This window comes from Pseudophryne corroboree, chromosome 6, assembly GCF_028390025.1.
Source record: "Pseudophryne corroboree isolate aPseCor3 chromosome 6, aPseCor3.hap2, whole genome shotgun sequence".
NCBI classification, from domain to species: Eukaryota; Metazoa; Chordata; class Amphibia; order Anura; family Myobatrachidae; genus Pseudophryne; species Pseudophryne corroboree.
The window spans coordinates 108938161-109082339 of record NC_086449.1 but is presented as its reverse complement, the minus strand read 5'-3'; the positions used below and the strand labels follow the sequence as shown (position 1 = coordinate 109082339).

The following is a 144179-nucleotide window of genomic DNA, read 5'->3' as shown; positions in this document are numbered from 1 at the left end:
GGGATAACTCCGGAATGCCCTTTTCCTTCAGGATCCGGCGTTCAACCGCCATGCCGTCAAACGCAGCCGCGGTAAGTCTTGGAACAGACAGGGCCCCTGCTGCAGCAGGTCCTGTCTGAGCGGCAGAGGCCATGGGTCCTCTGAGATCATTTCTTGGAGTTCTGGGTACCAAGCTCTTCTTGGCCACCCGAAACAATGAGTATAGTTCTTACTCCTCTCCTTCTTATTATTCTCATTACCCTGGGTATGAGAGGCAGAGAAGGGAACATATACACCGACTGGTACACCCACGGTGTTACCAGAGCGTCCACAGCTATCGCCTGAGGGTCCTTTGACCTGGCGCAATATCTTTGTAGCTTTTTGTTGAGGCGGGACGCCATCCTGTCCACCTGTGGCCTTTCCCCACGGTGTACAATCATTTGGAAGACTTCTGGATGAAGTCCCCACTCTCCCGGGTGGAGGTCGTGTCTGCTGAGAAAGTCTGCTTCTCAGTTGTCCACTCCGGGAATGAACACTGCTGACAGTGCTAACACATGATTTTCCGCCCATCGGAGAATCCTTGTGGCTTCTGCCATCGCCATCCTGCTTCTTGTGCTGCCCTGTCGGTTTACATGAGCGACCGCCGTGATGTTGTCTGACTGGATCAGCACCGGCCGGTGTTGAAGCAGGGGTCTAGCCTGACTTAGGGCATTGTAAATGGCCCATAGTTCCAGAACATTTATGTGTAGGGAAGTCTCCTGACTTTTCCATAGGCCTTGGAAGTTTCTTCCCTGTGTGACTGCCCCCCAGCCTTGAAGGCTGGCATCCGTGGTCACCAGGACCCGGTCCTGTATGCCGAATCTGCGGCCCCCTAGAAGATGAGCACTCTGCAGTCACCACCACAGCGACACCCTGGCCCTTGGAGACAGGGTTATCCGCCGATGCATCTGAGGATGCGACCCGGACCACTTGTCCAACAGATCCCACTGGAAGATCCTTGCATGGGACTTGGCGAATGGAAATTCTTCGTAAGAAGCTACCATCTTTCCCAAGGCTCGCGTGCATTGATGCACCGATACCTGTATTTGTATTAGGAGGTCTCCGTCTAGAGACGCCAACTCCTTGGACTTCTCCTCCGGGAGAAACCCTTTTTATCCTGTTCTGTGTCCAGAACCATAGCCAGGAACAGTAGACGCGTCGTAGGAACCAGCTGCGACTTTGGAATATTCAGAATCCAGCCGTGCTGTTGTAGCACTTCCCGAGATAGTGCTACTCCGACGAACAACTGCTCCCTGGACCTCGCCTTTATAAGGAGATCGTCCAAGTACGGGATAAGTACTTCGGCCATTACCTTGGTAAATACCCTCGGTGCCGGGGACAGACCAACGGCAACGTCTGGAATTGGTAATGACAATCCTGTACCACAATTTTGAGGTACACCTGGTGAAGAGGGTAAATAGGGACATGCAGGTAAGTATCCTTGATGTCCAGTGATACCCTGAAATTTTCCAGGCTTGCAATAATCGCCCTGAGCGATTCCATTTTGAACTTGAACCTTCGTATATAAGTGTTCAAGGATTTCAATTTTAGAATGGGTCTCCCCGAACCGTCTGGTTTCGGTACCACAATCATTTTGGAATAGTAACCCCGGCCTTGTTGAAGGAGGGGTACCTTGATTTCACCTGCTGGAAGTACAGCTTGTGAATTGCCGCCAGTACTACCTTTCTCCGAGGGCAGCAGGCAAGGCTGATGTGAGGCAACGGCGAGGGGGAGTCGTCTCGAACTCCAGCCTGTATCCCTGTGATACTACTTGCAGAACCTAGGGATCCACCTGTGGGCAAGCCCACTGGTCCCTGCAGTTCCCGAGACGCGCCCCCACCGCACCTGTCTCCACCTGTGGAGCGCCTGCGTCATGCGGTGGACTCAGAGGAAGCGAGGGAAGATATTTGATCCTGGGAACTGGCTGACTGGTGCAGCTTTTTCCTTCTTCCCTTGTCTCTGTGCAGAAAGGAAGCGCCTTTGACCCGCTTGCTTTTCTGAAGCCGAAAGGACTGTACCTGAAAATATGGTGCTTTCTTAGGCTTTTGTGAGGAAACCTGAGGTAAAAAATTTTCTTCCCAGCTGTTGCTGTGGATACGAGGTCCCAGAGACCATCCCCAAACAATTCCTCACCCTTATAAGGCAGAATCTCCATGTGCCTTTTAAAGGCAGCATCACCTGTCCACTGCCGGGTTTCTAATACCCTCCTGGCAGAATGGACATTGCATTAATTCTGGATGCCAGCCGGCAAATATCCCTCTGTGCATCCTTTATATATAAGACAACGTCTTAAATATGCTCAATGTTAGCAAAATATTATCCCTGTCTTAGTATTAATATTATCTGACAGGGTATCAGACCACGCTGCAGCAGCACTATTTATGCTGAGGCAATTGCAGTTTTCAGTATATAACCTGAGTGTGTAAATACAGACTTCAGGATCGCCTCCTGCTTTTTATCAGCAGGTTCCTTCAAGGTGGCCGTATCCTAAGACGGCAGTGCCACCTTTTGACAAACGTGTGAGCGCCTTATCCACCCTAGGGGATATCTCCCAACGTGACCTATCCTCTGTTGGGAAAGGGTACGCCATCAGTAACTTTTTAGAAATTACCAGTTTCTTATCGGGGGAAACCACGCTTCTTTACACACTTCATTCATTCATCTGATGGGGGAACAAAACACTGGCTGCTTTTTCTCCCCAAAAATAAAACCCCTTTTATGTGGTACTTGGGTTCATGTCAGAAAATGCGTAACACATTTTTCATTGCCGAGATCATGTAACGGATGTTCCTAGTGGATTGTGTATATGTCTCAACCTCGTCGACACTGGAGTCAGACTCCGTGTCGACATCTGTGTCTGCCATCTGAGGTAACAGGCGTTGTTTGAGCCCCTGATGGCCTTTGAGACGCCTGGGCAGGCGCGGGCTGAGAAGCCGGCTGTCCCACAGCTGTTACGTCATCCAGCCTTTTATGTAAGGAGTTGACACTGTCGGTTAATACCTTCCACCTATCCATCCACTCTGGTGTCGGCCCCACAGGGGGCGACATCCCATTTATCGGCCTCTGCTCCGCCTCCACGTAACCTTCCTCATCCAACATGTCGACACAGCCGTACCGACACACCGCACACACACAGGGAATGCTCTGACTGAGGACAGGACCCCACAAAGTCCTTTGGGGAGACCGAGAGAGAGTATGCCAGCACACACCAGAGCGCTATATAATGCAGGGATTAACACTATAACTGAGTGATTTTTCCCCAAATAGCTGCTTGTATACATATATTGCGCCTAAATTTAGTCCCCCCCCCTCTCTTTTTAACCCTTTGAGCCTGAAAACTACAGGGGAGAGCCTGGGGAGCTGTCTTCCAGCTGCACTGTGAAGAGAAAATGGCGCCAGTGTGCTGAGGGAGAAGCCCCACCCCTTTTTCAACTGACTTTCTCCCGCTTTTTCTGGAATACTGGCAGGGGTAATTTTACATCTATATAGCCTCTAGGACTATATATGATGTAGATTTGCCAGCCAAGGTGTCATATATTGCCCTCAGGGCGCCCCCCCCAGCGCCCTGCACCCATCAGTGACCGGAGTGTGAGGTGTACATGAGGAGCAATGGCGCACAGCTGCAGTGCTGTGCGCTACCTTGGTGAAGACCGAAGTCTTCTGCCGCCGATTTTCCGGACTCTTCATGCTTCTGGCTCTGTAAGGGGGACGGCGGCGCGGCTCCGGGAACGAACACCAAGGTTGGGTCCTGCGGTCGATCCCTCTGGAGCTAATGGTGTCCAGTAGCCTAAGAAGCCCAAACTACCACCTGTTAGGTAGGTTCGCTTCTTCTCCCCTTAGTCCCTCGCTGCAGTGAGTATGTTGCCAGCAGATCTCACTGTAAAATAAAAAACCTAAATATACTTTCTTTCTAGGAGCTCAGGAGAGCCCCTAGTGTGCATCCAGCTCAGCCGGGCACAAGAATCTAACTGAGGTCTGAAGGAGGGTCTTAGTGGGAGGAGCCAGTGCACACCAGGTAGTCCTAAAGCTTTCTTTAGTTGTGCCCAGTCTCCTGCCGAGCCGCTAATCCCCATGGTCCTTACAGAGTCCCCAGCATCCACTTAGGACGTTAGAGAAATATATATATATATATATATATATGTGTGTGTGTTGTTGATTCAGTGTATTTAGCCGTGTTTGAGTTGATATTTACGTGAGATTTTGGCATCAGTAAACCTCCGATTTGCAAATTTGCCCCAAATCGCAAAAACACACCAAATCACCCAAACACTATGTTTAGTAAATTCTCCCCTAAGTATCAATAGTCCCAGCAGCCAGCAATGTGCAACTCCCCAAATACAACTGTGAGGAGATCAGGGTATGGGTGCTCTATCCTGGGGTAGATAAAAGGGCCCTACACACTGGCCGATTTTTTAAAAGATATGAACGATCTCGTTCATAAATGAACGAGAACGCGTTCATATCTTTCAGTGTGGAGACTCCTGCGATGAACGATGCGCGGCCCCGCGCTCGTTCATCGCTGGTCTCCCGTCGGCTGTGCATGCAGGCCAATATGGACGATCTCGTCCATATTTGCCTGCACTTCAATGCAGCCGCGTGACGGGGGGAGTGAAGAAACTACACTCCCCCCGTCACTGCCCCCCCGCCGCCGGGTCGCTCGTCGGCCGTATCCGCCGTCGGGTAGCTCGGCGGCGGGTCGGCCAGTGAGTAGGGCCCTAAACACACAGGGACCAGGAAAACAGCACACCAGTCCAGGGTTTTCGTTCAATCTAGCCGTGGCAAGTTTTATTGTGCAGTACAAAAACACAAAACATATAAATCCTAGTCCATTTCGGCGCTAACTAAAAAAAAAAAAAAAATCCTCTCTGAGTGGTAAGACCTAATGCCCCTACCACAAACATAGGTGTATGCACAGTATTTAAAGTCGGCAAATCACAGTGTCTCATAACAGGCCTGCTCTCTGTTTCTCCAGGTAGTGAGACCTTGAGCAAAGCTCTGACGTAGATTATATCAGCCTCTCACAGGTGCAGGTACTAATTAGCCTGCTCTCAGGCTGTAGGCCTAAAAGACCTAAAATGGGCCTATTGGATGGAGCCTGGCATCTCTCTCCATCCATATCCCCATAACCCTTTAACCGGCTTTTATTAAAAGCCCAAACTCTAATCAAGTCTGTTTCCTGGGGGTTTAATTCATATAGGTAAAAAACCTGGGACAAATACAGTATATCTCCCATTTATTACTTTACCAGTGCTATTATCACACAACGTATATGAGAAAGTTGGCTTGTTGCAATTATATACTTATATGTTAAAACATATTAATAATAAATGGTATATGACAGGGCTGGCCAAACCGGTCCTCGAGATCTACCAACAGTTCATGTTTTCCAGGCCTCCTGGAGATCTGTAGAATTGTCAGTTAGGAATGAATGCAGCACATCTTAATTAGTAATTACTGCACCTGTGCACCAGCTAGGAGGTCTGGAAAATGTGAACTGTTGGTAGATCTCGAGGACTGGTTTGGCCAGCTCTGGTATATGATATTAAAGAATAGAGAAACAAACAGTATATTTACAACATACCCTCCAACATGACCCGCCCCACTAGGTACAAAATGCTCTGTTTCTGGACTTCCCTCTTAATTTATTATTGCCATCACCTGTGAAGAAACAGCTTTCTTATCATTTAACTAGTTCAACACAGGTGATGGAAATCATACATTAAGAGGGTAATCCAGAAACAGAGCATTTTGTACCTAGTGGGGCGGGTCATGTTGGAGGGGCTGTTACAGGTTAAAAATATTTAGTATGATATTAATAACAACATACATATACAATGCTGGGAGTGGTAAAACTAACACATAAAAAGTACTGCAATAAATTGCAAATAAAAATGACCAATCTGATTGATAATACAATGCTAAAACAAATACACAAATTATTACCAATGCATATTATTGGTAATCGTCAGCCCAGATTGTGTGTATACACTGGAGGGATATTAATGAAGGATGGAACGATCATGCTCCGTCCTTCATTAGCATACTACAGGATACCAGCGATAGTGGCCCTCATTCCGAGTTGATCGCTCACTAGCTACTTTTAGCAGCCGTGCAAACGCATAGTCGCCGCCCACGGGGGAGTGTTTTTTCGCTTTGCAAGTGTGCGAACGCCTGTGCAGCCGAGCTGTGCAAAAACATTTTGTGCAGTTTCTGAGTAGCTCTGGACTTAGTCAGCCTTTGCGATCACTTCAGTCTTTTTGGTGCCAGAATTGACTTCAGACACCCGCCCTCCAAACGCCCGGACACGTCTGCGTTTTTCCAACCACTTCCAGAAAACGGTCAGTTGCCACCCACAAACGCCCTCTTCATACCCTCCAACATGACCCGCCCCACTAGGTACAAAATGCTCTGTTTCTGGACTTCCTTCTTAATTTATTATTGCCATCACCTGTGAAGAAACAGCTTTCTTATCATTTAACTAGTTCAACACAGGTGATGGAAATCATAAATTAAGAGGGAAGTCCAGGAACAGAGCATTTTGTACCTAGTGGGGCGGGTCATGTTGGAGGGTCTGCCTCTTCATGTCAATCTCCTTGCTATCGCCCGTGCAAATGGATTCTTCGTTAAATCCATAGCTCAGCAATGATCCGCTGTGTATCCGTATGATGCGCATGCGCATTGCAGTGCATACGCATGCGCAGTAGAGAAAGATCGCTGCGCTGTGAAAAACGTCAGCGAGCGATCAACTCGGAATGACCCCCAGTGTCAGGTTTGATGTGCAGCACATCAAACCTGAAAACATTGCAAAAAACCGCGGGAGGGCGCATATGGGGGGTAATTCCAAGTTGATCGCAGTAGGAATTTTGTTAGCAGTTGGGCAAAACCATGTGCACTGCAGGGGAGGCAGATATAACATGTGCAGAGAGAGATAGATTTGGGTGTGGTGTGTTCAATCTGCAATCTAATTTGCAGTGTAAAAATAAAGCAGCCAGTATTTACCCTGCACAGAAACAAAATAACCCACCCAAATCTAACTCTTCCTGCACATGTTAAATCTGCCTCCCCTGCAGTGCACATGGTTTTGCCCAACTGCTAACAAAATTCCTGCTGCGATCAACTTGGAATTACCCCCATTGAGTGTACACACTGAATGATACAGGAGATTTGTTGTTACAAAACGTCAAATCGTCCAGACATTGCTCCAGTGTGTACCCAGCTTTATGTTGAAATGCAGTTCAAATAATATGGCAATAAAAACCCTTTGGGATAGACTGTAAAGGTTGTCATAACAACTCAATGTGAAGTTCACCGGAACGACAGCATGATGGGAAAGTCCTGGTGCATTGTTCCCAATCCCTTGATAAGTCATCAATATGAGCTGACTAATGTGATCCCGGCTGTGAACTGAGAGAAGGTGGGTAGCTGCACAGCATGCAGGGTGTCTGGAGATGGAGCGAGATGGAGGTGGAGATGAAGTGTTGGGCAACTACAATAGCTGTTCTTTGAAGGTGACAGCAGAATGGGTCCTGCATCCAGGGGCGTAGCAAGAACTTTGTGGGCCCCATAGCAACATTTTGAAGGGGCCCCCATCCCAATGCTTCTAGAGAGACCCTTCTCTGTAGCAGTTGTTAGTTTTATGCCCTATGATAGTGCCCTAGTTCATTTTCTGAACCATGGGGGTAATTCCAAGTTGATCGCAGCAGGAACTTTTTTAGCAGTTGGGCAAAACCATGGCCCTCATTCCGAGTTGTTCGCTCGGTGTTTTTCATCGCATCGCAGTGAGAATCCGCTTAGTGCGCATGCGCAATGTTCGCACTGCGACTGCGCCAAGTAACTTTACTATGAAGAAAGTAAGTTTACTCACGGCTTTTTCATCGCTCCGGCGATCGCATTGTGATTGACAGGAAATGGGTGTTACTGGGCGGAAACACGGCGTTTTAGGGGCGTGTGGCTGAAAACGCTACCGTTTCCGGAAAAAACGCAGGAGTGGCCGGAGAAACGGTGGGAGTGCCTGGGCGAACGCTGGGTGTGTTTGTGACGTCAGCCAGGAACGAAAAGCACTGAACTGATCGCACAGGCAGAGTAAGTCTGAAGCTACTCTAAAACTGCTAAGTCGTTTGTGATCGCAATATTGCGAATACATCGGTCGCACATTTAAGAAGCTAAGATTCACTCCCAGTAGGTGGCGGCTTAGCGTGTGTAACTCTGCTACATTCGCCTTGCGAGCGAACAACTCGGAATGAGGGCCCATGTACACTGCAGGGGGGGCAGATATAACATTTGCAGAGAGAGTTAGATTTGGGTGGGTTATTTTATTTCTGTGCAGGGTAAATACTGGCTGCTTTATTTTTACACTGCAAATTAGATTGCAGATTGAACTCACCACACCCAAATCTAAGGGGCCCTACTCACTGGCCGACCCGCCGCCGAGCTGCCCGACGGCGGATACGGCCGACGAGCGACCCGGCGGCGGGGGGGGCAGTGACGGGGGGAGTGAAGTTTCTTCACTCCCCCCGTCCCGCGGCTGCATTGAAGTGCAGGCAAATATGGACGAGATCGTCCATGTTGGCCTGCATGCACAGCCGACGGGAGACCAGCGATGAACGAGCGCGGAGACGCGCATCGTTCATCGCTGGAGTCTCCACACTGAAAGATATGAACGAGTTCTCGTTCATTTATGAACGAGATCGTTCATATCTTTCAGAAAATCGGCCAGTGTGTAGGGCCTATAACTCTCTCTGCACATGTTAAATCTGCCTCCCCTGCAGTGCACATGGTTTTGCCCAACTGCTACCAAAATTCCTGCTGCGATCAACTTGGAATTACCCCGCATAGTAGACCCTTATTTAATGTTATGACCCATAGTAGTGCCCTAGTTTCTTTTATGAATCGTAGTAGTGCTTAAGTTCACCGTATGTCACATTTCAGAGCTGCCAGTACACATTATGCCGCACAGTACCCCCAATTCACATTATGATATATAGTGCTCCCCATTCATATTGTGCCTCATTACAGTGCCCCGGTTCACATTATATAACATTAAAATGCCCTCCAGTTCATCTTATACTACATTACAATGAGCAGGTCCAGGGGCATGCCTAGATATATTGCAGGCCCCAATGAAAAAGTTTGAAAGGACCCCTACATACCACCCAAAGGCGAAAAATTTAACTTTGACAGGGAAGGTGGGCCCCTCTCAGCTCTGGGCCCCATAGCAGCTGCACTGCCTGCACCTATGGTAGCTACGCCCTTGCCTGCCCTGCATCACTGTTCACAGTGCCTCCTGAGCTGCAGCCTGATTGACGCTGTTATGATTCCAGCACTCTGGTCAGAGGAGATCTTATGGCAAGGACCGGAGCACTGGAACGGAATACTGGGGAAGGGAGCAGGACAGGAAAATAGCCCCTGGCGCCCTAACTCTGTTGTCTCACCCGTGTTGTCAGAAATCCCCTGCGAGACTATGGTTTCTTGAGCCCTTGGCAGCCGCGTTTGAAGGGCGGATTATGTCTGCCCAACTTCGATGCCCCCCGGTCTTAATGAGAGACAAAGGGAAACCCGAGACAGTGTGATAACAAGAGGCCCTCTAACTAAACAACCAGGCCAGGGGCTAAGCAAACTCAAAACTATAATATGTGCGGAGAAACCGCCAAGGAAAAGGACAACCAAAATATCCACTTGTCCAATTCTCCTACCCGGCACCGCCGAGTACCAGAGAGGACTTGTGGAAGCGGAACCCTCCGCAAATGCTCCAAACACAAAATATAAAAGGTAAAGCGGCTGAGCCGCAACACACGGCAGAGCCGCAACTCACGAACACCACTGGATATAAAACGGTGATCAGTCAGGACTCCAGGGACGAGATGGTAACTCCCGAGTACAGGACTTCTGAGGACTGGAATGACCGGATACAGCAGGACTGGAAACAGACTCTCAGCAAACAAAGGCAGCATGCAGGAAGCTATTACCGGCGTCTGTGAGAAGCCCTGGGAGTGTACTTAACAGGGAGTCCTCCAATCAGCTGTTTAGAGGCTGATTGGACTAAATGCCGTGCAGCTGCCTTGCTGCACGGCCAGAGAACAGGTGAACGCATTGAATCCTAAAACCCAGCAACGGGGAACGCGGTCCGCCAGTGGCGTCCCCGTTGCTAGGGTCCGTGCGGCTTCAGCGCGCCCGGCGTCTAGCGTTGCTAGGGAGCCGGCGGCTGTACGTGCACGGCGTCCCTAGTTGCTAGGCGCCGGGTCGCGTGGACAAGCGGACTCCGGCGCCTAACAGTACCCCCCCTTGAGGAGGGGTCAAGGAACCCCTAAAGCCAGGTTTCCGAGGAAATTCCCGAAAAAATGCCCTCTTGAGCCTCGGGGCATGAAGATCCTTATCCAGGACCCAAGACCTTTCCTCCGGACCATAGCCTCTCCAGTGAACCAGAAAATAAAGCCGGCCCCGGGACAATTTGGAATCGAGAACCTTCTCCACCAAGAACTCCTGTTGTCCCTGTACATCCACCGGAGATCTACCCTGAGAGATCCTCCGAGGAAATCTACTGGAAGAAACGTATTGTTTCAACAGGGAACAATGAAACGTATTTCCAATCCTGAGAGATCTTGGTAAACGTAACCGAAAGGCAACTGGGTTAACTCTTTTAATAATAAGAAATGGCCCAATAAATTTGGGTCCCAATCTAGCCGAGGATTGTCGAAGCCTGATGTCACGAGTCGACAACCATACCCTATCTCCCACCTTAAAAGTGCAAGGACGTCGGAGCCTGTCAGAAAATTTCTTCTCTCGAAAGGCCGCTTTTCTGAGAGCAAGGTGCACTTTTTTCCAAATGGCTCTGAGATGGGAGGTTAAGGTTAGCGAGGAGACTGAGGAATGATGAAAAAAAGAATTAGTTCTGGGGTGAAAACCAAAAACTGAAAAGAATGGAGACTCTTTAGTGGAGGAATGACAAGAATTATTGTAAGAAAACTCCGCCAACGGAAGAAACTCGGACCAATCATTCTGGAGTTTGGCAGAATACAAGCGCAAATACTGTTTCAATGATTGGTTAACTCGCTCGGTTTGCCCGTTGGATTGTGGGTGGTAACCGGATGTTAACGACAATTTCATCTTTAATGAGGCACAAAAACATTTCCAGAATTGTGCGATGAATTGTGGACCCCGATCAGAAACAATATCAGTAGGCAACCCATGAAGTCTGAAAACATGGCGGAGAAACAAAACTGCCAACCCTTGGGCAGAAGGCAATCGGGGGAGAGCAATAAAATGAGCCATCTTGCTAAAACGGTCCACTACCACCCATATGACTCGGAACCCGGCTGAAAGGGGAAGGTCAACCACAAAATCCATGGAAATATGGGACCATGGCCTGAGAGGAACATTTAAGGGCATAAGTTGCCCGATAGGCAAGGAACGGGGAACCTTATGCTGTGCACAAACCTGACATGAATAAACAAACTCCTTAACGTCTTTAGAAAGACCAGGCCACCATACTGAGCGAGAGACTAACTCCAAAGTCTTAGAGATTCCCGGATGCCCGGAAACTTTGTTATCATGGAATTCCGTTAAAACAGTAGCTCTCAAAAACTCAGGGACGTAAAGACGACCAGCAGGAGTATTGCCAGGAGCTTGGTGTTGAAGCTGTTTTAACTGGGTAAATAAATCTTGTGTGAGGCCTGCCCAGATGACCGAAGATGGAAGTATGGGAGTAACAGGACTGTTATTGTGAACCGGAAGAAAGCTGCGTGACAGGGCATCAGCCTTAGTATTCTTGGAACCAGGCCTGAAAGTGATTATAAATTTGAAACGAGTAAAAAAATAAGATTTTACTTACCGATAAATCTATTTCTCGTAGTCCGTAGTGGATGCTGGGAATCCGTAAGGACCATGGGGAATAGCGGCTCCGCAGGAGACAGGGCACAAAATAAAAGCTTAAGGATCAGGTGGTGTGCACTGGCTCCTCCCCCTATGACCCTCCTCCAAGCCTCAGTTAGGATACTGTGCCCGGACGAGCGTACATAATAAGGAAGGATATTGAATCCCGGGTAAGACTCATACCAGCCACACCAATCACACCGTACAACTTGTGATCTGAACCCAGTTAACAGTATGATAAACGCAAAGGAGCCTCTGAAAAGATGGCTCACAACAATAATAACCCGAATTTTTGTAACAATAACTATATACAAGTATTGCAGACAATCCGCACTAGGGATGGGCGCCCAGCATCCACTACGGACTACGAGAAATAGATTTATCGGTAAGTAAAATCTTATTTTCTCTGACGTCCTAGTGGATGCTGGGACTCCGTAAGGACCATGGGGATTATACCAAAGCTCCCAAACGGGCGGGAGAGTGCGGATGACTCTGCAGCACCGAATGAGAGAACTCCAGGTCCTCCTCAGCCAGGGTATCAAATTTGTAGAATTTAGCAAACGTGTTTGCCCCTGACCAAGTAGCTGCTCGGCAAAGTTGTAAAGCCGAGACCCCTCGGGCAGCCGCCCAAGATGAGCCCACTTTCCTTGTGGAATGGGCTTTTACTGATTTTGGCTGTGGCAATCCTGCCACAGAATGTGCAAGCTGAATTGTACTACAAATCCAACGAGCAATCGTCTGCTTAGAAGCAGGAGCACCCAGCTTGTTGGGTGCATACAGGATAAACAGCGAGTCAGATTTTCTGACTCCAGCCGTCCTGGAAACATATATTTTCAAGGCCCTGACAACGTCAAGCAACTTAGAGTCCTCTAAGTCCCTGGTAGCCGCAGGTACCACAATAGGTTGGTTCATGTGAAATGCAGAAACCACCTTAGGTAGAAATTGAGGACGAGTCCTCAATTCCGCCCTGTCAGAATGAAAAATTAAGTAAGGGCTTTTATATGATAAAGCCGCCAATTCTGACACACGCCTGGCTGAAGCCAAGGCTAACAGCATCGACACCTTCCATGTGAGATATTTTAAGTCCACAGTGGAAAGTGGTTCAAACCAATGTGACTTTAGAAAACTCAACACCACATTGAGATCCCAAGGTGCCACTGGAGGCACAAAAGGAGGCTGTATGTGCAGCACCCCTTTTTCAAATGTCTGAACTTCAGGTACTGAAGCCAGTTCTTTCTGGAAGAAAATCGACAGGGCCGAAATTTGAACCTTAATGGACCCTAATTTTAGGCCCATAGACAGTCCTGTTTGCAGGAAATGAAGGAAACGACCCAGTTGAAATTCCTCTGTAGGGGCCTTCTTGGCCTCACACCACGCAACATATTTACGCCAAATGCGGTGATAATGTTTTGCGGTTACGTCCTTCCTGGCTTTGACCAGAGTAGGGATGACTTCTTCTGGAATGCCTTTTTCCCTCAGGATCCGGCGTTCAACCGCCATGCCGTCAAACGCAGCCGCGGTAAGTCTTGGAACAGACAAGGCCCCTGCAGTAGCAGGTCCTTTCTTAGAGGTAGAGGCCACGGTTCGTCCGTGAGCATCTCTTGAAGTTCCGGGTACCAAGTCCTTCTTGGCCAATCCGGAACCACGAGTATAGTTCTTACTCCTCTCCTTCTTATGATTCTCAGTACTTTTGGTATGAGAGGCAGAGGAGGGAACACATACACTGACTGGTACACCCACGACGTTACCAGAGCGTCCACTGCTATTGCCTGAGGGTCCCTTGACCTGGCGCAATATCTGTCCAGTTTTTTGTTTAGACGTGACGCCATCATGTCCACCTTTGGTTTTTCCCAACGGTTTACAATCAGGTGGAAGACTTCTGGGTGAAGTCCCCACTCTCCCGGGTGAAGGTCGTGTCTGCTGAGGAAGTCTGCTTCCCAGTTGTCCACTCCCGGAATGAACACTGCTGACAGTGCTATCACATGATTTTCCGCCCAGCGAAGAATCCTTGCAGCTTCTGCCATTGCCCTCCTGCTTCTCGTGCCGCCCTGTCTGTTTACGTGGGCGACTGACGTGATGTTGTCCGATTGGATCAACACCGCCTGACCCTGAAGCCGAGGTTTTGCTTGACTTAGGGCATTGTAAATGGCCCTTAGTTCCAGAATGTTTATATGAAGAGATGTTTCCATGCTTGACCACAAGCCCTGGAAATTCCTTCCCTGTGTGACTGCTCCCCAGCCTCTCAGGCTGGCATCCGTGGTTACCAGGATCCAATCCTGAATGCCAAATCTGCGGCCCTCTAGTAGATGAGCACTCTGCAGCCACCACAGGAGAGACACCCTTGTCCTTGGCGACAGGGTTATCCGCTGATGCATCTGCAGATGCGATCCGGACCATTTGTCCAGTAGATCCCACTGAAACGTTCTTGCATGGAATCTTCCGAATGGAATCGCTTCGTAAGAAGCCACCATTTTTCCCAGGACCCTCGTGCACTGATGCACTGAGACCTGGCCTGGTTTTAGGAGGTTCCTGACTAGCTCGGATAACTCCCTGGCCTTCTCCTCCGGGAGAAACACCTTCTTCTGGACTGTGTCCAGAATCATTCCTAGGAACAGTAGACGTGTCGTTGGAATCAGCTGCGATTTTGGAATATTTAGAATCCACCCGTGCTGACGTAACACTACCTGAGATAGTGCTACTCCGACTTCTAACTGTTCCCTGGATCTTGCCCTTATCAGGAGATCGTCCAAGTAAGGGATAATTAAAATGCCTTTTCTTCGTAGAAGAATCATCATTTCGGCCATTACCTTGGTAAAGACCCGAGTGTTATGATTCCCGTACTCCAGACCAGATGAGATCTTATGGCAGAGGTCTGAGTACTGGAAAGATATGCTGGTTACGGGAACAGGGAAGCCTAGTAACCCCTGGCGCCCTAACTCCGTTGTCTCGCCCGTGTTATCAGAAATCCCCTGCGAGACTATGGTTGCTTGAGCCCATGGCAGCCGCGTTCGAAGGGCGGATTATGTCTGCCCAACCCCGATGCCCCCTCAGGTCTTAATGGGAGACAAAGGGAAATCCGAGACAGGGTGATAACAAGGGGCCCTCTGACTAAGCAACCAGGCCAGGGGTTACAAGCTATCTAACTTAACCAAAAGTATGTGCGGACAAAACCGCCAGGGAAAAGGACAACCAAAGATCCACTGATCCGTTACTCCTATCCAGCACCGCTGGATACCAGAGTGGACTTGTGGGAGCGGAATCCTCCGCAAAAGCTCCGGAACACAATAAAACTAAATAATAAATAGTAAGCGGTCAAGCCGCAACACACGGCTACGCCGCGACTCACGAACACCACAGGATGTTAAAGGTGCTCGGTAGGACTCCAGGAATAGATGACAAATTCCGAGTACTGGATCACTGAGGACAGGAACAACCGAATTGAGCAGGACTGGAAACTCTCTGTAACTGACACAGCCAACAGGAAGCTAACACCGGCGTCTGTGAGAAGTCCTGAGAGTGCTTTTATTAGGAAACCCTCCAATCCGGATCCAGACAGGGTAATCATAATTATGCCGTGCAGCTGCATGCTGCACGGCCAGGATACAATTTGACCTGATTAATTAGACCTAGCAACGGGGAACGCGGTCCGACAGTGGCGTCCCCGTTGCTATGGTCTAAGCGGCTCCGTGCGCCCGGCGTCTAGCGTTGCTAGGGAGCCGGCGGCTGTCTGCCTGCGGTGTCCCTAGTTGCTAGGCGCCGGGCCGCACTGACGGGTGGACCCTCGGCGCCTAACAGTACCCCCCCCTTGAGGAGGGGTCAAGGAACCCCTAAGGCCAGGTTTTTGAGGAAATTCTCGAAAAAATGCCCTTTTGAGCCTCGGGGCATGGAGATCCTCGTCCAAGACCCAAGACCTTTCTTCTGGACCATAACCTCTCCAATGTACCAAAAAATAAAGCCGACCCCGGGACAACTTGGAATCGAGAACCTTCTCCACTAAGAACTCCTGCTGACCCTGTACGTCTATTGGTGATTTCCCCTGAGAGATCTTGCGAGGAAATTTACTGGACGAAACATATGGTTTTAACAAGGAGCAATGGAAGGTATTTCCGATCCGTAAAGTTTTTGGTAACCGTAACCGGAAAGCCACTGGATTGACTTTTTTGATAATATGAAATGGTCCAATAAATTTAGGACCCAATCTGGCTGAGGTTTGTCGAAGTTTAATGTTGCGAGTCGACAACCATACCCTATCTCCAACTTTAAAAGTGCACGGCCGCCGGAGCCTGTCAGAAAATTTTTTCTCCCGAAATGCCGCTTTTCTGAGAGCCAGGTGCACTTTTCTCCAAATGAGTTTGAGATGAGAGGTCAAGGTCAGTGAGGAGACAGAGGAATGTTGAAAAAAGGAATTAGCTCTGGGGTGAAAACCAAAAACTGTAAAAAATGGAGATACATTGGTGGAGGAATGACAGGCATTGTTGTAAGCAAACTCTGCTAACGGAAGAAACTCAGACCAGTCATTTTGGAGTTTGGCCGAGTACAAACGCAAATATTGTTTTAATGATTGATTGACTCGCTCAGTCTGCCCGTTGGATTGGGGATGGTAGCCAGACGTTAAAGATAATTTCATCTTCAATGAGGCACAAAAATACTTCCAAAATTGTGCAATGAATTGTGGACCCCGATCAGAAACAATATCAGTGGGTAACCCATGGAGTCTGAAAACATGGCGGAGGAACAAGACTGCCAATCCCTGGGCAGATGGCAATCGGGGAAGAGCAATAAAATGGGCCATTTTGCTAAAACGTTCCACTACCACCCATATGACTCGGCATCCGGCTGACAGAGGAAGGTCCACCACAAAATCCATGGAAATATGAGACCATGGCCTAAGAGGAACATTCAAGGGCAAAAGTTGACCGATAGGCAAGGAACGGGGAACCTTATGCTGTGCACAGACCTGACAAGAAAAAACAAATTCCTTAATGTCTTTGGAAAGACCAGGCCACCATACCGAGCGGGAAACTAATTCAAAAGTTTTAGCGATCCCCGGATGCCCGGCAACTTTGCTATCGTGAAACTCCGTCAAAACCGTTGCTCTCAAAAACTCGGGGACAAAAAGACGACCAGCAGGAGTGTTACCAGGAGCTTGATGTTGAAGCTGCTTCAACTGGGTAAATAAATCCTGTGTGAGGCCTGCCCGAATGACTGAAGACGGAAGTATGGGAGTAACAGGACTGTTGTCTTGAACTGGAAGAAAACTGCGTGACAGGGCATCTGCCTTGGTATTCTTGGAACCTGGCCTGAAGGTGATAATGAACTTGAAACGAGTAAAAAATAAAGCCCAACGAGCTTGCCGGGCATTCAGCCGTTTAGCTGATTCAATGTATTGAAGATTTTTGTGATCAGTCAAAACCGAAATGGTATGAGTGGCTCCTTCAAGCCAATGTCTCCACTCCTCGAAAGCCCATTTAATAGCCAGTAATTCCCGGTTACCAACATCGTAGTTGGATTCAGCAGATGAGAATTTCCTGGACATAAAGGCACAAGGATGTAATTCCAGGGAATCCGGATCCTTCTGAGACAGGATAGCCCCTACTCCAACCTCCGAGGCATCGACCTCAACAATGAAAGGCAATTCTGGGTTGGGATGTCTGAGGACAGGGGCTGAGACAAAGGCTTGTTTCAAGGCCTGAAAAGACAACTCCGCTTCACGTGACCAGTTGGTAGGATCTGCTCCCTTTTTAGTCAGCGCCACAATGGGAGCAACTAGGTCAGAGAAAGAGTGAATAAATCTTCTATAGTAATTCGCAAACCCTAAAAAGCGCTGAATTGCTTTTAAATTGGTGGGTTGCGCCCAACTAAGGATGGCTTGGAGCTTCTTTGGTTCCATACAGAATCCCAGAGGGGAAATAATGTACCCTAAAAAGGATACCTCCGTGACATGAAATTCACACTTCTCCAGCTTGGCATATAGGTGATTTTCACGTAATTTTTTTAGAACCTGACGCACCTGGGTAACATGTTGTTCTATAGAGTCAGAATATATCAAAATATCGTCTAAGTAGACTACAACGAATCTTCCAAGAAATTCACGGAGCACATCGTTAATGAGATCCTGGAAAACTGCCGGAGCGTTGGACAGGCCGAATGGCATAACCAGATACTCATAGTGGCCTGACTGAGTACTGAATGCCGTTTTCCACTCATCCCCTGACTTGATTCTGATGAGGTTATATGCTCCTCTTAGGTCAATCTTAGAAAAAATCACAGCCGAACGTAGCTGATCAAAGAGGACAGAAATCAGCGGCAAAGGGTAAGTATTCTTTACTGAGATTTTATTCAAGGCTCTAAAGTCAATGCAAGGTCTGAGTGATCCATCCTTCTTCTCCACGAAGAAGAAGCCTGCACTTAAAGGGGATTTAGATGGCCTGATAAATCCTTTCCCTAGGCTTTCTTTAACATACTCATTCATGGCCACAGTTTCAGGTCCGGACAATGCATATAACCTTCCCTTAGGCAAAGTGGCACCAGGAATTAACTCAATAGCACAATCATAAGGCCTATGGGGAGGCAGAATATCCGCATTGCCCTTGGAAAATACATCAACAAAATCCTGGTATTCCACAGGAATGGGTGCGGGAATGACAGCAGCAATTCTGATGGGAAGCGTAATACATTCTTTATTACAGATGGTACCCCATTGTAAGATCTCCCCCAACTGCCAATCAATGATGGGATTATGAAAGGCCAGCCAAGGGTGACCCAGAACCACAGGAACTGCTGGGCAATGGGTAAGGAAAAACTCAATCTTTTCAGAATGCAGAGCTCCTACCGAAAGAAGAACAGAAGGTGTACAGAGAGAAATAACCCCATTGGACAAGGGACTCCCATCTAAACCATGCATGGTGATACACCTACCCAAGGCTAACTGAGGAATACCTAAGGCCTTGGCCCATGTTAAATCCATAAAGTTCCCTGCAGCTCCACTGTCCACAAAAGCCGAGACCGAGGAACAGAGGCTGCCAAAGGAAACTTTAGCTGGAACTAACAGTGAATTATTTGAGGAGATAAGCTGTAAACCAAAGTGAACCCCCTCACAACTCACTTGGTCGAGGCGTTTCCCGACTTGTTCGGACAACTACGGGCAAAATGTCCCTTACCCCCACAGTATAAACAAAGACCAGAATTTTGCCTTCTGGTTCTTTCTTCAGGAGACAGTTTGGAGAGGCCTATCTGCATGGGCTCCTCAATGTCCACAGGAATGGAAAAAACATAAGGAGTAGACCCGACAGATGCTCCTTTTTCAGCCCTCCGCTCCCTGAGACGACGATCAATCTTAATAGAGAGCTCCATGAGTTTATCGAGAGTCTCAGGAGCGGGATACTGAAGGAGACTGTCTTTTATAGACTCAGATAAGCCGAGGCGAAACTGACTGCGCAGGGCTGGGTCATTCCATCCACAGTCGTTCGACCAACGGCGAAACTCCGTACAATAAATCTCTGCGGGATTCCTACCCTGTCTGAGAGCACGCAACTGACTCTCGGCGGATGCCTCTCTATCAGGGTCGTCATACAAAAGCCCTAAGGACCCCAGAAAGGCGTCTACAGACAATAAAGCTGGATCGTCTGTCTTTAAACCAAAAGCCCAGGTCTGAGGATCCCCCTGTAGCAGAGAAATAATAATTCCTACCCTCTGAGATTCCGTACCTGAGGAGACTGGTCTTAAACGAAAATACAGTTTACAAGACTCTTTAAAATTAAAAAACTGCTTTCTATCCCCAGAAAAACGGTCAGGCAGATGCATTTTTGGTTCAGGAATGACCCTCGGGGAAGTCCGTAACAGATCTTCCTGTGACCTCACCCGAAGGGACAGATCCTGAACCATCTGAGTAAGCTCTTGAATCTGGCTAACTAAAAGCTGGCCCGGATTTGGCCCAACACCGGTGGGATTCATGAGGCTGACAAATCTCCCAACTGAATAAGGGAAAAAATTAACTCCTGTTAATTTTAAATTTTAGTATGGCCGGTGTTAATGTTATGACTCCCGTACTCCAGACCAGATGAGATCTTATGGCAGAGGTCTGAGTACTGGAAAGATATGCTGGTTACGGGAACAGGGAAGCCTAGTAACCCCTGGCGCCCTAACTCCGTTGTCTCGCCCGTGTTATCAGAAATCCCCTGCGAGACTATGGTTGCTTGAGCCCATGGCAGCCGCGTTCGAAGGGCGGATTATGTCTGCCCAACCCCGATGCCCCCTCAGGTCTTAATGGGAGACAAAGGGAAATCCGAGACAGGGTGATAACAAGGGGCCCTCTGACTAAGCAACCAGGCCAGGGGTTACAAGCTATCTAACTTAACCAAAAGTATGTGCGGACAAAACCGCCAGGGAAAAGGACAACCAAAGATCCACTGATCCGTTACTCCTATCCAGCACCGCTGGATACCAGAGTGGACTTGTGGGAGCGGAATCCTCCGCAAAAGCTCCGGAACACAATAAAACGAAATAATAAATAGTAAGCGGTCAAGCCGCAACACACGGCTACGCCGCGACTCACGAACACCACAGGATGTTAAAGGTGCTCGGTAGGACTCCAGGAATAGATGACAAATTCCGAGTACTGGATCACTGAGGACAGGAACAACCGAATTGAGCAGGACTGGAAACTCTCTGTAACTGACACAGCCAACAGGAAGCTAACACCGGCGTCTGTGAGAAGTCCTGAGAGTGCTTTTATTAGGAAACCCTCCAATCCGGATCCAGACAGGGTAATCATAATTATGCCGTGCAGCTGCATGCTGCACGGCCAGGATACAATTTGACCTGATTAATTAGACCTAGCAACGGGGAACGCGGTCCGACAGTGGCGTCCCCGTTGCTATGGTCTAAGCGGCTCCGTGCGCCCGGCGTCTAGCGTTGCTAGGGAGCCGGCGGCTGTCTGCCTGCGGCGTCCCTAGTTGCTAGGCGCCGGGCCGCACTGACGGGCGGACCCTCGGCGCCTAACACCGAGGTGCCGTGGACAATCCAAACGGCAGCGTCTGAAACTGATAATGACAGTTTTGTACTACAAACCTGAGGTACCCTTGGTGAGAAGGGTATATTGGGACGTGGAGATAAGCATCTTTGATGTCCAGAGACACCATATAGTCCCCTTCTTCCAGGTTCGCTATCACTGCTCTGAGTGACTCCATCTTGAATTTGAACCTTTTTATGTAAGTGTTCAAGGATTTCAGATTTAAAATTGGTCTCACCGAGCCGTCCGGCTTCGGTACCACAAACAGCGTGGAATAATACCCCTTTCCTTGTTGCAGAAGGGGTACCTTGATTATCACCTGCTGGGAATACAGCTTGTGAATGGCTTCCAAAACTGCCTCCCTGTCGGAGGGAGACTTTGGTAAAGCAGACTTCAGGAACCGACGAGGGGGAAACGCCTCGAATTCCAGTTTGTACCCCTGCGATACTACCTGTAGAATCCAGGGATCCACTTGCGAGTGAGCCCACTGCGCATTGAAATTCTTGAGACGGGCCCCCACCATATCTGAGTCTGCTTGTAAAGCCCCAGCGTCATGCTGAAGACTTGGCAGAAGCAGGGGAGGGCTTCTGCTCCTGGGAAGCGGCTGCATGGTGCAGTCTTTTTCCTCTTCCTCTGCCCCGGGGCAGAAAGGAGTGGCCTTTTGCTCGCTTGTACTTATGGGAACGAAAGGACTGAGTTTGAAAAGACGGTGTCTTTTTCTGCTGATGTGAAGTGACCTGGGGTAAAAAGGTGGATTTTCCAGCCGTTGCCGTGGCCACCAGGTCCGATAGACCAGCCCCAAATAACTCCTCCCCTTTATACGGCAATACGGATTCCATGTGCCGTTTGGAATCCGCATCCCCTGACCACTGTCGCGTCCATAACGCTCTTCTGGCAGAGATGGACATAGCACTTACTCTTGATGCCAGGGTGCAAATATCCCTCTGTGCATCACGCATATATAGTAATGCATCCTTTAAATGTTCTATAGTTAACAAAATATTGTCCCTATCCAGGGTATCAATATTCTCAGTCAGGGAATCCGACCATGCGACTCCAGCACTGCACATCCAGGCTGAGGCGATTGCTGGTCGCAGTATAACACCAGTATGTGTGTATATACTTTTTAGGATATTTTCCAGCCCTCTATCAGCTGGTTCTTTGAGGGTGGCCGTATCAGGAGACGGTAACGCTACTTGTTTAGATAAACGTGTGAGCGCCTTATCTACCCTAGGGGGTGTTTCCCAACGCGCCCTAACCTCTGGCGGGAAGGGATATAATGCTAATAATTTTTTAGAAATTAGCTGTTTTTTATCGGGGGAAACCCACGCTTTATCACACACCTCATTTATTTCCTCTGACTCAGGAAAAACTATTGGTAGTTTTTTCACACCCCACATAATACCCTTCTTTGTGGTACTTGTAGTGTCAGAAAGGTTCAATGCCTCTTTCATTGCCGTGATCATGTAACGTGTGGCCCTACTGGACATTACGTTTGTCTCGTCACCGTCGACACTAGACTCAGTATCTGTGTCAGGGTCTGTGTCGACCCACTGAGGTAACGGGCGTTTTAGCGCCCCTGACGGTGTCTGAGACGCCTGGACAGGCACTAATTGATTTGCCGGCTGTCTCATGTCGTCAACAGTTTTTTGCAAATTGCTGACATTATCACTTAATTGTTTAAATACAATCATCCAGTCAGGTGTCGACTCCCTAGGGGGTGACATCACCAACACAGGCAACTGCTCCGCCTCCACATCATTTTCCTCCTCATACATGTCGACACACGCGTACCGACACACAGCACACACACCGGGAATGCTCTGATAGAGGACAGGACCCCACTTAGCCCTTTGGAGAGACAGAGGGAGAGTCTGCCAGCACACACCCAGCGCTATATATATATACAGGGATAACCTTATATAAGTGTTATTCCCTTATAGCTGCTGTTATTATCGTTATTTGCTGCCAAAAATGCCCCCCCTTCTCTTTTTTACCCTGATTCTGAAGCAGGACTGCAGGGGAGAGTCAGGGAGCCGTCCTTCCAGCGGAGCTGTGAGGGAAAATGGCGCTTGTGTGCTGAGGAGATAGGCTCCGCCCCTTCACGACGTCCTTATCTCCCGCTTTTTTGTGTAAAAATGGCAGGGGTTAAAATACATCCATATAGCCCAGGAGCTATATGTGATGTATTCTTTTTGCCACCTAAGGTATATACTGTTATATTGCGTCTCAGGGCGCTCCCCCCCAGCGCCCTGCACCCTCAGTGACCGGAGTGTGAAGTGTGCTGAGAGCAATGGCGCACAGCTGCGGTGCTGTGCGCTACCTTAGTCTGAAGACAGGATGTCTTCTGCCGCCGATTTCACCGGACCTCTTCGTCTCTTCTGGCTCTGTAAGGGGGAACGGCGGCGCAGCTCCGGTGACCCATCCAGGCTGAACATGTGATCGTCCCTCTGGAGCTAATGTGCAGTAGCCTAAGAAACCCGATCCACTCTGCACTCAGGTGAGTCCGTTTCTTCTCCCCTTAGTCCCACGATGCAGTGAGCCTGTTGCCAGCAGGACTCACTGAAAATAAAAAAACCTAAACTAAACTTTTATTCTAAGCAGCTCAGGAGAGCCACCTAGATTGCACCCTTCTCGGCCGGGCACAAAAATCTAACTGAGGCTTGGAGGAGGGTCATAGGGGGAGGAGCCAGTGCACACCACCTGATCCTTAAGCTTTTATTTTGTGCCCTGTCTCCTGCGGAGCCGCTATTCCCCATGGTCCTTACGGAGTCCCAGCATCCACTAGGACGTCAGAGAAATAAAGCCCAACGTGCCTGCCGGGCATTAAGCCGTTTAGCCGATTCGATGTATTGCAGGTTTTTATGGTCAGTCAATACTGAAATAGTATGTTTTGCTCCCTCCAGCCAATGCCTCCACTCCTCGAAAGCCCACTTTACCGCCAGTAGCTCCCGATTACCAACGTCATAGTTGGATTCAGCGGAGGAGAATTTCCTGGACATAAAGGCACAAGGATGTAACTCCAGAGACTCCGGATCCTTTTGAGAAAGGATAGCCCCCACTCCAACCTCCGAGGCATCAACCTCCACAACAAAGGGCAATTCCGGATTGGGATGTCTGAGGACTGGAGCCGAGACAAAGGCTTGTTTCAAGGCCCGGAAGGACAACTCAGCTTCACGCGACCAGTTGGTAGGATCCGCTCCTTTCTTTGTCAGAGCTACAATGGGAGCAACCAGGTCAGAAAAAGAATGAATGAACCTCCTATAATAATTCGCAAACCCTAAAAAGCGCTGAATTGCTTTTAAATTGGTGGGATGCGCCCAACTAAGGATGGCCTGGAGCTTCTTTGGTTCCATGGAAAATCCCCGAGGGGAAATAATGTACCCTAAAAAAGATACTTCCGTGACATGAAACTCACACTTCTCCAGCTTGGCATATAAATGATTCTCACGTAACTTTTGAAGAACCAGACGCACCTGGGTAACATGTTGTTCCATTGATTCAGAATAAATCAGGATGTCGTCTAAGTAAACGACCACGAATTTCCCTAGGAAGTCACGGAGCACATCGTTAATGAGGTCTTGAAAAACTGCTGGAGCATTAGACAAGCCGAACGGCATCACCAGGTACTCGTAGTGACCCGACTGAGTACTGAAGGCCGTTTTCCACTCATCTCCAGATTTAATTCGGATGAGGTTGTACGCTCCTCTAAGGCCAATTTTAGAAAAAATAACAGCAGAACGTAACTGATCAAAGAGTACAGAAATCAACGGCAAAGGATAGGTGTTTTTAACTGAGATCTTATTCAGGGCTCTAAAATCAATGCAAGGTCTAAGCGAGCCATCCTTTTTCTCCACAAAGAAGAAGCCTGCACTTAAAGGAGATTTTGATGGTCTAATAAATCCTTTCTCAAGGCTCTCCTTTACATAATCATTCATAGCCGCAGTTTCTGGCCCGGATAATGCATATAATCTTCCCTTTGGCAATGCGGCACCAGGAATTAACTCAATAGCACAATCATAAGGCCGATGGGGAGGCAGAATGTCCGCATTGCCTTTGGAGAAAACATCAGCAAACTCCTGGTATTCCACCGGGATGGGTTCTGGAATGATAGCTGCTACTCTGACTGGAAACGTGATACATTCCTTATCACAAAAAGTACCCCATTGTGAAATCTCCCCCGACCGCCAATCAATGGTGGGATTATGAAAGGCCAGCCAAGGGTGACCCAGAACAACTGGAACTGCTGGGCAATGTGTAAGAAAGAACTCGATTTTCTCGGAATGTAGAGCTCCTACTGTAAGTAGTACAGGGGGTGTACGGAGAGAAATAATCCCATTAGACAGCGGACTCCCATCTAAGCCATGCATGGTGACACACCTACCCAAAGGTAACTGAGGAATGCCTAAGGCCTTAGCCCAAGTTAAATCCATAAAGTTTCCTGCAGCTCCACTGTCAACAAAAGCCGACACCGAAGAACTGAGGCTGCCAAAGGAAACTTTAACTGGGACTAAAAGGGAGTTATTTGAGGAGATAAGCTGCAGACCTAGGTGAACCCCCTCACAATTCACCTGGTAAAAGCGTTTCCCGACTTGTTCGGACAATTACGAGCAAAATGTCCCTTACCCCCACAGTACAGACAAAGACCAGAATTTTGCCTTCTGGCTCTTTCTTCAGGAGACAGCCGGGAGAGACCCATCTGCATGGGCTCCTCTACGTCTTCAGGAATGGAATATACACACGGAGTTGACCTTACAGGTGCTCCTTTTTCAGCCCTCCGCTCTCTGAGACGACGATCAATCTTAATAGAAAGCTCCATGAGTTTATCGAGAGTCTCAGGAGCAGGGTACTGAAGGAGACTGTCTTTTATAGACTCTGATAAGCCGAGGCGAAACTGACTGCGCAGGGCTGGGTCATTCCAGCCACAGTCGTTCGACCAACGGCGAAACTCCGTACAATAAACCTCCGCAGGATTTCTACCCTGTCTGAGAGCGCGCAACTGACTTTCAGCGGACGCCTCTCTATCAGGGTCATCATACAAGAGCCCTAAAGACTCAAACAAAACGTCAACTGACAACAATGCCGGATCCTCTGCTCTTAAACCAAATGCCCAGGTCTGAGGATCCCCCTGGAGCAAAGAAATAATAATCCCGACCCGCTGAGATTCAGTACCCGAGGAAGTCGGTCTTAAACGAAAATAAAGTTTACAGGATTCTTTAAAATTAAAAAACTCTTTTCTATCACCAGAAAAACGGTCAGGCAAATGCATCTTTGGTTCAGGGACTACCCTTGGGGAAGCTCGCAAAAGATCTTCCTGCGACTTCACCCGAAGAGAAAGATCCTGAACCATCTGAGTAAGTTCTTGAATCTGGCTGACTAAGAGCTGACCAGGATTTGGCCCTAAACCTGTTGGATTCATGAGGCCGATAAACTCTCACAAAACTGAATGAGAAAAAAATTAAACCCCGTTTAATTTTAAGTTTTGGTTTGGCAGGTAATAATGTTATGATTCCAGCACTCTGGTCAGAGGAGATCTTATGGCAAGGACCGGAGCACTGGAACGGAATACTGGGGAAGGGAGCAGGACAGGAAAATAGCCCCTGGCGCCCTAACTCTGTTGTCTCACCCGTGTTGTCAGAAATCCCCTGCGAGACTATGGTTTCTTGAGCCCTTGGCAGCCGCGTTTGAAGGGCGGATTATGTCTGCCCAACTTCGATGCCCCCCAGTCTTAATGAGAGACAAAGGGAAACCCGAGACAGGGTGATAACAAGAGGCCCTCTAACTAAACAACCAGGCCAGGGGCTAAGCAAACTCAAAACTATAATATGTGCGGAGAAACCGCCAAGGAAAAGGACAACCAAAATATCCACTTGTCCAATTCTCCTACCCGGCACCGCTGAGTAGCAGAGAGGACTTGTGGAAGCGGAACCCTCCGCAAATGCTCCAAACACAAAATATAAAAGGTAAAGCGGCTAAGCCGCAACACACGGCAGAGCCGCAACTCACGAACACCACTGGATATAAAACGGTGATCAGTCAGGACTCCAGGGACGAGATGGTAACTCCCGAGTACAGGACTTCTGAGGACTGGAATGACCGGATACAGCAGGACTGGAAACAGACTCTCAGCAAACAAAGGCAGCATGCAGGAAGCTATTACCGGCGTCTGTGAGAAGCCCTGGGAGTGTACTTAACAGGGAGTCCTCCAATCAGCTGTTTAGAGGCTGATTGGACTAAATGCCGTGCAGCTGCCTTGCTGCACGGCCAGAGAACAGGTGAACGCATTGAATCCTAAAACCCAGCAACGGGGAACGCGGTCCGCCAGTGGCGTCCCCGTTGCTAGGGTCCATGCGGCTTCAGCGCGCCCGGCGTCTAGCGTTGCTAGGGAGCCGGCGGCTGTACGTGCACGGCGTCCCTAGTTGCTAGGCGCCGGGTCGCGTGGACAAGCGGACCCCGGCGCCTAACAGACGCATGCTGGATAGTGAACCTGATCCAGCGGGAGATCGTCTGCTTAGAAGCAGGACACCCAAGTTTCTTGGGATCATACAGGACAAACAGAGTCCGATTTTCTGTGACGAGCAGTCCTCTTCACATAGATTTTCACAGCCCTTACAACATCCAAGGACTTTGATGAAACTGAGAAGTCAGTAGCAACTGGCACCACAATAGGCTGGTTGATACGAAATGCCAGAAGGAACTGCGGACGTGTCCGGAGCTCAGCTCTATCTTCATGGAAGATCAAGTAGGGGCTCTTACAAGACAAAGCCCCCAGCTCCGACACACGTCGAGCAGAAGCTAAGGCCAACAAAGTGACAGCCTTCCATGTGAGAAACTTGACCTCAACCTCCGGTAGAGGCTCAAACCAATCCGATTGGAGGAACTGTAACACCACGTTAAGATCCCAGGGCGCCGTAGGTGGCACAAAGGGAGGCTGGATGTGCAGAACCTCTTTCAAAAAAGTCTGAACCTCAGGGAGGGAAGCCAATTATTTCTGGAAGGAAATGGATAGGGCCGAAATCTGAACATTTACGGATCCCAACCTGAGGTCCATATCCACACCTGCTTGCAGAAACCATCCCAGTTGAAACTCCACCGTAGGAAATTTCTTGGACTCACACCAAGATACATTTTTTTCCAAATACGATAGTAATGTTTAGACGTTACTCCTTTCCTAGCCTGTATCAGGGTAGGAATAACCTTGTTCGGAATGCCCTTCCAAGCTAATATCTGGCGTTCAACCCTACATGCCGTCAAACGTAGCCGCGGTAAGTCTTGATAAGTGAATGGCCCCTGTTGCAGCAGGTCCTCCCAAAGCAGTAGATCCAGAAGATCCGCGTACCAAGCCCTTCTTGGCCAGTCCGGAGCAATGAGGATTGCCTGAACTTTTGTTCTCCTTATGAGTTTTAGAACTCTTGGAATGAGTGGAAGTGGAGGAAACAGATACACCGACTGTAACACCCACGGAGTCACTAAGGCATCCACCGCCACTGCTTGTGGGCCCCTCAACCTGGAACAATACTGCCGAAGCTTCTTGTTGAGACGAGAGGCCATCATGTCTAGTTGAGGTACACCCCAAAGATCTGTTACATCCGCGAACACCTCCGGATGGAGTCCCCACTCCCCTGGATGGAGATTGTGTCTGCTGAGGAAGTCCGCTTCCCAGTTGTCTACTCCCGGAATGAAGATTGCTGACAGCGCCAATGCGTGTTTTTCCACCCAGAGGATGCTTCTTGTTACCTCTGACATTGCAGCTCTGCTCTTCATTCCGCCCTGTCGGTTCATGTAAGCATATAATCAGGCCTTCTGAGCAGTAATCCTGCGCACTTGACAGACCCCACCCCCATTACGCTGCTTACATAACTTTCCTGGGCTGATTTTTGATCCCAATCCGACCCTGCATAGACCCGTATTTCCTTCTCAGTGCTGGAGATGTTTTCTCTTTTTTTCCCACATCCACAGAGAGTTAAGCTGGGTAAGCCGCATTCTTGCCTCAGGCTGCAGAGGTAGGGCGCCCTTTGGCGCCGCTCTTACATTTAATTTCCACCAACATTAAGCTTAAAAAAATCAGGACCGCGTGGTCAGTTCTCCCGTGGCTTGTGCACGCGCTCAGAGTGACCTCCTACTGCGCAGGCTCTTCACTGCGTGGCAAATGATGGGTGCTGTAGCTGCTGCTCCCCCTGCAATGGGGTGTCGTACGGTATGCTGGCGCTCGGGCTTCCGGCGACCAGCATACCGGCAGCGGGAGCCCGACCGCCGGCATACCGTCAGCGTGGCGAGTGCAAAGGAACCCTTGCGGGCTTGTTGCGCTCACCACGCTGTGGGCACGATGGCGCGCTAAGCGCGCCACACTATTTTATTCTCCCTCCAGGGGGGTTGTGGACCCCCACGAGGGAGAATAGTTGTCAGTATGCCGGGTGTCGGGATACTGTGCGCCGGGATCCCGACATTCGGCATACAGAAGACCACCCCTGCAATGGCGTAGTTCTGCCATTGCTCTTATCTGTTGGATAATACCCTGTGCTTATTCTCAATTGTAAAGTGCTGCAGAACATGCTGGCGCTGTATAAATAAACGTTATTAATCTAAAATAGTACCCTATGCAACTCAGACAAGCCATAGCTTTCCCATTACTCTAGCAGTTTATACATCATGCAATGGGTAAGCTTAGGCTGACCATATTATCCCTTTATCCTGGGACACTCATGAATTACACAGGTTCGGTAGCTGGCTGACTACAAGCCTGCATTTCACCTGGTTTTAAGCAGCCACAGAACCTGTGTAATTCATGAGTGTTCCAGGTTAAAGGGATAATATGGTCAGCCTAGTATGCTGGACATTTGCACAGAGCACTGTATATGACATTACACAAAGGATTCACCATCTCTACTCAAAACCCCCATCACTGCAGACAGGGAGACACAGCTTGTCGCCTTGGTAACAGAAGCCGACCACCGTGGTGCAGCAGCAGCAGCAGCAGCAGCAGCAGCAGCAGCAGCAGCAGCAGCAGCAGCACAGTGAGCTAGGAGTGGACAGAGTGAGACACTACATGCCTCGAGGAAATGCCTTCAGCTTTAACTTTGATAGGACTGCTCAGTTGTCAATCAATTTGTGCGGCAAATTGCAATCACTGTACTCAGTTCTAGCAGGGTTCGTTGTTCAGCCAATCAGTGAGAGGCGAGCCTCTCATCCCGCCCACTTTTAGAGCGAAATTTCTTGCTTAGCCAAACCACAAAGGTTTCACCTACCTCGCTGGGGGACAGAAGTTAGCCAATAGAATGTCTTGGACGTTTAATAGACAGCACGATTATCCAATGAGCTGTAAGTAAATCAGCGAGGGGCAGGGTTTGGAATTGTCCTCTGTACAGTCAGTGGGGCTGACGCCTGAAGGAGACGGTGATACAGGTGATCTTGTCGTGTTGTCCTTAGTGCTGACCCTGTGTATTATGTATAGGCTGGGGGTACAGTGTTGTCCTCACTGTAATATAGACTGTATGCATATCCATTGTGTCACGCTGCAAGGCACCTGTACTATGGCAGATTGTATGTATGATATCATATGGTCCCTGTGTGTATGTGGCATACACTGCACTTTATCAAAGTATGTCAAAGTACAACATGTCCTGTACGTATGTATTGCTATGCATTGCATGCAGTCTGTGGTGCTGTACACGTTATAGTATGTGTACATGTGGCAGAAACTATGCTTATTCCACATATGTTCTCATTTCTTTGCTATCTGCCTCAGGGACACCGAACCCTGTACCAGCGCTATCAGATCATTTATTAAAAATTAATCCCTGACATTGTTTTATCATAATGAGAAAGTGGACCTGCAGGATAACTATCACAGTGCGTGCACACACACTCACTCTCTCTCACACACACACACACACACACACACACTTTTACGTGTGTGTATGTGTGTGTGTATATATATATATATATATATATATATGTATCCTATATATATGCCTGCTCCGGGGCCTGGCACTCCATAGTGATGCAGAATGATTAGCGCCGTTGCCCTCGCTGAAAGTAGATAAACAAACGTGGAGGCGCGGCACTCAGCTTCTCAGCAAAGAAAAGGACGGACAACTGTTGCCTATGTCAACGTTTCAATGTATTTTCACATCCTGACGAAAATGTGAAACGTTGACATAGGCAACAGTTGTCCGTCCTTTTCTTTGCTTAGAAGCTGAGTGCCGCGCCTCCACGTTTGTTTGTTTATATATAGATATATAGATAGAGATATATATATATATATATATATATATATATATATATATATATAGATATATTTATATATAATGAGAGATGTGTATAGGGTCACGTCAGGGTACAAATATGCTTCTGCACAGAATGTAAATTTATCCGTGTAAAGAGCCATTTGCTATAGAGGTCAAAGCAATCAATATGTTCCAGCCTAGAATCCCCTAGAATCCCCAACGCTCCTCTATAGGCTTGTGATTGGGTAAGGTGGATATAGTAACAAAATCACATCTTGGTAATAACTGTATTCAGAGAGGGAAGATCTTAGAATTGAAATCTGTTCATCAGCAATATAATGGATAGTAATAGATTATCTAGCTAGCTATCTAAAACAAGGCTAAGTTATAGGCCCTACACACTGGGCGATATTACTCAAAGATATGAATGATCTCGTTCATTAATGAACAAGAAACCGTTCATATCTTTGAGTGTGGAGTCACCAGCGATGAACGATTGGCGGCCCCGCACTCGTTCATCGCTGGTGCCCAGTTGGCTGTACATGCAGGCCAATATGGATGATCTCGTCCATATTTGCCTGCACTTCTATGTAGCCATGTGACGGGGGGAGTGAAGAAACTTAACTCCCCTGTCACTGCCCCCCCCCCCCGCCGCCGGGTCACCGGTCGGCTGTATACGCCGTCGGGCAGCTCGGCGGCGGATCGTTAAATGTATAGGGCCCATAAGTCTAGCTCCAGGTTCACACTTTGCTACATTCATTTTTGCAATACTTTGAACTGTGCAATTACTAATACGGTATACCTCTATCTCACACAAACCCCGGTACTCACACAGGATATTGAACAAGTTTTATACCTGTGGTTTGCTCTAAAATTATACAGAGCAGCTGATTGGTTGCCATGGGCAACTTCTCCACTGGTTCACTTCTCCACTCTTTTCACTGCTTCATGAATAGACCTGTAAGGACCTTATTAAGACTTGGCCGCCAATGTGGCCCACATCGGCAAACTGCACACACACATCTGCTGCCTTGTGCCTGCGCAACCTTACACATTGCGGCATGCGTCCGCAATGTGATTGACGGTGGCGGGCATTCACGGGGCGGTGTTGCGGAGGCATGCGGGCAGAATGGGGCCGGGAGTGTTTTCAGCATGTGAGGAGATGGACGTAGATCGTGCCGCGTATGCAGCATTCTGCGTCCATCTGAATAAGGTCCTAAATCTGCATAACAGTGTTGTCACGTTGCTCTGTCATTGCAACATCATATAAGTCCTCTGATTGTCCGTTTAGGTTCTTTGGTCTTAATCCAGATGTAAAGTAACCTAGATCCCCCTTTAATATCACTGCCAATCGGGGAATTTATAAAGGGATGCACGGAGGACGTCATACCGAGCCAATAGGTTAGACCAGACTTCTCCTATACATCTAGTTTCCACTCCCACATATAGCGAGTATGTGCAAGGGAGGATCAATCAAGAGATTGGAGCCTCTCTGAGGGGGTTTGGTTAATAGTTCTTTTTGTGATTTGAGAAATGGTCTTAAGAATTGTAATGGGCCCATCTTGGTTAATAATGTTATGTGCTCAGAACAGATAGCGAGGACCACTCATAAGGGCCTCAGGATGCATATGTCTTTTTGTAACCCAGTTTGAGAAATGCTTGTTGGATATTAAAATTGGAAAGTCATGGCTGACAGGGATGACGATGGGTTCACAGACGAGGTTTTTACATTATTCTACCCAGGATCTACAACGCAAAGTTCTAGTCCCTCAATGCAATTTGTCACCAACTATTATCACCCATGTGTAATTCTTTTGTGTATCTTTTCTGGCTTGTTGGCATTGGTCTTAGATGGTGTTAGGAGGCTGTCAATGGCCTCACTCATTGGGGGTAATTCCGACCCATTCGCACGCTGCTGTTTTTTGCAGCGGTGCGAATGGGTCAGTTCTGCGCAATGCGCGGCGGCTGAAATGCACAGGCACGTCGTTGCCCAGCGCAAGAAGACCGAACAAAGCGATTGCTTGCGCGATTGCAAGGAGATTGACAGGAGGAAGGCATTCCGGGGCGTTAACTGACCGTTTTCTGGGAGTGGTGCGGCGAACACAGGAATGTCCAGGCGTTTGGCGGGCGGATGTCTGACGTCAATTCCGGGACCTGCAGCGCTGGAAACATCGCACAGGGTAAGTAACTCATACCCTGGTCTAGTTGAACACAAAACTTTTTTTGCATAGCAGGGCTCCACAAGAGTTCGCAGCCTTGCTATGCAAAAATACGCTCCCCCATAGGCGGCGTCTAGCTGATCGCACGGGCAGCAAAAAGTTGCTATGTGGGATCAACTCGGAATGACCCCCATTGTCTGTTACAGCATATACATGTTGTCGGCTATCCCGCTGCCATCTGGGGGTACAGCTGTAAGGGACCTGGCCTGACTATGGGGCTAGTGGCACACTTGATCACTATCCTATCACTGTGGTAGGCTGAACACTTTAAACCAATATGCACAATACTATGTATTAATGAATTGTTCTATACTAGATCAGGTTAGCATGTGCTCCCAGAGGTGAGATGTTCCTATTCATTTACCCATTTCATTTACATATGAAATGTATTTGTTTTATTTCTCCATAAAAAAAAAAAAGTTACCTTGGTCCAGACTTATTATTAGATTTGGCCAGGATTCAGGCTGTCATGATGCAAATGAAACATACAGTCGAGTCACATTATTTTGAACATATCCTACATTTCACATTGACCGCACGTAGTCCATGAAGTAAGTCACGTGTCGTGCGCTGGCTTGGTGGGTATATCAGGTGTGCGATAGGCCGTCTGCACACATATCACTCGTTGCTGTCATGGGTAATAGGGGAGATTTATCTGAGTTGTATAAAGGGATGATTATTGGCTTTCAGGCCAAGGGTGGCAGTATTTCTGACACAGCGCAGTTTGTGAACTGTTCGCCTGCTGCTGCGGTGAAGGTGTCTATCGTGACTGGACAAATGGCATTATTGAAAATAACCGACATGGAAACTGCGGAGCACCACATGCCAGTGATTTGAGAGGTGAACGTCTGCTACGAAGGTGTGTGAGGGCCGACCGACATACTACACTGCAGCTCACCATCAAAATGAACCTGGGGGCTGCCAGACGTGTGTCTAAAACGACAGTTCAGCAAACCCTGCTGTGTATGGGGCTCGGAAGCGGTTACTCTGTCTATTAGCTGGTGGTCATAATAATGTGACTCAACCGTGTATTAATAGCAATTGCATTTTGTACGAATGATATCCGGTCCTCTAGCGTGCCAGGACTGTCGTTTATACAAATACTTTGCCTTTTATTTCAAGATCTCATTGAAAAATATGTGTTCTCTGCTATTTGTATTGAGTATGGCAGAACCTGGCAGGAGGCTGCAGGATTAGCATGGTGTAACCTTGGGAAGAACTGCTAGACTCTTACATTCATTGGGCTCCGCCAATAGAAAGGAACAGTTGCACTATTATCCAGTGTTCATGTGCATTGCTTCTCCGAGTTTCCTCATGATTTACTGCGAGACATGTCATACCTCAGTGCTGTGAAGTGGCGTCATTCCATGCACTTATTCTGGGTACTAGTGTTCCATTCTATATTTAAGCATCCATTGAGCCATTGAGGGTTGATGAGAATATGGCGGGTGACCTGCATGCTTTATTTGTACTGGGCCCAACAATATATTATGGATGTTCGTTACTGACCCTGCTTGTTTTGATTATTCTGCCTCTTCTGTTCAACTTCTTCTGAGTTACTGGATATTCTTATCTTCTACCTGTCCTGACCGTGTGTCCGCTCTGCCCCCCGCTTTCCTGCAGCATAACATAGGGGGTCATTCCGACCCGATCGCTCGCTGCAGTTTGTCGCAGCGATCACGTCGGAAATGCGCATGCGCCGGCACCGCAGCGTGCCGGCGCATGGCAGTCATCGCTGCCTAGCGATCGCCTCTGAGACAGAGGTGGTCGCTGGGTGGGAGGGGGCTGAACGGCGGCGTTAAGCCGCCGTTAGGAGGCACGGTCCGGCAGGCGTGGCCGGACCGTTGGGGTGCGTGGCGCGGCGGCTGCGTGATGCGACAAACAACTCCCGGCCAGCCGCAGGAGCTCCGCTGGCCGGGAGTTACTCCTGAAATACAAAAGCATCGCCGCTGTGCAATGCTTTTGTATATGTGTGTGGGGATGGGGGCGGCACTGACATGCGGGGCGGACTAGCCCTGTGCTGGGTGTCCCCCTGCATGTCAGGGAAGATGATCGTAGCTGTGCTACATTTAGGGGGTAATTCCAAGTTGATCGCAGCAGGACATTTTTTAGCAGTTGGGCAAAACCATGTGCACTGCAGGGGAGGCAGATATAACATGTGCAGCAAGAGTTAGATTTGGGTGGGTTATTTTGTTTCTGTGCAGGGTAAATACTTGCTGCTTTATTTTTACACTGCAATTTAGATTGCAGATTGAACTCACCCCACCCAAATCTAACTCTTTCTGCACATGTTATATCTGCCTCCCCTGCAGTGCACATGGTTTTGCCCAACTGCTAAAAAAAATCCTGCTGCGATCAACTTGGAATTACCCCCTTAGCACAGCTACGATCAACTCGGAATGACCCCCATAGTTTAGTTCAAAATGGGGTCTTAATTGTCTAATTACACATTTCATCTGGTCAGTGATCTTACTGAATTTTAAGTTCCTGCAAAGTAGTTACCATATTTAAAGTGGCATAAAGTTTAAAGGCAAAACCAAAATGGTTCTGGTTTTATTGAGGTTTTCATACAAAGTAATGTGATAGGGGCAGTGGGGGATAACAGAAAAAAGAACAGGGCAAGGGGAGGTTGTAGGTTCTTGTACCAGTACATTATATCAGAAGAAACTGTTTATGAAGTTCCAAATTGTAACTGAAGTGCAGTGTGACAGATAGATACAGTGCATCTGGAAAGTATTCACAGCTCTTCACTTTTTCCACATTTTGCTATGTTACAGCCTTATTCCAAAATGGAATAACAATTTTTTTTCAATATTCTACACACAATACCCCATAATGACAATGTGGAAAAAGTTTTTTTTTAAAGATTTTTTTCAAATTTATTAAAAATAAAAAACAAAGAAATCACATTTACATAAGTATTCACAGCCTTTGCTCAATACTTTGTTGATACACCTTTGCCAGCAATTGCAGCCTCAAGTCTTTTTGACTTGGCACATCTATCTTTGGGCAGTTTTCTCCCATTCCTCTTTGCAGCACCTCTCAAGCTCCATCAGATTGAATGGGAAGCGTCGGTGCACAGCCATTTTCAGATCTCTCCAGAGATGTTCAATCGGATTCAAGTCTGGGTTCTGGCTGGGCCACTCAAGGACATTCACAGAGTTGTCCTGAAGCCACTCCTTTGATATTATTTCTCACAGGCAGGTCACAGAGAGTATCGTCTGGATTGTACTCATCACCACCAGTGCCATTGCCATGTGGTGTCCCACAAGGTTCTATACTATCCCCCATGCTTTTTGCAGTATACATGCTCCCATTGAGCGAAATAATCAGGCGCCATGGCCTGGTCTACCACTGCTATGCAGATGATACACAACTGTACTTGTCCTTTGCCCTGGGAACTGATAACCCAATAGCAACCCTGAATGGTTGTCTAGCTAAGCTACAGGAGTGGATGAGCGCCAGTTGGCTGCGACTGAACCCGGATAAAACAGAGGTCCTTATGATACGACCGCAGCATCAAAGGACAAGATTGCAGCATAGCCAACCAACTGGACTTACACTCCGGGATTCAGAATTACAGACCAGTGATCGTGTGCGGAATCTTGGCGTTGTCCTGGATGGTGGCTTGACACTTAAACATCAGATATCAGCCATAATCAAATCCTCATTCTTTCACCTGAGGAACATAGCCAGAATCAAGCACTTAATTCCCTCAGATGATCTACCAGAAGTCATACATGCATTTGTATCATCTCGATTAGACTACTGTAATGCCCTCTACCTTGGTCTCCCAGCAAAAGAATTACAACGCTTACAGCTGGTGCAAAACACAGCTGCCAGGCTGTTAACCAACCAGCCCCGTTCTAGCCACATAACACCCATCCTCTACTCCCTTCACTGGCTGCCTGTAAGATGGCGAATCATCTTCAAGATTGGCTTACTTAGTTTCAAATCATTACATGACCAGGGCCCAAGGTACCTGAAACAGCTTCTGACCCCATACTGCCCCACTCGATTACTGCGATATGTAGATGAAGGACTTTTAGCAGTACCTAGAATCTCCCGTAATTCATCTGGGGGTCAAGCTTTTAGTCATGCGGCTCCGACTCTATGGAACTCACTTCCTCACACAGTGCGAGAGGCCCCAACTATAGAATCCTTCAAAAGTAGACTCAAGACTTTCCTGTTTACTCAAGCATTTCCATAATGTTCCTTTTAGTATCTTCATGCTTCTGTGTTTTATGAAAATGTACTTCATTATTTTCTGTACTATATTATGCTATGTATCTATCTATCTGTTAAGTGCCTTGAGTCCTATTGGAGAAAGAGAGCGCTATATAAATAAAATTATTATTATAATATCTTTGCTGTGTGGTTAGGGTTGTTGTCCTGCTGAAAGATGAACTGTCGCCCCAGTCTGAGGTCAAGAGCGCTCTGGAGCAGGTTTTCATCCAAGATGTCTCTGTACATTGCTGCATTCATCTTTCCCTCTATCCTGACTAGTCTCCCAGTTCCTGCCGCTGAAAAACAGCCCCACACCATGATGCTGCCACCACCATGCTTCACATTAGGGATGGTATTGGCTTGGTGATGAGCGGTGCCTGGTTTCCTCCAAACATGACGCCTGGCATTCACACCAAAGAGTTCAATCTTTGTCTCATCAGACCAAAGAATTTTGTTTCTCATGGTCGAGAGTCCTTCAGGTGCATTATGGCAAACTCCAGGCGGGCTGCCGTGTGCTTTTTACTAATGAGTGGCTTCCGTCTAGCCACTCTACCATACAGGCCTGATTGGTGGATTGCTGCAGAGATGGTTGTCCTTCTTGAAGGTTCTCTTCTCTCCACAGAGGCATTCTTGTAGCTCTGACAGAGTGACCATCTGCTTCTTGGTCACCTCCATGACTAGGGCCTTTCTCCCCTGATCACTCAGTTTAGACAGACGGCCAGCTCTAGGAAGAGTCCTGGTGGTTCTGAACTACTTCCATTTACGTATGATGGAGGCCACTGTGCTCATTGGGACCTTCAAAGCAGCAGATATTTTTCTGTACCCTTCCCCAGATTTCTGCCTCGAGACCATCCTGTCTCGGAGGTCTACAGAAAATTCCTTTGACTTCATGCTTGACAGTGCATGTCTGAGCACAAACCAAGTATGGGACCTAATATATAAAGGTGTGTGCCTTTCCAAATCATGTCCAATCAACTGAATTTACTACAGGTGGACTCCAATTAAGCTGTAGGAACATCTCAAGGATGATCAGTGGAAACAGGATGCACCTGAGCTCAATTTTGAGCTTCATGGCAAAGGCTGTGAAGACTTATGTACATGTGATTTCTTCGTTTTTTATATTTAATAAATTAGCAAAAATCTCAAAAAACTTTTCACATTGTCATTATGGGGTATTGTGTGTAGAATTTTGAGGGAAAAAATGAATTTATTCCATTTTGGAATAAGGCTGTAGCATAACAAAATGTGGAAAAAGTGAAGCGATGTGAATACTTTCCGGATGCAATGTATATCGTACTTCCCAACATGACCCATTCCAAGAGGGACAAAATGCACTGTTCTTGGCCTTCCCTTGTAACTTATGATTGCCACCACCTGTGGTGAAACACCTTTCTTATCAATTAACTAGTTAAACACAGATGATGGTAATCATACATCAGGAGGGAAGTCCAGGAGCTGAGCATTTTTCCCTCCTGGAATGGGTCATGTTGGGATGTAGGCACCTACTAAGAAGGGACTTTTCAAAATTCCACCCACAAAGCAGTTAAAAGGGGTGAGATAATTTCCACCTCACAGAGAAGAGTTGAGACAGCCCACCCAGCCGGGGCTATAAAGAATGCATGGTGCCAGCGATACCAAGTCGCGGAGGGGGGAGGTCACAATGCTGTGTTCCTGGACTTCCTTGCTGTGGCAGTTGCAGAGCATTCCATATCAACTGCCACATCTAAACACTGTCAAACATCGTTGAGTGGAGTGTGGCTCCCCTATTTGAATAATGGACTGCACTAAAACTGCTACCGGCAAGGAAGTGCAGCCTTAAGGTTCAGGAGATTTTTTGATGAGTCAGTGGTGTTTACCTTTTATATATGGAGATTTCAGTTATAAGTACTTAACCCAGGGCTCGACAAATCCCAGGGGCCAGGTTGCCATGGCCCCTAGATTTTGCTGCCTGGCTACCTACCGGGTGGCTCATCAACTGAAAGAAATCCTCCCTGGTCCCTGCTCAGAGCATGGTGCACCTGGGAGCGCTATTGGACACACACAACCAGCGGTTGTTCTTGTCTCAGGAGAAAGTCCTGAAGCTTCAGGACAGGATTCGTTGCTTCCTCTCTCGTCCGCAAGTGTCGATACATTCGGCGATGCAGGTGCTGGGCCTCATGGTGTCAGCATTCGACATGGTGGAGTATGCTCAATTCCATTCTCGCCCCCTCCAGAGGCTGATTCTGGCCAAGTGGGACGGCCTGCCTCACCGGATCAGGTCTGACATGATCTCATTGACTCCGGAGGTCCGTCTGTCGCTGCACTGGTGGCTCCAGGACCAACGATTGTGCAGGGGCCGTCCCTTCTGGATATCCGACTGGGTCCTGTTGACGACAGATGCCAGTCTAAGGGGTTGGGGCGCGGTGTTGGAGCAACACTCCCTTCAGGGTCGATGGACCGAGGAGGAGTTTCTCCTACCGATCAACATTCTGGAATTGCGGGCGGTATTCAACTCCTTGAACCTGGCCCAGCATTTGATTCAGAACCGTCCTGTTCAAGTACAGTCGTACAACGCCACCACTGTGGCCTACATAAATCATCAAGGCGGCACTCGAAGCCGTTTGGCAATGAAGGAAGTTTAACGGATTCTTCAATGGGCGGAACGCCATCTACCGGCCATATCGGCAATATTCATTCCGGGAGTCCTGAATTGGGAAGCGGACTTTCTCAGTCGTCAGGACGTACACTCCGGAGAGTGGGGCCTCCATCCAGAAGTGTTTCAACTCCTAGTGGAAAGGTAGGGCCTTCCAGACGTGGATCTGATGGCGTCTCGACACAATCACAAGGTTCCGATCTTCGGAACAAGGACAAGGGATCCTCAAGCAGCATTCGTGGATGCGCTGGCAGTGCCGTGGAAGTTTCGGCTGCCGTACGTGTTCCCTCCGGTGTCACTCCTGCCCAGGGTAATTCGGAAGTTCAAGCAGGAAGGAGGAATCCTGCTTCTCATAGCTCCAGCGTGGCCCAGACGGCACTGGTTCTCAGACCTTCAGGGACTCTCGTCAGAGCGTCCAATTCTACTTCCACAATGCCCAGACCTCCTCGTTCAGGGCCCCTGTGTCTACCAGGACCTGGCCCGGCTGTCTTCTCTTGAAGCTTCCGTCTTGAGGGCTAAAGGATTTTCTGAGGCGGTCATTCAAACTATGTTGCGGCCCGGAAACCGGCTTCTGCTCGGATTTACCATAGGGTCTGGCATTCTTACTTTGTTTGGTGCGCATCTAACAATTATGTCGCTTCCAAGTTTAGTACTTCCAAGTTGTCGGCTTTTCTTCAGCAGGGCCTGGACTTAGGCCTGCGTCTGGCCTCCCTCAAGGTTCAAATTTCTGCCTTGGTGTGGTTTCAGAGAAAAATTGCGACCTTACCTGATGTGCATACCTTTACTCAGGGTGTGTTGCATATCCAACCTCCCTATGTCCCGCCTGTGGCTCCTTTGGATTTGTCGGTGGTTTTGGAGGCGTTACAAGAGTCTCTGTTTGAACCTCTTGGTTCAGCTGATCTTAAGTGTCCTTCCCTTAAGGTGGTGTTTCTGCTGGCTATTGCCTCAGCTAGAAGAGTGTCGGATTTGGGTGCCTTGTCTTGTAGTTCCCCATATCTGATATTTCACCGTGACCGGGCGGTTCTTCAGACTCATCCCGGATATTTACCTAAGGTGGTTTCTTCGTTCCACCTTAATCAGGAGATTGTGGTTCCGGCACTTGTTTCTACTGATCTGTCTCCCAAAGAGCGGTCTTTGGATGTGGTACGGGCTCTCCGTATCTATGTGAAGAGAACTGCTTCTATTAGGAAATCTGATTCTCTCTTTGTTCTGTTTGGATTAATACACGGGGCTGGCCTGCTCACAAGCAGACTTTGGCCAGATGGATTAGAATGATGATTGCACATGCTTATGTGAAGGCTGGTCTGTCAGCTCCTGCTCACATTACGGCCCATTCTACTCGGTCTGTTGGACCTTCTTGGGCGGCCCGCCGTGGTGCGACCCTTGAACAATTGTGCAAGGCGGCTACGTGGTCCTCAGTGAACACGTTCATTAGGTTCTATGCCTTCGATACTGCCGCTTTCCAGGATGCTTCCTTTGGACGCCGGGTTCTTGTGCCCGCTACAGTGCTTCCCCTCCCATAAGGAACTGCTTTAGGACATCCCCCAATGTCTATCCTTGTGGAGCCCAGTGTACTCCACAGCAGAAAACGAGATTTATGGTAAGAACTTACCTATGTTAAATCTCTTTCTGCGAGGTACACTGGGCTCCACAAGGCGCCCACCCTGACGCACTTAGCTTCTTTGGGTTGGTATGGCATTAGCCGCTGACACTTTTCTCGTCGTGAGAATGTGGTGTATGTGGCTACTAACTGTTGTCGTCTCTTTTCCTGCTACTGCATTGGGCTGGTTAACTAAACTGAGCTCCTGTGCACGGGGTTATAGAGGAGGCGGCGCTATGCATCTTGGGAACAGTCAAAGCTTTTCAGCCTGTTGGTGCCTCGATCAACATCCTACTCTACACCCCAATGTCTATCCTTGTGGAGCCCAGTGTACCTCGCAGAAAGAGATTTAACAAAGGTAAGTTCTTACCATAAATCTCGTTATCTCCGCCTGTGGATCTTTTGAAATGTGTCAGCTAGTAATGGATACACCTGTGCACCTACTAGCAGATCCGGGAGACATGCACGGTTAGGAGTCCCTGAGGACTGGCGTTGGAGAACCCTGGTTTAGGGATTTGTGGATAATACAGCAAGCATAGTTTGCTTTTTTTAAAGTTAATAATGGAGTTTAGAATGGAAAGTGTCTAGAACCTTCACACATTCCAAACTGCTCAAATATTTACATATGCTGCACCCGTATCACACTCCTACAGTGCACTTCAGTAATTAATGACAAAATAGTATTTTTCTCTAACGTCCTAAGTGGATGCTGGGGACTCCGTAAGGACCATGGGGAATAGCGGCTCCGCAGGAGACTGGGCACAAAAGTAAAGCTTTAGAACTACCTGGTGTGCACTGGCTCCTCCCCCTATGACCCTCCTCCAAGCCTCAGTTAGATTTTTGTGCCCGAACGAGAAGGGTGCACACTAGGTGGCTCTCCTGAGCTGCTTAGTGAAAAGTTTAGTTTTAGGTTTTTTATTTTCAGTGAGACCTGCTGGCAACAGGCTCACTGCATCGAGGGACTAAGGGGAGAAGAAGCGAACTCACCTGCGTGCAGAGTGGATTGGGCTTCTTAGGCTACTGGACATTAGCTCCAGAGGGACGATCACAGGCCCAGCCATGGATGGGTCCCAGAGCCGCGCCGCCGGCCCCCTTACAGAGCCAGAAGACAGAAGAGGTCCGGAAAATCGGCGGCAGAAGACGTCCTGTCTTCAACAAGGTAGCGCACAGCACTGCAGCTGTGCGCCATTGCTCTCAGCACACTTCACACTCCGGTCACTGAGGGTGCAGGGCGCTGGGGGGGGGGCGCCCTGAGACGCAATAAAAACACCTTGGATGGCAAAAAATGCATCACATATAGCTCCTGGGCTATATGGATGCATTTAACCCCTGCCAGAATACATAGAAAAACGGGAGATAAGGCCGCCGATAAGGGGGCGGAGCCTATCTCCTCAGCACACTGGCGCCATTTTCCCTCACAGCTCCGTTGGAGGGAAGCTCCCTGGCTCTCCCCTGCAGTCACTACACTACAGAAAGGGTTAAAAAAGAGAGGGGAGCACTAATTACGCGCAGTATTAAATAAAACAGCAGCTATAAGGGGAAAAACACTTATATAAGGTTATCCCTGTATATATATAGCGCTCTGGTGTGTGCTGGCAAACTCTCCCTCTGTCTCCCCAAAGGGCTAGTGGGGTCCTGTCCTCTATCAGAGCATTCCCTGTGTGTGTGCTGTATGTCGGTACGTTTGTGTCGACATGTATGAGGAGAAAAATGATGTGGAGACGGAGCAGATTGCCTGTAATAGTGATGTCACCCCCTAGGGGGTCGACACCTGAGTGGATGAACTGTTGGAAGGAATTACGTGACAGTGTCAGCTCTGTATAAAAGACAGTGGTTGACATGAGACAGCCGGCTACTCAGCTTGTGCCTGTCCAGACGTCTCATAGGCCGTCAGGGGCTCTAAAGCGCCCGTTACCTCAGATGGCAGAGATAGACGCCGACACGGATACTGACTCCAGTGTCGACGGTGAAGAGACAAATGTGACTTCCAGTAGGGCCACACGTTACATGATTGAGGCAATGAAAAATGTTTTACACATTTCTGATAATACGAGTACCACCAAAAAAGGGGTATTATGTTCGGTGAGGAAAAACTACCTGTAGTTTTCCTGAATCTGAGAAATTAAATGAGGTGTGTGATGATGCGTGGGTTTCCCCCGATAACAACTGATAATTTCTAAAATGTTATTGGCATTATATCCTTTCCCGCCAGAGGTTAGGGTGCGTTGGGAAACACCCCCTAGGGTGGATAAAGCGCTCACACGCTTGTAAGGGCTCTACCCTCTCCTGAGATGGCCGCCCTTAAGGATCCTGCTGATAGAAAGCAGGAGGGTATCCTAAAATGTATTTACACACATACTGGTGTTATACTGCGACCAGCAATCGCCTCAGCCTGGATGTGCAGTGCTGGGTTGGCGTTGTCGGATTCCCTGACTGAAAATATTGATACCCTAGATAGGGACAGTATATTTTTGCCTATAGAGCATTTAAAAGATGCATTTCTATATATGCGTGATGCACAGCGGAATATTTGCCGACTGGCATCAAGTCTAAGTGCGTTGTCCATTTCTACCAGTAGAGGGTTATGGACACGACAGTGGTCAGGTGATGCGGATTTCAAACGCCATTTGGAAGTATTGCCTTATTAAGGGGAGGAGTTATTTGGGGTCGGTCTTTCAAACCTGGTGGCCACGGCAACAGCTGGGAAATCCACGTTTGTACCCCAGGTCGCCTCTCAACATGAGAAGACGCCGTATTATCAGGCGCAGTCTTTTCGTGGACAAGCGGGCAAAAGGTTCCTCATTTCTGCCCGTGACAGAGGGAGAGGAAAAAGGCTGCAGAAATCAGCCAGTTCCCAGGAACAGAAACCCTCTCCCGCCTCTGCCAAGCCCTCAGTATGACGCTGGGGTTTTACAAGCAGAATTAGGCACGGTGGGGGGCCCGTCTCAATGAATTTCAGCGCGCAGTGGGCTCACTCGCAAGTAGACCCCTGGATCCTTCAGGTGATATCTCAGGGGTACAAATTGGAAATCGAGACGTCTCCCCCTCGCCGTTTCCTAAAGTCGGCTTTACCGATGTCTCCTTCTGACAGGGAGACAGTTTTGGAAGCCATTCACAAGCTGTATTCCCAGCAGGTGATAATCAAGGTACCCCTCCTGCAACAGGGAACGGGGTATTATTCCACACTGTTGTGGTACCGAAGCCGGACGGCTCGGTGAGACCGATTCTAAATCTAAAATCTTTGAACACTTACATACAGAGGTTCAAATTCAAGATTGAGTCACTCAGAGCAGTGATTGCGAACCTGGAAGAAGGGGACTACATGATGTCTCGGGACATCAAGGATGTTTACCTTAATGTCCAAATTTACCCTTCTCACCAAGGGTACCTCAGGTTTATGGTACAGAACTGTCACTATCAGTTCAGACACTGCCGTATGGATGGTCCACGGCACCCCGGGTCTTTACCAAGGTAATGGCCGAAATGATGATATTCCTTCGAAGAAAGGGAATTTTAGTTATCCCTTACTTGGAAAGGGTAAGATCCAGGGAACAGTTGGAGGTCGGTGTAGCACTATCTCAGGTAGTGTTGCGGCAGCACGATTGGATTCTCAATATTCCAAAATCGCAGCTGGTTCCGACGACTCGTCTTCTGTTCCTAGGGATGATCCTGGACGCAGTCCAGAAAAAGGTGTTTCTCCCGGAGGAGAAAGCCAGGGAGTTATCCGAGCTAGTCAGGAACCTCCTAAAACCGAGCCAAGTCTCAGTGCATCAATGCACAAGGGTTCTGGGTAAAATGGTGGCTTCCTACGAAGCAATCCCATTCGGCAGATTCCACGCAAGAACTTTCCAGTGGGACCTGCTGGACAAATGGTCCGGGTCGCATCTTCAGATGCATCAGCGGATAACCCTGTCACCAAGAACAAGGGTGTCCCTCCTGTGGTGGTTGCAGAGTGCTCATCTTCTAGAGGGCCGCAGATTCGGCATTCAGGACTGGGTCCTGGTGACCACGGATGCCAGCCTGCGAGGCTGGGGAGCAGTCACACAGGGAAGGAATTTCCAGGGCTTATGGTCAAGCCTGGAGACATCACTTCACATAAATATCCTGAAGCTAAGGGCCATTTACAAGGCTCTAAGCTTAGCAAGACCTCTGCTTCAAGGTCAGCCGGTGTTGATCCAGTCGGACAACATCACGGCAGTCACCCACGTAAACAGACAGGGTGGCACAAGAAGCAGGAGGGCAATGGCAGAAGCTGCAAGGATTCTTCGCTGGGCGGAAAATCATGTGATAGCACTGTCAGCAATTCCGGGAGTGGACAACTGGGAAGCAGACTTCCTCAGCAGACACGACCTCCACCCGGGAGAGTGGGGACTTCACCCAAAAGTCTTCCACATGATTATAAACCGTTGGGAAAATCTCGACACAGGTATTGCGCCAGGTCAAGGGACCCTCAGGCAATAGCTGTAGACGCTCTGGTAACACCGTGGGTGTACCAGTCAGTGTATGTGTTCCCTCATCTGCCTCTCATACCCAAGGTACTGAGATTGATAAGATGGAGAGGAGTAAGCACTATATTCGTGGCTCCGGATTGGCCAAGAAGGACTTGGTAACCGGAACTTCAAGAGATGCTCACAGAGGATCCGTGGCCTCTACCTCTAAGAAGGGACCTGCTCCAGCAAGGAGCCTGTCTGTTCCAAGACTTACCGCGGCTGCGTTTGACGGCATGGCGGTTGAACGCCGGATCCTGAAGGAAAAAAGGCATTCCGGATGAAGTCATCCCTATCCTGATCAAAGCTAGGAAGGATGTAACCGCAAAACATTATCACCGCATTTGGCGAAAATATGTTGCGTGGTGCGAGGCCAGTAAGGCCCGACGGAGGAAATTCAACTGGGTCGATTCCTACATTTCCTGCAAACAGGAGTGTCTATGGGCCTGAAATTGGGGTCCATTAAGGTTCAAATTTCGTCCCTGTCAATTTTCTTCCAAAAAGAACTAGCTTCAGTCCCTGAAGTTCAGACGTTGTAAAAGGGGTACTGCATATACAGCCTCCTTTTGTGCCTCCAGTGGCACCTTGGGATCTCAATGTAGTTTTTGGGTTCCAAAAAGTCACATTGGTTTGAACCACTTAAATCTGTGGAGTTAAAATATCTCACATGGAAAGTGGTCATGCTGTTGGCCCTGGCCTGGGCCAGGCGCGTGTCAGAATTGGCGGCTTTATCCTGTAAAAGCCTTATCTGATTTTCCATTCGGACAGGGCGGAATTGAGGACTCGTCCTCAGTTTCTCCCTAAGGTGGTTTCAGCGTTTCACCTGAACCAACCTATTGTGGTGCCTGCGGCTACTAGGGACTTGGAGGACTCCAAGTTGCTAGACGTTGTCAGGGCCCTGAAAATATATGTTTCCAGGACGGCTGGAGTCAGAAAATCTGACTCGCTGTTTATCCTGTATGCACCCAACAAGCTGGGTGCTCCTGCTTCTAAGCAGACTATTGCTCGTTGGATTTGTAGTACAATTCAGCTTGCACATTCTGTGGCAGGCCTGCCACAGCCAAAAATCTGTAAATGCCCACTCCACAAGGAAGATGGGCTCATCTTGGGCGGCTGCCCGAGGGGTCTCGGCTTTACAACTTTGCCGAGCAGCTACTTGGTCAGGAGCAAATACGTTTGTAAAATTCTACAAAATTGATACCCTGGCTGAGGAGGACCTGGAGTTCTCTCATTTGGTGCTGCAGAGTCATCCGCACTCTCCCGCCCTTTTGGGAGCTTTGGTATAATCCCCATGGTCCTTACGGAGTCCCCAGCATCCACTTAGGACGTTAGAGAAAATAAGAATTTACTTACCGATAATTCTATTTCTCGTAGTCCGTAGTGGATGCTGGGCGCCCATCCCAAGTGCGGATTGTCTGCAATACTGGTACATAGTTATTGTTACCAAAAAAATCGGGTTATTACTGTAGTGAGCCATCTTTTCTAGAGGCTCCTCTGTTATCATGCTGTTAACTGGGTTTAGATCACGAGTTGTACGGTGTGATTGGTGTGGCTGGTATGAGTCTTACCCGGGATTCAAAATCCTTCCTTATTGTGTACGCTCGTCCGGGCACAGTATCCTAACTGAGGCTTGGAGGAGGGTCATAGGGGGAGGAGCCAGTGCACACCAGGTAGTTCTAAAGCTTTACTTTTGTGCCCAGTCTCCTGCGGAGCCGCTATTCCCCATGGTCCTTACGGAGTCCCCAGCATCCACTACGGACTACGAGAAATAGAATTATCGGTAAGTAAATTCTTATTATTACCCCTCACTAGCATGTTGCTCATGAGGAGAAATAAATACTATTTTGTAATGCGCATGCAGCACAGAAAGCGACTGACTTTATCCGTCCACCATACGTTCCCTTAGCAGTTACACCAAACATCTCCACTATAACACAACCAGACTGGCCTTCCTGATCTCATACTATGTTGTCAGCTTAATCTATTTCCCTGAGTGATGTTTCCTTAGTAATACATATTTTATATTTGATTTCTTACAGGCTGCGGGAGAAACATGCAGTTTTATGTGTCCCGCCTCCTCTTGATGGTGACCCGGGCTGCACTGCGGGTGTCAGGGCTCCTTTTCTGGATTCTAGTTTACATTGCATCTCTTCTGGCAGCGGCTTCCTACCTGCCTGATGCTCTGAGGCTTATAGCCAAGGGCCCACTGAGGGCGTTTTATTGGGTACCGCGCAAGGCTGCCCCCTCCTGCTTAATGAGCAGCAAGCATGGCCAGCATGGATACATCAGGATCAAGGTGAGACCCATTCTGTGGGGTGACGCTGAGTGCTAGACATGACTTTCTGCATGGACAATGTGACATTCCATATTCTCCACTATAGGTGGGTGACAGAAAGCTTTACGGCGAAGATGGGAGACGTGAGGGGTGATGTTCTGCAGGTGAGCGTTAGTGCCACTCAGTGATAATCTACTCTTTGGTTGAACAGAATTCTGGGATACGATTCCATTACGTGGCTTCTGGAGAAAAGGGGAATCCATTAATGCTTCTCCTGCACGGCTTCCCTGAGAACTGGTAATGTGACCCCAGTAGTGTTGTGTTCAGTAACTACATCATGAGTATATAATACAGCTAACAGACATCAGATAAAGGCTTTATTGACAGCTGTCCGTCTTGTATTTCATTGCCCCCCAACCTCAGGAAATATAATTTTGACTGATTTCTATAAAAAAACAAAAAAAATCAGTTCTCCAAACAGTGTAATTTATCTTCTAAGCCCTAGGGACAATGGGCGTGATTCAGAGATGTACGCAGACCCGATGTATTCCCATCTGAGGGAATTTCGGCCGTCTGTTCTAGGGTCACTGTGCAAATGTGCTACCATGGTCTTGGGACACCGGCTGCAGAGAAGATTTATTTACAAAGTGACTGTAAAAGTGGCGGCAAAATTGCAGGGGTGTCGCAACCAGTTTCGGGGCATGTCTGCGACCCCGTACGCAGTAACAGTGGCTCCAGCATCTCACTTCCTGCGGCCATGCTGCGCAACCATTGGGCTACTCAGTAGACCCGTAATTGGCTGATCTGTGCACGACATTGCATCTTTGTAGTCCCACTGGGATTTGCAAAGCTGCTGGTGGGCGTACCAGTACATCTAGGCGGCTGCGGCATTTGCATATTTTGGCACAGTATCTGTGCACACACTGACCGCTGCGGCAGCATTAGTGCACATCTTTCTCTCAGACTCACAGCTACTGCCATCTCGCATATATACCAGTGTGTGAGCCTGGCGTGTGCAGAGGAAGTAGCAGTTGTGGCCCCAGACTCCTTTTAACCCGGAAGTTAGAAATAACGACGTATATGTGTACAACTGTCAGTAAAGCCTGAGGATTATGGAGAGTGGTGCAGTGAGACATATACACTTTAATCTTTGCAGTGCATGACGGTTTTATGTCTTCGCTTCTCCGTGTGACTAGCCCCAAACCCCTAACACTGATTTCTGCTCGCCCCTAAGGCTGGTGCAAGCATTAAATCGCCGTAAGTGCAGCCTTGGGGCTAGTAGCGGGAAGTAATTGAATAGCTCCTGGGTACTTTGCTCAGGAGCTAAATTCCCACAAAAGAATTCAATCATCCCTAGAGGCTGCTGTCTGCCCTTCTGATTACTTTAAAGCACAGTCGAATAGGCCTGGCAGGATCCACATCTTGGCAGTCTTTTTGCACCACTGAACACGTAAACATGCTTCACCAACTACTGTGATTGGTTTATAAGCTGCAATCTGACTAATACTTCTTGCCCTGTGCACTTCTCATTGGACCATTTTACATGAGAAATCTTACATGCGCCACAAATTCAAATTTCAGCTAATTAATCTGCAGTTACTTTCTTATTTTGCATTGCACTACAAATGGACAGATGACACGAACATTAGCAAGTTCAGCTGGCTTGGTCATGGATGCATAAAAAATTATGTAGATTTAAGGATAATTTAATCTAAATAATTTAATAATTTAATTTAAAGGATAGATTTAAGGATCACTTTAAGGATAATACTGACTTGCTGATGGTAACTTCACCTGCCAATGAACATATAAAAGGACCAGCTCCTGTACAACCGAAAAATATGCAGAATTCGTGGACAACACTGCTGTACAATGATGTCACACAGTATTCCAAGGATATGCAATGTCTCAAGGGATTGGAGTGGGGAAAGGCAAGGCAGCAATAGCAAGTTGTCACCAATTAATTAAAAAAGGGGCATAAATTGGAGACTTCGTGACATAGAGGGGCACACCCCCTGAGTAAATAACACCTAAATGTTTAAACGCGTTGGGCCAGACCCACATTTAGAATTTGTCTGCCTATGGCCCCAATACATCAATAATAAATTGCTGCAAAGATTCGATCCCCCAACAGCCAGGTCGGGTAATCGGGAATATTAAACATGTTTAAACATCCCAATTCCCTGTTTCCGACCATTTATGTCGCACAGTATTCCAAGGATATGCAATGTCTCAAGGGATTGGATGCTGATGTATGGGGGCCATAACATGAGATTCTACATTTTAGATGGAATTAACTTGCTCTCATTTATATATGGGAGGACTCTTCATTTATAGACCAAACACACTGTTGAAAAGAAACATATTTTCCGCAGCGGGGTACACTGGGTTTCACAGAGATAACATCGGGGTGTAGAGTAGGATCTTGATCCGAGGCACCAACAGGCTAAAGCTTTGGCTGTTCCCAAGATGCTCAGCGCCGCCTCCTCTATAACCTCGCCTCCGTGCACAGGAGCTCAGTTTATAAGTTGGTGACTGCAGTGCAGGTAGCTAACAGGAGCAGCCCTGAAAAGAGCTTTTAAAAGTGAAGATTGAAGACTTCAAGGGCTGCAGCAGAAGCACTGTCCGTGCTAGATGTCATTCTGATATCTCCTGCTGCAGCTCCATCACCTCCCCCAGCAGCGCTGTATACTCCCGTGTCCCTGGCTGCCGGGTACTTACAGCGGAGACTCCGGTTCTCTACTTCAGGCACACACACCAGCCGCCGCTCTCCGGGATCGCGTGGCTGCATTCATGGAGGAGGTAAGAGGGTTCCCCAGGCGGGACCCGCTGAAAATCGCGATCCGGTGCGGCCGTTGGGAGGCGGGCCGCGCGCTGGCGTGGGCACTGTCAGTACAGGGACCCCACTAGACCACCAGGGCAGAGGGGCACAGGTCGGTTTTACTAAAAACCGTTTTCATATGGCCCACAGTACCTGGTGGTGAAGTCCAGCTAGTGGGTAAGGCTCTGACCTGTAGCCCCTCCCCCAGCCCCAGGGCGCCATTTAAAGTAAATGTTCCCGCCCTGGAGCTTCATCTCTCTCTCCCTCACTCCCTGTCAGCGTTTGGGCGCCATCTTCACATGCTGAGCTGATCCTGGGACTGTTTGGGCAAAGCCGCCTGTATGTCAGCGCTGTGCATTTTGCAGGACATTTAAGTATTTTACATGTCTGTTGACAGTGTTAGTTAAGAAACGGTGCATTACTTCAGGGTTATGTAGTACAAGTACCCTGTGATATACATCCAGTCTTTACTGTGCATTGTTATATCTATTACTCTGTATACAGATGAGTCAACCGTTATCTTGACTAGTTTTCTGTGCCTAGTCACAACATGACTTATTATCATAAACCCTTCATCTAATCGCTCAAGATAAATGTGGACCCATCTGTAGCTTTACTTAGTATTGCTAGTCCAGTGCAGTTTTATTGCTTGTCATAATTTCTGCATGGTACATGTGAGTGTGTGTGTCTGTGTGTGTGTGTGTGTATAGCTGCTGCGTGGTTTCTGATCCAGATGCTTCTGATGGGGAATCTGTTTCACAGGTGGATGTTCCTGACCTATTGGAGGCTATCAGGCTGATTCTTCAAATTGATGATGACCCAGAACCTGTTGTTACCTCTAAGAAACCAGATAGATTTAAACGTCAGAAGGTTATTAAACAAGTTTTACCTCATTCTGACCACTTAGTTGACATACGTCAGGAATCCTGGGAAAATCCAGGAAAGAAATTCACACCTCACAAAAAGATGCTGGCTCGCTATCCCCTCGCTGCGGAGCGAAGTAAGAATTGGGAGACGCCACCGCCGGTGCATTCGCAAGTAGCGCGGCTGGTGGTGTCCTCAGCTCTGCCTGTAACTAACGTCACCTCTCTGAAAGAACTGACGGATAAGCGTGTGGAGGGTTGCTTAAAAGCTATTTACACCCTCGCAGGAGCTGTGCATCGACCCACTATTGCAGCTACTTGGGCTGCAGAAGCTATTGAAGCGTGGGCTCAGGAGGTGGAAGCGGAGCTGCCGTCCAATTTTTCTGATACTGCTAGACAATGTCTCTCGTATATTGTCACAGCATCTCATTACATGAAGGAGGCGGCTTCTGATGCCGGTATTCTGGCGGTCAAGGCTTCTTCTACGTCCATTTTGGCTCGTCGGATTCTCTGGTTACGGTCCTGGTCTGTGGATCTGGATTCTAAGAAAACCGTGGAGGTGCTTCCTTTTAAGAGAGACATTCTTTCTGGTGAGGATCTCAACAAGATTGTGGCTGGCTTAGCTTCTGCTAAGACGGCGTGCCTTCCTAGTACTGCTCCTTCGGTCCCGAAGGTTAAGAGTACTTCCTTTCGATCCTTTCTCATTCGTCCTAGAGGATGCTGGGGACTCCAAAAGGACCATGGGGGTATAGACGGGATCCGCAGGAGACATGGGCACTCTAAAGACTTAAAATGGGTGTGAACTGGCTTCTCCCTCTATGCCCCTCCTCCAGACCTTAGTTAGATTCTGTGCCCAGAGAGACTGGACACACACTAGGGCAGCTCTATAGAGTTTCTCTGGAAAAGACTTTTGTTAGGTTTATTATTTTCAGGGAGCACTGCTGGCAACAGGCTCCCTGCATCGTGGGACTGAGTGGAGAGAAGCAGACCTACTTCTGTGAGTTTAAAGGCTCTGCTTCTTAGGCTACTGGACACCATTAGCTCCAGAGGGTCCGATCACTTGGTGCGCCTAGCTGCTCTTTCCCGGAGCCGCGCCGCCGTCCCCCTCACAGAGCCTGAAGAGAGAAGCCGGGTGAGTAGCAGAACCAAGAAGACTTCAGAGGCGGCAGAAAACTTCTGATTTTCGTAGGTAACGCGCAGCGGTCGCGCTGCGCGCCATTGCTCCCACGCGCCAAAGACACTATATGGGTGCAGGGCGGGCGCCCTGGGCAGCAATTAAACCTCATTTTGGGCACTGGCATGACAGTATACAGTGCATAGGCACTGTATACAGACCCCCGCCAGCATAAATAAACTCGGGATAGAAGCGCGCCATGTAGGGGGCGGGGCTTCGTCCTCCAGCTCTAATCAGCGCCATTTTCTCTCCACAGCAAGCTGCAGAGACGCTGGTCCTGGCCCTTCACTTCTGTATTAAGTAACGGTGCAAAAGCAGGGTGGGTACAGCATATTTGGTGTTGTATTGATTTACATATAAAAGCGCTGCTAGGTCTGGGGTTTGTAAATTCTTTCAGACCGGGTGCGGCGCTGGGTGTGAGCTGGCAAACTCCCTTTCTGTCTCTCTGAAGGGCCTTACTGTGGGTCTGTCCCCTATAGCTCAGTGTGATTGTGAGTGTCGGTACACGTGTGTCGACATGTCTGAGGCTGGATGCTCTTCCCAGGAGGAGGCTGGTGCGGGGGCAGAACAGACTGTGGGAGTGACTCCGTCGGCACTGCCGACTGCTGATTGGGTGGATATGTGGAATGTTTTAAATCCAAGTGTGGCTTTGTTGCATAAGAGATTAGACAAATCTGTTTCTCAGAACCAAGCATGGAGGCAATCCATGGGAGCTGTTTTGTCACAAACTCAGACTTCAGGGTCACAGAAGCATACGTTTACCCAGATAGCAGATAAAGATACCGACACGGCTTCGGACTCCAGTGTCGACTATAATGATGCCAAGTTGAATCCCAAATTGGCTAAGAGCATTCAATACATGATTGTGGCTATAAAGGATGTGTTACATATCACTGAGGACCACGCTGTCCCTGAGACGTGGGTCTGTATGTTTAAAGGAAAGAAACCTGAGGTAACGTTTCCTTCCTCTCATGAACTTAACGCTCTTTTTGAAAAGGCTTGGGAAGCTCCTGAAAAAAAGTGGCTGATTCCCAGGAGAATTTCTATGGCATAGCCGTTTCCCTCTGAGGATAGGTTAGGGTGGGAGTCCTCTCCCACGGTGGACAAAGCTCTGGCGCGATTGTCCAAGAAGGTGGCACTACCGTCCCCTGATGCAGCAGCCCTTAAAGATCCTGCAGATCGTAAACAGGAAACTACTTTGAAATCTATTTATGTCACTACGCTGCTTAGGCCGGCCATAGCATCGGCATGGGTGAGTAGCGCGATTGAAAATTGGGCAGATAACTTGTCATCTGACTTAGATACCCTGGATAGGGATAGCGTGCTTTTGACGTTGGCTCATATCAAGGACGCTGCAGTCTATCTAAGGGAGGCTGCGAGAGATATTGGCCTCTTGGGATCAAGGGCCAATGCCATGGCAATCTCGGCTAGGAGGGCGTTGTGGACTCATCAATGGAATGGTGATGCTGATTCTAAAAAGGCTATGGAAACTCTGCCCTATAAAGGTGGAGTTTTGTTTGCAGAAGGTCTCGCGGACCTGGTTTCTACAGCTACCGCGGGTAAGTCTTCATTTCTGCCTTTTGTCCCTACACAGCAGAAGAAAACGCCTCACTATCAGATGCAGTCCTTTCGGTCTAATAAATTAAAAAAAGGACGAGGGTCCTCCTTCCTTGCTGCTAGAGGCAAGGGAATGGGAAAAGGGTCGCCGACTGTGGCTAGGTCCCAGGAGCAGAAGTCCTCCCCGGCTTCTGCTAAATCCACTGCATGACGCTGGGGCTCCCATGCGGGGATCCGCATCGGTGGGGGCGCGTCTTCAGCTCTTCAGTCAGGTCAGGGTTTCCTCAGGCCTAGATCCTTGGGTGCTGGAAATTGTGACCCAAGGATACAAACTGGAGTTTCAAGACGTGCCCCCACACCGATTTTTAAAATCGGCCTTGCCAGCTTCTCTTCCGGAAAGGTAGGTAGTGTGTGCTGCAATACACAAGCTGTGTCAGCAGCAAGTCATTGTCGCGGTACCCCCGTCACGACGGGGGGAAGGGTTTTATTCAAGCCTGTTCGTGGTCCCGAAGCCGGATGGTTCGGTCAGACCGATTCTGAACTTAAAATCCCTCAATCTGGTTTAAAAAAGGTTCAAATTCAAGATGGAATCTCTCCGAGCAGTGATCTCCAGTGTGAAAGGGGGGGATTTTATGTTGTCGACATAAAGGATGCTTACCTGCATGTCCCCATATATCCTCCTCATCAGGCGTATCTGAGGTTCGCTGTTCAGGATTGTCATTACCAGTTTCAGACGTTGCCGTTTGGTCTTTCCACGGCCCCGAAGAATTTCACCAAAGTTATGGCGGAAATGATGGTGCTCCTGCACAAGCAAGGGGTCACAATTATCCCGTACTTGGACGATCTCCTGATAAAGGTGAGATCAAAGGAGCAGTTGCTGAAAAACGTTGCACTCTCCCTGACGGTTCTGCAACAACATGGCTGGCTCCTACATTTGCCAAAGTCACAGCTGATTCCGACAACACGGCTGTCGTTCTTGGGCATGATTCTGGACACGGAAATGCCAGAGTTTTTTCAGTGGGACCTGTTGGACAAGTGGTCCGGGTCCCATCTACACATGCACGGGAAGATATGCCTATCTCCCAGGGCCAGGATTTCTCTCCTGTGGTGGCTCCAAAGTTCTCACCTCCTAGAGGATCGCAGGCTCGGGATCCAAGATTGGATCCGGGTGACCACGGATGCGAGTCTCTGAGGTTGGGGAGCGGTCACACAGGGGGGAAATTTCCAGGGAATATGGTCGAGCCAAGAAGTTTGTCTACACATGAACATTCTGGAATTACGGGCCATTTACAATGGCCTGGTTCAAGCGGAACATCTGCTTCGCGGCCTACCCGTCCTGATTCAGTCGGACAACAGAACAGCGGTGGCGCACATAAACCGTCAAGGTGGAACAAGGAGCAGAGCGGCGATGGCGGAGACCATAAAGATTCTTCGCTGGGCGGAAAAACATGCAAGCGCTCTGTCAGCGGTCTTCATTCCAGGCGTGGACAACTGGGAAGCAGACTTCCTCAGCAGACACGATCTCCATCCAGGAGAGTGGGGTCTCCATCAAGAGGTCTTTGCAGAAGTGACGAGTCGTTGGGGACTTCCTCAAATAGACATGATGGCGTCTCGCCTCAAGCAAGAAGCTTCAGACGTATTGTTCCAGGTCAAGGGACCCGCAAGCGATAGCAGTGGATGCATTGGTGACACCGTGGGTGTTTCAGTCGGTCTATGTGTTCCCTCCACTTCCACTCATCCCAAAGGTGATAAGGTTCATAAGAAGAACAGGGGTTCAGGCGATACTCGTTGTTCCAGATTGGCCACGGAGGGTCTGGTATCCGGATCTTCAGGAAATACTCATAGGAGATCCCTGGCCTCTTCCTCTAAGAGAGGATCTGTTACAGCAGGGGCCGTGCGTGTTCCAGGACTTAACGAGGTTGTGTTTCACGGCATGGCGGTTGAACGCCAAATCATAGCTCGGAAGGGTATTCCCGGAGAGGTCATTCCCACTCTACTGAAAGCTGGAAAGGGGGTAACGGCAAAGCATTACCACCATATTTGGAGAAAATATGTGTCTTGGTGCGAATCCAAGAAGGCCCCTACGAAAGTATTTCAGCTGGGTCGATTTCTCCATTTTCTCTGACGTCCTAGTGGATGCTGGGAACTCCGTAAGGACCATGGGGAATAGCGGGCTCCGAAGGAGACTGGGCACTCTAAGAAAGAATTAGGACTACCTGGTGTGCACTGGCTCCTCCCTCTATGCCCCTCCTCCAGACCTCAGTTAGAATCTGTGCCCGGCTCGAGCTGGATGCACACTAGGGGCTCTCCTGAGCTTCTAGAAAAGAAAGTATATTTAGGTTTTTTATTTTCAGTGAGATCTGCTGGCAACAGACTCACTGCTACGAGGGACTTAGGGGAGAGAAGCGAACCTACCTGCTTGCAGCTAGCTTGGGCTTCTAGGCTACTGGACACCATTAGCTCCAGAGGGATCGAACACAGGCCCAGCCTCGGTTGTCCGGTCCCGGAGCCGCGCCGCCGTCCCCCTTGAAGAGCCAGAAGCAAGAAGAACGTCCAGGAAATCGGCGGCTGAAGACTCCGGTCTTCATTAAGGTAGCGCACAGCACTGCAGCTGTGCGCCATTGCTCCCCATGCACACCTCACACTCCGGTCACTGATGGGTGCAGGGCGCAGGGGGGGGGGCGCCCTGGGCTGCAATAAGATTACCTTACATTGGCAAAAAAAATACACATAATATAGTCATTAAGACTATATATGTGTAAAATCCCCTGCCATATATCCATAAAAAAAGCGGGAGAAGTCCGCCGTGAAGGGGGCGGGGCTATCTCCCTCAGCACACTGGCGCCATTTCCTCTCACAGCTCCGCTGGAAGGACGCTCCCCAGGCTCTCCCCTGCAGTTTCCAGGCTCAATAGGGTAAAAAAGAGAGGGGGGGCACTAAATTTAGGCGCAAATACTATATATATATATATATATCTGCTATAGGGTAAAATCACTCATTATAGTGTACATCCCTGTGATTTATAGCGCTGTGGTGTGTGCTGGCATACTCTCTCTCTGTCTCCCCAAAGGACTTTGTGGGGTCCTGTCCTCAGTCAGAGCATTCCCTGTGTGTGTGCGGAGTGTCGGTACGGCTGTGTCGACATGTTTGATGAGGAGGCTTATGTGGAGGCGGAGCAGGTGCCGATAAATGTGATGTCACCCCCTGCGGGGTCGACACCTGAGTGGATGGATATGTGGAAGGAATTACGTGACAGTGTCAACTCCTTACATAAGAGGTTTGATGACATAGCAGATGTGGGACAGCCGGCTTCTCAGTCCGTGCCTGCCCAGGCGTCTCAAAAGCCATCAGGGGCTCAAAAACGCCCGCTACCTCAGATGGCAGACACAGATGTCGACACGGATACTGACTCCAGTGTCGACGACGATGAGACCAGTGTACATTCCAATAGGGCCATCCATTACATGATTACGGCAATGAAAAATGTGTTGCACATTTCTGACATTAACCCTGGTACCACAAAAAAGGGTATTATGTTTGGGGAGAAAAAGCAACCTGTGGTTTTTCCCCCTTCTGAAGAGTTAAATGAAGTGTGTGATGAAGCGTGGGTTTCCCCCGATAAGAAACTGGTAATTTCCAAAAAGTTACTAAGGGCGTACCCTTTCCCGCCAGAGGATAGGATACGTTGGGAGACTTCCCCTAGGGTGGATAAAGCGCTCACACGCTTGTCAAAGAAGGTGGCACTACCGTCTCCGGATACGGCCGCCCTAAAGGAGCCTGCGGATAGAAAGCAGGAGGCTATCCTGAAGTCTGTATATATACACTCAGGTATTATACTGAGACCGGCTTTTGCTTCAGCATGGATGTGCAGTGCTGCAGCTGCGTGGTCAGATTCCCTGTCTGATAACATTGATACCCTTGACAGGGACACTATATTGCTAACTGTAGAGCATATTAAAGACGCAGTCTTATACATGAGAGATGCACAGAGGGATATTTGCCAACTGGCATCTAGAATAAATGCAATGTCCATTTCTGCCAGGAGAGTATTATGGACTCGGCAGTGGACAGGTGATGCGGATTCTAAAAGGCACATGGAGGTTTTGCCTTACAAGGGTGAGGAATTGTTTGGGGATGGTCTCTCGGACCTCGTTTCCACAGCGACGGCTGGGAAGTCGACATATTTACCCCATGTTCCCTCACAGCCAAAGAAAGCACCGTATTATCAGGTACAGTCCTTTCGGCTCCAGAAAGGCAAGCGGGTTAAAGGCGCGTCCTTTCTGCCCAGAGGCAGAGGTAGGGGGAAAAAGCTGCACCAAACAGCAAGTTCCCAGGAACAAAAGTCCTCTCCCGCTTCCTCTAAGTCCACCGCATGACGCTGGGGCTCCACAGGTGGAGCCAGGTGCGGTGGGGGCCCGTCTCCGGAACTTCAGCGACCAGTGGGTTCGCTCACGGGTGGATCCCTGGATTCTACAAGTGGTATCTCAGGGGTACAAGCTGGAATTCGAGACGTCTCCCCCTCGCCGTTTCCTCAAATCAGCCTTGCCAACTATCAACAGGGACGGGGTTACTATTCCACAATGTTTGTGGTACCGAAACCGGACGGTTCGGTGAGACCCATTTTAAATTTGAAATCCTTGAACACTTATACTGTATAAGAAGGTTCAAGTTCAAAATGGAATCGCTCAGGGCGGTTATTGCAAGCCTGGACGAAGGGGATTACATGGTATCACTGGACATCAAGGATGCTTACCTGCATGTCCCCATTTACCCTCCTCACCAGGAGTACCTCAGATTTGTGGTACAGGACCGTCATTACCAATTCCAGACGTTGCCGTTTGGTCTGTCCACGGCACAGAGGGTATTTACCAAGGTAATGGCCGAAATGATGATACTCCTTCGAAAAAAGGGAGTTATAATTATCCCGTACTTGGACGATCTCCTTATAAAGGCGAGGTCCAGGGAACAGTTGTTGATCGGAGTAGCACTAGCTCGGGAAGTGCTACAACAGCACGGCTGGATCCTGAATATTCCAAAGTCGCAGCTGGTTCCTACAACGCGTCTACTGTTCCTGGGGATGGTTCTGGACACAGAACAGAAAAAGGTGTTTCTCCCGGAGGAGAAGGCCAAGGAGTTGTCATCTCTAGTCAGAGACCTCCTAAAACCAAAACAGGTGTCTGTGCACCACTGCACGCGAGTCCTGGGAAAGATGGTAGCTTCTTACGAAGCAATTCCATTCGGAAGGTTCCATGCAAGGATCTTTCAGTGGGATCTGTTGGACAAGTGGTCCGGATCGCATCTTCAGATGCATCGGCTGATAACCCTGTCTCCAAGGACCAGGGTGTCGCTGTTGTGGTGGCTGCAGAGTGCTCATCTTCTAGAGGGCCGCAGATTCGGCATACAGGACTGGGTCCTGGTGACCACGGATGCCAGCCTTCGAGGTTGGGGGGCAGTCACACAGGGAAGAAACTTCCAAGGACTATGGACGACAACATCACGGCGGTCGCCCATGTAAACCGTCAGGGGGGCACAAGAAGCAGGATGGCGATGGCAGAAACCACAAGGATTCTCCGATGGGCGGAAAATCATGTGTTAGCACTGTCAGCAGTGTTCATTCCGGGAGTGGACAACTGGGAAGCAGACTTCCTCAGCAGGCACGACCTCCACCCGGGAGAGTGGGGACTTCATCCAGAAGTCTTCCAAATGATTGTACACCGTAGGGGAAAGGCCACAGGTGGACATGATGGTGTCCCGCCTCAACAAAAAGCTAAAAAGATATTGCGCCAGGTCAAGGGACCCTCAGGCGATAGCTGTGGACGCTCTAGTGACACCGTGGGTGTACCAGTCGGTTTATGTGTTCCCTCCTCTGCCTCTCATACCCAAGGTACTGAGAATAATAAGAAGGAGAGGAGTAAGAACTATACTTGTGGTTCCGGATTGGCCAAGAAGAGCTTGGTACCCAAAACTTCAAGAAATGATCTCAGAGGACCCATGGCCTCTGCCGCTCAGACAGGACCTGCTGCAGCAGGGGCCCTGTCTGTTCCAAGACTTACCGCGGCTGCGTTTGACGGCATGGCGGTTGAACACCGGATCCTAAAAGAAAAGGGCATTCCGGAGGAAGTCATTCCTACACTGATTAAAGCTAGGAAAGATGTGACCGTAAGACATTATCACCGCATATGGCGAAAATATGTTGCTTGGTGTGAGGCCAGGAAGGCCCCAACGGAGGAATTTCAGCTCGGTCGATTTCTGCACTTCCTACAGTCAGGAGTGACTATGGGCCTAAAATTGGGTTCCATTAAGGTCCAGATCTCGGCTCTGTCGATTTTCTTCCAAAAAGAACTGGCTTCACTGCCTGAAGTTCAGACTTTTGTTAAAGGAGTGCTGCATATTCAGCCCCCTTTTGTGCCTCCAGTGGCACCGTGGGATCTCAACGTGGTGTTGGATTTCCTAAAGTCGCATTGGTTTGAGCCACTTAAAACCGTGGAGCTAAAATACCTCACGTGGAAAGTGGTCATGCTGTTGGCGTCGGCCAGGCGTGTATCAGAATTGACGGCTTTGTCATGTAAAAGCGCTTATCTGATTTTTCATATGGATAGGGCGGAATTGAGGACTCGTTCCCAATTCCTTCCTAAGATGGTTTCAGCTTTTCATGTGAACCAACCTATTGTGGTGCCTGCGGCTACTCGGGACTTGGAGGATTCCAAGTTACTGGACGTAGTCAGGGCCCTGAAAATATGTTTCCAGGACGGCTGGAGTCAGGAAAACTGACTCGCTATTTATCCTGTATGCACCCAACAAGCTGGGTGCTCCTGCTTCTAAGCAGACTATTGCTCGCTGGATCTGTAGCACGATTCAACTTGCACATTCTGCGGCTGGACTGCCGCATCCTAAATCTGTAAAAGCCCATTCCACGAGGAAAGTGGGCTCTTCTTGGGCGGCTGCCCGAGGGGTCTCGGCTTTACAACTTTGCCGAGCTGCTACTTGGTCGGGTTCAAACACATTTGCAAAATTCTACAAGTTTGATACCCTGGCTGAGGAGGACCTTGAGTTTGCTCATTCGGTGCTGCAGAGTCATCCGCACTCTCCCACCCGTTTGGGAGCTTTGGTATAATCCCCATGGTCCTTACGGAGTTCCCAGCATCCACTAGGACGTCAGAGAAAATAAGAATTTACTCACCGGTAAATCTATTTCTCGTAGTCCGTAGTGGATGCTGGGCGCCCATCCCAAGTGCAGATTGTCTGCAATACTTGTATAAAGTTATTGCCTAACTAAAGGGTTATTGTTATGAGCCATCTGTTCGTGAGGCTCAGTTGTTGTTCATACTGTTAACTGGATATAGTATCACGAGTTGTACGGTGTGATTGGTGTGGCTGGTATGAGTCTTACCCGGGATTCCAAATCCTTTCCTTATTGTGTCAGCTCTTCCGGGCACAGTTTCCCTAACTGAGGTCTGGAGGAGGGGCATAGAGGGAGGAGCCAGTGCACACCAGGTAGTCCTAATTCTTTCTTAGAGTGCCCAGTCTCCTTCGGAGCCCGCTATTCCCCATGGTCCTTACGGAGTTCCCAGCATCCACTACGGACTACGAGAAATAGAATTACCGGTGAGTAAATTCTTATTTTTTTGCAAGCTGGTGTGGAGGCGGGCCTAAAGTTAGGACCTATTAAAGTGCAGATTTCGGCCTTATCAATTTTCTTTCAAAGGGAATTGGCCTCACTTCCAGAAGTACAGACTTTCGTGAAGTGCGTGCTGCACAGCCAACCTCCATTTGTGCCCCCAGTGGCACCATGGGACCTTAACGTGGTGTTACAGTTCCTTACGTCACATTGGTTTGAACCTTTACAATAGGTTGAGCTGAAATTTCTCACTTGGAAAGTGGTCATGCTATTGGCCTTGGCATCCGCGAGGCGGGTGTCGGAATTGGCGGCTTTGTCTCACAAAAGCCCCTGTTTGGTTTTCCATGTGGATAGAGCGGAGTTGAGGACTCGTCAACAATTCCTCCCTAAGGTGTTTTCTTCATTTCACATGAACCAACCTATTGTAGTTCCTGTGGCTTCTGAAGCCTTGGGTGATTAATAGTCTCTCGATGTGGTCAGAGCTTTGAAAATTTATGTAGCCGGAACGGCTCGTATCAGGAAAACTGAGGCGCTGTTTGTCCTGTATGCTTCCAACAAGATTGGGGCTCCTGTTTCTAAGCAAACTATTGCACCCTGGATTTGTAATATGATTCAGCATGCTCATTCTACGACTGGTTTGCCGTTACCGAAAGCGGTAAAGGCCCATTCCACTAGGAAGGTGGGCTCGTCTTGGGCTGCTGCCAGGGGTGTCTCGGCATTACAACTTTGCCGAGCAGCTACTTGGTCGGGTTCAAACACTTTTGCAAAATTCTAAAAGTTTGATACCGTGGCTGATGAGGACCTCATGTTTGCTCAATCGGTGCTGCAGAGTCATCCGCACTCTCCCGCCCGGTCTGGAGCTTTGGTATAGACCCCATGGTCCTTTTGGAGTCCCCAGCATCCTCTAGGACGAATGAGAAAATAGGATTTTAATACCTAACGGTAAATCCTTTTCTCTAACGTCCTTGAGGATGCTGGGACTCCGTAAGGACCATGGGGAGTAGACGGGCTCCGCAGGAGATAGGGCACTTTAAGAAAGCTTTGGACTCTGGGTGTGCACTGGCTCCTCCCTCTATGCCCCTCCTCCAGACCTCAGTTTTACACTGTGCCCAGAGCGAGATGGGTGCACTGCAGGGAGCTCCCTGAGTTCTCTGCCTAGAAAGCATTTTTGTTTGGATTTTTTCTACATTTTTCACAGGGAGCACTGCTGGCAACAGGCTCCCTGCATCGAGGGACTGAGGAGAGAGGGGCAGACCTTCTTGTCTAAGATAGGCTCTGCTTCCTCGGCTACTGGACACCATTAGCTCCAGAGGGGGTGAACGCAGGTTCTTACTGGGCGACCACCCCCGGAGCCGCGCCGCAGTTCCCCTCACAGAGCCAGAAGAAACGAAGTCAGAAGACGTCTCAGGCGGCAGAAGCCTTCAGAGCTTCACTGAGGTAACGCACAGCACTGCAGCTGTGCGTCATTGCTCCCATACACCTCACACACTCCGGTCACTGTAAGGGTGCAGGGCGCAGGCGCCCTGGGCAGCAATATAACACCTCTCTTATGGCAAAAGACAATATACATGTACAGGTGGGCTCTGTACATGTATATAAAAGAGCCCCCACCATATTTTAGTAAGTTTGAGCGGGACAGAAGCCTGCCGCCGAGGGGGCGGGGCTTCTCCCTCAGCACTCACCAGCGCCATTTTCTCTCCACAGCACCGCTGAGAGGAAGCTCCCTGGACTCTCCCCTGCTTGACACACGGTGAAGAGGGTTTTAAAGTAGAGGGGGGGTACATATTTGGCGATTATACATTACAGCAGCGCTACTGGGTAAACATTCTGTGTTTTTTCCTGGGTCATATAGTGCTGGGGTGTGTGCTGGCATACTCTCTCTCTGTCTCTCCAAAGGGCCTAGGGGGGAACCTGTCTTCAGATAAGAGATTCCCTGTGTGTGTGAAGTGTGTCGGTACGTGTGTGTCGACATGTCTGCGGTAAAAGGCTCTCCTAAGGAAGAGATGGAGCAAATCTGTGTGTGTGTGTGTGGTGTCTCCGCCGACAACGCCGACACCTGATTGGATATGTGAAATTAAGTGCTAAGATGAACTTGATGAGATTAGAGAACAGACAGGGAATCTACCCATGTCTGCCCCTATGTCACAGAGACCTTCAGAGTCTCACAACGCTCACTATCCAAAATAATAGACACTGATATCGACACGGAGTCTGACTCCAGTGTCGACTACGATAATGAAAAGTACAGCCAAGACTGGCAGAAAAGTATTCAATATAGGATTATTGTAATAAAAAATGTTTTGCATATTACTGATTACTCATCTGTCCCTGACACAAGGGTACACATGTTTAAGGGGAAGAAAGCTGAGGTAAATTTCCCTCCTCTCATGATGAAAAAGAGCGGGAATCTCCAGACAAGAACCTGCAGCTTCCCAAAAAGAATTCTCAGGGAATATCCTTTCCCTAATGGGGCCAGGATAAGATGGGAATCTTCCCCTAGGGTGTACAAGGCATTGACACGTTTACCCAAAAAGGTAGCGCTGACTTAACAGCTATCCTCAGGGATCCTGCAGATAGCATGCAGTAAAAGTACTTTGAAGTCCATTTACACACATTCTGGTACACTACTCAGACCGGCGATTGTGTCGGCATGGGTTTATAGCGCTGTAGCAGCTTAGACAGATACCTTATCAGCGGAGATTGAAACCCTAGATAGGGATGCCATGTTATTGTCCCTAGTATATAGATATATATATATATATTTATTTATATGTAAAAGATGTTGTCTTTTATATTTATATTTATATATATATATATATATATATATATATATATATAAAAAGACATGCCCAAAGAGACGTTCGTCTACTGGGTTCTAGAGTCAACGCTATGTCGATTTCTGCTAGACTTGTCCTGTGGAACATGCAATGGACAGGTGATGCCGACTAAAAGGCATATGGAGGGTTTACCTCACAAGGCTGAGGAATTGTGTGGAGAAGGGCTCTCGGACCTGGTCTCCACAGCTATAGCTGGTAATTCTGATCTTTTGCCTTATATTCCCTCACAGACTAAGAAGGCACGACATTATCAAATGCAGTCCTTTCGGTCGCAGAATAACAAGAAAGTATGAGGAGCGTCCTTTCTTACCAGAGGTAAGGGCACGGGGCACAGCTAGTTCCCAGGAACAGAAGTCCTCCCCGGCCTCTACTACATCCACCGCAGGATGCGGGAGCTCCGCTAAGGGAGTCCGTCCCAGGGGGAGCACGTCTTCGACTCTTCAGCCACATCTGAGTTCACTCACAGGTGGATCCCGGGGCAATAAAAATTGTTCTCAGGGTTACAAAGGAATTCGAAAGGTGCCTCCTCGCCGGTTTTCCTTATCGGACCTACCAGCTTCTCCCCCAGCAGGGGAGTTATATTAAATACAATTCACACATTGTATCTCCAACAGGTGGTGCTCTAGGTTCTCCTCCTGCAACAAGGAAGGGGCTATTACTCAACCTTGGCTGTAGTCCCGAATACGTACGGTTCGGTCAGACCTATTTAAAATTAAAACCTCTGAACCTATACTTGAAAAGGTTCAAATTTAAGGTGGAATCGCTCAGAGCGATCATGGCCAGCCTGGAAAGGGGGGATTTTTTGGTGTATCTAGACATAAAGGCTGCATACCTTCATGTTTCCATTTTATCCACCCCATCAGGCGTACCTGAGAATTGCGGTACAGTATTGTCATTACCAATTTCAGGGTAATGGGCGGAAATGATGGTGCTCCTACGCAAGCTAGGAGTCACAGTTATTCCATACTTGGACGATCTCCTATAAGGCGAGATCAAAAGAGCAGTTGTTGAACAGCGTGTCACTTTCGCTGAAGGTGTTACAGCAACACGGCTAGTTTCTCAATATCCCAAAGTCACAGTTGGTTCCTATGACTAGTCTGCCCTTCTTGGGTATGATTATGGATACGGACCAGAATGGGGTTTACCTTCAGATAGAGAAGGCCCAGGAACTCATGACTCTGGTCAGGAACTTATTGAAACCAAGACAGGTGTCTGCATCGCTGCACCTGAGTCCGGGGAAAATCATTCCCTTCGGCAGGTTCCATGCGAGGTCTTTCAAATGGGACCTACTGGACAAGTGGTCCGGGTCACATCTACAGATTCATCAGTTGATTACCCTCTCCCCCAGGGCCAGGGTATCTCTCCTGTAGTGGCTGCAGGGTGCTCACCTTCTATAGGGCCGCAGGTTCGGCATTCAGGACTGGATCCTGGTGACCACGGACGCGAGCCTCCGAGGTTGGGGAGCAGTAACACAGGGAAAAATAAAATGTCCAAGGTCTTTGGTCGAGTCTATAGACTTGCCTTCACTTCTTGGAACTAAGGGCCATATACAACGCCCTACGTCAGGCGGAGACCCTACTTCGCGACCAACCGGTTGTGATCCAGTCAGACAACGTCACCGCAGTAGCTCATGTAAACCGCCAAGGCGGCACAAGGAGCAGAGTGGCGATGGCGGAAGCCACCAGAATTCTTCGCTGGGCGGAGAATCATGTAAGCGCACTGTCAGCAGTGTTCATTCCGGGAGTGGACGACTGGGAAGCAGACTTCCTCAGCAGACATGACCTACGTCCTGGAGAGTGGGGACTTCATCAGGAAGTCTTAGCACAGATTGCAATTCGGTGGAGACTGCCACTGATAGACATGATGGCGTCCCGCCTCAACACAAAGCCGCAGAGTTATTGCGCCTAAGCTGTGGACGCCCTAGTGACCCTGTGGGTGTTCCGGTCGGTCTCTGTGTTTACTCCTCTTCCTCTCATACCCATGGTGTTGAGGATAATAAGAAAAAGAGGAGTGAGACCAATTCTCATTGTTCCAGATTGGACACGGAGGACCTGATATCCAGATCTGCAGGAAATGCTCACAGAGAATCCGGGGCCTCTACCTCTAAGACAGGACCTGCTGCAGCAGGGGCCCTGTCTGTTCCAAGACTTACCGCGGCTGCGTTTGACGGCATGGCGGTTCAACGCAGGATCCTAGCGGTAATGGGTAATCCGGAGGAGGTCATTCCTACCCTAATTAAGGCTAGGAAGGAAGTGACGTTGAAACATTATCACTGAATATGGCGAAAATATGTTTCCTGATGTGAGGCCAGGAATGCTCCTATGGAGGAATTCCTTTTGGGCCGTCTGTTTCGCTTCCTTCAAACTGGAGCGAACTTGGGCCTGAAATTAGGATCGATAAAGGTTCAAATTTCGGCCTTATCCATTTTCTTCTAAAAAGAATTGGCTTCTCTTCCTGAAGTACAAACGTTTGTGTAGGGAGTACTGCATATTCAGCCTCCTTTTGTACTGCCGGTGGCCCCTTTAGGCCCTTACCGTGGTGTTACGGTTCCTTAAGTCACATTGGTTTGAACCACTTAAATCAGTGGTGTTGAAATATTTCACCTGAAAGGTGGTCATGTTGTTAGCCTTGGCTTCGGCTAGGCGAGTTCGGAATTGGAGGCTTTTCTCACTAAAAGCCCTATCTGATTGTCCATTTGGATAGAGCGAAATTGCGGACCCGTCCTCAATTCCTGCCAAAGGTGGTCTCATCCTTTCATATGAACCAACCTATTGTCGTGCCTGTGGCTACGCGTGACTTGGAGGATTCCGAGTCCCTTGATGTGGTCAGGGCTTTGAAAATTTACGTGGCCAAACGCCTAGGATCTGCAAAACAGAAGCACTCTTTGTCCTGTATACTACCAACAAGGTTGGCAGCCCTGCTTCAAAGCATACTATTGCTCGCTGGATCTGTAACACGATTCAGCTGGCGCATTCTACGGCAGGATTGCCGTTACCTAAATCGGTTTAGGCCCATTCCACTAGGAAGGTGGGCTCTTCTTGGGCGGCTGCCCGAGGGGTCTCGGCACTACAGCTGTGCCGAGCTGCTACTTGGTCGGGGTCAAATACCTTTGCAAAGTTCTGTTAGTTTGATACCCTGGCTGAGGAGGACCTCCTGTTTGCTCAATTCGGTGCTGCAGAGTCATCCGCACTCTCCCGCCCGTTTGGGAGTTTTTGTATAATCCCCATGGTCCTTACGGAGTCCCAGCATCCTCAAGGACGTTAGAGAAAATAAGATTTTACTTACCGGTAAATCTATTTCTCGTAGTCTGTAGAGGATGCTGGGCGCCCGTCCCAAGTGCGGACTTCTTCTGCAAGACTTGTATATAGTTATTGCTTACATAAGGGTTATGTTATAGTTTATCGGTTGAACCGAGGCTATGTTGTTCTTCATACTGTTAACTGGGTAGTTTATCACAAGTTATACGGTGTGATTGGTGTGGCTGGTATGGATCTCGCCCTTAGATTTACAAAAATCCTTCCTCGTACTGTCCATCTTCTCTGGGCACAGTTTCCCTAACTGAGGTCTGGAGGAGGGACATAGAGGGAGGAGCCAGTGCACACCCAGAATCCAAAGCTTTCTTAAAGTGCCCTATCTCCTGCGGAGCCCGTCTATTCCCCATGGTCCTTACGGAGTCCCAGCATCCTCTACGGACTACGAGAAATAGATTTACCGGTAAGTAAAATCTTATTTTCTCTTAGTCCGTAGAGGATGGTGGGCGCCCGTCCCAGTGCGGGCTCTTATCTGCAGTACTTGTTATTAGTTATTGCTTTGGTTACACAAAGGTTGTGTTTTGGTTCAGTCAGCCTGTGGCTGATTTTTTTGGTTCATGCTGTTAACTGGTTAGTTGAATGCCATGTTGTAAGGTGTGTTGTGGTGTGGACTGGTATGTGTCTCACCCTTGGTTAACAAAAATCCTTTCCTCGAAATGTCCGTCTCCCTGGGCACAGTTCCTATAACTGAGGTCTGGAGGAGGGGCATAGAGGGAGGAGCCAGTTCACACCCATTTAAAGTCTTAAAGTGCCCATGTCTCCTGCGGATCCCGTCTATACCCCATGGTCCTTTTGGAGTCCCCAGCATCCTCTACGGACTAAGAGAAAAGGATTTACCGGTAGGTATTAAAATCCTATTTTCGTCCTCCAGGTAAAGCAAAGGGTCAGACGTACCCGAAACAGGCTCGCTTTTCCAAAACCACTAAGCCCAAACCTAATCGTGCCTGGGCTGCCCGTGAGCCTGCTTCCAAATCAGACAAGCCTACTGCATGACGGGACGGGCCATCCTTCTGGGGGATCCCAGAGTGGGAGGCCGACTTCTGAGGTTTACCCAGGAATGGTTGAAGACCACTTCCGACACCTGGGTACGGGAAGTTGTCACTCACGGATACGCCATGTCCTTCAAGAATCATCCCCCTCATCGATTTTGCCTGACAGACATCCCTTCGGATCAAGTGAAGGCAAAAACTCTTCATTTGGTGGTACAATCCCTCCTGGACACAGGAGTGGTAGTACAGGTGCCTCTGGCTCAGAGAGGCAAGGGTACTATTCACCGCTGTTCCTAGTCCCGAAACCGAATGGGTCCTCCCGGCCCATTCTCAACCTCAAGTCCTTGAACAAGTTTGTGAGAGTCTCCAAGTTTCGTCTCTTCGCTCTATTGTTCTGGCTTTGGAGCCTGGGGACTATATGGTCTCCCTGGACATACAGGATGCTTACCTACATATCCCGAATGCCATGTCGCATCAGCAGTACCTGCGGTTTGCTGATGGCAATCTCCATTATCAATTTCGGGCTTTGCCTTTTTGTTTGACCACAGCTCCGCGAGTCTTTACAAAGGTTATGGCGGTAATGACAGCTTTACTCTGCCGTCAGGGTGTCAGGATCCTACCGTATCTGGACGACCTGCTGATCCTGGCGAGTTCCCCAGAAATTCTCCTCCGTCATCTGGATCTGACGGGCCAGTTTTTGAAAGCCCACGGGTGACTCATCAACTGGAAGAAATCTTCCCTGGTCCCTGCTAGAGCATGGTGCACCTAGGGGCATTGTTGGATACTCACAACCAGCGGTTGTTCTTGTCTCAGGAGAAGGTCCTGAACCTTCAGGACAGAATTCGATGCTTCCTCTCTCACCCACGAGTGTCGATTCACTCGGCGATGCAAGTACTAGGCCTCATGGTATCGGCTTTCGACATGGTGGAGTAAGCGCAATTTCATTCCCGCCCTCTGCAGAGATTGATTCTTGCCAAGTGGGACGGCCTGCCTCACCGGATCAGGTCTCACATGATCTCATTGTCTCCGGAGGTTCGGCGGTCACTGAGCTGGTGGCCCCAGGACCAACGATTGAGAAGGGGTCGTCCCTTCTGGATCTCCAACTGGGTCCTTCTGACGACGGATGCCAGTCTGAGGGGTTGGGGCGCGGTGTTGGAGCAACACTTCCTTCAGGGTCAGTGGACCAAGGAGGAGACCCTACTCCCTATAAAAATTCTGGAATTGCGGGCGGTGTTCAATGCTCTGAAACTGGCCCAGCATCTGATATAGAACAGGCCTGTTCAAGTACAGTTGGACAACGCCACCACGGTGGCGTACATAAATCATCAAGGTGACACTCGAAGCCGCATGGCAATGAGGGAAGTGTCAAAGATTCTTCAGTGGGCGGAACGCCATCTGCCAGCCATATCGGCAGTGTTCATTCTGGGGGTCCTAAACTGGGAAGCAGACTTCCTCAGTTGTCAGGACGTACACGCCGGAGAGTGGAGCCTCCATCCAGAAGTATTTCAACTCCTAGTGGACAAGTGGGGCCTACCAGACGTAGACCTGATGGCGTCTCGACACAATAACAAGGGGACGGTCTTCGGAGCAAAGACAAGGGATCCTCAAGCAGCGTTCGTGAACGCACTGGCAATTCCATGGAACTTTCGGCTACCGTACGTGTTCCCTCCGGTGTCATTTCTGCCCAGGGTGATACGGAAATTCAAACAAGAAGGAGGAATCCTGCTTCTGATCGCCCCTGCGTGGCCCAGACAGCATTGGTTCTTCAACCTCCAGGGTCTCTCGATAGAACGTCCCTTTTTACTTCCGCAACGCCCAGACCTCCTTGTTCAGGGCCCTTGTGTATACCAGGATTTGGCCCGGCTGGCTTTGACTGTGCGGCTCTTGAAGCTTCAGTTCTGAGGGCCAAAGGATTTTCTGAGGTGGTCATTCAAACCATGTTGAAGGCCCTGAAACCGGCTTCTGCTCGGATTTATCATAGGGTCTGGAATTTTCGCAGCTAACAATCAAGACTCTTACAAGTTTAGTACGGCCAAACTTTTGGCCTTCCTGCATCAGGGCCTGGACTTGGGCCTTCGTCTGGCCTCCCCTAAGGTTCATATTTCTGCCTTGTCGGTTTGGTTTCAGAGAAAAATTGCCACTCTGCCTGATGTTCATACATTCACTCAGGGTGTGATGCGGATTCAACCTCCCTGTGTCCTGCCTGTGGCTCCTTGGGATTTGTCGGTGGTTCTGGAGGCCTTGCAAGAGTCTCCGTTTGAACCTCTCGAGTCTGCGGACCTTAAATGGCTTACTCTTAAGGTTTTATTTCTGCTGGCTATTGCCTCTGCTAGATGGGTTTCAGATTTGGGTTCCTTATCCTGTCGGTCTCCCTTTCTGATTTTTCACCGTGACCGGGCGGTTCTTCGGACACGCCCTGGTTATCTACCTAAGGTGTTGTCTTCTTTCCACCTTAACCAAGAGATTGTGGTTCCGGCCTTTATCGCTGCTGAATTGTCATCCAAAGAGTGGTCTTCGGACGTGGTACGGGCTCTCCGTATCTATGTGAAGAGGACAGCTTCCATTCGAAAGTCTGATTCTCTCTTTGTCCTTTTTGGTTTTCACAAACGTAGCTGGCCTGCGAATAAGCAGACCCATGCCAGATGGATTAGAATGGTGATTGCCCATGCTTATGTACAGGCTGGCCTTCCATCCCCTGCTACCATCAAAGCCCATTCTGCTCAGTCTGTTGGACCTTCTTGGATGGCCCGCCGTGGTGCGACCCTTGAATAATTGTGCAAGGCGGCTACGTGGTCCTCAGTGAACACGTTCATAATGTTCTATGCCTTCGATACTTCCGCCTCCCAGGATGCTTCCTTTGGACGTCGGGTTCTTGTGCCCGCTACAGTGCGTCCCCTCCCATGAGGAACTGTTTTAGGACATCCCCGATGTTATCCCTGTGGAACCCAGTGGAACCCACTGCAGAAAAGGAGATTTATGGAAAGAACTTACCCTTGTTAAATCTCTTTCTGCAAGGTACACCCTGACACACTTAGCTTCTTTGGGTTTGTATGGCGTTAGCCGCTGATACTTTCTCCTGTTGTGAGAATGTGGTGTATGTGGCTACTAACGGTTGTCGTCTCTTTTGCTGCTACTGCACTGGACTGGTTAACGAAACTGAGCTCCTGTGCACGGAGGCGGGGTTATAGAGGAGGCTGCGCTGAGCATCTTGGGAACAGTCAAAGCTTTAGTCTGTTGGTGCCTCGGATCAAGATCCTACTCTACACCCCGATGTTATCCCTGTGGAACCCAGTGTACCTCGCAGAGAGATTTAACAACAGTAAGTTCTTACCATAAATCTCCTTTTTTGATGTTCATGTGCATGTCCAGTTTCATACATGCTGCAAACACCACTGAGCCGCACACAGCAACCACAGCGTATACAGGATAGAGGGAGCAGAGACCAGCAGTTGTAATATAACTTTGGTGAGCAAGAGTCATCTTGCTTACACTTTTACATACGGGCACTCGTTCTGAGTCAGACGCAAGTACAAATGCAGCTGCTTAGCCCGCTTTCTCTCCTTTCAACTCCTGCTTGACCTCTACACTCCATAACTGTCCTCAGTAAAGCAACCAATGCCCTACTAAATACCTCTTTCACACAGAAAATTTAATTACCAGGTGAAACAGTTCTACCCGGTATTTTGCAGAAAACCACGGGTCCTTTTTCTGTGTTAAAGCGTTAACCAGGGTTGAAATTCCCGGGACTTCGACCCAGGAATTTACCAAGGTTGGAAACCCTGGAAATTTCGACCCGGGTTGTATCTTGCAGACAGACAAAATACCGCGTTTTGATCCGCAAACTACTGGGTAGAAATTCTTGACCCGGTATTTTGCTTCTCTGTATGAAAAGGGGGGGGGGGGGGGGGGTCAGGCAGAGACCGGCAAAACAACCCGGCACTGAAATGCCAAGTAATTGTCAGTATTTCTGTCTGAAAAGGGTATTATTAGTTGTAGGGTCACTTCTCCATACGGTCAAATACCCATTTCACATACGTCCTAGAGGATGCTGGGGTCCACTTCATAACCATGGGGTATAGACGGTTCCGCAGGAGCCATGGGCACTCTTAAGACTTTTCAATGGGTGTGAACTGGCTCCTCCCTCTATGCCCCTCCTCCAGACCTCAGTTTTAGAAATGTGCCCAGGCAGACTGGATGCACTCTGAGGAGCTCTACTGAGTTTCTCTGAAAAGACTTATGTTAGGTTTTTTATTTTCAGGGAGAACTGCTGGCAACAGTCTCCCTGCTTCGTGGGACTGCGGGGGCAGAAGTAGGAACCAACTTCCTGAAGAGTTTAATGGCTCTGCTTCTGGCTAACAGGACACCATTAGCTCTTGAAGGGTACTGAACGCTAGCCGTGTCTAGATGCTCACTCCCACAGCACGCTGTCACCCCCCTCACAGAGCCAGAAGTCAGAAGACAAGTGAGTGTATGAAGACAGATCTTCAATCAAGCAAAGTGACGGCTGAGGTACAGCGCGGCTGGCGGGAGCGCAGCTCGCCATTGCTGCCCACACATACACAGGCACTGCAGGGTGCAGGGCGCTAGGGGGGCGCCCTGGGCAGCAAATAACCTCGTAAACTGGATAAAAGGGGGCATAAGATGCCAAGGCACAGCCCTACCCCCGCCAGTATAAATATTATGTGATAAATCTCTGAGGAGAAACGCGCCATTGCAGGGGCGGAGCTTCCTCCTCAGGCAGCCAGCACACTGTTCAGCGCCATTTTCTCTCATTCACAGACTGCAGAGAAGAAACTGGTCCTCCTCCACTTCTGAACAAGTATCAGGGTGAAAAAAGGGGGGGGCTGGGTGCTATTACATATTGTGCATAATATAATAGCGCTTAAAGGTTTCTGTGTACGGAGTACGCGACACTGGGATTTCGTCTCTGTGTACAAAGTATGCGGCACAGGGATTTTTTCTTTGGCGCTGGGATGTGAACTGGCTGCTCCTAAACTGTGTCCCTCTGACAGATTTTACTGTGGGTCTGTCCCCTATAAGTCCCAGTGTGTCTGTGAGTGTGTGTTGTACACGTGTGTAAGACATGTCCGAGGCAGGGAGTTCCTCCCCGGAGGAAGGTATTTTAGGGACACAGAGTTGTAATGTGGTGGCGCTGCCGGCACACCAAGAGCCTGCATGGGTGAAAAAAATACGTGATCGTAGTATGCATCATATCAATAGGAGATTAGATAAGTCTGAATCTCATGCTGAGTGCTGGAGAAAATCTGTGGAGGATGTGATTTTTCAGGGCTCTGTTCTTCCATCCGCAGGCGACCCCTCTGGGTCACATTAGAGACCCTTTGCGAATATTGTGAATACTAATACCGACACGGACACTGATTCTTGTGTCGACGATAGTGACTCCAGAGAAATAGATCATAAATTGGCAAAAAATATACAATATATGATTGTAGCTATAAGGGAAGTTATGGAAGTCACGGAAGCCACTCCTGTACCTCAAGAGAAGGCTTATTTCTATAAAGAAAATAAATCCAAGGTCACTTTCCCTCCTTCCCACCAGCTTAATACTCTCTTTGAAGGGATGTGGGTGAATCCCGAAAATAAATTTCGTATTCCCAAGAGAATTCAGATAGCTTATCCTTTCCCGATGGAGGACAGGAAAAAATGGGAGTCACCCCCTGTGTTAGACAGTGCACTGTCCAGGTTGACAAAGAAGGTAATTCTCCCTGCTCCTGGCACGGCTTCACTAAAGGAGCCAGCAGACCGCAAAATGGAGACTACATTAAAATCCATTTATGTTGCCAATGGTACGCTGCTCAATGGTACAATTGCTTGCGCGATGGTACAATTGCTTGCGCGTGGGTGAGTCGCGCTATTGAAAAATGGTCAGAAAGCGTGTCATCAGAAATTGACACGATTGATAAAGATTAGATACTCCTTAAGTTAGGGAATATCAAAGACGCTGCCGCATACATGCTAGAAGCGATGAAAGATATTGGACTCTTGAGCTCACAAGCCGCTACCATGGCAGTATCGGCTCGGCGGGCATTATGGATTCGCCAGTGGAACGCGGATGCAGATTCCAAAAGAAATATGGAGGCTCTCCCATATAAACGTGAGGCCTTATTTGGCGATGGACTGGATGCGTTAGTCTCGCCGGCTACCGCAGGTAAGTCGACATTTTTGCCCCCTGCGCCTGCACCGGCAAAAAAGGCATATCACCCGCAAATGCAGTCCTTTCGGCCCAATAAATACAAAAAAGCGAGAGGTTCCCCCTTCTTTGCAGGTAGGGGAAAGGGAAAGAAGTCCACAGCAGCTCCAGGTTCCCAGGAGCAGAAGTCTACCCCTACTTCTGCCAAATTTTCAGCATGACGCTGGGGCTCATTTGCGGGAGGCCGCTCGGGTGGGGGCACGTCTCAAACTGTTCTGCCAAGGTTGGATTCTGTCTGGCCTGGACCCCTGGATTTTGCAGATAGTATCCCAAGGGTACAAGCTGGAGTTTCAAGACGTACCCCCGTGCCGTTTTTTCAAATCGACCTTGCCAGCTTCTCTTCCGGAAAGGGAAGCAGTAATAGCGGCAATCCAAAAATTATGTCAGGATCAGGTCATAGTCCTGGTACCTTTGTCACAACAAGGGGAGGGATTTATTCAAGCCTTTCTCTGACGTCCTAGTGGATGCTGGGGACTCCGTAAGGACCATGGGGAATAGATGGCTCCGCAGGAGACTGGGCACATCTAAAGAAAGCTTTAGGACTATCTGGTGTGCACTGGCTCCTCCCCCTATGACCCTCCTCCAAGCCCCAGTTAGATTTCTGTGCCCGGCTGAGCTGGATGCACACTAGGGGCTCTCCTGAGCTCCTAGAAGAAAGTATAGTTTAGGTTTTTTATTTTCAGTGAGACCTGCTGGCAACAGGCTCACTGCAACGAGGGACTAAGGGGAGAAGAAGCGAACCTACCTAAGTGGTGGTAGCTTGGGCTTCTTAGGCTACTGGACACCATTAGCTCCAGAGGGATCGAACACAGGACCCGACCTCGTCGTCCGTTCCCGGAGCCGCGCCGCCGTCCCCCTTACAGAGCCAGAAACAAGAAGGTGGTCCGGAAAATCGGCGGCTGAAGACTTCTGTCTTCTCCAAGGTAGCGCACAACACTGCAGCTGTGCGCCATTGCTCCTCATGCACACCACACACTGCGGTCACTGATGGGTGCAGGGCGCTGGGGGGGGCGCCCTGAGCAGCAATATTAACACCTTGGCTGGCAAACTGACACCATATATAGCCCCAGGGGCTATATAGGTGTTTATTAACCCCTGCCAGAACTTTTACAATAGCGGGAGAAAGCCCGCCGAAAAAGGGGCGGAGCCATCTCCCTCAGCACACTGGCGCCATTTTCCCTCACAGCTCTGCTGGAGGGATCGCTCACTGACTCTCCCCTGCAGTCCTGCACTACAGAAAAGGGTTAAAAAGAGAGGGGGGGCACAAATTAGGCGCAGTATATATATATATATTATGCAGCTATAAGGGAAAACACTCTCTATAGGTGATATCCCTGTGATATATAGCGCTCTGGTGTGTGCTGGCATACTCTCCCTCTGTCTCCCCAAAGGGCTTTGTGGGGTCCTGTCCTCTGTCAGAGCATTCCCTGTGTGTGTGCTGTGTGTCGGTACTGCTGTGTCGACATGTATGATGAGGATAATGATGTGGAGGCGGAGCAAATGCCTGTGAATGGGATGTCACCCCCTGCGGGGTCGACACCGGTGTGGATGGACTTATGGAAGGAATTACGTGACAGTGTCAACTCCTTACATAAAAAGGTTTGACGACATAGGACAGCCGGCTGCTCAGCTTGTGCCTGTCCAAGCGTCTCACATGTCATCAGGGGCTCTAAAACGCCCGCTACCTCAGATGGCAGACACAGATGTTGACACGGATACCGACTCCAGTGTCAACGACGATGAGACTAGTGTACCTTCCAATAGGGCCACCCGTTACATGATTGAGGCAATGAAAAATGTATTACACATTTCTGATAATACCCTTTTTTGTGGTATCTGGGGTATTATGTTTGGTGACAGAAAACTACCAGTAGTTTTCCTGCACCTGAGGAATTGATATGAGGTGTGTGAGGAAGCGTGGACTTCCCCCGATAAGAAATTGATAATTTCTAAGCAGCGTACCCTTTTCCGCCAGAGGATAGGTCACGTTGGGAAATAACCCCTAGGGTAGATAAAGCGGTTACACGCTTATTAAAAAAGGTGGCACTACCGTCACGGATACGGCCGCCCTGAAGGACCTGCTGATAGAAAGCAAAAAACTACCCTTAAAGCTATATACACACACACGGGCATTATATTGAGACCTGCTATTGCCTCGGCATGGATGTGCAGTGCGGCAGCTGCGTGGTCAGATTCCCTGTCGGATAATATTTATACTATAGATAGGGACAATATTTTGCTGAAAATAGAGCATATAAAAGACGCTGTATTATACATGTGTGATGCACAGAGGGATATTTGCCGACTGACATCACTAATAAGCGCTATGTAAAACCATTGCCGCCAGACGGGGGTTATGGACTCGGCAATGGTCGGGCGATGCCGATTCAAAACGGCACATGGAAAGTTGCCCTAGAAGGGGGTGGAACTGTTTGGGGATGGTCTTTCAGACCTCGTTTCCACAGCTACGGCTGGGAAATCAAAACTTTTGCCACAAGCTACCCCACAGCAAAAGTAAGCACTGTATTATCAGGTACAGTCCCTTCGGCCCCAAAAAAGTAGAGGGCTAGAGGCTCATCTTTTCTGCCAAGAGGAAAAGGTAGAGGGAAAAAGCTGCAGCACACAGCTAGTTCCCGGGAGCAGAAGTCCTCCCCTGCGTCCGGTAAGTCCACAGCATGACGCTGGGGCTGCTCAGGCGGACCCGGGTACGGTGGGGGCCCGTCTCAGAAATTTTCAGCGCACAGTGGGCTCTCTCACAGGTGGATCCCTGGGTTCTTCAAACAGTATCTCAGAGGTACAGGCTGGAATTCGAGACGTCTCCCCCCCCGCCGTTTCCTAAAATCTGCCTTACCGGCAACTCCCTCTGCCAGGGAGGCAGTGTTGGTGGCTATCCAAAAAACTGTATTCACAGCAAGTGATTATCAAGGTACCCCTCCTTCAACAGGAAAAGGGTTACCTTTCCACAATGTTTGTGGTACCGAAACCGGACGGTTCGGTGAGACCCATCTTAAATTTAAAATCCTTGAACACATATAACAAAAGATTCAAGTTCAAGATGGAATCGCTCATGGCGATTATTGCGATCCTGGACGAGGGGGATTACAGGGTCTCTCTGGACATCAAGGATACTTACTTGCATGTCCCCATTTACCCTCCTCACCAGGAGTACCTCAAGATTGTGGTACCGGACTGTCACTATCAGTTCCAGACGCTGCCGGTTGGATTATCCACGGCACCGAGGGTCTTTACCATGGGTAATGACCGAAATGATGATACTCCTTCGCAAGAAGGGAGTTTTAATTATCCCGTACTTGGACGATCTCCGGATAAAGGCGAGGTCCAAGGAACAGTTGGTAAGGGGGTAGCACTTTCTCGGGAAGTGCTGCAACAGCAGGACTGGATTCTAAATTCCAAAGTCACAGCTGGTCCCGACGACACGTCTTCTGTTCCTGGGAATGATTCTGGAAACAGACCAGAAAAAAGTGTTCCTTCCAATGGAAATAGCCGAGGAGTTGTCATCTCTAGTCAGAAACCTCCTAAGACCGGGACAGGTGTCGGTACATCAATGCACACGAGTCCTGGGAAAAATGGTAGCTTCGTACGAAGAAATTCCATTCGGAAAGTTCCACGCAAGGATTTTCCAGTGGGACCTGTTGGACAAATGGTCCGGGTCCCATCTCCAGATACAGCAGCGGATAACCCGGTCGGCAAGAACCAGGGTGTCGCTGCGGTGGTGGCTGCAGAGGGCTCATCTACTAGAGGGCCGCAGATTCGGAATACAGGACTGGGTCCTGGTAAACACGGATGCCAGCCTTCGGGGCTGGGGTGCAGTCACACAGGGAGTAAAATTCCAAGGACTGTGGTCCAAACAGGAGATTTCACTTCACATAAATTTTCTGGAGCTAAGAGCCCTTTACAAGGCCGTAAGCCAAACAAGGCCCCTGCTTCAAAACCAGCCGTACTGATCCAATCAGACAACATCACGGCGCTCGCCCATGTAAACAGGCAGGGCGGCACAAGAAGCAGGAGGGCAATGGCAGAAGCCACAAGGATTCCCCGTTGGGCGGAAAATCATGTGGTAGCACTGGCAGCAGTGTTCATTCCGGGAGTGGACAACTGGGAAGCAGACTTCCACAGCAGACTCCACCCGGGAGAATAGGGACTTCATCCAGAAGTCTTCCAAATGCTGGTAAACCGTTGGGAAAAACCACAGGTGGACATGATGGCGTCCCGCCTCAATAAAAAAGATATTGCGCCAGGTCAAGGGATCCTCAGGCGATCGCTGTGGATGCTCTAGTGACACCGCGGGCGTACCAGTCGGTTTATGTGTTCCCTCCTCTCCCTCTCATACCCAAGGTACTGAGGATAATAAGGAAAAGAGGAGTAAGAACTATACTCATTGTTCCGGATTGGCCAAGAAGGGCTTGGTACCTGGAACTTCAGGAGTTGATCTCAGAGGACCCATGGCCTCTGCCACTCAGACAGGATCTGCTGCAGCAGGGGCCCTGTCTGTTCAAAGACTTACCGCGGCTGCATTGACGGCATGGCGGTTGAACACCGGATCCTGAGTGAAAAAGGCATTCCGGAGGAAGTCATTCTTATCCTGATCAAAGCCAGGGAGGATGTCAGCCTGAAGTGCAGACGTTGTAAAGGAGTGCTGCATATTCAGCCCCTTTTTTGTGCCCCAGTGGCACCTTGGGATCTCAATGTGGTTTTGAAGTTCCTGGAATCACATTGATTTGAACCACTTAAAACCGTGGATTTGAAATATCTCACATGAAAAGTGGTCATGTGTTGGCTCTGGCTTCGGCCAGGCATGTGTCAGAATTGGCGGCTTTGTCATAAAAAAGCCCTTACCTGACTTTCCATATGGATAGGGCAGAGTTGAGGACTCGTCCTCACTTTCTCCCGAAGGTGGTATCAGGTTTTCACTTGTACCAACCTAGTGTGGTGCCTGCGGCTACTAGGGACTTGGAGGATTCCAAGTTACTGGACGTAGTCAGGGCCCTGAAAAATTATATTTCCAGGACGGCTGGAGTCAGGAAAACTGACTCGCTGTTTATCCTAGATGCACCCAACATGCTGGGTGCTCCTGCTTCTAAGCAGACTATAGCGCGCTGGATTTGTAGCACTATTCAGCTTGCGCATTCTGCGGTGGGACTACCGCAGCCTAAATCTGTAAAAGCCCATTCCACATGGAAGGGGGCTCATCTTGGGCGGCTGCCCGAGGGGTCTCGGCTTTACAACTTGGCCGAGCTGCTACTTGGTCAGGGGCAAACACGTTGCAAAATTCTACAAATTTGATACCCTGGCTGAGAAGGACCTTGAGTTTTCTCATTCGGTGCTGCAGAGTCATCCGCACTCTCCCGCCCGTTTGGGAGCTTTGGTATAATACCCATGGTCCTTACGGAGTCCCCAGCATCCACTAGGACGTCAGAGAAAATAAGATTTTACTCACCGGTAAATCTATTTCTCGTAGTCCGTAGTGGATGCTGAGCGCCCATCCCTAGTGCGGATTGTCTGCAATACTTGTAAATAGTTATTGTTACACAAAATCGGGTTGTTATTGCGAACCATCTATTCAGAGGTTCCATTGTTATCATACTGTTAACCGGGGTTCCTATCACGAGTTATATGGTGTGATTGGTGTGGCTGGTATGAGTCTTACCCGGGATTCAAAATCCTTCCTTATTGTGTCAGCTCTTCCGGGCACAGTGTCCTAACTGAGGCTTGGAGGGGTGTCATAGGGGGAGGAGCCAGTGCACACCAGATAGTCCTAAAGCTTTCTTTAGATGTGCCCAGTCTCCTGCGGAGCCGTCTATTCCCCATGGTCCTTACGGAGTCCCCAGCATCCACTACGGACTACGAAAAATAGATTTACTGGTGAGTAAAATCTTATTTCTCTGACGTCCTAGTGGATGCTGGGAACTCCGTAAGGACCATGGGGAATAGCGGCTCCGCAGGAGACTGGGCACAAAAAGAAAAGCTTTAGGACTACCTGGTGTGCACTGGCTCCTCCCCCTATGACCCTCCTCCAAGCCTCAGTTAGATTTTTGTGCCCGACCGAGCTGGGTGCAATCTAGGAGGCTCTCCTGAGCTTCTTAGGAAAAGTTAGTTTTAGGTTTTTTATTTTCAGTGAGACCTGCTGGCAACAGGCTCACTGCATCGAGGGACTAAGGGGAGAAGAAGCGAACCTGCCTGCTTGCAGCCAGCTTGGGCTTCTTAGGCTACTGGACACCATTAGCTCCAGAGGGACCGAACACAGGCCCAGCCTCGGAGTCCGGTCCCGGAGCCGCGCCGCCGGCCCCCTTACAGAGCCAGAAGCAAGAAGAGGTCCGGAAAATCGGCGGCAGAAGACATCAGTCTTCACCAAGGTAGCGCACAGCACTGCAGCTGTGCGCCATTGCTCCTCATGCACCACACGCTCCGGTCACTGATGGGTGCAGGGCGCTGGGGGGGGCGCCCTGAGCAGCAATATAAACACCTTGGCTGGCTAAATTACATCACATATAACCCCCAGGGCTATATGGATGTATATTAACCCCTGCCAGATTCCTGAAAAAAGCGGGAGAAAAGTCAGCCGAGAAGGGGACGGAGCCTATCTCCTCAGCACACTGGCGCCATTTTCCCTCACAGCTCCGCTGGAAGAACGTCTCCCTGACTCTCCCCTGCAGTCCTGCACTACAGAAAAGGGTAAAACAAGAGGGGGGGGCACTAATTAGGCGCAGTATAATATACACAGCAGCTATAAAGGGAAAAACACTCTGTTTGGTGTTATCCCAACATATATATAGCGCTCTGGTGTGTGCTGGCATACTCTCCCTCTGTCTCCCCAAAGGGCTAGTGGGGTCCTGTCCTCTATCAGAGCATTCCCTGTGTGTGTGCTGTGTGTCGGTACGACTGTGTCGACATGTATGAAGAGGAAAATGATGTGGAGGCGGAGCAATTGCCTGTACTGGTGATGTCACCCCCTAGGGAGTCGACACCTGAGTGGATGAGCTTATGGAAGGATTTACGTGAAAGTGTCAGCTCTTTACAAAAGACGGTTGATGACATGAGACAGCCGGCTACTCAGCTGGTGCCTGTCCAGGCGTCTCAAAGACCATCAGGGGCTCTAAAACGCCCGCTACCTCAGATGGCAGATACAGACGCCGACACGGATACTGACTCCAGTGTCGACGATGAAGAGACGAATGTGACTTCCAGTAGGGCCACACGTTACATGATTGAGGCAATGAAAAATGTTTTACACATTTCTGATAGTACAAGTACCACTAAAAAGGGTATTATGTTTGGTGAGAAAAAACTACCTGTAGTTTTTCCTGCATCTGAGGAATTAAATGAAGTGTGTGATGAAGCGTGGGTTTCTCCCGATAAAAAACTGATAATTCCTAAAAAGTTATTGGCATCATACCCCTTCCCGCCAGAGGATAGGGCACGTTGGGAAACACCTCCTAGCGTGGATAAAGCGCTCACACGCTTGTCAAAACAGGTGGCACTACCGTCTCCGGATACGGCCGCCCTTAAGGAACCTGCTGACAGAAAGCAGGAGAATATCCTAAAATGTATATACACTCACACGGGTGTTATACTGCGACCAGCAATCGCCTCAGCCTGGATGTGCAGTGCTGGGGTGGCTTGGTCGGATTCCCTGACTGAAAATATTGATACCCTGGATAGGGACAGTATATTACTGACTATAGAGCATTTAAAAGATGCATTTTTATATATGCGTGATGCACAGAGGGATATTTGCCGACTGGCATCAAGAGTAAGTGCGCTGTCCATATCTGCCAGAAGAGGGTTATGGACGCGGCAGTGGTCAGGTGATGCTGATTCCAAAAGGCATATGGAAGTATTGCCTTATAAAGGGGAGGAGTTATTTGGGGTAGGTCTATCGGACCTGGTATCCACGGCAACTGCTGGGAAATCCACATTTTTACCCCAGGTAGCCTCTCAACATAAAAAGACGCCGTATTATCAGGCGCAGTCCTTTCGGCCCCATAAGGGCAAGCGGGCGAAAGGCTCCTCATTTCTGCCCCGTGGCAGAGGGAGAGGAAAAAGGCTGCAGCAAACAGCCAGTTCCCAGGAACAGAAGCCCTCTCCCGCTTCTGCCAAGTCCTCAGCATGACGCTGGGGCTCTACAAGCGGATTCAGGCACGGTGGGGGCCCGTCTCAAGAATTTCAGCGCGCAGTGGGCTCACTCACAAGTGGACCCCTGGATCGTTCAGGTGGTATCTCAGGGGTACAAATTGGAATTCGAGACGTCTCCCCCTCGCCGTTTCCTAAAGTCTGCCTTACCGACGTCTCCCTCCGACAGGGAGGCGGTATTGGAAGCCATTCACAAGCTGTATTCACAGCAGGTGATAATCAAGGTACCCCTCCTGCAACAGGGAAAGGGGTATTATTCCACGCTGTTTGTGGTACCGAAGCCGGATGGCTCGGTGAGACCTATTTTAAATCTAAAATCTTTGAACACTTACATACAGAGGTTCAAATTCAAGATGGAGTCACTCAGAGCGGTGATCGCGAACCTGGAAGAAGGGGATTATATGGTGTCTCTGGACATCAAGGATGCTTACCTCCATGTCCCAATTTACCCTTCTCACCAAGGGTACCTCAGGTTTGTGGTACAGAACTGCCACTATCAGTTTCAGACGCTGCCGTTTGGATTGTCCACGGCGCCCCGGGTCTTTACCAAAGTAATGGCCGAAATGATGATACTCCTTCGAAGGAAGGGAGTTTTAATTATCCCTTACTTGGACGATCTCCTGATAAGGGCAAGATCCAAGGAACAGTTGGTAGTCGGAGTAGCACTATCTCAAGTAGTGCTGCGGCAGCACGGTTGGATTCTCAATATCCCAAAATCGCAGCTGATCCCGACGACACGTCTTCTGTTCCTAGGGATGATCCTGGACACAGTCCAGAAAAAGGTGTTTCTCCCGGAAGAGAAAGCCAGAGAGTTATCCGAGCTAGTCAGAAACCTCCTAAAGCCAGGCCAAGTATCAGTGCACCAATGCACAAGGGTCCTGGGAAAAATGGTAGCTTCCTACGAAGCAATCCCATTCGGCAGATTCCACGCAAGAACATTCCAGTGGGACCTGCTGGACAAATGGTCCGGATCGCATCTTCAGATGCATCAGCGAATAACCCTGTCCCCAAGGACAAGGGTGTCTCTCCTGTGGTGGTTGCAGAGTGCTCATCTTCTAGAGGGCCGCAGATTCGGCATTCAGGACTGGGTTCTGGTGACCACGGATGCCAGCCTGCGAGGCTGGGGAGCAGTCACACAGGGAAGAAACTTCCAGGGCTTGTGGTCAAGCCTGGAGAGACATCACTTCACATAAATATCCTGGAGTTAAGAGCCATTTACAATGCTGTAAGCCAAGCAAGACCTCTGCTTCAAGGTCAGCCGGTGCTGATCCAGTCGGACAACATCACGGCAGTCGCCCACGTAAACAGACAGGGCGGCACAAGAAGCAGGAGGGCAATGGCAGAAGCTGCAAGGATTCTTCGCTGGGCGGAAAATCATGTGATAGCACTGTCGGCAGTGTTCATTCCGGGAGTGGACAACTGGGAAGCAGACTTCCTCAGCAGGCACGACCTCCACCCGGGAGAGTGGGGACTTCACCCAGAAGTCTTCCACATGATGATAAACCGTTGGGAAAAACCAAAGGTGGACATGATGGCGTCCCGCCTCAACAAAAAACTGGACAGGTATTGCGCCAGGTCAAGGGACCCTCAAGCAATAGCTGTGGACGCTCTGGTAACACCGTGGGTGTACCAGTCAGTGTATGTGTTCCCTCCTCTGCCTCTCATACCCAAGGTGCTGAGAATTATACGGCGGGGAGGAGTAAGATCTATTCTCGTGGCTCCGGATTGGCCAAGAAGGACTTGGTACCCGGAACTTCAAGAGATGCTCACAGAGGACCCGTGGCCTCTACCTCTGAGAAGGGACCTGCTCCAGCAGGGACCCTGTCTGTTCCAAGACTTACCGCTGCTGCGTTTGACGGCATGGCGGTTGAACGCCGGATCCTAAAGGAAAAAGGCATTCCAGACGAAGTCATCCCTACTTTGATAAAAGCCAGAAAGGATGTAACCGCAAAGCATTATCACCGCATCTGGCGGAAATATGTTGCGTGGTGCGAGGCCAAAAAGGCCCCGGCGGAGGAATTTCAATTGGGTCGATTCCTGCATTTCCTGCAAGCAGGAGTGTCTATGGGCCTAAAATTAGGATCCATTAAGGTCCAGATTTCGGCCCTGTCGATTTTCTTTCAGAGAGAACTGGCTTCAGTGCCTGAAGTCCAGACGTTTGTTAAGGGAGTGCTACATATACAGCCTCCTTTTGTGCCTCCAGTGGCACCCTGGGATCTGAATGTTGTTTTGGATTTCCTAAAATCACATTGGTTTGAACCACTCAACACTGTGGAATTAAAATATCTCACATGGAAAGTGGTCATGTTGTTGGCCCTAGCTTCAGCCAGGCGTGTGTCTGAATTGGCGGCTTTATCCTGTAAAAGCCCTTACCTGATTTTTCATACGGACAGGGCAGAATTGAGGACTCGTCCTCAATTTCTCCCAAAGGTGGTTTCAGCGTTTCATCTGAACCAGCCTATTGTGGTACCTGCGGCTACTAAGGACTTGGAGGACTCCAAGTTGCTGGACGTTGTCAGGGCCCTGAAAATATATGTTTCCAGGACGGCTGGAGTCAGAAAATCTGACTCGCTATTTATCCTATACGCACCCAACAAACTGGGTGCTCCTGCTTCTAAGCAGACTATTGCTCGCTGGATTTGTAGTACAATTCAGCTTGCGCATTCTGTGGCAGGCCTGCCACAGCCAAAATCTGTAAAAGCCCACTCCACAAGGAAGGTGGGCTCATCTTGGGCGGCTGCCCGAGGGGTCTCGGCTTTACAACTCTGCCGAGCTGCTACTTGGTCAGGGTCAAATACTTTTGTAAAATTTTACAAATTTGACACTCTGGCTGAGGAGGACCTGGAGTTTTCTCACTCGGTGCTGCAGAGTCATCCGCACTCTCCCGCCCGTTTGGGAGCTTTGGTATAATCCCCATGGTCCTTACGGAGTTCCCAGCATCCACTAGGACGTCAGAGAAAATAAGAATTTACTTACCGATAATTCTATTTCTCGTAGTCCGTAGTGGATGCTGGGCGCCCATCCCAAGTGCGGATTATCTGCAATACTTGTACATAGTTATTGTAAACAAATCGGGTTATTGTTGTTGTGAGCCATCTATCCAGAGGCTCCTCTGTTATCATGCTGTTAACTGGGTTCATATTACAAGTTGTACGGTGTGATTGGTGTGGCTGGTATGAGTCTTACCCGGGATTCAAAATCCTTCCTTATTGTGTACGCTCGTCCGGGCACAGTATCCTAACTGAGGCTTGGAGGAGGGTCATAGGGGGAGGAGCCAGTGCACACCAGGTAGTCCTAAAGCTTTTCTTTTTGTGCCCAGTCTCCTGCGGAGCCGCTATTCCCCATGGTCCTTACGGAGTTCCCAGGATCCACTACGGACTACGAGAAATAGAATTATCGGTAAGTAAATTCTTATTTTTTTGTAGTTCCGAAGCCGGACAGCTCGGTCAGACCTATCCTAAACCTAAAAAATATGAATCTCTACTTGAAACGATTGAAGTTCAAAATGGAATCACTGAGGGCAATGATTTCCAGTCTGGAGGAGGGGGACTACATGGTGGCTTTAGACATAAAGGATGCTTACCTGCATGTTCCCATTTATCCTCCTCACCAGGCTTATCTGAGATTCGCGGTTCAGGATTGCCATTACCAATTCCAGACGTTACCTTTCGGTCTCTCCACGGCGCCGAGGGTATTCACCAAGGTGATAGCGGAGATGATGGTTCTCCTGCGTCAAAAAGAGTCAATATAATTCCTTATCTAGACGATCTCCTGATAAAGGCGAGATCCAGGGAGCAGTTGTTACAAAACATCACACTCTCCCTGTCAATACGCCAACAACACGGTTGGATCATAAATTATCCAAAGTCACAGTTGGAACAGACGACAAGATTGTCTTTTCTCAGGATGATTCTGGACACAGAAGTTCAGAGAGTATTTCTTCCGGTGGAAAAGGCTCTGGAAATCCAGAAAATGGTAAAACAGATATTAAAACCATCAAGTGTGTCGATCCATCAGTGCATTCGATTGTTGGGGAAGATGGTGGCGGCCTACGAGGCCATACAGTTTGGCAGGTTCCATGCCAGAGTATTCCAGTGGGACCTGTTGGACAAGTGGTCGGGATCCCACCTACACAGGCACCGGAAGATAATCCTGTCGTCAAAAGCCAGGATTTTACTCCTGTGGTGGCTACACAGTTCTCACCTACTAGAGGGACACAGGTTCGGGATTCAGGACCGGGTCCTGGTAACCACGGATGCAAGTCTCTGAGGCTGGGGAGCTGTCACTCAGGGGGAAAGCTTCCAAGGAAAATGGTCAAGTCAGGAAGCCTGCCTTCACATAAACATGCAGGAATTGAGAGCCATTTACAACGGCCTTCAACAAACGGTACATCTTCTTCAAGATCATCCCGTGCAGATCCAGTCGAACAATGTAACAGCAGTCGCGTACATAAACAGGCAGGGCGGAACGAAAAGTAGAGCAGCAATGGCAGAGGTGACAAAGATCCTCCTCTGGGCAGAAAGACATGTAAAGGCTCTGTCGGCAATTTTCATTGCGGGAGTAGACAACTGGGAAGCAGACTTCCACAGCAGACACAATCTCCATCCAGGAGAGTGGGGCCTCCACAAAGAAGTCTTCGCAGAGGTGACAAGTCTTTGGGGAGTTCCTCAAGTAGACATGATGGCATCTCGTCTCAACAAGAAGCTTCAGAAATATTGTTCCAGGTCGAGAGACCCTCAAGTAATCGCAGTGGATGCGCTAGTGACCCAGTGGGTATTCCGGTCAGTGTATGTCTTCCCTCCACTTCCGCTGATCCCAAAAGTTCTCAGGATCATAAGAAGAACAAGGGTTTGAGCAATCTTCATTGCCCCAGACTGGCCAAGGAGGGCTTGGTACTGTACCCAGATCTTCAGGAGTTGCTCATGGAAGATCCTCGGCCTCTTCCTCTTCGGGAGGACCTGCTGCAACAGGGGCCGTGCGTGTATCCAGACTTACCGCGGCTACGTTTGACGGCATGGCTGTTGAGCGCTGGATCATAGCCCGAAAGGGTATTCCCAAGGAAGTCATCCCCACCCTTATTCAGGCCAGGAAAGGAGTAACGTCGAAACATTACCACTGTATTTGGAGAAAATATGTGTCTTGGTGTGAATCCAAGAAGGCTCCTACAGAAGAGTTTGAGTTGGGACGTTTTCTCCATTTTCTGTAGGCTGGTGTGGAGGCGAGCCTCCGATTGGGGTCAATCAAGGTCCAGATTTCGGCCTTGTCAGTGTTCTTCCAAAAACAGTTGGCCTCTCTTCCAGAGGTTCAGACCTTCGTGAAAGGGGTTCTGCACATCCAGCCTCCATTTGTGCCTCCAGTGGCACCATGGGACCTTAATGTGGTGTTGCAGTTCCTTCAATCGGATTGGTTTGAGCCTCTACAAGAGATAGAGTTGAAGTTTCTCACTTGGAAAGTGGTGATGGTTTTGGTGTTGGTATCCGCACGGCGGGTGTCTGAATTAGGGGCCTTGTCTCACAAGAGCCCTTACCTGATCTTCCATGAAGATAGGGCAGAGTTGAGAACTCGTCAACATTTTCTTCCAAAGGTGGTTTCATCTTTCCACATAAACCAACCTATTGTGGTGCCAGTGGCTACTGACACGTTCACTGAGTCAAAGTATCTAGATGTGGTTAGAGCTTTGAAGATTTATGTCGCTACAACAGCTCGGATACGGAAAACAGAGTCTTTGTCCTGTATGCTCCCAACAAGACTGGGTGTCCTGCTTCCAAGCAGACTATTGCGCGTTGGATCAGAGGTACGATTCAGCACGCTCATACTACGGCTGGATTGCCGTTACCGACGTCGATGAAGGCCTGGGGGGTCTCGGCATTACAACTTTGCCGAGCAGCTACTTGGTCGGGGTCAAACACATTTGCAAAATTCTACAAGTTTGACACCTTGGCCGATGAAGACCTCAAGTTCGGTCAATCGGTGCTGCATAGTCATCCGCACTCTCCCGCCCGTACTGGAGCTTTGGTATAAACCCCATGGTCATGAAGTGGACCTCAGCAACCTCTAGGACGTATGAGAAAATATGATTTTGATACCTACCGGTAAATCCTTTTCTCTATCGTCCTAGTGGATGCTGGGGTTCCTGAAAGGACCATGGGGAATAGCGGCTCCGCAGGAGACAGGGCACAAAAAGTAAAGCTTTAGGATCAGGTGGTGTGCACTGGCTCCTCCCCCTATGACCCTCCTCCAAGCCAGTTAGATTTTTGTGCCCGGCCGAGAAGGGTGCAATCTAGGTGGCTCTCCTAAAGAGCTGCTTAGGAAAGTTTAGCTTAGGTTTTTTATTTTACAGTGAGTCCTGCTGGCAACAGGATCACTGCAACGAGGGACTTAGGGGAGAAGAAGTGAACTCACCTGCGTGCAGGATGGATTGGCTTCTTGGCTACTGGACATCAGCTCCAGAGGGACGATCACAGGTACAGCCTGGATGGTCACCGGAGCCTTGCCGCCGGCCCCCTTGCAGATGCTGAAGTAAGAAGAGGTCCAGAATCGGCGGCAGAAGACTCCTCAGTCTTCTAAAGGTAGCGCACAGCACTGCAGCTGTGCGCCATTTTCCTCTCAGCACACTTCACACGGCAGTCACTGAGGGTGCAGGGCGCTGGGAGGGGGGCGCCCTGGGAGGCAAATGAATACCTATTTTGGCTAAAAATACCTCACATATAGCCTCCGGAGGCTATATGGAGATATTTAACCCCTGCCAGAATCCGTTAAGAGCGGGAGACGAGGCCGCCGAAAAAGGGGCGGGGCCTATCTCCTCAGCACACAGCGCCATTTTCCCTCACAGAAAGGCTGGAGGGAAGGCTCCCAGGCTCTCCCCTGCACTGCACTACAGAAACAGGGTTAAAACAGAGAGGGGGGGCACTAATTTGGCGATATGCTTATATATATATTAAGATGCTATAAGGGAAAACACTTATATAAGGTTGTCCCTATATAATTATAGCGTTTTTGGTGTGTGCTGGCAAACTCTCCCTCTGTCTCTCCAAAGGGCTAGTGGGTCCTGTCCTCTATCAGAGCATTCCCTGTGTGTGTGCTGTGTGTCGGTACGTGTGTGTCGACAGGTAGGAGGACGATGTTGGTGAGGAGGCGGAGCAATTGCCTGTAATGGTGATGTCACTCTCTAGGGAGTCGACACCGGAATGGATGGCTTATTTAGGAAATTACGTGATAATGTCAACACGCTGCAAGGTCGGTTGACGACATGAGACGGCCGACAAACAATTAGTACGGTCCAGACGTCTCAAAAACACCGTCAAGGGTTTTAAAACGCCCGTTTACTTTAGTCGGTCGACACAGACACAGACAGGGACACTGAATCCAGTGTCGACGGTGAATAAACAAACGTATTCCTTATTAGGGCCACACGTTAAAGGCAATGAAGGAGGTGTTACGTATTTCTGATACTACAAGTACCACAAAAGAGGGTATTATGTGGGATGTGAAAAAACTACCATAGTTTTTCCTGAATCAGATAAATTAAATAAAGTGTGTGATGATGCGTGGGTTCCCCCCGATAGAAAATTATGGGCGGTATACCCTTTCCCGCCAGAAGTTAGGGCGCGTTGGGAAACACCCTTTAAGGTGGATAAGGCGCTCACACGCTTATCAAAACAAGTGGCGGTACCGTCTATAGATAGGGCCGTCCTCAAGGACCAGCTGACAAGGCTGGAAAATATAATAAAAAGTATATACACACATACTGGTGTTATACTGCGGCCAGCGATCGCCTCAGCCTGGATGTGCAGAGCTAGGGTGGCTTGGTCGGATTCCCTGACTAAAAATATTGATACCCTTGACAGGGACAGTATTTTATTGACTATAGAGCATTTCTATATATGCGAGATGCACAGAGGGATATTTGCACTCTGGCATCATGAATAAACGCGATGTCCATAACTGCCAGAAGATGTTATGGACACGACAGTGGTCAGGTGATGCAGATTCCAAACGGCACAGTATGGCCGTATACAGGAAGAGGACTTGTTTGGGGTCGGTCCATCGGACCTGGTGGTCACGGCAACTGCTGGAAAATCCACCGTTTTTTACCCTAAGTCACATCTCTGCAGAAAAAGACACCGTCTTTTCAGCCTCAGTCCTCTCGTCCCTATAAGATCATATCTGCCCAGGGATAGAGGAAAGGGAAGAAGACTGCAGCAGGCAGCCCATTCCCAGGAACAGAAGCGTTCCACCGCGTCTGACAAGTTCTCAGCATGGCGCTGAGACCGTACAGGACCCCTGGATCCTACAAGTAGTATCCCGGGGGTACAGATGGGAATGTCGAGACGTTTCCCCTTCGCAGGCTCCTGAAGTCTGCTTTACCAAGTCTCCCTCCGACAAGGAGGTAGTATGGGAAAAAATTCACAAGCTGTATTCCCAGCAGGTGATAATTAAATTACCCCTCCTACTACAGAAAAGGGGTATTATTCCACACTATATTGTGGTACTGAAGCCAGAAGGCTAGGTGAGACTTATTCTAAAAATTTGTTTTTGAACACTTACAAAGGTTCAAATTAAGATGAAGTCACTCAGAGCAGTGATAACGAACCAGGAATAAGGGGACTATATAGTGTCCCGGGACATCAGGGATGCTTACCTCTATGTCCCAAATTTGCCCTTCTCACTAAGGGTACCTCAGGTTCGTGGTGCAGAACTGTCACTATCAGTTTCAGACGCTGCCGTTTGGATTGTCCACGGCACCCTGGGGTCTTTACCAAGGTAATGGCCGAATTGATGATTCTTCTTCGAAGAAAAGGCGTCTTAATTATCCCTTACTTGGACGATCTCCTGATAGGGGCATAGTCCAGGGAACAGTTGGAGGTCGGAGTAGCACTATCTCGGATACTGCTACAATCGGCACGGGTGGATTCTAAATATTCCAAAATCGCAGCTGATCCCGACGACACGTCTGCTGTGCCTAGGGATGATTCTGGACACAGTCCAGAAAAAGGTGTTTCTCCCGGAAGAGAAAGCCAGGGAGTTATCCGAGCAAGTCAGGAACCTCCTAAAAACAGTGCATCATTGCACAAGGGTCCTGGTAAAAATGGTGGCTTCCTACGAAGCAATTCCATTCGGCAGATTTCACGTAAGAACTTTTCAGTGGGATCTGCTGGACAAATGGTCCGGATCGCATCTTCAGATGCATCAGCGGATAACCCAATATCCAAGGACAAGGGTGTCTCTCCTGTGGTGGTTATAGAGTGCTCATCTTCTAGAGGGCAGCAGATTCGGCATTCAGGATTGGATGCTGGTAACCACGGAGCCCAGCCTGAGAGGCTGGGGAGCAGTCACACAAGGAAAAAATTTCCAGGGAGTGTGATCAAGTATGGAGACTTTTCTCCACATAAATATACTGGAGCTAAGGGTAAATTTATAATGCTCTAAGCTTAGCAAGACCTCTGCTTCAAGGTCAGCCGGTATTGATCCAGTGGGAAAAACATCACGGCAGTCGCCCACGTAAACAGACAGGGCGACACAAGAAGCAGGAGGGCAATGGCAGAAACTGCAAGGACTTTTCGCTGGGCGGAAAATCATGTGATAACACTGTCAGCAGTTTTTCATCCCGGGAATGGAAACTGGGAAGCAGACTTCCTCAGCACGACCTCCACCCGGGAGAGTGGAAACTTCATTGAGAAGTTTTTTCCACATGATTGTAAACCGTTGGGAAATACCAAAGGTGGACATGATGGCGTCCCGTCTGAACAAAAAACGGGACAGGTATTGCGCCAGGTCAAGAGACCCTCAGGCAATAGATGTGGACGTTCTGGTAACACCGTGGGTGTACCAGTCGGTGTATGTGTTCCCTCCTCTGCTTCTCATACCTAAGGTGCTGGGAATTATAAGACGTAGAGGAGTAAGAACTATACTCATGGCTCCGGATTGGCCAAGAAGGACTTGGTACCCGGAACTTCAAGAGATGCTTACAGAGGTCTTATGGCCTCTGCCGCTAAGAAGGGACTTGCTTCAGCAAGTACCATGTCTGTTCCAAGACTTACCGCAGCTGCGTTTGTCGGCATGGCGATGGAAAGCCGGATCCTAAGGGAAAAAAGGCATTCCGGAAGAGGTCATTCCTACCCTGGTCAAAGCCAGAAAGGAGGTGACCGCACAACATTATCACCACGTGTGGCGAAAATATGTTGCGTGGTGTGAGGCCAGGAAGGCCCCACAAAGAAATTTCAACTCGGTCGTTTCCTGCATTTCCTGCAAACAGGAGTGTCTATGGGCCTCAAATTGGGGTCCATTAAGGTTCAAATTCGGCCCTGTAAATTTTCTTCCAGAAAGAATTGGCTTCAGTTCCTGAAGTCCAGAAGTTTGTCAAGGGAGTATTGCATATACAAACCCCTTTTTTGTGCCTCCAGTGGCACTGTGGGATCTCAACGTAGTTCTGGGATTCCTCAAATCACATTGGTTTAAAACCAGTCAAATATGTGGATTTGAAGCATCTCACATAAAAAGTGACCATGCTCTTGGCCCTGGCCTGGACCAGGCGAGTGTCAAATTGGTGGTTTTTTCTCAAAAAAGCCCATATCTGTTTGTCCATTCGGACAGGGCAGAGCTGCGGACTCGTCCCCAGTTCTCTCCCTAAGGTGGTGTCAGTGTTTCACCTGAACCAGCTTATTGTGGTGCCTTGCACCTACTAGGGACTTGGAGGACTCCAAGTTGCTAGGAGTTGTCAGGGCCCTGAAAATATGTTCCAGGACAGCTGGAGTCAGAAAATCTGACTCGCTGTTTATACTGTATGCACCCAACAAGTTGGGTGCGCCTGCTTCTAAGCAGGCGATTGCTCGTTGGATTTGTAACACAATTCAACTTGCACATTCTGAGGCAGGCCTGCCACAGTCTAAATCGGTTAAGGCCCATTCCACAAGGAAGGTGGGCTCATCTTGGGCGGCTGCCCGAGAGGTCTCGGCATTACAACTCTGCCGAGCAGCTACGTGGTCAGGGGAGAACACGTTTGTAAAATTCTACAAATTTGATATCCTGGCAAAAGAGGACCTGGAGTTCTCTCATTCGGTGCTGCAGAGTCATCCGCACTCTCCCGCCCGTTTGGGAGCTTTGGTATAATCCCCATGGTCCTTTCAGGAACCCCAGCATCCACTAGGACGATAGAGAAAATAAGAATTTACTTACCGATAATTCTATTTCTCGGAGTCCGTAGTGGATGCTGGGCGCCCATCCCAAGTGCGGATTATCTGCAATACTTGTACATAGTTACAAAAATCGGGTTATTATTGTTGTGAGCCATCTTTTCAGAGGCTCCGCTGTTATCATACTGTTAACTGGGTTTAGATCACAAGTTGTACGGTGTGATTGGTGTGGCTGGTATGAGTCTTACCCGGGATTCATAATTCCTCCCTTATTGGGTACGCTCGTCCGGGCACAGTACCTAACTGGCTTGGAGGAGGGTCATAGGGGGAGGAGCCAGTGCACACCACCTGATCCTAAAGCTTTACTTTTTGTGCCCTGTCTCCTGCGGAGCCGCTATTCCCCATGGTCCTTTCAGGAACCCCAGCATCCACTACGGACTCCGAGAAATAGAATTATCGGTAAGTAAATTCTTATTTTTTCCTAGTCCGTAGAGGATGCTGGGCGCCCATCCCAGTGCGTACTTTACCTGCAGTTTTGTTATTACAGTTAGACAAGTTGTGTTAGATTAGTTTCAGCATGTTGCTGTAATTAGTTTATGCCTGTTGGCGTGTGTTATGTTGAATGCCATGTTGTGCGGCATGGTTGATGTGTGAGCTGTTATGTATCTCACCACTAGTATTAAAGTAAATCCTTTCCTCGAAATGTCCGTCTCCCTGGGCACAGTTCCTGTAACTGAGGTCTGGAGGCGGGGCATAGAGGGAGGAGCCAGTTCACACCCATTGAAAAGTCTTAAGAGTGCCCATGGCTCCTGCAGAACCGTCTATACCCCATGGTCATGAAGTGGACCCCAGCATCCTCTACGGACTAGGAGAAAATAAGATTTTACTCACCGGTAAATCTATTTCTCGTAGTCCGTAGTGGATGCTGGGAACTCCGTAAGGACCATGGGGAATAGCGGCTCCGCAGTAGACTGGGCACAACTAAAGAAAGCTTTAGGACTACCTGGTGTGCACTGGCTCCTCCCACTATGACCCTCCTCCAGACCTCAGTTAGGATACTGTGCCCGGAAGAGCTGACACAATAAGGAAGGATTTTGAATCCCGGGTAAGACTCATACCAGCCACACCAATCACACCGTATAACTCGTGATATTATACCCAGTTAACAGTATGAAATATAACTGAGCCTCACTAACAGATGGCTCATTACAATAACCCTTTAGTTAGGCAATAACTATATACAAGTATTGCAGACAATCCGCACTTGGGATGGGCGCCCAGCATCCACTACGGACTACGAGAAATAGATTTGCCGGTGAGTAAAATCTTATTTTCTCTATCGTCCTAGTGGATGCTGGGGTTCCTGAAAGGACCATGGGAATAGCGGCTCCGCAGGAGACAGGGCACAAAAAGTAAAGCTTTTCCAGATCAGGTGGTGTGCACTGGCTCCTCCCCCTATGACCCTCCTCCAGACTCCAGTTAGATTTTTGTGCCCGGCCGAGAAGGGTGCAATTCTAGGTGGCTCTCATAAAGAGCTGCTTAGAGAAAGTTTAGCTTAGGTTTTTTATTTTACAGTGATTCCTGCTGGCAACAGGATCATTGCAACGAGGGACAGAGGGGAGAAGAAGTGAACTCACCTGCGTGCAGGATGGATTGGCTTCTTGGCTACTGGACATCAGCTCCAGAGGGACGATCACAGGTACAGCCTGGATGGTCACCGGAGCCGCGCCGCCGGCCCCCTTGCAGATGCTGAAGTAAGAAGAGGTCCAGAATCGGCGGCTGAAGACTCCTGCAGTCTTCAAAAGGTAGCGCACAGCACTGCAGCTGTGCGCCATTTTCCTCTCAGCACACTTCACACGCAGTCACTGAGGGTGCAGGGCGCTGGGGGGGGGCGCCCTGGGAGGCAAATGAAAACCTATTAAAAGGCTAAAAATACCTCACATATAGCCCCCAGAGGCTATATGGAGATATTTAACCCCTGCCTGGATTCACAAAATAGCGGGAGACGAGCCCGCCGGAAAAGGGGCGGGGCCTATCTCCTCAGCACACGGCGCCATTTCCTCTCACAGCTCCGCTGGTCAGGACGGCTCCCAGGTCTCTCCCCTGCACTGCACTACAGAAACAGGGTAAAACAGAGAGGGGGGGCAAATTTAATGGCAATATTTTGATATATATAAAGCAGCTATAAGGGAGCACTTATTATAAGGCTATCCCTGTCATATATAGCGCTTTTTTGGTGTGTGCTGGCAGACTCTCCCTCTGTCTCCCCAAAGGGCTAGTGGGTCCTGTCTTCGTGTAGAGCATTCCCTGTGTGTCTGCTGTGTGTCGGTACGTGTGTGTCGACATGTATGAGGACGATATTGGTGTGGAGGCGGAGCAATTGCCAAATATGGGGATGTCACCTCCTAGGGGGTCGACACCAGAATGGATGCCTTTATTTGTGGAATTACGGGATAGCGTCAACTCGCTTAAGCAGTCGTTTGACGACATGAGGCGGCCGGACAATCAATTAGTGCCTGTCCAGGCGCCTCAAACACCGTCAGGGGCTGTGAAACGCCCTTTGCCTCAGTCGGTCGACACAGACCCAGACACAGGCACTGATTCCAGTGGTGACGGTGACGAATCAACCGTATTTTCCAGTAGGGCCACACGTTATATGATTTTGGCAATGAAGGAGGCGTTACATTTAGCTGATACTACAGGTACCACTAAACAGGGTATTATGTGGGGTGTGAAAAAACTACCTATAGTTTTTCCTGAATCAGATGAATTAAATGACGTGTGTGATGAAGCGTGGGTTGCCCCTGATAAAAAGCTGATAATTTCAAAGAAATTATTGGCATTATACCCTTTCCCGCCAGAGGTTAGGGAGCGCTGGGAAACACCTCCTAGGGTGGACAAGGCGCTAACACGCTTATCTAAACAAGTGGCGTTACCCTCTCCTGAGACGGCCGCACTTAAAGATCCATCAGATAGGAGGATGGAAAATATCCAAAAAAGTATATACACACATGCAGGTGTTATACTACGACCAGCTATAGCGACTGCCTGGATGTGCAGTGCTGGGGTAGTTTGGTCAGAGTCCCTGATTGAAAATATTGATACCCTGGACAGGGACAATATTTTACTGTCGTTAGAACAAATAAAGGATGCATTTCTTTATATGCGTGATGCACAGAGGGATATCTGCACACTGGCATCACGGGTAAGTGCTATGTCCATTTCGGCCAGAAGAGCTTTATGGACGCGACAGTGGACAGGCGATGCGGATTCAAAACGGCATATGGAAGTTTTGCCGTATAAAGGGGAGGAGTTATTTGGAGTCGGTCTATCAGATTTGGTGGCCACGGCTACAGCCGGGAAATCCACCTTTCTACCTCAAGTCACTCCCCAACAGAAAAAGGCACCGACTTTTCAACCGCAGCCCTTTCGTTCCTTTAAAAATAAGAGAGCAAAGGGCTATTCATATCTGCCACGAGGCAGAGGTCGAGGGAAGAGACAGCAACAGGCAGCTCCTTCCCAGGAACAGAAGCCCTCCCCGGCTTCTACAAAAGCCTCAGCATGACGCTGGGGCTTCTCAAGCGGACTCGGGGACGGTGGGCGGTCGTCTCAAAAATTACAGCGCGCAGTGGGCTCACTCGCAGGTAGATCCCTGGATCCTGCAGATAATATCTCAGGGGTACAGGTTGGAATTAGAGACAGATCCACCTCGCCGTTTCCTGAAGTCTGCTTTACCAACGTCCCCCTCCGAAAGGGAGACGGTTTTGGAAGCCATTCACAAGCTGTACTCTCAGCAGGTGATAGTCAAGGTACCTCTTCTACAACAAGGGAAGGGGTATTATTCCACACTCTTTGTGGTACCGAAGCCGGATGGCTCGGTAAGGCCTATTCTAAATCTGAAGTCCTTGAACCTGTACATAAAGAAGTTCAAGTTCAAGATGGAGTCACTCAGAGCAGTGATAGCGAACCTGGAAGAAGGGGACTTTATGGTATCCTTGGACATCAAGGATGCGTATCTCCACGTTCCAATTTACCCCTCACACCAGGGGTACCTCAGGTTCGTTGTACAAAACTGTCACTATCAGTTTCAGACGCTGCCGTTTGGTTTGTCCACGGCACCTCGGGTCTTTACAAAGGTAATGGCCGAGATGATGATTCTTCTTCGAAGAAAAGGCGTATTAATTATCCCATACTTGGACGATCTCCTAATAAGGGCAAGGTCCAGAGAACAGCTAGAGATGGGATTAGCACTATCTCAAGAGGTGCTAAAGCAGCACGGATGGATTCTGAATATTCCAAAATCCCAATTAATGCCGACAACTCGTCTGCTGTTCCTAGGGATGATTCTGGACACGGTTCAGAAAAAGGTTTTTCTTCCCGAGGAAAAAGCCAAGGAGTTATCCGACCTGGTCGGGAACCTCCTAAAACCAGGAAAGGTGTCTGTACATCAATGCACAAGAGTCCTGGGAAAAATGGTGGCTTCTTACGAAGCAATTCCATTCGGCAGATTCCATGCAAGAATTTTCCAAAGGGATCTGTTGGACAAATGGTCAGGGTCGCATCTTCAGATGCACCTGCGGATAACCCTGTCTCCAAGGACAAGGGTATCTCTTCTGTGGTGGTTGCAGAGGGCTCATCTATTGGAGGGCCGCAGATTCGGCATACAGGATTGGATCCTGGTGACCACGGACGCCAGCCTGAGAGGCTGGGGAGCAGTCACACAAGGAAGAAACTTCCAGGGAGTGTGGTCGAGCCTGGAAAAGTCTCTTCACATAAACATTCTGGAACTAAGAGCAATCTACAATGCTCTAAGCCAGGCGGAACCTCTGCTTCAAGGAAGACCGGTGTTGATCCAGTCGGACAACATCACGGCAGTCGCCCATGTAAACAGACAGGGCGGCACAAGAAGCAGGAGTGCAATGGCAGAAGCTGCCAGGATCCTTCGCTGGGCGGAGAATCACGTGATAGCACTGTCAGCAGTGTTCATCCCGGGCGTGGACAACTGGGAAGCAGACTTCCTCAGCAGACACGATCTTCACCCGGGAGAGTGGGGACTTCATCCAGAAGTTTTCCACATGCTAATAAACCGTTGGGAAAGACCAATGGTGGACATGATGGCGTCTCGCCTCAACAAAAAACTGGACAGGTATTGCGCCAGGTCAAGAGATCCGCAGGAAATAGCTGTGGACGCGCTGGTAACACCTTGGGTGTACCAGTCGGTGTATGTGTTTCCTCCTCTGCCTCTCATACCAAAGGTATTGAGAATCATACGGCAAAGCGGAGTAAGAACGATACTAGTGGCTCCGGATTGGCCAAGAAGGTCTTGGTACCCGGAACTTCAAGAGATGGTCACGGACGATCCGTGGCCTCTACCTCTGAGAAGGGACCTGCTTCAACAGGGTCCCTGCCTCTTTCAAGACTTACCGCGGCTGCGTTTGACGGCATGGCGGTTGAACGCCAGATCCTAAAAGGAAAAGGCATTCCAGAAGAAGTCATTCCTACCTTGATTAAGGCAAGAAAGGAAGTCACCGCGAAGCATTATCACCGCATTTGGCGGAAATATGTTGCGTGGTGCGAGGATCGGAGTGCTCCGACGGAGGAATTTCAACTGGGTCGTTTCCTACATTTCCTGCAATCAGGATTGTCTATGGGTCTCAAATTGGGATCTATTAATGTTCAAATTTCGGCCCTGTCAATATTCTTCCAAAAAGAATTGGCCTCAGTCCCTGAGGTCCAGACTTTTGTCAAAGGAGTACTGCATATACAGCCTCCTGTGGTGCCTCCGGTGGCACCGTGGGATCTAAATGTAGTTTTAGATTTCCTCAAATCCCATTGGTTTGAACCACTAAAAAATGTGGATTTGAAATATCTCACATGGAAAGTGACTATGTTACTGGCCCTGGCTTCCGCCAGGAGAGTATCTGAACTGGCGGCTTTATCTTATAAAAGCCCTTATTTAATTTTCCATTCGGATAGGGCAGTGCTGCGGACGCGTCCGCATTTTCTCCCTAAGGTGGTATCAGCGTTTCACCTGAACCAGCCTATTGTAGTGCCTGCGGCTACAAGCGACTTGGAGGACTCCAAGTTGTTGGACGTTGTCAGAGCTTTAAAAATATACACTGTATGCACCCAACAAGTTGGGTGCGCCTGCTTCTAAGCAGTCGATTGCTCATTGGATTTGTAACACAATTCAACTTGCACATTCTGTGGCAGGCCTGCCACAGCCTAAATCTGTTAAGGCCCATTCCACAAGGAAGGTGGGCTCATCTTGGGCGGCTGCCCGAGGGGTCTCGGCATTACAACTCTGCCGAGCAGCTACGTGGTCAGGGGAGAACACGTTTGTAAAATTCTACAAATTTGATACCCTGGCAAAAGAGGACCTGGAGTTCTCTCATTCGGTGCTGCAGAGTCATCCGCACTCTCCCGCCCGTTTGGGAGCTTTGGTATAATCCCCATGGTCCTTTCAGGAACCCCAGCATCCACTAGGACGATAGAGAAAATAAGAATTTACTTACCGATAATTCTATTTCTCGGAGTCCGTAGTGGATGCTGGGCGCCCATCCCAAGTGCGGATTATCTGCAATACTTGTACATAGTTATTGTTAACTAATTCGGGTTATTGTTTAGGGAGCCATCTTTCAGAGGCTCCTCTGTTATCATACTGTTAACTGGGTTTAGATCACAAGTTGTACGGTGTGATTGGTGTGGCTGGTATGAGTCTTACCCGGGATTCAAAATCCTCCCTTATTGTGTACGCTCGTCCGGGCACAGTACCTAACTGGAGTCTGGAGGAGGGTCATAGGGGGAGGAGCCAGTGCACACCACCTGATCTGGAAAAGCTTTACTTTTTGTGCCCTGTCTCCTGCGGAGCCGCTATTCCCATGGTCCTTTCAGGAACCCCAGCATCCACTACGGACTCCGAGAAATAGAATTATCGGTAAGTAAATTCTTATTTTCTCTGACGTCCTAGTGGATGCTGGGAACTCCGTAAGGACCATGGGGATTATACCAAAGCTCCCAAACGGGCGGGAGAGTGCGGATGACTCTGCAGCACCGAATGAGCAAACTCAAGGTCCTCCTCAGCCAGGGTATCAAACTTGTATACTTTTGCAAAAATGTTTGAACCCGACCAAGTAACAGCTCGGCAAAGTTGTAAAGCCGAGACCCCTCGGGCAGCCGCCCAAGAAGAGCCCACTTTCCTCGTGGAATGGGCTTTTACAGATTTAGGGTGCGGCAGTCCAGCCGCAGAATGTGCAAGTTGAATCGTGTTACAGATCCAGCGAGCAATAGTCTGCTTAGAAGCAGGAGCACCCAGCTTGTTGGGTGCATACAGGATAAATAGCGAGTCAGTTTTCCTGACTCCAGCCGTCCTGGAAACATATATTTTCCGGGCCCTGACTACGTCCAGTAACTTGGAATCCTCCAAGTCCCACGTAGCCGCAGGCACCACAATAGGTTGGTTCACATGAAAAGCTGATACCATCTTAGGAAGGAATTGGGAACGAGTCCTCAATTTCGCCCTATCCATATGAAAATCAGATAAGGGCTTTTGCATGACAAAACCGCCACTTCTGATACACGCCTGGCCGACGCCAAGGCAAACAGCATGACCACTTTCCACGTGAGGTATTTTAGCTCTACGGATTTAAGTGGCTCAACCCAATGCGACTTCAGGAAATTCAACACCACGTTGAGATCCCACGGTGCCACTAGAGGCACAAACGGGGGCTGAATATGCAGCACTCCCTTAACAAAAGTCTGAACTTCAGGCAGTGATGCCAGTTCTTTTTGGACCTTAACGTAACCCAATTTTAGGCCCGTAGTCACTCCTGACTGTAGGAAGTACAGAAATCGACCCAGTTGAAATTCCTCCGTTGGGGCCTTCCTGGCCTCACACCAAGCAACATATTTTCGCCATAGGCGGTGATAATATTTTGCGATCCCTTCTTTCCTAGCCTTAATCAGCTTAGGAATGACTTCCTCCGGAATGCCTTTTCCCTTTAGGATCCGGTGTTCAACCGCCATGCCGTCAAACACAGCCGTGGTAAGTCTTGGAACAGGCAGGGCCCCTGCTGCAGCATGTCCTGTCTGAGCGGCAGAGGCCATGGGTCCTCTGAGATCATTTCTTGAAGTTCTGGGTACCAAGCTCTTCTTGGCCAATCCGGAACCACGAGTATAGTTCTTACTCCTCTCCTTCTTAGTATTCTCCATACCTTGGGTATGAGAGGCAAAGGAAGGAACACATACACCGACTGGTACACCCACGGTGTTACCAGAGCGTCCACAGCTATCGCCTGAGGGTCCCTTGACCTGGCGCAATATCTTTTTAGCTTTATGTTGAGGCGGGACGCCATCATGTCCACCTGTGGCCTTTCCCAATGGTGTACAATCATTTTGAAGACTTCTGGATGAAGTCCCCACTCTCCCGGGTGGAGGTCGTGCCTGCTGAGAAAGTCTGCTTCCCAGTTGTCCACTCCGGGGATGAACACTGCTGACAGTGCTAACACATGATTTTCCGCCCATCGGAAAATCCTTGTGGCTTCTGCCATCACCATCCTGCTTCTTGTGCCCCCTGCTGGTTTACATGGGCGACCGCCGTGATGTTGTCTGACTGGATCAGCACCGGCTGGTGTTGAAGCAGGGGTCTAGCCTGACTTAGGGCATTGTGAATGGCCCTTAGTCCCAGAATTGTGTAGGGAAGTCTCCTTACTTGAACATAGTCCTTGGAAGTTTCTTCCCTGTGTGACTGCCCCCCAGCCTCGAAGGCTGGCATCTGTGGTCACCAGGACCCAGACCTGTATGCCGAATCTGCGGCCCTCTAGAAGATGAGCACTCTGCAGCCACCACAACAGCGACACCCTGGCCCTTGGAGACAGGGTTATCAGCCGATGCATCTGAAGATGCGACCCGGACCTCTTGTCCAACAGATCCCATTGCATGGAACCTACCGAATGGAATTTCTTCGTAAGAAGCTACAATCTTTCCCAGGACTCGCGTGCATTGATGCACCGACTCTGTATTTGTATTAGGAGGTCTCTGACTAGAGATGACAACTCCTTGGCCTTCTCCACCGGGAGAAACCCTTTTTCCTGTTCTGTGTCCAGAACCATACCCAGGAACAGTTGACGCGTCGTAGGAACCAGCTGCGACTTTGGACTATTCAGAATCCAGCCGTGCTGTTGTAGCACTTCCCGAGATAGTGCTACTCCGACGAACAACTGCTCCCTGGACCTCGCCTTTATAAGGAGATCGTCCAAGTACGGGATAATTATAACTCCCCTTTTTTTTTCGAAGGAGTATCATCATTTCGGCCATTACCTTGGTAAATACCCTCGGTGCCGGGGACAGACCAACGGCAACGTCTGGAATTGGTAATGACAGTCCTGTACCACAATTTTGAGGTACTCCTGGTGAGGAGGGTAAATGGGGACATGCAGGTAAGCATCCTTGATGTCCAGTGATACCATGTAATCCCCTTCGTCCATGCTTGCAATAACCGCCCTGAGCGATTCCATTTTGAACTTGAACCTTCGTATATAAGTGTTCAAGGATCTCAATTTTAGAATGGGTCTCACCGAACCGTCTGGTTTCGGTACCACAAACATTGTGGAATAGTAACCCCGGCCTTGTTGAAGGAGGGGTACCGTGATTATCACCTGCTGGAAGTACAGCTTGTGAATTGCCGCCAGTACTACCTCTCCTCGAGGGCAGCAGGCAAGGCTGATTTGAGGTAACAGCGAGGGGGGAGTCGCCTCGAACTCCAGCTTGTATCCCCGTGATACTACTTGCAGAACCCAGGGATCCACCTGTGAGCGAGCCCACTGGTCGCTGAAGTTCCCGAGACGCGCCCCCACCGCACCTGGCTCCACCTGTGGAGCCCCAGCGTCCTGCGGTGGACTCAGAGGAAGCGGGGGAAGATTTTTGTTCCTGGGAACTGGCTGTCTGGTGCAGCTTTTTCCCTCTTCCCTTGTCTCTGTGCAGAAAGGAAGCGCCTTTGACCCGCTTGCTTTTCTGAAGCCGAAAGGACTGTACCTTATAATACGGTGCTTTCTTAGGCTGTGAGGAAACTTGAGGTAAATTTTTTCCTTCCCAGCTGTTGCTGTGGATACGAGGTCCCAGAGACCATCCCCAAACAATTCCTCACCCTTATAAGGCAGAATCTTCATGTGCCTTCTAAAGTCAGCATCGCCTGTCCACTGCCGGGTCCCTAATACCCTTCTGGCAGAATGGATATTGCATTAATTTTGGATGCCAGTCGGCAAATATCCCTCTGTGCATCCCTCATAAATAAGACGACGTCTTTAATATGCTCTATGATTAGCAAATAGTATCCCTGTCCTGACAGGGTAATAGACCACGCTGCAGCAGCACTATCCATGCTGAGGCAATTGCAGGTCTCAGTATAGTACCTGAGTGTGTATATACAGACTTCAGACTAGCCCCTGCTTTTTATCAGCAGGCTCCTTCAAAGTGGCCGTATCCTAAGACGGCAGTGCCACCTTTTTTGACAAACGTGTGAGCGCCTTATCCACGCTAGGGGATATCTCCCAACGTGACCTATCCTCTGGCGGGAAAGGGTACGCCATCAGTAACTTTTTAGAAATTACCAGTTTCTTATCGGGGGAACCCACGCTTCTTCACACACTTCATTCACTCATCTGATTGGGGAACAAAACACTGACTGCTTTTTCTCCCCAAACATAAAACCCCTTTTATGTGGTACCTGGGTTAATGTCAGAAATGTGTAACACATTTATTTTTATTGCCGAGATCATGCAACGGATGTTCCTAGTGGATTGTGATATGTCTCAACCTCGTCGACACTGGAGTCCGACTCCGTGTCGACATCTGTGTCTGCCATCTGAGGTAGCGGGCGTTTTTGAGCCCCTGATGGCCTTTGAGACGCCTGGGCAGGCGCGGGCTGAGAAGCCGGCTGTCCCACAGCTGTTACGTCATCCAGCCTTTTATGTAAGGAGTTGACACTGTCGGTTAATACCTTCCACCTATCCATCCACTCTGGTGTCGGCCCCACAGGGGGCGACATCACATTTATCGGCATCTGCTCCGCCTCCACATAAGCCTCCTCATCAACCATGTCGACACAGCCGTACCGACACACCGCACACACACAGGGAATGCTCTGACTGAGGACAGGACCCCACAAAGTCCTTTGGGGAGACAGAGAGAGAGTATGCCAGCACACACCAGAGCGCTATATAATGCAGGGATTAACACTATAACTGAGTGATTTTTCCCCCAATAGCTGCTTGTATACACAATATTGCGCCTAAATTTAGTGCCCCCCCTCTCTTTTTAACCCTTTGAGCCTGAAAACTACAGGGGAGAGCCTGGGGAGCTGTCTTCCAGCTGCACTGTGAAGAAAAAATGGCGCCAGTGTGCTGAGGGAGATAGCCCCGCCCCTTTTTCGGCTGACTTTTCTCCCGCTTTTTTTATGGATTCTGGCAGGGGTATTTATCACATATATAGCCTCTGGGACTATATATTGTGATTTTTTGCCAGCCAAGGTATTCATATTGCTGCGCCCTGCACCCATCAGTGACCGGAGTGTGAGGTGTGCATGAGGAGCAATGGCGCACAGCTGCAGTGCTGTGCGCTACCTTGTTGAAGACCGAAGTGTTCAGCCGCCGATTTCCAGGACCATCTTCATGCTTCTGGCTCTGTAAGGGGGACGGCGGCGCGGCTCCGGGAGCGAACGATCGAGGTCGGGTCCTGTGTTCGATCCCTCTGGAGCTAATGGTGTCCAGTAGCCTAAGAAGCCCAAACTATCTCCAGTCAGGTAGGTTCGCTTCTTCTCCCCTTAGTCCCTCGTAGCAGTGAGTCTGTTGCCAGCAGATCTCACTGAAAATAAAAAACCTAAAATATACTTTCTTTTCTAGGAGCTCAGGAGAGCCCCTAGTGTGCATCCAGCTCAGCCGGGCACAAGATTCTAACTGAGGTGTGGAGGAGGGTCATAGTGGGAGGAGCCAGTGCACTCCAGGTAGTCCTAAAGCTTTCTTTAGTTGTGCCCAGTCTACTGCGGAGCCGCTATTCCCCATGGTCCTTACGGAGTTCCCAGCATTCACTAGGACGTCAGAGAAAAGGATTTACCGGTAGGAATCAAAATCCTGTTTTCTCCTGCACATTCTTCACTCTCCTGAGCTTCTTGGCACTATACTCTTCTGTTTTGTATTGTGTGTCCAACTGCCCTTCTGAAATTCAATGTGTTTCTTAAAAGAGCTCCTCATCTTCCCTCTCCTCAGTGCCACTAAGCCCTCTGCCCCCATCCCCAGTCTACTTCAAAACTGACAAGATCACGTTGTCCCAGTCCTCCATACCTGTGCATTGGTGTCATCCTGGACTCCACCTTCAGCTATGCTCCACACGTCCTATCTCTTGCACTCACTTGTCACTTCTTTTAAAACAATGCAGAAATCCACCTCATTTGTTATTCAAGATGATGCCAAAGCTATTATCTGTTCTCTCGTTATCTTCTACCTTGACTACTACAGTGTTCTTCCAAGCAACGGTCTATGCCACCTTCACCTCCAGTCTGTACTAAATTCCGTGTCAAGACTGATCCTTCTGTCACCATGCCACATCGCTGTACCACTCGGTGAATCCATACACTGACCCTCTTGGCCCCCAGAATCGTACTCATTAGCATCGGTTTATTTATAATGCACCAAAACTGATGTAGCACTGTCCACGCTATATATAAAGAACAAAATACAACCAAGGGCCAAGAGACCCTGTAGCCTCAGGAAAATATAATTAAATATTAAACTATGCTAGGACATAAAACAACAACTAAGGAAACACCTGTGAGCATTAGGGCCATGTGTGTCAGAGATGGGTGTGGGAGTAAACAGACCAAATAAGTGAGGGGGGGGGGGGGGGGGGAGTAGTTGGGGGTAAGAAGATTAGGTGGAGCAAGAGAAGGAAGAGGCAGGGAAGAGAATGGAGACAATAAGTGTGGTGGGAAAATAGACAGAGTTGTCAGTCTAGTAAGCAGCCTGCAGTTACTTTCAATGACCTCACAAAATGTATCCTCCCAGCACATCACCATACCTTCTCTCACACCTTCCTACATCTGCCTCTGTCCTGTGTCTCTGCTTCCTGCCTCCGTGACTTGTAATGTGCTGCTCGCCCATTATGGAACCCCATCCCCCGCCTCACCAGACTGTGTGTTACTGCGCATTAGTTGCTTAGTGTCCATCAACACATAGTTGGGTGACTGACCTTTGTGCTGGAGAGCGAGGAAATATAACAAAATATAGACCGTAAAAAGCTACGTATAAAAATTATTATTATTATTATCCTTTATTTATATGGCGCCACAAGGGTTCCGCAGTGCCCAATTACAGAGTACATAAATAATCAAGCAGGAAAACAGCAACTTACAGTTGACCGTATAGGACAAGTACAGGGTAAATAAACATAGTTTCATCAGCAGATGACACTGGAATAAGTATCAGGTGGCAGAAGACTGCTGGTTGTGGTACAGTTGAAGATTATTAAAGTAAGACAAAGGATAAGCACATGAGGGAAGAGGGCCCTGCTCGTGAGAGCTTACAATCTAAAGGGGAGGGGTAGACAGACAGGGGTGACACAGATGGGGTACATAGAGAACGTGGAACAGAGGGTTAGGATGAGATTTGGCTGGGTTTGGTGAAGAAGTGGGTCTTGAGAGCCCGTTTGAAGTTTTGTAGAGAGATGGAGAGTCTGAGGGGGAGAGGTAGGGAATTCCAGAGAAGTGGTGCAGCACGTGAAAAATCTTGGAGGTAGGAGTGGGAGGAAGTAATCCGTAGGCAGGAGAGTCGGCGTGCATTAGCAGAGCGAATCTATCCTCAATGCTGCTGCCCGAGCGAAGTGGACGGGTGGGAGTGTAAAGGGAGATAAGATCAGAGATGTAGATGGGAGAGGAGTGGGTGAGGGCTTTGTAAACGAGTGTGAGAAGCTTGAAATGGATTCTGAAAGGGAAGGGGAGCCAGTGAAGGTCTAGTAGGAGAGGAGAGGTAGACGTAGTGCGTTTGGTGAGGAAAATGAGCCGGGCAGCAGCATTGAGGATAGATTGGAGTGGAGAGAGGTGTTTGTCAGGAATGCCAGTCAGGAGTAGATTACAGTAGTCCAGTCTGGAGATGACCAGTGAGTGGATAAGAGTCTTAGTAAGATCCTGGGTCAGAAAGGGTCTGATCCTGGAAATATTTTTTAGATGAAAATGGCAGGTTTGTGAGAGGTGCTGAATGTGTGGTTTGAAGGAGAGGGAGGAGTCAAGGATTACTCCAAGACAGCGCACTTGGGGGCTAGAGGAGATAGTAGTGCCATCAATAGATAATGAGATTGTAGGAGGTGAGGTTATGCGGGAGGGAGGGAAGATGATCAGCTCGGTCTTAGACATGTTAAGTTTAAGAAAGCGCTGGGACATCCAGGAAGAGGTAGCAGAGAGACAGTTGGAGATACGAGTGAGGACAGCAGGGGAGAGGTCTGGAGAGGAAAGATAGATTTGGGTGTCATCAGCATAGAGATGATATTGTAAACCAAAAGAACTAATGAGCTTACCTAGTGAGGATGTATAGAGAGAGAAGAGAAGAGGACCAAGGACAGAACCTTGGGGTACCCCTACAGTTAGTGGAAGTAAGGGGGAGGTGGAGTCATGAGAGGAGACAGAGAATGAACGGTCAGAGAGGTAGGAAGACAGCCAAGAGAGGGCAGTGTCACGTAGACCAATGGAGTGAAGGATTTGCAGTAGGAGAGGATGGTCCACAGTGTCAAAAGCAGCAGAGAGATCAAGTAGAATAAGTAGAGTGTAGTGTCCCTTAGATTTAGCAGCATGGGGGTCATTGCATACTTTTGTAAGGGCAGTTTCAGTGGAGTGGAGAGGACGGAAGCCAGGCAGGAATGGGTTAAGTAGTGAGTGTGAGGAAAGAAAGGAAGTAAGGCGGTTGTAGACAATACGCTCAAGGAGTTTGGAGGCAAAAGGGAGGAGAGAGTGTTTGGATCAAGGGTAGGTTTTTTAAGAATAGGAGAGATGAGTGCATGCTTGAAGGCAGTGGGGACAGTGCCTGATGAGAGGGATAGATTGAGAAGGTGGGAAAGATGGGAACAAGCAGAAGGAGAGAGGTAGCAGAGGAGGCGGGAGGGGATAGGGTCAAGTGGGGAGGTGGGGAGGGGACAGGAACGAATGAGGGCCATGACTTCCTCTCCAGGTGCATGGGAGAAAGATGTCAGAGTTGGTGGGAGGGGTGGTAAGGGATGGGAGAAAGCTGGTTACTGATGGTCTGGTATGATGTGATGTCCTTATGTATGGAGTCAATTTTGGATGTGAAGTAAGTGGCAAAGTCAAGAGCAGAGAGTGAGGAAGGGAGACGAGGTGGAAGTGGGCAGAGGAGTGAGGTGAGAGTGGCAAAGAGGTGCCGGGGGTTGGAAGACTGGGAGGAGATGAGGTTCTTGAAGTATGACTGTTTAGCAAGAGAAAGGGCAGCACTGAAGGATGAGAGCATAAGTTTGAAATGGAGGAAGTCTGCCTTAGAGCGTGATTTCCTCCAGTGTCGCTCAGCAGTACGTGAACATTTTTGCAGATATCTGGTGCATTTGGTGTCCCAGGGTTGAGGTGTTAATTTGCGAGGGTGAATAGTGGTTGGTGGAGCAACAGAGTCAAGAGCAGAAGTGAGGGATGCATTGTCTATGGAAGTGGCTTGTTCAGGGCATGAGAGAGAGAGAGAGTCTCAATAGGAGAGAGAAGTGAGTCAAACGGAGGAAAGGAATGTGGTGTCAATAGCCTCAATGTTACGCTTAGTGATGGTAGCCTTGGGAGGTAGAGATGGGGAAGTCGAGAGAGATAGGTTAAAGGAGAGCAGGTGGTGGTCAGAGAGGGGAAATGGGGAATTGGAAAAATCAGAAATATCACAGCGGTGAGTGAAGACCAGATCCAGTGAGCTCCGATTCACATGGGAGGGTGAGGTTAAGGAGTTTAGGGGGATTGTGTGGGGATGTCAATAGGGATGTTGAAATCACCTAGGATAATGGAGGGAATGTCAGAAGAGAGGAAGTGAGGAAGCCAGGAAGCAAAGTTGTCGATGAATTTGGAAGCAATGCCAGGGGGGCGGTAAATAACAGCTACTCTAAGATGGACTGGTTGGAAGAGGCGTATAGTATGGACCTCAAATGTAGAGAATGTAAGGGATGGTTCTGGTGGTATGAGTTGGTAGGAGTAATTAGAAGGTAAAAGGAGCCCAACACCACTCCCATGGCGACCCCCAGGCCGGGGTGTGTGTGTGAATGCGAGGCCCCCAGCAGAGAGAGCAGCAGGAGAGGTAGTGTCAGAGGGCGTAATCCAAGTTTCAGTAATGGCTAGTAGGTGTAGGGAGTTGGAAATGAAAAGGTCATGAGTGGGGACCAGTTTGTTACAAACAGATCTGGCATTCCAGAGGGCACAGGATAGGGGGTATGAGTTTGTGGGAGAGATGTGAATGAGATTATCAGGGTTGCTGTAGCGATGAGGAGAGATTAACTTTGAGGGCAGGGATAATGAGAGAGTAGTGATGGTGTGGGTGCCTGAGCTCGGAGGGGAAACTGCAGGCGGTGGGCTGGGAGAGAGGTCAGTGGGATGTGTGGATGGGGGTGTGGGGAGGTGACAGGGAAGGGAGGGATGGAGCAGGGCTGAGTTGTGGGGTAGCAGGACCATGGGGTAGACGTGAGTGAAAGTGGGGTAACAGGAAAGGAGGGGAAAGAATACAGAGAGATGGAGGGGAGGGAGGAGGAGGTGTAGGATACTAGGGGGAAGGATAAAAACACGTGATTAGGTAGACACTGAGTGATGTGGAGAGTATAAGAAAGCCTTGACATAGTGTTTAGTAGGTAAATAGGTTGATGGAAAGTGGAATGGCAGTGCTTTGGTGAGAGATCACCTATGGCCTAGATTTTGTACCCACTTCTATTTTCTCTAACGTCCTAAGTGGATGCTGGGGACTCCGTCAGGACCATGGGGAATAGCGGCTTCGCAGGAGACAGGGCACAAAAATAAAGCTTTAGGATTAGGTGGTGTGTACTGGCTCCTCCCCCTATGACCCTCCTCCAAGCCTCAGTTAGGTTTTTGTGCCCGTCCGAGCAGGGTGCAATCTAGGTGGCTCTCCTAAAGAGCTGCTTAGAAAAAGTTTTTAGGTTTTTTATTTTCAGTGAGTCCTGCTGGCAACAGGCTCACTGCATCGAGGGACTTAGGGGAGAGAATTTCAACTCACTTGCGTGCAGGATGGATTGGATTCTTAGGCTACTGGACACCATTAGCTCCAGAGGGAGTCGGAACACAGGTCTCACCCTGGGGTTCGTCCCGGGCACGCGCCGCCGATCCCCCTTACAGATGCTGAAGATTGAAGGTCCGGAAACAGGCGGCAGAAGGCTCTTCAGTCTTCATGAAGGTAGCGCACAGCACTGCAGCTGTGCGCCATTGTTGTCACACACTTCACACCAAGCGGTCACGGAGGGTGCAGGGCGCTGCTGGGGGCGCCCTGGGCAGCAATATTTAATACCTTTATGGCAAAAGAATACATCACATATAGCCATTGAGGCTATATGTATGTATTTAACCCATGCCAGATATCTAAAACTCCGGGAGAAAAGCCCGCCGAAATAGGGGGCGGGGCTTATTCTTCTCAGCACACAGCGCCATTTTCCTGCTCAGCTCCGCTGTGAGGAAGGCTCCCAGGACTCTCCCCTGCACTGCACTACAGAAACAGGGTAAAACAGAGAGGGGGGGCATTTTTTGGCGATATTTTGATATATTTAAGCTGCTATAAGGAACAACACTTATATAAGGTTGTTCCCATATATATTATAGCGCTTGGGTGTGTGCTGGCAAACTCTCCCTCTGTCTCCCCAAAGGGCTAGTGGGGTCCTGTCTTCGATAAGAGCATTCCCTGTGTGTCTGCTGTGTGTCGGTACGTGTGTGTCGACATGTATGAGGACGATGTTGGTGTGGAGGCAGAGCAATTGCCGATAATGGTGATGTCACCCCCCAGGGAGTCAACACCGGAATGGATGGCTTTGTTTATGGAATTACGTGATAATGTCAGCACATTACAAAAATCAGTTGACGACATGAGACGGCCGGCAAACCAGTTAGTACCTGCCCAGGCGTCTCAGACACCGTCAGGGGCTGTAAAGCGCCCTTTACCTCAGTCGGTCGACCCAGACCCAGACACAGACACTGAATCTAGTGTCGACGGTGATGAAACAAACGTATTTTCAAGTAGGGCCACACGTTATATGATCACGGCAATGAAGGAGGCTTTGCATATCTCTGATACTGCAAGTACCACAAAAAGGGGTATTATGTGGGGGGTAAAAAAACTACCTGTAGTTTTTCCTGAATCAGAGGAATTAAATGATGTATGTGATGAAGCGTGGGTTAACCCAGATAGAAAAGTGCTAATTTCAAAAAAGTTATTAGCATTATACCCTTTCCCGCCAGAGGTTAGGGCGCGCTGGGAAACACCCCCTAGGGTGGATAAGGCGCTCACACGCTTATCAAAACAAGTGGCGTTACCGTCCGCCCTCAGGGATCCAGCTGATAGGAGACTGGAAACTACCCTAAAAAGTATATACACACATACTGGTGTTATACTGCGACCAGCCATCGCCTCAGCCTGGATGTGCAGTGCTGGGGTCGTCTGGTTGGATTCCCTGACTGAAAATATTGATACCCTGGATAGGGACAGTATTTTATTGACTATAGAGCAATTAAAGGATGCTTTCCTTTATATGCGAGATGCTCAGAGAGATATTTGCACTCTGGCATCGAGAGTAAATGCGATGTCCATATCTGCCAGAAGGAGTTTATGGACGCGACAGTGGTCAGGTGATGCGGATTCCAAACGACATATGGAAGTATTGCCGTATAAAGGGGAGGAATTATTTGGCGTCGGTCTATCGGATCTGGTGGCCACGGCAACTGCCGGAAAATCCACCTTTTTACCTCAGACCCCCTCCCAACAGAAAAAGACACCGTCTTTTCAGCCGCAGTCCTTTCGGTCCTATAAGAACAAGCGGACAAAAGGACAGTCATATCTGCCTCGGGGCAGAGGAAGGGGTAAGAGAGGGCAGCAAGCAGCCCCGGCCCAGGAACAGAAGCCCTCTCAGGGTTCTGCAAAGCCCTCAGCATGACGCTGGGGCCTTACAAGCGGACTCAGGAGCGGTGGGGGGTCGACTCAAGAATTTCAGCGCACAGTGGGCTTGCTCACAGGTGGACCCCTGGATCCTGCAGGTAGTATCTCAGGGTTACAGGTTGGAATTCGAGAAGTCTCCCCCTCGCAGGTTCCTAAAGTCTGCTTTGCCAACGTCTCCCTCAGACAGGGCGATGGTATTGGAAGCCATTCACAAGCTGTTTTCTCAGCAGGTGATAGTCAAGGTACCCCTCCTACAACAGGGAAAGGGGTATTACTCCACGCTATTTGTGGTACCGAAGCCGGACGGCTCGGTAAGACCTATTCTAAATCTGAAATCTTTGAACCTGTACATACAAAAATTCAAGTTCAAGATGGAGTCACTCAGAGCAGTGATAGCGAATCTGGAAGAAGGGGACTTTATGGTGTCCCTGGACATAAAGGATGCTTACCTGCATGTCCCAATTTGCCCTTCACATCAAGGGTACCTCAGGTTCGTGGTGCAAAACTGTCATTATCAGTTTCAGACGCTGCCGTTTGGATTGTCCACGGCACCTTGGGTCTTTACCAAGGTAATGGCCGAAATGATGATTCTTCTGCGAAGAAGAGGCGTATTAATTATCCCTTACTTGGACGATCTCCTGATAAGGGCAAGGTCCAGAGAACAGCTGGAGGACGGAGTAGCACTAACCCGACTAGTGCTGCAACAACACGGGTGGATTCTGAATTTTCCAAAATCTCAGTTGACCCCGACGACACGTCTGCTGTTCCTGGGAATGATTCTGGACACTGTTCAGAAAAAGGTGTTTCTTCCGGAGGAGAAAGCCAGGGAGTTATCCGAACTTGTCAGGAACCTCCTAAAACCAGGGAAAGTGTCTGTGCATCAATGCACAAGAGTCCTGGGAAAGATGGTGGCTTCTTACGAAGCGATTCCATTCGGCAGATTCCACGCACGAACTTTTCAGTGGGATCTGCTGGACAAATGGTCCGGATCACATCTGCAGATGCATCAGCGGATAACCTTATCGCCACGGACAAGGGTGTCTCTTCTGTGGTGGTTGCAGAGTGCTCATCTGTTAGAGGGCCGCAGATTCGGCATACAGGACTGGGTCCTGGTGACCACGGATGCCAGTCTGAGAGGCTGGGGAGCGGTCACACAGGGAAGAAACTTCCAGGGAGTATGGTCAAGCCTGGAGATGTCTCTTCACATAAATATACTGGAGCTAAGAGCGATTTACAATGCTCTAAGTCTGGCAAAACCCCTGCTTCAGGGTCAGCCGGTGTTGATCCAGTCGGACAACATCACGGCAGTCGCCCACGTAAACAGACAGGGCGGCACAAGAAGCAGGACAGCAATGGCAGAAGCTGCAAGGATTCTTCGCTGGGCGGAAGATCATGTGATAGCACTGTCAGCAGTATTCATTCCGGGAGTGGACAACTGGGAAGCAGACTTCCTCAGCAGACACGATCTACACCCGGGAGAGTGGGGACTTCATCCAGAAGTCTTCCACATGATTGTGAACCGTTGGGAAAAACCAATGGTGGATATGATGGCGTCCCGCCTCAACAAAAAACTGGACAGGTATTGCGCCAGGTCAAGAGACCCTCAGGCAATAGCTGTGGACGCTCTGGTAACACCGTGGGTGTTCCAGTCAGTGTATGTGTTCCCTCCTCTGCCTCTCATACCAAAAGTACTGAGAATTATACGGCAAAAGGGAGTAAGAACGATACTAGTGGCTCCGGATTGGCCAAGAAGAACTTGGTACCCGGAACTTCAAGAGATGCTCACGGAGGATCCGTGGCCTCTACCTCTAAGACCTCTAAGACCGTGGCCTCTACCTCTAAGACCCTGCTTCAGCAGGGACCGTGTCTATTCCAAGACTTACCGCGGCTGCGTTTGACGGCATGGCGGTTGAACGCCGAATTCTAAGGGAAAAAGGCATTCCGGAAGAGGTCATTCCTACACTGGTAAAAGCCAGGAAGGAGGTGACTGCACAACATTATCACCGCATTTGGAGGAAATATGTTGCGTGGTGTGAGGCCAGGAAGGCCCCCACGGAGGAATTTCAACTGGGTCGATTCCTACATTTCCTGCAAACAGGATTGTCTATGGGCCTCAAATTGGGGTCCATTAAGGTTCAAATTTCGGCCCTGTCGATTTTCTTCCAGAAAGAATTGGCTTCAGTTCCTGAAGTCCAGACTTTTGTAAAAGGAGTACTACATATACAGCCCCCGGTTGTGCCCCCAGTGGCACCGTGGGATCTTAATGTAGTCTTGGATTTTCTCAAATCCCATTGGTTTGAGCCGCTCAAATCGGTGGAGTTGAAGTATCTTACATGGAAAGTAACCATGCTACTGGCCCTGGCTTCAGCCAGGAGAGTATCAGAATTGGCGGCTTTATCATATAAGAGCCCATATCTGATTTTCCATACGGACAGGGCAGAACTGCGGACGCGTCCTCATTTTCTGCCTAAGGTGGTGTCAGCGTTTCACCTGAACCAGCCTATTGTGGTGCCTGCGGCTACTAACGATTTGGAGGATTCCAAGTTGTTGGACGTGGTCCGGGCATTGAAAATATATATTTCAAGAACGGCGGGAGTCAGAAAGTCTGACTCACTGTTTATATTGTATGCACCCAACAAGATGGGTGCTCCTGCTTCTAAGCAGACGATTGCTCGTTGGATTTGTAGCACAATTCAACTTGCACATTCTGTGGCAGGCTTGCCACAACCTAAATCTGTCAAGGCCCATTCCACAAGGAAAGTGGGCTCATCCTGGGCGGCTGCCCGGGGGGTCTCGGCATTACAACTCTGCCAAGCTGCTACTTGGTCAGGGGCAAACACGTTTGCAAAATTCTACAAATTTGATACCCTGGCTGAGGAGGACCTTGAGTTCTCTCATTCGGTGCTGCAGAGTCATCTGCACTCTCCCGCCCGTTTGGGAGCTTTGGTATAATCCCCATGGTCCTGACGGAGTCCCCAGCATCCACTTAGGACGTTAGAGAAAATAAGAATTTACTTACCGATAATTCTATTTCTCGTAGTCCGTAGTGGATGCTGGGCGCCCATCCCAAGTGCGGATTGTCTGCAATACTTGTACATAGTTATTGTTACAAACAAATTCGGGTTGTTATTGTTGTGAGCCGTCTGTTCAGAGGCTCCTACGTTTGTCATACTGTTAACTGGGTTCAGATCACAAGTTATACGGTGTGATTGGTGTGGCTGGTATGAGTCTTACCCGGGATTCAATATCCTTCCTTATTGTGTACGCTCGTCCGGGCACAGTATCCTAACTGAGGCTTGGAGGAGGGTCATAGGGGGAGGAGCCAGTACACACCACCTAATCCTAAAGCTTTATTTTTGTGCCCTGTCTCCTGCGGAGCCGCTATTCCCCATGGTCCTGACGGAGTCCCCAGCATCCACTACGGACTACGAGAAATAGAATTATCGGTAAGTAAATTCTTATTTTAAATGCAGTGTTGCAGAATGTTCTACTTTATGTTGGCAGGTACTCCTGGAGGTACCAGCTGGATGAATTCTCCCAAGAGTACTGGACTGTTGCTGTTGATCTAAGAGGATTTGGAAGCTCTGATGCCCCTTCCGAACTGTGTGATTACAGAATGGAGACCCTACTGCAGGACGTAAAGGATCTTATTACAGGACTCAGTGAGGGCTTTGTTTGTTATATGTATATGGGATTTAGACACTTGAGTTGTATCTCCTGTATTTCATAGTAAGTGCTTGCTCTTCTCTCTCACCCAGATTACACAACCTGTGTTCTAGTCGGACACGATTGGGGGGGCACCTTGGCGTGGACATTTGCAGTTCGTCACCGTGACATGGTGTCCCGACTCATCGTTATGAATGCACCACACCCATCAGCCTTTCACGGTGATCCATTATTTATTCTGTAATTTGTGGGTTGGTGAAAGGACTGTTGTCCGGGGTGTCTCAGTGATATGAAGCTGTAACCAAGTATCTGGCAGTGATGTCATTCTGTGATGTCTCTCTTCACAGATTACGTGCTTGCTCATCCGTCCCAGCTCTTCTCCTCCCGCTATGTCTTCCTCTTTCAGTTGCCTATTCTACCAGAGATCCTCTTGTCTATGGGTGACTTTGAGGTGAGGAGAAATGATGAGTTGCACACTTACCGTAACGGGCCCGCTCACATACAGAACTAGCCTGTAGCTGGATGTATGCCCAGTTTGGTCTGACATGTATGTGGCCACTGGACAGTTTCAGCCGTTCGGCGTTTAGGATGGATGACCAGATCCCAGTGCAGTCAGTCTGACCTCACACACTGTAAGACGAGAGTTGTTATCTGGCTGTTTCCCACCAGTCCCAATTGACAACCTTTCCAACATATATTAAAATACGTATATGGGTACCTTAAGGCATGGGTCTTCAACCTGCAGCCCTCCAGCTGCTGTGGAACTACACATTCCAGCATCCCAGTTTTTGCATGCCTTAATAGCAAAAATGTGGCGGGGCATGCTGGGATATATAGTTCCACAGCAGCTGGAGGGCCGCAGGTTGAAGACCCATGCCTTAATGTAACATGGTGTATGTTATGAAGTATGGACAGCTGTAGCTTTAAAATCAGTAACCATATGGAAATCACAGGGCCGAATTAAGATTAACATTGTCTTTATGAAATGCTGGTGATGTTATTAGAAAGTGTAATGTGTAAATACTCCCAGCACTACAAATATGTTAAACACACCGTAGTGCCCCCAATTCACATTATGCCACACAGAAACTGCAGTTCGCATATGCCACAGTCCATAATGGTGATGTAGCTATTACCCCTTTTCCACTAGTGTAGCACGGGTCGCAGCCGTGTCGCCTGACACGGCTGCGACTCGTGCTACAGCCCCCTGCAGACTGCGCTCACCAACCCGGCAATTGCCGGGTTGGGGACGCGCTAGTGACGCGGCAGGGGCTGCGCTGGGACATCACATGATCTCCCAGCGCCGCCCTCCCTATGCACTGTGAACGGGAGCACGGCTCCCATTCACACTAGACAGCTAACCGGGTTGAGCACATGTTCAATCCGGCTAGCAACCCGGGTAGGATTCCCGGATCACTTGATCCGGGAATTTGCCGGGGAATCCTTTCCCACTAGGGAAAAACACGGGTAAATGCGCGCCCCCGAATAATATGGTGATTGGACAATTGTAAATGTATTATGCTAATCTCAGAGCACAACCACAAGTACTAATTATCCCTTCAATGACTGGTCCTATAAGAAATGGAGTGCTTCAGCCTTATTACTATATAATCATTACTAACACTAAACGTAGCTGGAAAAGACAGTATTGCAGATGCAAAGGGACGTTCAGAAAAATATTCATATAATGGAGCTTAGCCGCTAGGAGTTTCTGTGTCTGTTACTTACTATCAAAGCATCAACAACTTACTATAAGTCTGAATCTCTGTGACTCTGTTACGTTCCTTTCCAGTAGGTGTGAGCCCCCAAATCACAGTCCAAGGGATTATGGGCCTATTTCAGACCAGGTCGCAGCAGCAGATGTGTTAGCTAATGGGCAAAACCATGTGCACTGCAGCGGGGGCAGATATAACATGTGCAGAGATAGTTAGATTTGGGTGGGTTATATTGTTTCTGTGCAGGGTAAACACTGGCTGCTTTATTTTTACACTGCAATTTAGATTTCAGTTTCAACGCACCCCACTCAAATCTAACTCTCTGCACATGTTACATCTGCCCCACCTGCAGTGCATCATGGTTTTGCCCATTAGTGTGCTTTTTTAGTTAGCTAACAAACCTGAATAAGGCCTTTACTGCAGTATGTATTAATGAGATATTGATGGCATAAGATAATTGTGATCCAGCATGTGCACTTTCTCAAGTGATAAGTAGCCATTAGAGCTGCCCCATGTCCTCCACTGGATCATCTGACCAGCTGTAAATTGATCTTCTACAGTACATACGGAGGCCTCTGGTAGATGCCACCATGGGGATCCAGAATGAAGAGCGGAGGCTGACTAAGGAAGAAGTTGAAGCCTTTCTGTACCGCCCATCCCAGAGAGGAGCCTTAACACCCCCTCTTAATTACTACAGGAATCTGTTTGGGTGAGAAGAATTGGGATTTTGATGCTAACATAGACTTTTATACTGAAAAGAGCAGATGATTTAAGCAACACTAAATGTAACTGCAAGTTGATCCTATAAATAAAATGTGCATATACACATACCTACGCACATGTACACTGTTGAGCCAAAACATTGTGACCACCTGCCAAATATACTGTAACTCCTTCAACTGCCACGAAAACAGCTCTGACCTTCCGAGGCATGGACTCTAGAAGACCTCTGAAGGTGCCCTGTGGTATCTGGTACCAGGTTATTTCCAGCAGATCCTTCAACTCCTGTAAGCTGTGAGGTGGAGTTGCAGCGGACCAGACTTCTTGTTCCAGCATATACCACAGATGCTCGATATGTTTGAGATCCGGTGAATTTGAAGTACAAAGGATGCAGCTGGTCCACAACGATGTTTATAGGTGGTACATGTCAAATTAATGTCCAAATGAATGAGCAGGTCACACAGTGGCATGTTTTCTTCTACATGATGCAAAAAAATACAGAATTCTTCCATTAATCAAAGATTGCGTGCCCTTGTAGGCACTTTTGATGACTGATAGGTTAGCATGGACACTCTGACTTTCCTGCGGCTATACAGTTCCGGTGCACCAATGACACGTCACAGCATTGAAACTTTCTGCAACTTGTGCCACAGTAGCCCTTCTGTTGGTTTGTATCAGACAGGATAGCCTTCCCTAACCTTTGCTCAATGATGAGTCTTAGCTGCCCAACACCCTCTCGGCAGTTCATGTTTTCCCTCCTTGGACCATTATCAGTAGGGAATCACGTTTCGGAAATGTTCTGACCCAGTCATCTCATTATACGATTTGGCCCTTATCAAAGTCACTCAGGTTTTTTACACCAGCCCATATCTTCTGCATTCTACACATCAACTGGGAGTAGTTAATGTCAACTAACTAATATATCCTGTGCCTTTCTTTCAATTTAGTCAATGTCTTTCACGTCATATGGCAGTGGTCATAATGTTTTGGCTCATGGGTGTATTAGGTGTAGCAGGCCCTTTGCATGGGCCTTTGTGTTGCATGGTATTGTAAGTTGCATATAACATAACTTTACCCAAAAAGTTTTGAAAAAAAACTTTTTTCTTTCTTTTTTTTATTACAAATGTGTAAATATTCTGTATTCCACATGCTCTGAGGCTAAGTCTGTCATTTCAAATGTTTTTTTGCATATAAGTGAGATGTGGGGATCGTTTTATTCTCCTGTACTTGCCATTCAAAGAATGCGTGCAGTCTATGAACCAAGTGCACTTTATAGTTATGTTATATTTAATTTCTCTGACGTCCTAGTAGATGCTGGGGACTCCGTAAGGACCATGGGGAATAGACGGCTCCGCAGGAGACTGGGCACATCTAAAGAAAGATTTAGGACTATCTGGTGTGCACTGGCTCCTCCCCCTATGACCCTCCTCCAAGCCTCAGTTAGATTTCTGTGCCCGGCTGAGCTGGATGCACACTAGGGGCTCTCCTGAGCTCCTAGAAGAAAGTATAGTTTAGGTTTTTTATTTTCAGTGAGACCTGCTGGCAACAGGCTCACTGCAACGAGGGACTAAGGGGAGAAGAAGCGAACCTACCTAAGTGGTGGTAGCTTGGGCTTCTTAGGCTACTGGACACCATTAGCTCCAGAGGGATCGAACACAGGACCCGACCTCGTCGTCCGTTCCCGGAGCCGCGCCGCCGTCCCCCTTACAGAGCCAGAAACAAGAAGGTGGTCCGGAAAATCGTCGGCTGAAGACTTCTGTCTTCTCCAAGGTAGCGCACAGCACTGCAGCTGTGCGCCATTGCTCCTCATGCACACCACACACTGCGGTCACTGATGGGTGCAGGGCGCTGGGGGGGGGCGCCCTGAGCAGCAATAATAACACCTTGGCTGGCAAAACTAACACCATATATAGCCCCAGAGGCTATATAGGTGTATATTAACCCCTGCCAGAAACTATAAAATAGCGGGAGAAAGCCCGCCGAAAAAGGGGCGGAGCCAACTCCCTCAGCACACTGGCGCCATTATTCCCTCACAGCTTCGCTGGAGGGAAGCTCCCTGGCTCTCCCCTGCAGTCCTGCACTACAGAAAGGGTAAAAAAGAGAGGGGGGGCACAATTTAGGCGCAGTATATATATATTATAGGCAGCTATAGGGGAAAACACTCTGTATAGTGATATCCCTGTGTTATATAGCGCCCTGGTGTGTGCTGGCATACTCTCCCTCTGTCTCCCCAAAGGGCTTTGTGGGGTCCTGTCCTCTGTAAGAGCATTCCCTGTGTGTCTGCTGTGTGTCGGTACTGCTGTGTCGACATGTATGATGATAATGATGTGGAGGCGGAGCAAATGCCTGTGAATGTGATGTCACCCCCTGCGGGGTCGACACCAGTGTGGATGGACTTATGGAAGGAATTACGTGACAGTGTCAGCTCCTTACATAAAAGGTTTGACGACATAGGACAGCCGGCTACTCAGCTTGTGCCTGTCCAAGCGTCTCAAATGTCATCAGGGGCTATAAAACGCCCGCTACCTCAGATGACAGATACAGATGTCGACACGGATACCGACTCCAGTGTCGACGATGATGAGACGAGTGTACCCTCCAATAGATCCACCCGTTATATGATTGAGGCTATGAAAAATGTATTACACATTTATGATGATACCCCAGGTACCGCAAAAAAGGGTATTATGTTTGGTGAGAAAAAACTACCAGTAGTTTTTCCTGCATCTGACGAATTAAATGAGGTGTGTGAGGAAGCGTGGACTTCCCCAGATAAGAAATTGATCATTTCTAAACGGTTAATGGCTGCGTACCCTTTCCCGCCAGAGGATAGGTCACGCTCGGAAACACCCCCTAGGGTAGATAAAGCATTGACACGCTTATCAAAGAAGGTGGCACTACCGTCTCCGGATACGGCCGCCCTAAAAGAACCTGCTGATAGAAAGCTGGAAAGTACCCTAAAAGCTATATACACACACACTGGCATTATATTGAGACCCGCTATTGCATCAGCTTGGAACCATGGATAGGGACAATATTTTGCTAACGATTGACCATATAAAAGACGCGGTCTTATACATGCGTGATGCACAGAGGGATATTTGCCGGCTGGCATCAAAAATAAGCGCTATGTCCATTGCCGCCAGACGGGGGTTATGGACTAGGCAATGGTCAGGTGATGCCGACTCCAAGCGGCACATGGAAGTTTTACCCTATAAAGGGGTGGAACTTTTTGGGGAAGGTCTTTCAGACCTCGTTTCCACAGCTACTGCTGGGAAATCGACTTTTTTGCCACAGGCTACCCCACAGCAAAAGAAAGCACCGTATTATCAGGTACAGTCCTTTCGGCCCCAGAAAAATAAGCGGGCTAGAGGCTCATCCTTTCTGCCGAGGGGCAGAGGAAGGGGGAAAAAGCTGCAGCACACAGCTAGTTCCCAGGAGCAGAAGTCCTCCCCTGCGTCCGGTAAGGCCACAGCATGACGCTGGGGCTGCTCAGGCGGAATCGGGAACGGTGGGGGCACGTCTCAGGTTTTTCAGCACACAGTGGGCTCTCTCACAAATGGATCCCTGGGTCCTTCAAGTAGTACCTCAGGGGTACAGGCTGGAATTCGAGACGTCTCCCCCCCGCCGTTTCCTAAAATCTGCCAGGGAGGCAGTGTTGGTGGCTATTCAAAAACTGTATTCACAGAAAGTGATCGTCAAGGTACCCCTCCTTCAGCAAGGAAAGGGTTACTACTCCACAATGTTTGTGGTACCGAAACCGGACGGTTCGGTGAGACCCATCTTAAAATTTAAAAGCCTTGAACACTTATATCAAAAGGTTCAAGTTCAAGATGGAATCGCTTAGGGCGGTTATTGCGAGCCTGGAGGAGGGGGATTACATGGTATCCCTGGACATCAAGGATGCGTACCTGCATGTCCCCATTTACCCTCCGCACCAGGAGTACCTCAGATTTGTGGTACAGGACTGTCACTATCAGTTCCAGACGCTGCCGTTCGGGTTATCCACGGCACCGAGGGTCTTTACCAAGGTAATGGCCGAAATGATGATACTCCTTCGCAAGAAGGGAGTTTTAATTATCCCGTACTTGGACGATCTCCTGATAAAGGCGAGGTCCAAAGAACAGTTGATAGTGGGGGTGGCACTTTCTCAGGAAGTGCTACAACAGCACGGCTGGATTCTAAACATTCCAAAGTCACAGCTGGTCCCGACGACACGTCTTCTGTTCCTGGGAATGATTCTGGACACAGACCAGAAAAGAGTGTTTCTTCCACTGGAAAAAGCCGAGGAATTGTCATCTCTGGTCAGAGACATCCTAAAACCAGGAAAAGTGTCGGTACATCAATGCACACGAGTCCTGGGAAAAATGGTAGCTTCGTACGAAGCAATTCCATTTGGAAGGTTCCACGCAAGGACGTTCCAGTGGGACCTGTTGGACAAATGGTCCGGGTCCCAACTCCAGATGCAACAGCGGATAACCCTATCGGCCAGAACCAGGGTGTCGCTGCTGTGGTGGCTGCAGAGGGCTCATCTACTAGAGGGCCGCAGATTCGGAATACAGGACTGGGTCCTGGTGACCACGGATGCCAGCCTTCGGGGCTGGGGAGCAGTCACAAAGGGAAGAAATTTCCAAGGACTGTGGTCAAATCAGGAGATTTCTCTTCACATAAATATCCTGGAGCTAAGGGCCATTTACAATGCCCTAAGCCAGGCAAGACCCCTGCTTCAAAACCAGCCGGTACTGATCCAGTCAGACAACATCACGGCGGTCGCCCATGTAAACAGACAGGGCGGCACGAGAAGCAGGATGGCGATGGCAGAAGCCACAAGGATTCTCAGATGGGCAGAGAATCATGTGTTAGCACTGACGGCAGTGTTCATTCCGGGAGTGGACAACTGGGAAGCAGACTTCCTCAGCAGGCACGACCTCCACCCGGGAGAATGGGGACTTCATCCAGAAGTCTTCCAAATGCTGGTCAACCGGTGGGAAAAACCACAGGTAGACATGATGGCGTCCCGCCTCAACAAGAAGTTGAAAAGATATTGCGCCCGGTCAAGAGACCCTCAGGCGATAGCGGTATGGGTGTACCAGTCGGTTACTGTGTTTCCTCCTCTACCTCTCATACCCAAGGTACTGAGAATAATAAGAAGGCGAGGAGTGAAAACCATACTCGTGGTTCCGGATTGGCCAAGAAGAGCTTGGTACCCGGAACTTCAAGAGATGCTTACAGAGGACCCTTGGCCTCTGCCGCTCAGACAAGACCTGCTGCAACAGGGTCCCTGTCTGTTCCAAGACTTACCGCGGCTGCGTTTGACGGCATGGCGGTTGAACACCGGGTCCTGAAGGAAAAGGGTATTCCGGAGAAAGTCATCCCTACCCTGATCAAAGCCAGGAAGGATGTCACCGCAAGACATTATCACCGCATTTGGGTTGGCCTTGGCGTCGGCCAGGCGGGTTTCAGAATTGGCGGCTTTGTCTTGTAAAAGCCCTTATCTGATTTTCCATATGGATAGGGCGGAATTGAGGACTCGTCCTCAGTTTCTCCCAAAGGTGGTCTCAGCTTTTCACTTGAACCAACCTATTGTGGTGCCTGCGGCTACTAGGGACTTGGAGGATTCCAAGTTGCTGGACGTAGTCAGGGCCCTAAAAATTTATATTTCCAGGACGGCTGGAGTCAGAAAGGCTGACTCGCTGTTTATCCTGTATGCACCCACCAAGCTGGGTGCTCCTGCTTCTAAGCAGTCTATTGCGCGCTGGATTTGTAGCACTATTCAGCTGGCGCATTCTGCGGTAGGCTTACCGCAGCCTAAATCTGTAAAAGCCCATTCCACACGGAAGGTGGGCTCATCTTGGGCGGCTGCCCGAGGTGTCTCGGCTTTACAACTTTGCCGAGCAGCTACTTGGTCGGGGGCAAACACGTTTGCAAAATTCTACAAATTTGATATCCTGGCTGAGGAGAACCTGGAATTCTCTCATTCGGTGCTGCAGAGTCATCCGCACTCTCCCGCCCGTTTGGGAGCTTTGGTATAATCCCCATGGTCCTTACGGAGTCCCCAGCATCCACTAGGACGTCAGAGAAAATAAGAATTTACTCACCGGTAATTCTATTTCTCGTAGTCCGTAGTGGATGCTGGGCGCCCATCCCAAGTGCGGATTGTCTGCAATACCTGTACATAGTTATTGTTACAAAAATCGGGTTTTGTTGTGAGCCATCTCTTCAGAGGCTCCATTTGTTATCATACTGTTAACAGGGGTTCCTATCACGTGTTATATGGTGTGATTGGTGTGGCTGGTATGAGTCTTACCCGGGATTCAAAAATCCTTCCTTATTGTGTCAGCTCTTCCGGGCACAGTTCCTAACTGAGGCTTGGAGGAGGGTCATAGGGGGAGGAGCCAGTGCACACCAGATAGTCCTAAATCTTTCTTTAGATGTGCCCAGTCTCCTGCGGAGCCGTCTATTCCCCATGGTCCTTACGGAGTCCCCAGCATCCACTACGGACTACGAGAAATAGAATTACCGGTGAGTAAATTCTTATTTTTAATTCAGTTTGTGATTTTTGTCAGGCTAACAGCAGTAGCCTCCTCTGTCCAATGTTACAATGGAACTTTTCTCTGCAGGTTCTTCCCAGTAAAGGCGCAGGATGTACTTGTGCCCACGTTGCTGCTGTGGGGGGAAAATGACCATTTCCTGGAGGCTGCAATGGTCCCAGAAATGCAGCAATACGTCCATGCACCCTTCCACGCTGAAATTATTCAGAACGCCAGTCACTGGCTGCAGCAAGACCAGCCAGAGGAGGTAAACAGGATCATGAAGGACTTCTTGAGGCAGGAGATGACGATGTCCTCGCATTGACCCTAAAGACTTGTACATAGAACTCTGAGAATCTGGGTTTGCTCTGTATAAACAACTACTGACTATATAACCTGTACATAGAACTATTGGATTGTGGTTTGCTCTGGCTTAATAACTACTGTACCAGATCTGGAGACAGTAACTTCTGTATAAACCACTACTCACTCCATAACCACTACATAGCGATCTGGGGATGGCGGTAATCTCTGTGTAAACCACTACTCACCACTTAACCAGTACATAGAGATCTGGGGATGGTGGTAACCTCTGTATAGACCCATACTCATGCCATAACCAGAACATAGCGATCTGGGGATGGTGGTAAGCTCTGTATAAATCCATACTCACTCTATAACTGGAACATAGCTAGCTGGGATGGTGGTAACCTCTGTTAAAACCACTACTCACTCCATAACCGGTACATAGAGATCTGGGGATGGTGGTAGCCTCTGTATAAAACACTACTCACTCTATAACCGGTACATATAGATCGGGGGATGGTGGTAACTTCTGTATAAACAGCTACTCACTCCATAACCGGTACATAGAGATCGGGGGATGGTGGTAACCTCTGTATAAACCACTACATAACCGGTACGTAGCGATCTAGGATGGTGGTATCCTCTGTATAAACCACTACTCACTCCATAACCGGTACATAGAGATCTGGGGATGGTGGTTACCTCTATATAAACCACTACTCACTCCATAACAAGTACATAGAGATCTGGGGATGGTGGTAACCTCTGTATAAACCACTAGTCACTCCATAACCGGTACATAGAGATCGGGAGATGGTGGTAACCTATGTATAAAACACTACTCACTTCATAACCGGTACATTGAGATCTGGGGATGGTGGTAACCTCTGTATAAAACACTACTCACTCTATAACCTGTACATACAGATCTGGGGATCATGGTAACCTCTATAGGAACAGCTACGCCATAACTTTATCAAAGTGTGCATATGTCACAGGTTGCATACACATCTTAAACTAAGAGCAATTCTTAGTCATACACCTCAATGGCTTTTCACTTGTGGCTGAATAGGCATTACTGAGTGGCAATGGGGCGTTCTCATGTAAAATAAATTTGCTGTGTGGGCATGTACCCAGACTTGTGTCCTACTCTGAGGTGAGCGCAGGCCCAAATTAACAATGGGGCAAATGGAGCTACAGCTATTGGCTTCCACATAAATATAGATCCATCATCACGACAGTATGATGATGACCAGCCACCAGCTAGCCACACGGTCGGTCTTAATTCAGAAGTATTAAATTGTATTTCTCTTACAACCTAGGGTATACTGGGAATCCATTTAGTACCATGGGGTATAGACGGATCCACTAGGAGCCTTGGGCACTTTAAGAATTTGATAGTGTGCGCTGGCTCATCCCTCTATGCCCCTCCTACCAGACTCCGTTTAGAAAATGTGCCCGGAGGAGCCGGTCATGTCTCTGGAAGCTCCTGAAGAGTTTTCTGCAATTATTTAATATGTTTGTTATTTTCAGGAAGGACTGGATGGCACCAACCTGCCTGCTTCTTGGGACTTGGGGGGGGGGGGGAGGGGGGGAACGGGCCAACCTCTTGAAGGGTCCCGTTCCCCGCTATGGCAGTGTCAGCACGCAGGGGCTTATGGCTACGCAAGTGGACTGCTGACGCATACTTCAGGAAAGGCGTCCTTCACAGGAGAGGCCTTATTTGGAGATGAACTAGACCAATGGATCTCCAAAGCTACTGCGGATAAGTCTACGTATCTTCCTTCTGCAGCTCCCCCAGCCAGGGAGGCTTACTCAGGTTCCAATTTACAGTCCTTTCGGACAGCCAAGTTTAGGGGCAAAACCAGAGGTTCTTCTACAGCCACCAGAGGCGGTAGAGGTAAACCACGCAAATCAGCAACTGCCGGTTCTCGGGAACAGAGCTAAAGCTCTGCTTCCTCAAAGCCTTCAGCATGACAGTGGACCGCGTTGCCTGGAAGACTGGCGGGTGGGAGCCCGACTAAAATTCTTCAGTCACATCTGGACAAGTTCGTGCCATAGATCTTATTTCCCAGGGCTACAGACTGGAGTTCCAGGAGCTACCACCTCACAGATTCTTCAAATCAAGCTTACCAGTTTCTCAAGAGGCAAGTATAACTTTACAGGACGCCATTCAAAAACTGGTACAGACTCAGGTCATTGCTCTAGTTCCACCTTATCTGCAAAACAAGGTGTTTTATTCCAACTTGTTTGTAGTACCAAAACCGGACGGTTGAGTAAAACCGATTTTGAACCTCAAATCGTTGAACCCGTACTTACGAGTGTTCAAATTCAAGATGGAGTCTCTGAGAGCGGTGATCTCAGGTCTGGAGGAGGGGGAATTCCTAGTGTCTCTGGATATCAAGGATGCGTACCTTCACATTCCGATCTGGCCGCCTCATCAGGCTTATCTACTGTTTGCATTGAAGGACTGTCACTGCCAGTTCCAGGCCCTGCCATTTGGTCTCTCCACGGCACCAAGAGTGTTCACCAAAGTGATGGCAGAGATGATGTTTCTACTCCACAAACAGGGAGTGAACATAATTCCGTACCTGAACTATCTTCTGATAAAAGCACCGTCCAGGGAGCGGTTGTTGGACAGCATTGGCCTCTCAACCAGACTACTTCTGGATCACGGTGGATACTGAACTTACCAAAATCTCACCTGGAACCGACGCAGAGGCTTCCTTTCCTGGGAATGATACTCGACACAGAGTCTCAGAGAGTGTTCCTTCCCTTAGAAAAGGCTATGGTAATCCAGTCGATGGTTCGGGCTGTCCTGAAGCCAACCCGGATCTCTGTGCATCTGTGCATTCGCCTTCTGGGGAAAATGGTGGCCTCTTACGAGGCGCTTTAGTACGGAAGGTTTCATGCGAGTCCCTTCCAGCTGGATCTGTTGGACAAATTGTCCGGATCGCATCTTCACATGCACCAGAGGATCAGTCTGTCGCCAAGAGCCAGGATCTCCCTTCTTTGGTGGCTACAGACCACTGGTTCGGAGGTTCGGGATTCAGAATTGGATTCTGCTAACCACAGACGCAACCCTCAGAAGTTGGGGAGCAGTCACCCAGGGGGTGCAGTTTCAAGGAAGATGGTCAAGTCGGGAAATTGTCCTTCCAATAAACATCCTGGAACTCTGGGCAATCTACAATGCCCTACTGCAGGCCTCATCTCTACTTTGGAATCAGGCCATTAAAGTCCAGTCGGACAATGTTATGGCGGTAACGTACATAAACTGACAGGGCGGAACGTAAAGCAGAGCAGTAATGTCAGAGGTGTCAAGAATTCTCTTCTGGGTGGAAAAACACGCCCTTGGCGTTGTCGACTGTCTTCATTCCGTGAGTAGACAACTGGAAAGCAGACTTCCTCAGCAGACACGACCTGCACCCGGGGGGACTGGGGCCTCTACCCGGAGGTGTTCCGGTGGTTGACAAGTCGGTGGGGATATCCACAGATCGACATGATGGCCTCTCGACTCAACAAGAAGCTCAAGCAGTAATGTTCCAGGTCAAGGGACCCACAAGCAGTGGCGGTAGACGCTCTGTCAACTCCATGGTTCTACCAGCTGGTGTATGTGTTTCCTCCACTTCCTCTGATCCCAAGAATTCTAAAGAGAATAAAAAGGGAAAAGGTTCAAGCAATACTCATTGCTCCGGACTGGCCACGAAGGGCCTGGTACGCGGATCTTCTCGAGATGCTGATCGAAGATCCGTGGCCTCTACCTCTTCGCAAGGATCTTCTGCAACAGGGCCCGTTCATGTATCAGGACAGGCTACGTTTAACGGCATGGAAGTTGAACGGCTGATTCTAGCCAGGAAAGGGATTCCTGACAAGGTCATCCCGACTATGATCAGGAAAGGGGTAACGTCTAAACATTACCACCGTATATGGAAGAAGTATGTCTCTTGGTGTGAAAGCAGACAATATTCTGCGGTGGAGTTTCATCTGGGACGTCTCCTACTTTTTCTGCAGTCGGGAGTGGATGTGGGCCTACGTCTAGGCTCCATTAAAGTCCAGATTTCGTTCTTGTCTATTTACTTTCAAAAACAATTGGCTTCTCTTCCTGAGGTCCAGACGTTCTTGAAGGGTGTTTTACACGTCCAACCTCCCTTTGTGCCTCCCATGGCACCTTGGGATCTCAATTTGGTTCTGCACTTCCTACATTCGGACTGGTTTGAACCGTTACAGGAGGTGTATGTAAAGTACCTTACGTGGTAGACCGTCACACTGCTGGCCTTGGCTTCAGCAAGACGTGTGTCGGAGCTGGGGGCATTGTCTTACAAGAGCCCCTACTTAATTTTCCATGAGGATAGAGCTGAACTCAGGACTCGTCAGCATTTTCTTCCTAAGGCGGTGTCCGCATTTCACATCAACCAACCTACTGTGGTTCCGGTTGTTACGGACACCTCTGCTACTTCAAAGTCTTTGGATGTTGTGAGGGCTTTGAAGGTTTATGTAAAGAGGACAGCTCGTCACAGGAAATCGGACTCGCTGTTCGTTCTTTATGATCCCAATAAAATTGGGTGTCCTGCTTCAAAGCAGTCAATTGCACGCTGGATCAGGCTCACTATCCAGCATGCTTATTCCACGGCAGGATTGCCGGTTCTAAAATCTGTACAGGCCCACTCTACTAGGTCGGTGGGTTCTTCTTGGGCGGCTGCCCCGGGTGTCTCGGCTTTACAGCTCTGCCGAGCAGCTACTTGGTCAGGTTCGAACATGTTTGCAAAGTTTTGCAAGTTTGATACTTTGGTCTCTGAGGACCTGGTCAATCAGTTCTGCAGGAACCTCAGCACTCTCCCACCCGGTTTGGGAGCTTTGGTACATCCCCATGGTACTAAATGGATTCCCAGTATGCTAGAGAAAATGGGATTTTAATTACCTACCAGTAAATCCTTTTCTCGTAGTCCATAGAGGATACAGGGCGCCCGCCCGGTGCTTTGTTCTTCCTGCACTGTTACTTATTTAAGTATTCTGGTTGGTTCAGCTGTTGCTGTTCCTGATTTCAACTTTGGTTAGCATGGCTTTCCTCTTGGTTTTGTGTGTGCTGGTTCGTAATCTCACCACTTTCTTTATCTATCCTTCTCTCAAAGTATGGCCGTCTCCTCGGGCACAGTTTCCTAGACTGAGTCTGGTAGGAGGGGCAAAGAGGGAGGAGCCAGTGCACACTATCAAATTCTTAAAGTGCCCAAGGCTCCTAGTGGACGTGTCTATACCCCATGGTACTAAATGGATTCCCAGTATCCCCTACGGACTACAAGAAAAGGATTTACCGGTAGGTAATTAAAATCCTATTTTCTATTTCTTCTTCAGAGTCCATAGGCATCCACAGGGGTGAGGTTGAGGTGTAGGTGGTTGGAAAGGACCGGACACCAAACAGTTAAAGCTTTCAGCTCTCAGGATGCCCTGGTCCCTCCTCCCCCATACCCCACTCCCAATCAAGGCTAGCCAGTTTTGTTTTGGTACCTCTTTTAACAGTGAAGCTGTTTTTAAACATCCTCAAGCTTTTCTTTTATGATTTGTTTTATCTGTGTTTTAACCTCAGAGCAAGCATAGGGCGCCAGCCCTGTTGCTCCTACAACCTCCCGCTGGCGCTGCAACACTGGTGTGTGTGCCAGTGATTACAGCAGGCACCTTGGAGCCCAGCTAGCAAGCTCCATGGCGGACCCAGGCTGCAGCTGGAAAACGGGGGGACAGGTAAGGCGGGGAACCGGGTCTTAGTGCAGCCTTTCCTCCAGTTATGACCGGAGGCGCTAATGTGGGCACCGGTTCATCTGCGACCCCACTAGTCCACCAGGACATAAAATACTGGCAACAGAGGGCCATTAGTGAGGCAGGTGACCCTGGAGGTTAACTTCAGCATGGGGAGGTAAGCTGTCCCCCGATGGCCCCCAGCTCAGAGTGCAATGCACCTGAGCTGCATCCTCCTCACCCTACTCCCACTGTGAGATGCTCATCAACCATTTTATGACAGTTGCTGAAGCAGCAGGCCTCCGAGAACGCTGGATCCAGTCTCCCTGTATACCTCTCCATGGGGATCAGTATGATTTACAGACGACTGGGATGCTGGCAGCGAGGCGAGCGCAAAAAGTCTCCTTGTGAGCTCGGTGGCTGCTGAACTCGCCACAGGTTCTATTCTCACTCTGTGGGTGTTGTGGACACCCACGAGAGGGAATAGCCCCTGTTTGCCGGGATTCCGGTAGTGGTATCCTGACCGCCGGTAAATTAAATGCATCCCCTCCTAAGGGACAGGCTATTCAGCACTGATCCTACCAGCTACTGCAGTTTGAGTAGTTGATTTAAGCGTCCATTACAAAAGGCATTGTATGTGTGCTAGCTCTGCTGTTATGATATACTGTCTGACTTTCTTCTGTCCGTTATACCTATCCCTCCTGTTCTAAATCTAAAGTATCTGCGGCCTCTGTGGCAGCTAGACAAGTTCTTTGGCTCCGTTCCTGGTGGACGGACTCTGTTTTAAAAATAGCTCTTGAATATCTGCCTTTCACAGGCGATATATTATGTGGAGTTTGATAAGATTGTGGCCACTGTCGCAGCTTTTAAAAACTGCTCTTATGCCATCAGCTGCTGCCCCGACGTCTAGGACATCCAGTACATTCTCTTTTAAGCCCTGTTGCCCCCAAGGGACAGCTATAGGTCAGTCCTTTCACAGCAGACCTCTGCTTACAGGTCCAACAGGCAACACTCTAAGCAATCCTGGGCCTCCAGATGACGGGCCTCTTCCTGGGGGATCCCAGGGTGGGAAGCTGACGGCTCCAGTTTACAGTGACCTGGCATCCAACTACAACAGATGCTTGGGTACGAGACGTGGTCTCCCAGGGTACACTCTCTTTCTTTCATGAGGCGACCTCTTCAGTGGTTCTGTTGTATTGGTCTTCCCAGAGGTTAAAGTGAGCCGAAACAGGGCGGAACTGCGTTTCGACAGTTCGCCTCCTCCAGCTCACCTAATCCAGTGAGATGCAGAGAGATGTCGGGTGCCCGCTGAGATTGCGTTACCAGCAGGCGCCGGCTCCTTCCCCTCAGTGGCAGCCAGAGGCAGGAGCTCAAGCAGTGTGAGACTGTGCGCTATGGGAGAGACGTCATAATGTCTCTCCCGTAGTTCAGAGGAGCGGGAGGGCAGCGGTCCGGAATCAGAAGCGGAGCTGGTGAGTATTGTGTTTCTTTATTTATTTGTGTGTATGTGTAAGCGGCGCTACTGTGGGGTAGACCAACTGGGGGCAAATCAGCTGGGGGAATATATCTACTGGGGGCATAACTATAGGGGGTATAACTACAGCAGGCATATCTACTGGGGGCATATCTACAAGGGACATAACTACTGGGGGCACTGTATAAGGGGCGCCAATACTATGGGCTCTACATAATGGGCACTACAACTGTGGGCATTGCATAAGGGACATTACTACTGAAGGCATTGTATAAGGGGCACTACTGCTATAGGCATTATGTGTATTTAGGGTGCTACTACTGTGGGCTTTGTGTATAACAGGCAGTAATGTGTGTCATAACATGAATAAGGGACACTACTATGTGGTGTAATGTGAATAAGATTGTGCTACTGTTCGGCATAATTTGAATTGGGGATACTATTGGGTTACCACTCCCCTTTGTTTTTGAGATCACGTCCGTTTTTGCGACGCGCGCCTGCAGCATTCGCAATCTCTGTATTGAACAAGCATGGGGAAGGGGGGATGATTTTCACCACCTCTGTAAGACCACTTTAAGCACTGGGTCTCCCAGCAGATCCAACAAAGCTCTGCAACAGGCCATTCACTCTCTTCAATAGTCAGGACTCATAGTGTCAGTTACTCCAGAACAACAACGCACAGGCTTTTCTTCCGGGTTCAAAAGCCCAATGTCTCCTTTTGACCCATGCTCACCCTGAAATCACTCAACAGGTTTATGCAGGTCCCAGGTTTCGCATGGAAACATTTTGCTCCATCGTCCTAGTTTTGGAGCCGGGGGACTTTATGGCCTCCCTTGATATCCAGGCTGCATGTCTGCGTAAGCCTATCACTTCCAAACATCAGCAATACCTCAGGTTTGCTGTCCACCAGCAACCCTATCTGTTCCAGGCCCTACCCCTTGCGACTTTCCATGGCCTCTTGGGTTTTTACCTAAATTATGGCAAGCATGGCTGCACATCTCAGGCACCAGGGGGTCTGGATCCTTCCGTACCCGGACATCCTACTGATTTTATCCCAGTCTCTGGAGGTCTTGCGATAGCATATCCATCTGACCATTACCTTCCTGCTAGTGCATGGCTGGTTTATCAACTGGAAAAAGTCCTCTGTCTCCCTCCCTCTGGGAGCCCTCCTGGATTCTCAGGTCCTGCGGATTCTCCTACCTGAGGAGAGGTTTAAAGCCCTCCAGGCTCGATCTGCAAGTTTCTTCGACACCGGTGGGTGTCCTTTCACTCAGCCATACAGATTTTGGGGTCCATGGTGTCCACTTTCGGCATGGTGGAGTACACCCAGTTCCGTTCTAGACCTCTCCAACGACTGATTTCGTCACGTTGGAACAGACAGCATCATCTAATCACATCTCAACAGTTCGGCTATCCCCGGAACTTCAGATCTCCCTCATAGATGCCAGCCTCCGTTGGTAGGGAGCAGTAACGGGTTAACGGTCCTTTCAGGGACTTTGGTCAATATACATAAGTTGTCTGCCTATAAACATAGAGCTTTGGGCAGGGTACAGAGCTCTCTTTTTGGTACAGGACCTTCCCCACCGACCAGTTCGATTCCATTCGGGCAAGGCTACTGCGGTCACCTACCTCAATCATCAGGGGCCACACATAGTCAGGCCGCCACGTGAAAAGCGGAGCACATTCTCACTTGGGCAAAAAATCATCTTTAGACTATCTCGGCAGTGTTCATCCCAGGAGTCAGCAACTGGGAAGAGGACTTCTTAAGCAGACAGGACATCAACTCCGGCAGGTGGGATATTCTTCCGGAGATCTTGCAGGTTTTAGTGGACAGGAGGGGCCTACCAGATGTGTATCCCATAGCCTCACACCACAACCACAAACTGCTGATGTACTTGTCCATTACCAGGGATCCCGCAACCAGCTTCATGAATATCTTCCCTCCAGTTGCGCTCCTTCCGGGAGTTCTTTGCAAGTTCAAGTGAAAGGAAGACATTGTGCTCCTCATAGCGCTAGCGTGGCTAAGACTACCTTGGTTTGCAGACCTGCAGAGTCTATCAATAGATGTTCCCTTTCAGCTTCCTCTACGGCCAGATCTTTTGGCTTAGGGTCCCTGTCTACAAACAGATCTGGCTCCTCTGACTTTGACGGCATGGCTCTTGAACCATCCCTCCTACAGGCTAAGGGTTTCTCAGTCCCTGTTGTGCAAACTCTGCTTAAAGCTCGACAACCTACTTCATCTAGGTTTACCATGGGATTTGGCACACTTCATTTCAGTGGTGTTTTCACTGGGGCTATAATTCTACAGCCTTGAAAGTTGCCAGAGTTCTAGCCATTGCCCAGGCCGGGTTAGACTTGGACTCTGCCTAGGGGCCCTCCAATTACAGATCTCTGCTTTTTCTGTCTGGTTCCAGCAAAAGATTATGTTCCTACCTGATCTCAGCACTTTTTTCAGGAAGATCCTCCGTATTCAACCCATTTTGTGTCTCTCCGGTGGCTCCGTGGGACTTATTCTTAGTTCTCCAGGCTTTACAGAAATCTCTGTTTGGACTCAGTGGACTTCAAGTGGCTAACGTGGAAGACTCCCTTCCACCTTGCTAGGTTTTCTGCTCACAGACTGTTTGACCTAGGAGCGCTATCCTGTCGATCCACCTTTTTGCTTTTCCATCCGGACAGGGCTGTCCTCAGAAATGGGTCTGGATTCCTCCCAAAGGTTGCATCCCAGTTTCATATTGCTAAAGAGATTGAGGTTCCAGCCTTTCAATCCTCACCACTTTCTGTAAGGGAAGCCCTGCTTGATGTTTCACATTTATGTGAATCGCACGGAATCTTTCCGTATATAGGTTGCTCTTTTTTGTGTTATAAGGTTTTCACAAAAGGGGCTGGTCTGCCCGTTCCGCGGCCCTCCCCGTTTCAAGTGTGGAACGTTACAGCTCGTTCCACTCGCTCTGTGGGGCCCTCTTGGGCAGCTAGTCGTGGAGCTTCTGCTGAATAGTTGTGCAAAGCGGCCATGTGGTCTTCCGTCCATCCTTTCTTCCGCCTCCCAGGATGCTTCCGACGAATTGTCCATTCAGCACAGGATTGTCCCCTCCCTTAAGAAAACTGCTTTGGGACATACCCAATGCCATCCTTGTGGATGTCTATGTACCCTTAAGAAGAAAATAAGAGTCATGGTAGATTTACCATAGTTAACTCTTTTTCTTCGAAGTCCATAGGATCCACAGGGCACCCACCCTAATGCACCGGCATCTATGGGTTTGTTCCTCTTGGTCACCGGTTCCCTTCTCTATTGTGTGAGAGAGAGTGTTTCTTGTGTGTACCAGTCTTCCTTCTCTCCTATCCTGCTCCTGCTTGGGCTTGTTCACAAAACTGGCTAGCCTTGGCTGGGGGTGGGGTATAGGGGAGGAGGGACCAGTGCATCCTTGGAGCTGAAAGCTTAACTGTTTTTGCCCAGTCCTTTCCAACCACCTACACCCCAATGGATCCCATGGACTTAGAAGAAAAAGAGTTACCTATGGTAAGTCTACCATAACTCTTATTTTTCCACACAAAATGATGCAATTTTTGTACTTTTACATATTTAGGGAGACATTGGGGCTGATAGTGTATGAAGTCTACATGACACTGGCCACACCCACACAGCACTGGTCACCCCCTCCCCCTGCTTCTCATAGTAGGCCCTTGAACATTTTCAGACCCAGGCCCAAGAGGCCCTTAATCCAGCCCTGGGTGAGTGTCGGATCTCCTACACCATGTTTGGGGCTGGTTCAATTGCTGATACTATTGATGATGACTGCTCTTACAGTAAGAGGATTGGGGCCGGCGCAGTCGTATAAATACGCCCAATGACTGAATACCAGCGGATGTTCGCATTGGACTTCTAATGTGCAACTCAGAATCAGCCTGTGACTTGCAGAAAGAGCACTAGAGAGTCAGCTATAACATATTTATGAACTGAACTTCAAACCCCCAGAACTAATTTGTAAATAAAGGCTCATGTTCTCCAGTGGTCAATATCCAGCCCCTGGAGGGTTATGATATGATGGTTCAGAAGACCAATGCTGTTAAACACTATTAATGACAGAGATATCAGATCTCGAGGAAAAGCAATAATTATGACCATGCTCAGCTAAAGGTAACAATATGCAATTATTGTGCCAATCAGGATAGCGAGTATTCAGGAGCGTTACAGCATTTTTAGCTAAATAATGTTCCATACGCTCCTGCGTAGCGTAAGAAGGAGGTCACAGTAATGGTCAGATCGGGAGGACAGCATAGCATTTTGCTGCACATGCTATATAGTTCCCGACCTCACAATCCTATTGTAGAGATCAAAAGAAAGTGCATACTGAGTTAGAAATTAATCTGCATATGTGTGTGCACTGATCTGATAATTACTCTGTTGGACTGGATAAATTCCTGATCCCATGTGTTTATTTGGGTTCCGTTGGCCCCTTAAAAAAATGCCGGCATCGGGGCTTGCAGGATAGCCCCCCGCGATCCTATTAGCAACAGTAAAGTACTGCAGCTAATAGGATACTGCCAGTATAACTAATGCAATATAATATCATTTAGTTTATGAGGGTGATAGTGCTTACCAGCGACCGCAGTCTAATTTGGTTATTTCACTAAGCAATTAGTACTTAAAAGTTTCCTGGAAACATTGCCAGAATACACTCTTTTCTCACCCTAAACCTTTATCCATTCTTCTGTTACCTCCCACCTACTACAGACTGGTGTCAGCTGTCCTTCCTCTCACCCAGCTATCCCCGCTACAGCTTGCACTACATGCCATATTGAGACCGATATCTCTACTCAGCTCTACATGTCTCTACACTGGCTCTCCATTACTTCCAGAGCTCTATTCTGACTACTTGCCCTCACTGCCAAAGTGTTTTCAAATGCCTCCATGTCATCCATCTGTGACCACATGACCAGCTGCTCATCCTGTTAGATCTGCCGTAGAACATAGCCTTTTCTCCTCTCTGATTGCCAACTCTCATTCCTACTTCTAAGACTATGTTGCCACCCAATTATGGAACCCTCTTTCCTGATTCTCTATCCTAACCTTTAGTCTTTCAAATGCTCTCTTAAAACCCACCTCTTCCCGTAGCTCTACCCTCACCTCACAGTGCTTTGTCTGGGTGTTCTGGAAGCTATGGTCCCATCTCCATACTGAGCCCCTCTAGCGCCTATTGTTGCAGCATTACCCTCTCTAGAGTGCAAGCTTTCATGGGCAGCGCCTTCCACTGTATATCTCACCCCTGCATCTCATCAGTATTGGATGTATTTGCTCTTTGTTCATGTACCATTTGTATGACTTTCTTTACCACTGTCCGGCTCTGTAGAGTTTTATGTAAATAAACATTGATGATGATGATTGTCATGATCCATCATGGATCTGATCCCACAAAAAATGGTATTATTCAAATTGCATGTTGTATCAATGTGTATTCTTTATGGAAAATGTCATTTCTAAAACTGTATGCCAAAGTGGCATTCTGTAATTAACTCCAGGTAATGAACGGAGTCTGGGGGGGTTTTGATTTGTTAACGGAGATGTATGTGTACTCTAACCAGCACGGGAGCTTGTGAAACTGGTACTCTCTCCTGAATGTACACAGAGATGTTGAATTCTTTTGAAGTAAGGCAACCGAACGTTGTTAAGAAGGGCACTTGGTCAGTACTTCCTGATTAGGGGCCTTATTCAGACCGTCGCAGATGTCCGAAAATCGCAAACAGGCAATTTTTGGCGTCTGCACACGTGCTGTGGCCACAATGCGCGTGAATGGGCTTTCGTGACGCGATCGCAGCCCAGAAGAATGCACTTGCATCATGAGTGACAGGTGTCCGGGAGTCATGATGTGGCGTTTTTTTTTTTTATGTTTGTTTTCTTGGAGGGGGGAAGTACACCAGGAAACGAAGGGGGTGTCATGGCTGTTTTTAGGGCTGGCGGATGACGTCGCCTGTAAGGAAACATGGTGGCAGTGCCCATGCCTATGCAGCCATGGGTCAACCTCTATTTGAGGTTTTTGCAATGTGACCACAATTGAATTGCGATTGCATCACGTTGCAGCGCCACACATGCTGGGAGGCCTTGCCCTGTGCTGGGCAGCCCCCAGCATGTGAGATTAGTGGTCACAGATTTAACTAAAATAGCAAAATCTGCAACAAACTCTGAAAAACCTGCCCAGTACTGTATATTGGTAAATTACAGATTTTTGGCTTCAAACAGAATGAAGCAAGTAATTAAATGCCCCTGTTGGTCTAGAACACCCCAGGGAAACCTCCGCAGTCAGGGGCACACAAAGGACCTTCAGACAAGTACAAACAATTCTGGGTTTGAAAGGGTTAAACATTTAAAGGGTGGGTTTTTTTTTGTCAAGGAGCAGTTTTGGTGGAAGGATAAAATTGTGTGTGTCTTTAGCTGTTCAGGGTAATAAGTCTAAGGGGTATATTCAATTGAAGTCGAAAGCTGCCGTCTGTTGAGAAGACGGCAGTTTTCGACTTTTTAAGGTCGAATCGTGATTCGACCTATTCAATCAAACCCCAAATTTTTCAACAAGTCGAGGAATTCGACTTGTCGAAAAGCACGTGGATCGGCGGAATAGCTGCCGATCCACGTGCTTGTGTCGAAAACTGTTTTGGCCCCCTTTTCGACCACCTCACTTCGGCTTTAAAAAAAGTCGAAGTGAGATGGGGAGAGCAGCGCCGGAGACGGGGAGAGGCGAGGCGGGGATCGGGTGAGCAGCGCTGGAGGATGTCACAGCCGCCGCTTACAGCAGCGTCCACCTGGCTCAAGCGAGCTGGAGCTGAGTGGACACTGCCGTGAGTGGCGGCTGTGATGCAGGGACAGAGAGGAGGGAAGGGGAGAGGCAGAGAGACTGGAGACGGGGGAGAGCCGCGGGCAGACGGGGGAGAGCAACTTTTTTAAAAGTTTAATTGAGATGTCATTTGAATAGTCCAGGTCGGATCCATTCCGAAAATTGAATGTCGGAATGGTTCCGACTTCAGTTGAATATACCCCTAAGGAAGCCACACTGGCTGGGATGCCCTACTCCTATCAGGGAAACCCTTACTCCAGCACTCATTCAAAGGTGAACCCTGTTTTCATCTTTTTATTTTCTGAAATTGTCTATAACCTGTGTGTGTTTTTAAAATTAGTATATTTTGTAACTCTTTTTTTGTAACTGAAAGCTGTGAAGTTGTTCATGAAATTAAATCTTAATTTCCCGTTCTGACATTCTGTGTTCTTAACCTACGTCTTGTGAGGCACACATGCTACTGATTTTTAACCTGTACAGTATATACTGTAAGCGTAACCGAAAGGCGCTGCAGGAGGAGCCCCGAAACCTCTGGTGGTGGCAGACCAATATATTTCAGTGTTTAGATAATTAGCAAAACACAAGTTACAACAGCCAGACTCAGAAGGAGTTCTGACGGTGGGTGCGACTGTGACATTGATGTATATATGAATGAAGAGTGGGTGTTGGGTAAATATTATAAAACAGACAATTCCAGAGAAGGAACAATGGTGTCAAAAGCTTTTACAAATGATAAATGCATGGCTTAGAATAGCCTGGGTCTCTAGGTTGACATGTTCTAGGTTGACAGGTCAAAAGGTCGACATGAGTTTTTCCCCAAAAAAATATTTTTTTGAACTTTTTCATACTTAACGATCCACGTGGACTACGATTGGGAATAGTAACCTTGCCCGAAGCATGGCGAGCCATGCGAGGGGACATGGTGCACTAATTGGGGTTCCCGGTCACTGTACGGAGAAAACAACACCAAAAAAACATAAACATAAAGTCATGCAGACCTTTTGACCTGTCGACCTAGACCATTTCGACCTAGCATCCCTGTCGACCCTCCGTGCCACACCCGTGGAGCACGTGTCCTAGATCTGACTAGGAACCAGAGAGTGAGGAGGGCCGAGTGACAGAAGGATTTTTAATGGAAAACCGATATAATACGGAGTAAGATGATTGATATAAATTAAGGGGTGACAGGTGAAGAACTGCAGCTAAGTATAGAGCAGAGTTAATAGCTGGATCCGAGAGTAAGGAGAAGGTCACAGTAACGCATACAGAAAATTACAAGTGATTCTATCAGCATTTTGGCAGAGGAGATGCATAGCACAGGTTGTATCTGTCAGGCAGAAGGAAAGAACGGGATGTAGCCCTTGTTTCTATGTGTTGTAAAAAATGAATCTATTAAATGATCACTATGGAAGCAAATGGTGAACAGATTGTTTCCATAGTTACTGATGTCGCTAAGGAAGGTCCAATAGCAGGGGTGGGGAACCTTTGGCCCACCAGCTGTTGTTGAACTACACATACCAGCATGCCTTGCTACAGTTTTGCTATTTGGCTTGTTAAAACTGTTGCAGAGCATGTTGGGATGTGTAGTTCAACAACAGCTGGAGGGCCGAAGGTTCCCCATCCCTGTCATATAGTCACAACCTGTCAGCCAAATAGGAGTATAATGCTAGAAGGAAGATGATTGAGGTGCATGATGGGGAAAAGCTGGGTGATGGGTATATTTGGAACTAAATGAATGAATAGGTTGGCTAAGCTGAAGTGCATAGAGATGGAGATGAGTTGTGAGGACATAACCTTGGGGCGTACGACACACAGGCAGACTAATCGACATAAACTAGGGCAGTACGGATGGTGTAATGGTTAGCATTACTGCCACACAGCACTAAGGTCATGGGTTCGATTCCCACCAAAGCCCTAACTGTGTGGAGTTTGTATATTCTCCCCGTACTTGCGTGGGTTTCCTCCGGGTACTCCGGTTTCCTCCCACAATCCAAAAATATACTGGTAGGTTAACTGGCTTCTGACAAAAATTAACCCTAGTATGAATGTGTGTGCGTGTATATGAGATAGGGAATGTAGATTGTAAGCTCCACTGGGGCAGGGACTGATGTGAATGGCCAAATATTCTCTGTAAAGCGCTGCGGAACATGTGTGCGCTATATAATAACTGGTAATAAATAAATAAACTGAGTTAGAAACAATGAAGACATGATGAAAAAAATAAGTAACCAGGTTTTTGCTTTCCCTTTGACACCCAGCGGGATGTAGTTATGTGGCCAACTAACAGGGACTATTCGCACTCGTGGACACCTATAGAGTGGGAATAGAACCTGTGGCGAGCCCACAAGGGGCTTCATTGCGCTTTGGGACCCGTCCTCCACCTCAACGCAAGTTCACAATATGCCACATGACAGTGGGTGACAAGGAGAGGCAGAGGGTGAAAGCATAAGGCAGGGGGAGGCAAAGATTAAGAAAGAGAGGCAGAGGGTGACAATGGAATACGGGGAGGCAGAGGAAGACAGCGGAATGCAGGGGGAGGCCGAAGGTAACAGGAGGAGGCAGTGTGTGACAGGAAAAGACAGTGGGTGGCAGGGGTACAAGACCTGACAGGTGACCCCTCCCCTTGGGCTTTCCTCAGTTTGGCTCTCGGTCAGGCAGACTCTAACAGTTACACTGGTGGTGAGCTGCCTTTAATTCACAGACAGCAGTGAATCAGAAAAAAAATATTTTAATTAGAGGCAGTATGTGACTGTGATCATCAGCACTGATAGGTGGCAGGACTTCTCTATCAGTCCGGCACACACAAGGTCGGCCCTGCCTCCCTAAGGTAA

At 48.9% G+C, this 144179-nt stretch overlaps 1 protein-coding gene across 2 annotated transcripts; it reads left to right on the top strand.

Annotated features, from left to right (window-relative positions):
- The first annotated feature begins 30135 nt into the window (after positions 1 to 30135).
- Positions 30136 to 141765, top strand: EPHX3 (epoxide hydrolase 3). Of its 2 annotated transcripts, none has more exons than XM_063931638.1 (8): positions 30136 to 30214; positions 48327 to 48583; positions 48774 to 48859; positions 117891 to 118048; positions 118145 to 118273; positions 118400 to 118503; positions 120328 to 120476; positions 127108 to 141765. In XM_063931638.1, the coding sequence occupies exons 1-8, from the start codon at positions 30172 to 30174 to the stop codon at positions 127340 to 127342; spliced, it is 1161 nt and encodes a 386-aa protein (XP_063787708.1). In that variant the 5' UTR covers positions 30136 to 30171; the 3' UTR covers positions 127343 to 141765. The 2 variants fall into 2 exon arrangements, with proteins under 2 accessions (XP_063787708.1, XP_063787709.1); XM_063931639.1 differs by lacking the exon at positions 30136 to 30214 and adding an exon at positions 30223 to 30298.
- The last annotated feature ends 2414 nt before the right edge of the window (positions 141766 to 144179 follow it).

What these genes read in the sequence shown, in the direction of transcription:
- EPHX3 (XM_063931638.1), top strand. Translation starts at nt 30,172, where the DNA reads ATGTCTTGGACGTTTAATAGACAGCACGATTATCCAATGAGCT. An exon ending in GGATCTTATTACAGGACTCA is followed by an intron (nt 118,049 to 118,144) that starts GTGAGGGCTTTG and finishes TCTCTCACCCAG; the next exon opens with ATTACACAACCTGTGTTCTA. An exon ending in TACTACAGGAATCTGTTTGG is followed by an intron (nt 120,477 to 127,107) that starts GTGAGAAGAATT and finishes TTTTCTCTGCAG; the next exon opens with GTTCTTCCCAGTAAAGGCGC.